Source organism: Perca fluviatilis, chromosome 23 (genome assembly GCF_010015445.1).
Source record: "Perca fluviatilis chromosome 23, GENO_Pfluv_1.0, whole genome shotgun sequence".
NCBI classification, from domain to species: domain Eukaryota; kingdom Metazoa; phylum Chordata; class Actinopteri; order Perciformes; family Percidae; genus Perca; species Perca fluviatilis.
The window spans coordinates 22,707,356-22,851,534 of NC_053134.1; the positions used below are offsets into that span (position 1 = coordinate 22,707,356).

The following is a 144,179-nucleotide window of genomic DNA, read 5'->3' on the forward strand; positions in this document are numbered from 1 at the left end:
AGCAAAGTCTGGCTCTTATAATGATGCCATCCAAAACCCATACATTCTGTGCCTATGATCTACAGTATAGCACTTCCTCCAGGCTCTGGATTTTTATTCTTATACAATTTGTGGATGCTTGCTTACCAATCTCATAGAGGAAGTCTTTTAGGGGCCATCAAACAACACCAACAGATACAGATTGGGGCTAGATTAGAGGTAAAATGAATAAATGATTGGGGAAACATGACGGGTGTCTTCATACAGGGCTCACTGAATGGTTTGATGAGTAGACAAATGATGTGAATCATATGACCTTCACAATAACTCTACATAGCTGAACACCTATGAGAGAATTTATTGGGCTTTCCACTACCATCATCAAAAACCCCAAAAGAGGGTATTCTGCACGCTTGGAGAAGCTATACCAGGAGCATTGCATTTCATTGTGCAATCCTGTATTGTATAATGACAATGAAACCTTGAACCTTGTTGTAGAGGCTTGGCATGGCCCAATGCTGAATTCAGATCACACAATATCAGCCTGGTAGTGATACGCCCCGACAGATGTAGCAAAATAAACAAAAATGACCATCTGAAATGCCTCATAATATCCCTACAAAAAAGTACTTGCGTGTCAGATCTCTTCCACACAACTGTAACATGACGAAGTGAGAGAATAATGCGGCTTTCTTTAATTCAGTGATCCTGTAACTGTTTGACTGTCACCCTTGTGTCAGGAGCATAATACCAAATTAATCGCTTTCCTGCCCTGTGACTTGGACCCCAAATCTTGCAAGGCAATCTTGTGATATGATCCCATGATCAGCTAATCTCTACAAACCGATATCTGCATATGAATGCAGAATCTGAAGCCAACGAGGCGGGATGTTGGAATGGGAAGCGTTTTGGTTTCCATTTGTAGTTTGTTTGTAGTATTGACCAATCACATTTGAGTTGGCTTTGGTTGTATGCCGGTCAACAGTCCCTGTGGAGAGCAGAAGATACGGAACGCACTGGCCGAAATGCAATCTCGCTATCATCTGACAACGATTTAGCTATGTACTAGCTTTAAAGAAATATCTTCATTCAGATACTGTTTATAGACATTGTTTCTCAACTCCAACTCCATTCTCGTGTCTCGAGTTGGTAATTGGCCTGCAAACAACGGCGCACGGAAGAGGAAGTCATGGCTGGAAATCTGCTGGCTACACCGAAACCCCCTGACATATTGACCGTTGCTCCCAGAGGTGTCGGACTGATAGCCGATGGGTTCTGAGATTGATGATCACCTCATCTGTTACAGTGATATTGAATCTTTTTAGCATCAAACACCAAGCCCCTGTCTTGAAAGGTGGCTGTATAAGGATTTTCCTTACAATGGAATCCAAGGGTGACAATGTTTCACGGCTGTATCAAAACATCCACAGAAAATTACAAATTACACCTCCAACACAATGCGCCTGTCTTCTGTCTGTCCATATGAGTAAGGTCTAAACAGTCATTGTTTCACAAACATTTGGCAAATCGTACTGCTTCCATGTCACATTTTGTCTGCGCCTATGTGCTTTTGTCTGTGCTTATGTGTCTATGTGCTCTTGTATGTTTTCTTTTAACGTCATCAACCTGCCAGGGACTGCAGATGAAAATGTGCCTTTTATGGTTAAATTGGGAACATTTACATGTGGGCTCAAGTGCACATGTTAATTAATTTGCATTGTCCCTTCTTAAATTAATAAACATAAAACTCATCACGCATGATCAATCCAAGCGTCAGTAAGTGCATGACAGAGAACTCGTATCAAGTATCTACCCTGCCGTGCTCTGTTTGTTTGTAAGAAGTGCAGCGACAGATTTCCTGACTGATTGTGCATGTTTTTGTAAATCTCAGGAAAGAACTGTTGGTATGAGTCTACGAAAAAAAAAATTTCAATAACACAAGCTCGGGCATTTAGTCCATAAAACATTAATGTTTGTGCTGAGTTTGACACAAAAGGGTGTTGTGCTTGTGAAACAGCTTTCAGTTTAGTTGTAAGCGTGGCCTGTGCAGTAGCAGTACGGCGCTACATGAAGTGCTCGTGTGAAATTAATGAACTTCATGCAGAGAACACATTATACATTACTTTGAAGTTTGTGTTGCACACTAAAGGGATGGGGGAGGTGTGAGTGGGAACATGTCCTCAAACGTTAGGCGCACTTTCCAGTGTGCGCTGCTACATCAGATGCCCTCCATTCAGTAGGGAGATCTCATCCGATAACAAAATGTCGCTGTTTTCTTCTGGGTCACCGCTTTCCACTGGATTCAGGAGCTGCGGGTTCAACCACAGGGGCAAAAGTTCACAGCGGTATTCAGAGTGCACGTCACAGGCCGACTTCAAATTAAATGAACGAAAACGTTTCAAATTTCAGTGTTCATGCCCGCTGAAACTAGTATCCCCACGCTCTCAACATGTTATTCTTTATTTGTCGCTTAATTGGCTGCAGAAGCTCAAAGGTGTGTCTCCCGTCAGTTGCTGAGTGTCCTCGGTCTGTTAATAATGCAGAGGGATGGTGAAACTGGAATTTTCAACTTGAATGCCGTTGCGGTAGCTGTGGTGTGTATTTCCCCTCCCGACACAGACAGGTCACTCGCTGTGTGCAAACAAAGCGGAACTATTTATACACCTCAAACTTGATAGCTCTTGTGAATCCCCGTTAACAATGTGATAGTGGATCCTAGAATGAGAAGCCCAGACTGAAATATATGCTCAGGGAGGACTGTGACATTTCAGATAACATTCAGAGGCCCGTCTAATTAACATGAGCAAGGGCGCGGTTGCAAACCCAGTCCACTTTGCAAATTCAAATTTATTTCCCAATTACTTCAAAACAACTGCTCTCTTAATAAGCCCGAATTGCTCTTCTGTCAGCTAACTCACTGCTATGCTACACAGCATGGCTCCTGGCACTACACAGGCCCACACAGGCCCACACAAAGCTAAAATGCTGCTTGGTTGCTATGGATGGTTGATAGTTGTCTGTTGAATCCATCAGCAGCTGATTAGTTCTGTCTTGTAGATTCTCTACTGGTATTGCACTGAAGAGTCTGCTCCTATGTATTGCATTGCACAGCCCAACATATTGTGTATCTGTTATATGTTTTGTTATGCTGGCAGCGTAGGCTTTAGTCAGTTGGCCGGTTGGTTAATCCACAACTTCAAATATCTCCAAAAATGTCAGCAGGATTCCCATGGGATTTGGTTCAAACTTGAATGGTTCCCCTAACGATGGATCCGTATGTCTTTTCATCTAGCGCCACGGTTACATGCTGCCAGTCCGACATGCCGCCACTCCGACACGCTTCTATTCAGACATGCCGCTATTCCGACATGCTGCTATTCCCTAACCCTAACCCCTAACCCTGACAAAATTGTCGGAGTGGTGGGACGTTTGAAAACAATGGAAGACAATTAGACGTCAGTGTTGGAGTCGGGGTGTGTCAGAATGGATGGCGGAACCCTAGCGCCAACACAGGTCAGAATTTCAATGTCAGATCCTTTTAGACAAAACACCTGCAGTGACCCCTTAACCTGCCTCAAGCATGCTAAAATTACTATGGTGCTGAACAGTAGTCAAATGAATTAGCTTGCTGACATTAGCATTTAGCTCAAAGCCCAGCTTATGATTTGAAACCATTCTAGAATAGTAAAGCCCACAGGTGTGTGGACATGTATGGTTGTCCACGGGAGCGTATACATGTTCTCAGGGTCCTCTTAATGTGACTCATTTAGGAGACCCTTCAAACAGTTTTATCTTCTCAGCAATGGTTTTTTTTCACTAGGTCAAATGTCCAATGCTTGTTTCCCTGGGTCACTCTGTTAAAATCACCCACCTACAGCTTATAGCCTACTGATACATTGATATCTCCTCAGTGGCTCAACAGATTTTTACCATACAAACTGCATTTGAAATGTTCTTATCCCTTCATTCTTTCGCAATTCAAACCGCAAAGCTAGCCCTTTAGCCTGACAAGCCAGACCCACATCAAGATGTTGGGTCTGGGAACTCACCATTGGCAGGGCTCAATCCGAGGGGCGGAATAAACGGTTGTCTTTCAAATTCCCTCTGCACGTAATAGGATAACGCTACAACCAGGCAGAGCAACGAAGAAGGTAGCGGAGCTAGTTGATAGATTAAACTTGGGCCGTGTCCAGTCGGTAAAACTCCGAACACATCTTCCTTTTTTAAAGAATGATTTCTGTGCCGTTCTTTGTTCTTTTCTCAATGAAAAGCTTAACTCCAAGTCTTCCAGAAGACCACTGTTCCCAGCAGCAGCAGCCATAAGCCCCGCCCACCGACTCTATACACGATGTGATTGGCCTGACCAGAGTTTGGTTTTTCCAGCTTGCAAGTCATTTGTCTGCAAATTACATTTGCTGCTGCTAGGGTGTGTCTAGATGTCCAGGCTACTAGCCCTTACCAAACTCTTGCAATGTTAGTTTATATCAGATACATACACTGAGACCATTGGGATGACCCCAGGATGGGACAATGGGTTTTATATTTTTGCCTATGTTTTTGACTGGGGTTGTTTACACAAAAGCCAGACGTCACTAAAATGCCACCCTCTGAAAGAAAAAGAGGCAGTGACAGACGGTTTGTGCTTGTATATTAACTATGCAATAAGAGCAACTCTGTCATAACATACTAGAATCCAAAGCGGCATTTTAGATGGCACAAAGTTGACACAGAGAATGTAGTTTTGATTGATGCTTTCTAGCTTGGATCCAAAATCGGAACTTAAATAAACTACCTTGATATGGACCATGACGGGACTCCAAAACTCCGCACTGCACCGTGTCACTGGTCTTAAAAGACGAACCTCTTGCAAATGACAGCTGATTTCCCAATCTTGTATATATAATTCAATTTTATATATAGTGTCAAATCATAACAGGAGTTATCTCAGGACACCTTACAGATAGAGTATAGGCTAGACCACACTCTATAATTTACAAAGACCCAACAAACCCCAGGTCAATCAGGTTTTTACAATAGCCTGCTGAAATAAAACTTCTGAAACACAAGTAAAAATACAACACATACAGTAAATAAAGTTATATAGTTAAATATGCTATAGTACTAGTACTATATAGTGATAGCACTATAGTATAGTAGTTAAATAGAGTTATTCTCTATCACTGTGGTCTGTCCAACCAAGCTTTTCCAGTGCAACCACAGTCTTCCATTGGCCATTATATACCCGCGTCAGTCCGGTGTTAACTACCCTGCAGACTGACATCTTTTCTGCCTGAATAGAAGGGTTCTCATTCACGGCAGCAGTGGAGAAGTTGGTGGCAGCGTTATGGCTCCGGACCCAAACTTAGGTTGGCATTTTGAGGCTGGTGTGTACTGCCTTTTAGCACGAACCTGATTCTCATTCCCACGCAGCAGGGCTCTGAGCAGTGTCTGTTGATGTTACTTCTATATCTTCTAAAACTGCTCTGTCTTGGCTCGGTGCACATAAGTGTAATTTAAATACTGTTGCTCACAGGATCCAGTTCAGGTTGAAGCTCATCAGATATCCTGCTGACAGCCCAGGTTGCCTCCATAACCGCAAACTCATCGGTGAGGATTTTGTTGAGAGAAGGAGCTTCCTTGTTATTTGAAACGTTCCAAGTCTAAAATTCCCAAATGAACAGTTAAAGTCCCTGGGGCCATTGCGAACACTAACTGAATTTGGAGGAAAATTAATTTAGAAAGAAAGCTAAAAGATGGATGTGTTTCATGTCTTCTCCTGCCGCTTCAAGGTGCTCTTAGCCTCCCAGCTGGCCCATGAAGCTGCTCACCAACCACCAGTATCACATTATACCTGCAGCCCTCAGGGCTAGAGACTCATCCCTGAACACTGCAGTCATCTGGCCCACTGTCTATTCCTGTGCTACTGGCCGTCATGACTCAGGGATATATTCACTTATGCGTTTTCTGACATGGAAGGCACACGTGGGAAGGCTTCCTCTTGTGTAAAAGCGTTTGATGACAGATCTGACCTTTGGACTGGTTCCAGATAACGCTCAGAGAGAGTTGGCACTGAGCAGCGCGCCTGGTGTTAGTAACACTCAGACTGGTGCTGCCTGATGGATGAATCACGCTGAACGCAGTCTTAAGCTTTGTTCAGGGTCAAGAGCAAGAGCTTGTGTATGAGTCTATCTGTTTTGACATGCCTCATCACAGAGAATTGTATCTTTAATGTAGGTTAGACGTTTTCTACATTTATTAACAGTCCAGGATACATGTAATCTCCTGGAAATCTATGGAATTGTCTCTCATTTAGTGGGATGCTGAACACAAGTGACCACTCTTGATTAGAGGGACCTTGGTATTTGCATTCATTTTTAGAGCAGTTTATTCACAATCTAGAACATTTTACTACCTCCGATTTGTTTTGTTTGCAATGTTTTTGACAGGTGAGAAGAATGCAATTTGAACCAAATGAAAGCTGTGACATACCTTAAAGTATGAGCCATTTTCATAGGGAATATAATCTTCAACAACTACAAGAAATACTCAGAAATAGACATGCTTATGGATGCATGCTGGGAAAGTTTAAACAAAATGAGGTGAGTCTGGATTGATGCTCTTATTTAACAGTCTCTTTGTGTTTCTTAGCTGGCATTAACACAAGGCAAGAAGGCACATTATTATAAAAAGGTCTATGCTTGGATAAAATTGATTCACCAAAGATCAGTCCAATAAGCAGGCTGCTTCTGATCCTTGTGATTGAAAATAAATAAAAGTCTTGGTTATGATGTAATTTAAATAAACACAACAAATCAAAGATGAGAGTGAGCTGTGAGTGTAATCACACCCAAGTTAATCCTCAGGGAGGCCATCAGGTGGCTCAGCATTAAGGCAGATGCCAATTCAATCATTGTAATATCTGTCACCAGTCTGAGAAGTGTAGCAGCTTCTCTCATACTGGCAGGACAAACACGTATCCTGGATAACACTTCAATGATACAGAATGAAACACCCAGGATGACTTCTTACATTTTGAATCCCATGGACTAATCATAGGCCTGAATACCTGCAATTAAATCACAAAATGATGCACTAGAATTTTCAATGTCATGTCAAACATCTTGAGCATAAATGTTCTAACCGACTTTTTCTTTGCTGCTTGAGCCCTCATGTTCTCATTCACGTCCATTTTTATTTATATAGCCCAATATCACAAATCTGCCTCAGGGGGCTTTACAATCTGTACAGCAACACCTTCTGTCCCTTTCGACCCTCGCTTCGGATAAGAAAAAAAACCTTTAACGAGGGAAACATGGAAGGAAGGATCCCTCTCCATGGTCAGACTTGCAAAAGATGACGTACAAAATAATGAACATAATAAAATTACAAAGTAGAAAATGACAAAATTATACATAGAACTAGAAATGTGTTCTCCTTAAATGTCCCCTTAAAGGGAAAGGGGGAGTTTATTGCACGATGATGATGATGATGGCTAAAGTGATGATTGTTATGTTAATGGAAATAATGCTGCTATTGCTGATGAAAGTAAAGATGAGGACGATGGCTATACCAATCAAATCAAATCAAACTTTATTTGTCATTGCATGAATACAGTGTATTAAAACCACACACACACACATACATTTCACTCTCTCTCTTTTCTCTCTCCCACACACAATGAGGTTGACGGATGATGATTAGGGTTTTGTATTAGCTAGTGATGATGAAGATTAAGATGACTGCGCTACTGCTCTAGCCAGGAGCAGGTGGATGATGAGGATAATGGAGCTGCTGTTGCTGATTAGAATAGTGCGATGATGGCGAGATGATCATGATGCTGAACAAGTTAATGATGATGGTTAAGAATGAACTGGTGAGGAAATTGATGATGATGATGATGATGATGAAGGGGGGAGAGAAAGATGATTATAATGATAAGATTTAAATGGGTGAGATAGAGAAGTCTTTAATAAAAATGATGAGAAGAAGAAGATGGTGGTGGTGATGAAGATCCTTTACACCCTGTCCCCCTATAGGGGCACCCTCGCCGCCGCCCCTCCCATGAACAGCGTTGCCTCGGTGACTGCTGGTTTACGTGATGACGTTGGATGTATATGAGCGCAGGCGGCGGGATCTCTCTCCCTTTTACCGCCATCGGAGCGGAGTCTCTTTCTTCCCTGGGACCTCTACACTGCGCAGCGCCGCTTCACCAGTGCAGCCTCCGGCCAGATAGCGAAGGTAAGGGACAGGACTCGCAAATGGCTTCGGCGCCAACGCCCCAAGCTTAGACGTCGTTTCAGTAGTTCCATTTCAATTGTGTTGCTTTAATTACTAGCGGACCGAGGAAGACGGCTCCGCTTTGCTAATGCTATTCAAGTCAGACAGCGGTAGCAGCCATTGAGACTGGCTCCACCATGATGTGCGTTAACGTTACACGCGATTGAAAAAAAATAATAAAACAACGATTAACGTGTATGTCCGTTTACCCTGGATTGCTATGACAATCGTTGCATTGATAGAAACGACACGACGTCGGGTAGCTAATTGTCGGCGTTTTTCGACATTTGTTGACACGTGTCTTGTATCTTGTATTTTGGGACTTGACCTTATTTTTTTTTGGGAGGATGATAACGCTACCCAGGGTGGGGAATTGTGGATGGGTGTCTGGACTTTAAGAATGCAGCGCGCGGCGGCTTGTTTAACTGAATAGTCGGTATTATTACATAACGGAAGCTGCAGCATGGTACCGAAGCGTTGGCACCACTTCCTCACTGGCCCACATCTAGCTGTGGCACCGTGTCTGTCGAAGATGTTCGTCCCACTTGCTCAGCACAAGTAGTGCGCATCAAGCTAGCAGCACATAAGCTAGCTTAAGTAGCCAGACACATCGAGGCAGTGCAGTGACAAGACGGGCAGGCCGGCTAAAGTTAGCCTGTTAGTAGCCTAGGGGTCGGCTTGTTTGTGGAGGAAGCGAGTGGACGTTTGTTGTTTGACGTCGGTCAGAAAACGTTCCAACAGGTTGGCTGGCTTGCTTGGTCCAAATAAGTTTTTTTTTATTTTTTAAATATGGCTTCACTTCAGAGTGAGCAGTAAAGGCACCCACCCGGGTCTTTTTGTCAGTCATTAATGGTTTGCTAGACCTGAGCATGCAACACGTGGTCGCTGGGCAGGATTAGGAGAAAAGGCTCTCCCAGAAAGTAAAAGGTCGGTTTGGTCAGTCTGCTGGACCAGTGTTAACACATGCGAAGTTAGTTAATATTGTTCATACACCGTTCTGAGAACATGAATTGTCTCGTGGCTATTTGGTATTTTTAGGCCTTTTGTGGCAGGGGTGATGTGATTTAAAATGTCTACTTGTACAGGCTTGGCAGTTACATTACGAATTGAACGCGACTTGTTAAAACTGTAATGTTTAATATCAGATGTCTAATATCATGAGTCATCACCTGGGCAGATTATGAGTCTTCATGTCCTCAACGAGATAGCTTTTCAGATTATTGTTGAAATGACGTAACGTTACATGGAGGTAACATGAACAGTACAGGTATTATAGGAACTTGGAACAGTAACACGTGACATAACGGCAATCATAGCACCTTACATGCATCATCTGCTTTAATTGAAAATGATGGAGCCTGCTCTCGCAGTAGATTAAAAAGAAGTATTCACCCCAACTTTAAACACCCTGACATCATATTTTGCACAACAGCAGTATATGTGAAACTGATGCTGCTGCTAAAAGCTTTCTACAGTACTTTCCCATCAATAATTTGGCATAATGGGAGTATACAAGGTGGCTTAGGGGGGTGGGTGTCATCTTACCTTAGATATTGTAGTGTGATATGGGGCATATGTGCTTTTATTATTTCATGCTGTGCCTTTTGTTCGTTTGGTCAATTGTTGACTAAAAAGTGAAAGCTTTAAAAGTGTATTAAAAAAAAATATATATATTTCTGTTGAGAAATGGGACATGATTAAAGCCCCAAATCAGAGTCAACACACAGACAGCTCTCTTCTTAAGTTATCCACTTATGGAAGAAGAAACATTTTGATCTGCCACGTGACGTTGTTCTGAGCTCAGTGAACTGTCACATCAGCTCTGTGGTTGGATAATCTTGCTGTATTAGCTATATGTAGGCCAGCTAATATATAGAGAAATGGTGTTGATATGATGGCTTTCCTCAAAGGATACCTGTCGTGCTCTTTTTCTCGGTTTTGGTTTAAATGGTTAGCTCTCTTTTCTTTTTTTGTGTGACTCCAGAGATTCTAAGTTCTGGGCCTTGGGACCTAGAGCTCTGCTGCTGTTAGTTAAAGTTTCCCCATCTAATAAGGGCTGATGTACCCCTGGGATGACAGGTAAATGCAATTAACGACTTGACAGTATGGCAAGCCAGCAGAAAGGTGACAGTGAAAGACCAGGATTAGAATCTCGCAATGGTCGGTACCCTATTGGACTGAAAGTCTTATTTGGTTAATGTGAAATTCTGGTTTAGAACTGGGCGATAAGGTAGACATAACTATCATGATATTAATATTTTCCACTTTTAAGAAGGTAAAGGTATGAAAAATTACAAATATTAAACTGATTTAGGCCCAGTAATGTCACAGCATAACCACAACTCTGGGGGGGAAAACTTGGTATCGTTGCGTCTAGGGCTTCCATAGTTTAGTTTATCCATGAAAGGTAAGGATGTAATAGCCTACCTTTGTCCTCTGGCTCCACTGCACTTCGCTCCGTCTTTCTTGCACCTTCCCAGCCCTTGGTGGAGTCAAACAGCGGCGGCACTCCATCGGTAGTTCATTTGTAGACATTTAAGACACGGACATAATATTAACACAGCTTTATCGGGAAAAAGTCAAGGCAATCAGAAAGTCATCCTCTTCTCCATTGACTCTCCCTTAGTCTTCTTCACTTCTGTGTTGTAAGCTAACTTGTGTGTTAACTTATTCCTAGTTCTCTCATTTCTAAGTAACACTCCTCAACCCCTGAACAAAGAATTCACTAGGATGTTGTTCTTGCCTGCCACATGCTTGAGCTCCAGGTTGTATGGTTATAACGCCGGTCCCCACCGATCGTCAAGTCTTTAAAATGTTAGCCCATCCAAAGGTATTTGTGCCAATAATATAAAGCAAAAGACAATTTTAGAGATGCACAGATTACAATTTTCTAGACTGATTCCGATTTTCTTTGAGCTAGGCCAGCCGATTCAGATTTCATCTTTTCTAACCACTTTACAGCACACACAAATATTTATTTTCTATCTTTTCTTTAATAGAACATTTTGCACAGAACATAGACATTTTTTTGAACAGATAATGGATTACTATAAAATAGAACCATATAAATGACTCCTGGTGTGGGAAATTCACACACATCTAAAGTGCAATGTTAGAACCATTTCCTTCTTTTCACATCCAATATCCAACTTAAAAAATGTGATTTTGGTTTTTGGTGTCGTCCCTCCACGCCCTACCTTTTTCTAGCAGGTGTTTCATATTGTAAACGTGTTATCTTCTGCACACACGCTGCAGAATTTCCAAACAGCTGACATGTTGCGGGTTCATTCACGAGGTTCCCTACGTGTGCGAGAATAGCGCGAACACGGCTTCACGCCGCGAGCGGGTACGCGCCACACGCCGCGGAAAAGTTGAGAGAAAGGAAAAAGAGACCGTGCTGTCGCGTCCGTGTGTGCGTGTGTCCTTGAGAACTGTAACTCGTATAACTTATGTTGTTGGTTAATTGTAGTGTTGACCGGCATCAAATCGGCATATGTCAGACTGACCTGCCGGTCATGGCCGAGCACGGGAAAACCGGCCAATTCCGGTCACCGGCTCTAGACAATTTATTACATTAAGCTTAAATGACTTGAACAATTGATTATTGAATCAAACTATCGACTATTTGATTTATCAGCTGCTGCCTGTAAGAATGTAGGTCTTTGTTAGTTTTGGGTACCGGAATCTGTACTTTTTTGGGTACGAACCAAATTACGTTGGTACTACTGAGGACCAATTAACGTTGAATGAAACTGTGCCATATCTCGGTACCGGTAATGCAAGCTTCTGTCCTTTTTTTAGCAGGTGTGGTCGATGTTGATCAGTAGCGACCTGATGTTTCAGTGATGGGGTCTGTCTATTTGTGACCAACCGAACACACATTTTTGTCAGTAACTTTGGATCTGTTCTGGTCTGACACCAATAATGAAAATTTCTACCACCTCAAATGAATTGCACATATAACTGTGAAATTTAAAAAGCAGCTTTTTCCCCTCGTCCATAAACCAGCACCACAAGGCTTTGGTTTTGAGTTACAGCCACCTTAGCGTTTGTGAGTTTTGACACCATAGTCACTTCCAGGTTATTTATTGCCTTACCGTTTCATCTCGGCACCTATCACCTCTGCAAGTCTCCCCTATCTATTCCTTTTGGAAAGAATGCCATGGTAATCCATCTCTCTAAAGGTCCCAGTCCCAGCCAGATGAACAGGTTCTTCTTTTATAAGCAAGTGGCCCGGCTTATTAAAAGTTAGTTTAATAAAAATGCTAATTGTCCACCGAAAGCAGGACATTTATTTCAAAGCTCGTCATAAACTGAGGAAAGTGAGATTGTCACAATGAAAAGTACATGTAAACAATGTGGAGAGCATCTGGCCAAGCAAACGCACGGGACGGGTGTTGCTCCACATCTTTATGTGCAGGTTCACACGTGCCACATGATGATTAGTGCACAGTGGCACAACGTCACAGCCACGCACACATCGACACAGACAGCGGGGTTTCTACCAGTGTATTGCAGGCCCATCCTAGACTCCCTGACGGGTCTTGGCATCAAGGATTTTTTTAAATGTGTTAAAATAAGCGTCATGAGTTATTTGGAAATGCTGTTCGACCCAAATCTAGTGACGGTCAAATGTTAGTCAAAATTAATTAGTTTGTGTCCTTCAGTGTTTCTAAACTAACAAGGTTCTCTTCTTCTCTTTAGCATCACTTGAGACTCAGCTAAGATGGCAGACATCGACAAGTAAGTACTTGTTCTACCAGAGCTACTCTGTGCTACATTTGGCCTCTCTGCCACCGGTCTTCTCTTTTGGTCTAAATGCTTGTGGAACCTGAAGCTGGCCCCTGGGGTCTTTGACAGTTGAAAGGAAAACCCTTGCTATGATATCACTGATTTGGAACGTGGTCAGATACACAACATGATTACACCTATAACGGGCAGCGCAGAAGGCTCGGGCTGTCTGTCATCAAACGCCTGGTCTTAAGATTGCATCGTGACCGTTTTAAACACTAAACGCACACATAAGACACCACAACATTTGAGTGATGCACCTTAACGTCATTCCATCAGGAACGACGCTCCAGCGGTTGTCCCACAACACAGGGATGGATGGCCACACACACACACACCTCTCATTCTCCACTGTTGACCATTGATTTTCATTCTGTGCTGCAGACTGACAGGAGGATGAGAGGGCATGATGTTAAGACTGTCGCAACTCAGTTTTGATTACTGTTGGTTTAAACGGCTGAGAATTGTATATTGTTTGGTCAGGCAATATGACTGAACTCTTCCTCAATTACCAACGCATAAGCAAGTCGGGTTGCAGCTATTGCTTATTTTCACGGTCAAGTACTAAACCAATCATTCTCATGCTTATTCTTTTGAAGCTTCAGTTGTGAATTTGAGTTTATCTGGATAATATAAGTTCCCAGCTTAATTTTTCAGTTTCACCAAGCAATTTGTTTTTGGAATTCAAAAGGAGTTAAATATTTGGTTGCCAGTTGACGCGGCAGGTGGGGTGGCCAAAGTCACTGCCATCCTCACTGTAAACGTGCCAGAAGTAGTTGGTGGCTGGTGTTAATTCTGTGAACTCCAACAGTCTAAAGTGTTGGTCTCTGTTTGGGCTGACCTTCCCTTCTCTCTATCTCCCCCTTCTGTCTCCCCGAGCAGCAAAGACCAGGCTGAGATTGACCCGGCAGATATGGAGGATGTGGAGGAAGTGGAAGAGGAGGAGACGGGAGAAGATGAAAACAGCAAAGGTACGTTTCCCTGCAAAAATGCTACAGTACTGACTTTTAAGGGTGTAATTGCTAGCAATGTCTACGTATAGTCATACAGTCTGTCTTAGAATGCAAATCTAAGGTTGTGTGAATTTGTGCAGAGGTAAAGGTGTATTTAAGATGCGTTCTAAATCAAGATTTCTGCCCAAGTTTTTAATCAATTGGGTGTATAAAAATGTCATTCCAGGAGCAGACTAACAGTCTGAACTTTTTGTGCCTATGCCTTTTTTGTGCTTACCTAAACTGAGGAGTTATAAGCCTGACATGATTTTGAATTGTAGTTCAGAGCTGGGAGGCACTAATCCATTTTATTTTAGGATCTCAGTGCTCTTTATGCATCCTTTGATGCTCAATAAATGAGTTTCTCATATATTGGCATACTCCAGACTCCTTGTGGATAGATATAGATTACTGTTTGGCCTTGTCTGTTTAAAACAAGTATTAATAGTCTTTTTATTTTTAAAAGCCAGACTTGAAAGAAGGCTCATTCTGGCTGTCGGCGACTGATCTGTCACAGCGACCACACTCTCAGGAAAGCTTTACATGAGGTCTGCAAGCTGATGGGAGATTATAACTGCATGAATATTACAGTCGCAACTTGCAAAACATTAAAACGTGCAGTGCAAACTCTATAGACCTCACATAGCACACATTCACACATCAAGGCTGCTGTGAGACACGAGTATCAAACTCAGAAGGACCCAAAAATCTCAGCTCTACCTGTAAATGCACAGGTTCATGTGTGGAATTTGGCAACACTGACAGGGTTTTAGTGATATATTAACCTAGTAAGTGTTTGTACTATGCTAGTCTATGTCCACGATGTTCTACTTCCAGGATTGCTTCGTTGTCGATGGAAATTCTGCAGGATTTCACTCATTTAGGCCAGATATCCATTGGCTTTCTTTGTTTTGGCTTTTTAAACTCCGGTGGATTTGTGAGGACTATGGTTAACTGCTCCTCAGATCTCTGCAGGGTAAATCCAGACAGCTAGCTAGACTATCTGTCCAATCGGAGATTTCTGTTGCGCGACTAAAACAACTTTTGAACGTACACACGTTCCACCAAAACAAGTTCCTTCCCGAAGCTATTTTGCAGCGGCACCGTGGCTCTGTCCGGCGCTTAGCACCGCCCAAGACGATTGTGATTGGTTTAAAGAAATGCCAATGTAAGCACGTTTTTCTCGCATCCCGGAATGCTGTGTGGACTAGCCAGACCCTCCTCCGCAGCGCTGTGGAGGAAGGTCTGGCAATGCGAGACTAGTACTATGCAAAACTAGAAGATAGTAATGAAGGGTCAGACCTGAAAGACACCAGCATCAGCAATAAAGGCAAGTGATGATTTACATAAATGTGACATCATTGCACATGTGGAACAGTGGAGACACTAAATAGTGTTTTGTATTTTTGTTTTTTGAGCATCTGTGGTGATATGATCCAAAAATCTATGACCATCCAGAGCATTGGTGCATCTTCAGGAATTGATGAAAGAAAATAGATGTGAGGCAGGGAACAAAAGCTATTGTCAGCTGGAATTCTGTTGCAGTGGATTCAGATGTTACTGCATGTTGCAGCCACCTTATGTTGGCAGTGAGTGTTGTCAAGATAGATTATGGGTGGAGTTTTTTTAAAATGTAGTTTGGTCATGGTCAGAAAGTGCATGGTAGTCAGCAGCAGTGTTGGGGTAGTTACTCAAAAGTAATGCCTTACTTTACTACATTACTCACTGCTGAAAGTAACTAGTTACACTACTAGTTACATTACTTTTGGGTTACTCCGTAACATCACCTGAGATGCGCCATAACTTACTTGCCAAATAACAAAATGAAGTTAAACTTCATGTATGCCCAGATCAACAAACCCTTATTACAATGAGGACATACACAATATATCTCTTGTATGCTCTTTAATACCACAGAGCTGACAACAAAGTTGTGAACATCTGCACAAAATTTGTCCAGAAGTACTGGTGGTCGTCTGCTCATTATCTGCATTTTACCCAGTAGGTTTCAGAAAGACAGCGGTTCCACTGTCGAAACGGGCAACATTTCCTCCACCGTGTCTGCTGCCACAAGCTTATTTATCTCTGCTATGTTTAACTGCTGTTGAAAATCAAGTCTTGGCTGGTGTCGGCAACCTGCTCTTTTCATCCGCGTCTCAGGGTCCGGGGGACTTGAGCAACTCTCTTTGATTGGATGTTGTTTGTGGCGGTGGAGAGGTGTTTGTGTCCTGGGCACAATTTATACTTTACGATCAAGTTTTTGTCCTTTTAGCACAACTAATTTGAAGTAACGGGCATACCTCCACCCCTCCATAGACGTCAAGCTGTGGCTCTGCCATCTTTGTTTCGTCTAGTCGGCGGGTGTTGCGCAAACGCGCGTGAAAACAGACATTTGATTTGTTATCCTCTCCTCACGTTATGCAGATAGTTGAAGAACCAGCAACGCAATATTTATTTGATAAGTAATGTGACTACTGAGTTATCAACAGCAATGAGTTGCATTACTGCATTACAGACAAATGTAATCTGATTACATTAACACGTTACCCCCAACACTGGTCAGCAGGAACAGTGTTTGTTGTGGGAAAAGGGGCAGAGTGAGGCACTAAAGTGTTACCTCAAAAAAGCAATTGGCCCTGTGGTAGCTGACCCTCCCATTGATGTATCCACCTAAAAAGGCATTTCGTATCAAAGCATCCCGCCAACAGCTTGTGTGAATTCAGACAAGCATAGGTGTATTTATTTGACTTGGACAGCTGATCTATGCTGGCTGGTAACGCATTACAAGCAAAATGCCCAGGATGTGCCAACAGAGAAGTGACTTCCAATCTCTTTAATCTTCTCACCTGCCAGCAGCGATGTGACTGAGCTTTGATAGGTGTAAGCAATGTGTTGGACACTGGGATTGTACCATCTGTCACATGTCTGCTTGCACAAAGGAAGAGCACCCTTTATTGCTGACTGCCTCCTCTAATGTCAATGCAGCACTGGCAATATGCATGCCATTAACCAGACCTTTCAGCGTTTACTTTATTTATTAGAAATCACACATCCTTCACAATATGCAGGAAAATAACATTTTAAAATGTGTTAGAGATAACTGACTGCTCTGAGCAGGAACCTGCTCCTGGACTCTGCTCCAGCCTACTTGCATACTCTGGTAAACACGCAGTGCTGAGATGTGCAGTATATCTCGGGATGGCTCAGATATTGCAGGAAGTGATAATACTGACTAGAACAAACAACTGTGTTCTCATGCAGCTGGTGAATCCTGTCCTGAACGTGAATTTGCGTATTAATTTAATCGAACCTCCCACTCTAGTTCAGTTGTCATTAACATATGAAGTAAAGAACCCTTTCATGCTCCTGAATGGGTTTAACTGCCTTCATATTGCACTTTTTGACTGTGTGTGTTCTCAGCTCGTCAGCTGACCGTGCAGATGATGCAGAATCCACAGATCCTGGCTGCGCTGCAGGAGAGGCTGGATGGTCTGAACGGCTCGCCGTCAGGCTACATGGAGAGGTGAGACATAATCTTATTTTTGGTGATAACTTGATCTGAGAACACATTTGTGCAGCTTGTCCCCTTCTACAGTTGTCATAGAGCAGAAACGGCTGCAGCATAGATCAATGTCTATAATAGGGATGTCACAAGAACCGGTACTTCAGTACCAACTCGGTACCACAATACTGGAAATGTTCCGGTACTCATTTTTCCACAGTACCGGGGGATGCAATCCTTCCAGACCTGACGGGGGCAGTATATATGCCTAATCTAAAATAAATTCTAGACTGCCGCTAAAAGCTGAAGAAGAACACAGACGAGCACGGAAAAACAGCGAATAGCCCCTCATCTCCCTGTACTGCTTGACCGCATTCAGCTTCTGTCTTTACCGTAAATCTACGGTGGCGGCATTCACGACTTCACCTGGAACTCCCAAACCGCAAGTGAGTCTATTTATCTCTGCCGTTGTCTATCACAACCTAACATGTGCTCTGATAGCGCTGGTTTTAAAAGACCTCTATAACATCAGTTAACTTTTACCGGTTCTTTGCGAAAAACAACGGCAAAGAGAAATAGACTAAACATAGTAACTAAACATGCTTGAGTGGATGAATACTTTGATCCATTTAAGTACAGTTGTAACACAAAGTTACGGATTGCCCATGTGTTTTGTGTGTCAAGTGAATTACACCCACAGTGAATCAAAGGTTTTAATACTTAAAATGATGAAGTCCAAGAGGGCAGATGCACTTTTTCTAGATATCGTATGTCCTAATAGATTAAGTGATTGTTCATAGGTTATTTTTTACATGTTAGTCATCAGCTGGTGCAGAGGTAGAGTCGGTGATGGTGGTCTCTGAGATGCTGTAGTGAATGTAGTCGTGTGTCTTTGCTGCAGGGCTGTGCCGCCCACTGCTCCTTTTCTCAGGAGCAGCAGGCAGCTCTTTGATCAACTTGTCAAGTATTTGGCAGTCACCAACAAACTCACCAGTTACAGCATCTCAGAACTCGGGACCTAACCTACATCCCCTTGCCAGGATAGTGCAGTCAATTTAATTTCCCATACCGCAGAGAAACTTGACTCTGTGCAGACTCGCTCCTGCTCTCAAAGCCTGGAGACCACGGTCCTCTCTAAAGTACTGCTCAAGAATCGGTTGATGTTCAAGGCTTCAACCAGCTTCCCACCAGGGCAGTCTGAGGCCTCAGACAAAAAATGGATTTAATTTAACAACAAAAATGCAAAATGAACAGTTGTTGAAGCTTTTTTTTTTTTTAGCACGGTGTGCTATTCAATTTTAGAACTGGATGCTAGCCTGCCAACACTACTAATGACCTCTACAGATCATCTTAATGAATTGTATTAAGATATTATATTCACACAGAAGAGTCAAATGAGTTCTTTCTCTTTAAAATAAATAAAACTTTGATCACAAAAAAGTCAAATGAGTTTTAACTTTATTTTGCCAAGGTGCCCTGTGTAGTATTGATGATGGAGACATTTGCATATTCAAGCACAAGCAAGATGAGGGAAATGACAAAATGTCAACTGAAAGAAAAGATTGGGATTAAAGTATAAAAAGCCCCTAAACTAGTTTATTAAATGCAAAGGTATGGGATTAAGGATAAAAAGACTGAACAAGTTACTAATAATTAAATGTAAAGGTATGTAATAACAATGAAATCTTTAAATTCTACAAAGAAAACACTGTAGGTCCAGTTAGTCAATGGACTTATTCAACACTCTAAAATCAGCAACAAATTGTGTTCAAGATCCTGCTGCAATTCTTTACACCGCTTGTGGAACAAACGATTTAAAGGCCCTTTTTACCCAGGTACAGCTTTGAAACTAATTGTCCTAAACGGCACTGTCTTTTGACACACGTTGGATGTATACAGGTATTATGTACATGTGTACATTTTATAATTTTGAACCCACTGCATCATCCAGGCCATGAGTTTCTCAGGCATAAACCTTCTTTACTCTGCTGTTTAATGAAGCAAATCTCAATAAAAGCTGTTCTTGGCATAGTTTTGGGTTTGTTTACAGTGTGTACCCGATAGGCCACCTTGATTTATTGGAGATCCTCTGGGGAGAGAGCTGCTCTGCAGTGTGTTGCTCTGCTCTAAAGCTCTCAGCAGATTAACTTCGGAGTGTCCTTGCCGGTACCAATTGCTCCTCGTTAAGCACATTTTGTCCTGCGTTTTTTTTAATTTTATTTAGGAGCCTGAAAGTAAAGGAAATGCATGATCTAGAATGTCTTTTTAGGTTTTTAGATTGGAGAAAAGGCTGCACAAACTCAACCAAACGTAACTGTTAGAATTATAGATTGGTCCCAGTAGTGTACTTTTTTTATTTTTTTTTTAATAATTGGCCAGACCTAATAGTACTAATTGTAGCTATTTGCAGTGAAAGGGCAGAGTGAAATAAACGGATCTTTATGTCAGGCTTGTACTCACATCTGTTAATGCCTGTCGTCCCACAGTTTACCCAAGATTGTAAAGAGACGTGTAAACGCCCTCAAGAACCTGCAGGTCAAATGTGCCCACATTGAGGCAAAGTTCTACGAAGAAGTACATGAACTGGAGAGAAAGTATGCAGCCCTCTACCAGCCCCTCTTCGACAAAGTACGTAATTTATACACTTTCTTTATTCTGACTTTCAGTACTCTCATTGTATTTCTGCAGCTATATGGTAGTTGTGCGCCTCTGTGTTATAGAAGAGTTTTCGTATTTTGTAAGGCTGAAATAATTTTCTTGTGTAATTGGTGATAGGAGTAACCGGAAAAGAAAACAAGAGACGGTTGATATATGCATTGTCAAATACAGAACATGGTTGATGCATTCTAGCTCAGCATCTGTTACCTTGAGTGGGCTGCCATGTAAAAGCTGATCTGTGCTGCTGTGCAGCCAGTCAAAACACCCCCAACTTTTTATCGCTTACGCTTGTCTTTTAAAAGCCGGAAATGTTGAACTTAACAACCAAGGTGACGTTTTCACATTGCTCGTTTTGTCTAACCAACATTACAAAACTCCAAATTATCTTTTCAGCTGAAGTTGAATTGAGGATTTCTGTGGCCTTTAAAACAGACTATATTCGTTATCTCCTAAATTAGCATGCTCTATCGAACTGCATCCCACATGTTAACAACTAGCCAGCAAAAACTAGCAGAGCGTGTCAATAGATAAGGTCACTATTTAAAAAAGGTACGCCTTTTTATATTGAAATTGTGCAAAATTCCCGAGCTTAACTTCCCTTGGAATTTTTCTGGAAATCTTCCGACCCTTTTGTAACCCTAGACTTCTCATCAAGTTTGACCCTGCTCACTTGAATCCTGCTGGATTTGTTAAGAGTCGACATACCTGTGTGGACTACTTATAGACTCATGTTTGTCACGTCACTAATGCAGACTTATTCGTTTTCATGTAAAGTTGACCTTGTTTTCAGAAGAATAGGTTAACATGATATAACTCATATGGAAATGTACGTTACTTGGGTGCTACTGGTACAAACTTTAACTTAAATGGTTTTCTCCTGTTCTTTACAGAGAAGTGACATAGTGAAAGCAGCTTATGAGCCCACAGATGAGGAATGTGAATGGAAGGCAGATGAGGAGGAAGAGCTGACCGTAAGTAAGCAGGTACAGGTGACGTATACACCTGCATGCTTCCTGTCTGACTGAACACCTAGCCTTTTCTGTTCATGCATGTAGCTTATTGTCCTGTTCAGAACACGAACATGGGATTAAATCAGTCACTGATTTCAGATGTCTGTATTGCAAGGTAGCCTTACAGTTGATGAAATGGCTGTAATGATTTTAATCTTTTGTAACATTAAATGGAGCTGGTTTCCCTGCTGTATTTTCTTAATCTAATCCCCAATGCGGAGTGCTGTCTTTGTGGGTGTAAGGTGGTGGAAAGCTTTTTTTTGTTTTTATTGGGCATGAGATGTGAAAAGAATTGGTTGAGCAAGCGTTATTTTGAAGAGAAAATGTGTCCCTCTACTAGGATGAGATGAAGGAGAAGGCCAAGTTAGAGGAAGAGAAGAAGGACGAGGAGAAGGAAGACCCCAAAGGAATCCCGGAGTTCTGGTTAACGGTTTTCAAAAACGTGGACCTGCTCAGTGACATGCTGCAGGTAGGTTCATCCACACAGCTGCTGGGGTGCCAGTTAAAATGGGTCACAGACAGTATTTGCCTCCAGCAAAGAAAAATCAGGGTTTGCTTCCACCTGCTGGCCAAGTTGTGTAGAACATGGGTTTGCAGTGTGGATTATGACTACATATGAGTTTGAGTTTATTTAATTCATGCTCACAGTTAAACTGAATTAAAAAGCAGAATTTACAGTGGGTGTGGGTGGGTGGCCGGGTGGCCATAAGTTGAAACAGAAACACTGGCTGCTCTTCTGAACGCTGAGGTGCTTTCTCTCCTCAGGAACACGATGAACCCATCCTTAAACATTTACAAGATATCAAAGTAAAGTTTTCGGATCCAGGAGAGCCCATGGTGAGTAAGCACCACTCGCGTTGAATGGCCGGGACCAGTTGGCTTACCTTTTGAACAATCTCTAATCGTGATCTCATTTGGTCTTCCCCAGAGCTTCACGTTAGAGTTCCACTTCGAGCCCAACGACTTCTTCACAAACACAGTGTTGACGAAAACCTACAAGATGAGGTCAGAGCCCGACGAGAGCGACCCCTTCTCCTTCGACGGACCAGAGATCATGTGCTGCACAGGGTGAGTATTGTGTGGTCTTTTCCTGGTAAGACAATTGAGTGCTTTCCTTATTCCAATTGTTATTCAGTGATATTTCTCATGTTCATACTAATTTGCATTGCAGTGGTCTTATTTTCTATCAAAAATTAGGATTTTCAGGAGCATTATTTGATTTCATACGGTTTCTAAGGTCAGCCTCATTTAATAAAACACCCCCTCGGCAAGCAACATGATCTGGACCACTGTAACAAGTTGTCTCTATCTCTCTACCTCTTTTCTCTCTGGATAATTTCTAAGTGGACATTGGTTAGATTCCTGGAAAAAAAGCCCAGGCTGTCATTAAGATTTGACATTTGTAATGTTGGATACTGACCTTGCGTTCTTCTGCTGCTGCCGCCTCGTCTTTCCCCACAGTTGCACGATTGAGTGGACAAAGGGCAAGAACGTCACGTTGAAAACAATCAAGAAGAAACAAAAGCACAAGGGCCGCGGCACAGTGAGGACGGTCACCAAAACAGTCCCCAACGACTCGTTCTTCAACTTCTTCACCCCACCAGAGGGTGAGAAATATTTGGCTGATACCAGGGTTCAGCAATGCATGGCCGGCTGATGTAACCTTTAACAAAGTGATCAGTTAGATCTTTGTGCCTGCGTGGTTTAACTAACTTTGATCATCTCCACTTGTTTACAGTTCCAGAAAATGGCGAGTTGGTAAGTCAGAGTACTTCCTCCATACTTTCAAATTCCTTATAATCTAGTTATGCATTCAACAGCTTCAAGCAAGAAACCTCTATTCTAATCTAGTTTTCCAAAGTCTAGTACATCTTTTCTGTTAAGCTTAATGACCAAATGTTTTTTAAGATCACTCTTTGTCATTTAAAAAAAAACGTATTCAAAAAATATCCTCAGCTTAATAAATCTGTTTATTTGACAAACTTCAGAAAAGTGAAACCTCCTATTGTAACCTAAGAAACCTAACCTTAAATAGTACTGTTAAATGGATGGCTAAACTGTGGCTGGCCCGTCTGTCTTCAGGATGAGGACTCTGAGGCGGTCCTGGCTGCAGACTTTGAAATCGGCCACTTCATCCGTGAGCGTATCGTACCTCGGGCTGTGCTCTACTTCACAGGAGAGGCCATAGAGGACGACGACGACGATGTGAGTGTGTTGGCATCTAATCCCAAGTTTAACATCTGAACTTGTTGTAAAAATAAATATTGGAATAGACTGAACACACGCCATCAGAAGTCTCACTAGGCTGTGCTTGACTACTGATACATTTTGGCTTTGCCAAGGGAACAGATGCTCTGCTCTCTTTTTCAGCTCTTACAAGCTATAAGGAATGTTCCGATGGATGTTTGGGAGAGACTTCACTTGTCATATTAATTGTTGGCTTTATAGTGATTAAGATCATCATCACTGTTCTAATGGGTATTTGTTGGCCGCTTGGTATTCTTTAATTCAAATATGTGGCTGTTTTTTTTTTTGTGAGAGCCAGGCTAAAGGGTGTTTTTATGGTTCTGTGGAGGCTCCACGCAGAGCTGTCGCCGTTGTGTGTGTGTTGAGCCTGTGTGTGTGTGTGTGGTAGAGCGAGGGAGAAGTGAGAGAGTGACGCGATTAGCTTCGGAGGGAGTACCGACTCTAGAGTCATAGTGAGTAGCTAATCCTCATGTTTGTGTTTTACAGTACGATGAAGAGGGAGAGGAGGCGGACGATGAGGTAAGACTATTTAGGGCTACGGTTGATGACAAATAAAAAAATGACTTCCACACCATGCAAGAGATGCGTGGTTTTAGTGTTTAAAGTGATGGTTCGGAGTAATTCACCCTAGGGTCCTTTGCACCTTGACCTCGAGCCAGGTAGCAGCAGCAGAGCTGAAGAGAGCAGGCAAGTGTTCATAAACTTCTGGTGTACTTACAAACTTTCCAATCCATCATTTTATGAGAGCATAACCTATTTGTACTACTTGTAGACGTTTGGTATCATTTCGGGCATTATTAGTGGGGTAACTTACAAGATACAAACGTGGGTCCATTAGCCTCTGCGCTAAGCTATTCAGCTGATAACGCTACTCTAGCTAACTCTCCCAATGTTAGACCCAGGTGAAAAAAGCTTCTGGGGGGGTGTTTGGCTCGAGGTCATGGTGCAAAGGACCCTAGGGGGAGTTACTCCGAACCATCACTTTAACCGTGGTTGAGTTGAGGAAGCGCAGTAGTCTGAGGTTCTGTGCTGTTTGTGTTCAGGAAGGAGAAGAGGAGGCTGATGAGGAGAACGACCCTGAATATGATCCCAAGGTGAGATCACGCGCACACACACACACACACACATATAAGCACACAAACACACACACACACCTACACCTCTGGTGTCCTGAGAAAAACCTTACTCGGCTGTTCTCAACTTTGTTGGCTCAGGATGCTCTTTCCAAAAAGTAAAGCAGCTCTTGCTGTAGGCCATCGATAGCTGCAGCATGAGTGAACTTTAATGTTGCCGTGAGAACCGTTTTTTGCATTGCACCATCCAGCGCTCACAGGGAGGGGGGTTCCTGAGCTGCAAGTAGAGAACGGCTGTCCCTAAATTGACTTGTCAAATTTCAACATACAGAATACATACTGTCAAATGCATCTCATTTTTTTTACTCCAGCTTTTGGTTTGCTTCAGCTTTTATTTTGTTGTTGTGCTCTTGATTTGGCTTCCAGACCAAAAAACCAAGTCTCCAGTAGGTAGTTTCCTCTTCAACCTTGTCTTAACCAGATCCTGAACCTATAGATTATTGGAATGACTTTTCACCAGTCAGTTAAGTCTGACTGTTGCATGTTACTAAAACCTGAACCATAACCTTATGCAACACAGATCCAGTATGCCTTCAAGAGAAGGATGAGGAAGGACACCAGTGAAATGTTACCCACATAGAATATGCGTTTTAATCAGAATATTAATATTTTGGCCTTATTCATATGCATTATTTGTTAAGGGAACTTTGACATGATAACTATATAATACAAGAGCACTTAGTTTGAGTAAACACACAGTTAAAAACAAACCTGCAGGGCTTTACTGTAATTTCACTGAGACAAATGAATAAGTGGTGCTCTCCTGCAGGCTGTTTATTCACTCATATTTTCTGCCTTCCTGATGGAGGTAATGGAGCAGAAACAACTGTGTGAATAAACCATGGACAGAAGAAAAGCTATGCAAGCTCCATAAGTATTCCAAGCAACAATAAGAGGAATAGAAATCCCTTGATATTAGAGGTGTGACGAGATCTTGAGATTAAATCGTTACGATATTTCTCGTCGAGGTTAAAAGTTTCAGAATGACGTCTGTGCTACCGAGGATCAATTCATAAATCAATCGGGGCCAACGTCGGCGCGTGAGCTTCTGTCCTCTCTGCGTCTTTCACAGAGCGGGGCTCAGCCCACACGCAGAGCTGCGGACAGAGCGAAAGCTACGTCGCCTCTGCAGTTTGTCAAAGTCTCAGTGAGACACGGCAATGCCGGGAAAGCGGACGCCAGTGTGGCTGCGCTTCTCAAAACTTCACGTGGACGGAGGTTGCTGCGATATTATACAATTGCCTTGCTGTTAGTTTAACTTGTGAGAGGGACGGGCGTTCTCCATTGCCCTGGTGACTGACTGACAGGCACAAGACAAAATCGTTCATATGCCCTGGTGACAGGCAACAAGGCAATTTAATGAAAACACGGTCATGAAAATTAAAACGGGCTAAAAAAAATACTAGGATACAAGAATGAAAGTTACAGTGCATGAATAATTTTTCAATGAATAGGTTGTAGGGACGGGTTTGGGAGGAGACTGGGACGGCACCGTTATTAGGTCTGGAGAGGTTAGTAATACGGAGAGAAGCCATTTGAGTTTGTGGCAAAACTTTTCACCGTGATCGTTGTCATTTTGTGACTTTCGATTGAATAAAAGACTATTTTTTTTTTCCCCCAGTTATATTTCATCATTAAGTTTTCTTTAAAATAGTGTTGAAGTCTCATGAGCGGAGTGTCTCGTCACACCCCTACTTGATACATAATGTGTTAAAAGCATTGTTTCTTGTAGTCTGATTTCCACAGTGCACATACTGCTACAGGGCTTTAGTTAAGTGGTCCTTGATTGGTTTGGTCTGAGGAGTTTATTTATTTGTATTACCTAGACTGGAGCAGCTTGTAAGTTAAACATGGATATAAACAAGCATGACCTCTGCTTCTTTGCTAAACAAATGTCTGACACTCTGTATTCTGCTAGTTTTGCTTTTTTTTTTTTTTTCTCCTATTCATTAATGTTGCTTCATCTCCAGTCACTTTGGCATCTTTTGTCAGCTACTCTTTAAATTTTTCCTCACTAGGTGTAAGTGGTGACAGTAGAAAAATAACCCTATCCTGGTAGGTACAGCTTGTGACTCGTCAGCTTACTACCATCACACCCCCGCCCCTCTCCGTTTTTTTGCTTTGTGCTTATCTTTTCCTCCTGCTTATTCAGTCCTCCATCCATCTCTTTGCACCCCCCACATAAGCACCCTCTTCCTCCTCTGCCGCCGTGCTGCACCCTCCCGAGTTACTAACCCACCGGTTTGTTGTTGTTTTGTTTTTTTAAAGTTTAACCCATAGTGAGTTCTGCATTTGCACCTGTATTATTTCTGTATGTTGCAGCTAGTCCAGCCTCCTGTCCTTTTTTCATTTTCCTCCATGTTGGATCTTGTCTGTCCTCAAACGCAGGCTAGTTTTGAAATTTTGTCAGGATAAAGATTTGTCTGCCATAACTGTGCTTTTGTTTGTTTATACCCATTTAAACATCATTGGTCCATCAGTCTGTGGTTTTTATTCTCCTTTTTACTGTTCCCATTAGTTGTGTTCAGCTCTCTTTTCTCTATAGATTTGCTTTCAGTGCTGGGGATGATGGCCTGATGATGAGGGCTGTATGTTTGAAATAAGGCTTTACCAATAATTGGCAGATTACCAAAATACAAGAAATGCCCACAAAGAGTTTTTATATCTGAGAGTTGTCATTTTTGGCAATAATGGCCCGTTATCTGTCTTTATTAGAAACTGGATAGCCTGCAGAACATAAAAACAACAGAAGGGGGGGGGGGAGAAAAGTGAACTAGCGCCACATCAGTCTGCATTAGAAGCAGAGCTTTTTGCTTTGGGCATTTTCGTGAAAACAAAACCTTGTGTGTTAAATTTAGTTTTGCACAGAAGGCCATTTATTTTGTACCCAACTGTCACCCGATTTCGGCCACGGCCAAGTGTATTGCTCAATAGCTAAAATGACCTTCCACTGTTGAGTCAGTGAGGCATCGGTCCATGCAGAGCAGCCTGAGCAGCTGCAGCGCACCATCACCTTCACAAGTGTCTGTCTTCTGGAAGGACGCCCTACCCCATGATGGGCTGCTAATTATCTATCTGCACTTTTCATCCCTATTTACTCGAGTGTTTCATTTGTTTTTGGCAGCTAATTGATTTGAGCATAATAGCCTGAGGTTCTGTTGAAGTGTTAGCATTCATTATCCTGTAGCCGCCACATCAAAAGAAGCTGTTTTGGCAGATGACGGTTTTGAAAGCTCTTTTTCAAACATGCAGTATTTCCTTTCTAAGTATAAACTAAACAAAGGGAATGAAAAATCTGTTTATTAAACCAATTTACTTTTTTGTATATTAAAAACTGAAAGAAATGCCAAAAGGTGTAAATCATTAACTGGTGGAGAGTACCATTGGTACCAGGTCCTGTTCTCCACTGCCGATAGTACCCGCGGCATTCTCAGCTGATCGCTGACCATCTTGAATGCGACACTCGCTGAATCTTGTCATCGGCAACCAAACGGGAACGTCTGCGCTTCGTCAATTGTAAGGCGTAGTGCGGGCGTTGCCATTGTTTTTAAATCCGGGGCCAGTGAATATTAAATTGCAGTCGCTATTGACGATAGCTTGGCCATTGGTTTGTGCGGGATGTCAAATGTTGCTCTAGTGACGATTCTCCCTGACCAATCAGTGGTCTGCGGTGTTTTAACTCCACCTTCTAGCATTGACTCAGCTCGCTTGGAAAACCCGTCTGAGGTTGTTCCAAAAAAGGTACCATGCACAACGTTTGCTAATGAAAAACCAAAAAAGAGCAAGCAGAGCCGTACCGTGCAGTGGAAACACGGCCATTAGCTTCAGCCTGGAAACCGCCTAAAGGAATGGTTTGGCTTTTTGGGAAATACACTTTTCTTGCTGAGAGTTGGATAAGATCAATACCACCTTCATGTCTGTATACTAAATACGAAGCTGGAGCAAGGACTGATAAGAGATTGAGAGGTGCTGGTAAACTGGTTTTGTTACCCTTGGACACAGCTAGCTTAGCGGTTACCGGTCTTTGTGCTAAGCTAACAGACTCCAGCGCCACATATTCAACAGCTAGAGTGGTATCAGTCTGATCGAACGCTCTGCTTGAAAGCAAATGCATTTCCCAAAATATCAAACTATTCCTCCAGCGTGTTTATACCAAATATCGTCATTTAGCTTGAGTATTTTTAGGTCTTGAAGTGTGTGTGTGTGTGTGTGTGTGTGTGTGTGTGTGTGTGTGGTTTTTATCTTAACAACCGCCCCCCTCCTGTGATTTGTTACAGAAGGATGCAGCCCCCCCAGCTGAGTGCAAGCAGCAGTGAAGCCTGGCCTGGCTGCCTTGAGGATCAACTGCACTGTAACGGCTTCTCAAATTAAAAGAAGACAAAAAAAAAAATAGTTACTTACCGCCTTATAATGTTTTGTATTTTTCTTGGTAGAGAATTTGAAGAAGAAAAAAAAGCTTCAAGATTTTTGTTACAAAACTCATGGTAATATACTGGGAGCTGTGGCTCAATATACATAGTATTTTACTAGACCTGTTAATCCTTCTTCCTCCTCTGTACAATAGATAGCATACAGGAAAAAAAATCTCCCTCAAAAAGCATGAACTGTTTCTTCACTGCTAAAACTAGTTTGGGTTCTTGTGAAGTCTTTTGTTGTATTTGCTCTTAGACAACAGCTGTGGTTTAGACTGCAGCGCGGCAACGTCAATTTCTACCCCCCCACCCCTCCTCCTTTTTCCCTTCCTCTTCCCCCTATCAAAGCTCCAGGTTGGTCAGTTGTGGTTGTTCCAGGTGAATATCTTTTTCTTAGCGGGGCCTTTAGTACTGTAGCAGTTCCAGCTCTTAGTGACGGAGGCCAGATGGGTGGCCTGCAAGCCGGGTGTCTATTCCAGTTTATATCTAATCTTGCTGAGCATGGGATCCGGAGTTGGTGTCTTTGGCCACTTCCTGCGCCACTTGTGCTCAACTACTTTCCACTCTCGAGACATTCCAGTAAGCAGACTGGCTGGCACCGTCGGTGAACCTCTCTTCAAAGGGAGTCTACTTCTTTCACTGGACGCACTCCTCTAAATTGAACCAAAATTAAAGTTTCTTTCGACCACTTTGTCACAAAATGGGTCGCTCCCCGGGCTCGGTACAGCCTGGTGGAGTCTCTTCAACATTCCAGAGAATTCCTAAGATGAGGATGAGACCGTTTGGTGCCGGAGCCACCAAACCCCAATAACCCAGTGCTTCAGGCTCTCATCTTTTCTATAGCACTTTGTACTAGTGTGTGGTGTACCGGTGGCGTCCTATCATTGGTTAGCTGTCTGAGTACTCCTTGTAAGCAGCACTTTGTGTTACGCCCCGTGTTTAAATGGTCACGGGGGGGTGGTGCTGTAACCCCGCTCTGTGGAGAGTTCAACTTCTGGTTTTTGAGTGCATTGCCTATCTTACCGGGTGGGGGGCACACTTGGCCTGTTCAGAGAGGCTTTGCAGGAATAGGGTTGGGCAGATGTAGCACAGCGGATGAAAAGGAAAGTCCAAACCAGGTTTTCTAGTCTGTGGAAATGTCAGGTTCTCCAAAAGCCCCTTTTCCCCTCATCGGTTTATGACCTTTACCTCTTGTGTCCCCCATTTTTGACTGGTCAGTTGACTCACACGGACCTCAGCCCAGCCCCTGAGGTTACGTTTTATCACTGTGAAAGACAAGGGAAGCGTGATAAGGCCATTGGGTTGGCCAATGACCCACCACCCTCCCTACACCAAACTCGTTCCTTTTTTACCCAGAAGGCCACAGGAAAGCATGTCAGAGCAATACAAACCGTAGCCTGCCTCCCTCCCACTCCATTCTTTATGCCTTTTTAACTTTCCAGCGTTGGTTGTGTTGGGCAGCATCGTGTCCACTGTGGAGAGCCAGGGTACCACTCATTCTGCAGGGAGTATTCAGATCATGTTTATTGGAAAAGGACATAAGAGTTTCTGTAGGGTTCATCTGAGCAGCTGTTGTCAAGGCAAAATGCTATGCTACAAAAATACTAATGTACTCGATAACTGTACGTGTATGTTCATGAATAAATTGGTTAAACATGTCTATGGTTGACTAATTTTTTTTTATTAGGTCTGCATTCATGTGGGTAATGTTTTTTAAGAAGTGACAAAAGCAACCTCTGACGCAAACCTAGATAATTTTACACTTGTAAACATCTGTTCTTCCAAAATATTTATGCAAATTAAATATTTTGCCACTACAAGCTGCTGATCATGGGAGCGGTAGTTGGAACCACATGTCAGAAGAGGGCGCCATTGCTGTGAAATTGCATTTGCCAGTTACTGACCTCCATGGGGAATATGGTTTTGTAATGAGATGAGTGACCACATCAAATGCCACACAAAGGGCCATCTGATGGACTCCATCCTAGAGAGGGCTGTAACCGTGACAAAAATATCAAATGGAATGGCTTTAAAGCTGTTACATTGCAGATGGTAACTGTCATCTTACCAAAGACTTCACGTGTGGAAGGTCTGAAATGGTTTGCGTGATACCGGTTCTGATTGTAATTATAGTACAAACTGTTGTTGATAGATGCAGGACACGGCCCAAATCAAACCAACACTGGAAGTATTCTGACCCAGGTTAACATGTAGATTACATGTAACGGACGTGCGTTCATAATTTGACCATATCAAAAGTAATATTTACATCATACTTTAAAGTATCAAAATTAAGTGTTGAATTGCCCCTTTAGTGTTCTATGCAGTATATTAAGTAATTGCATTACAATGCTTAAGCAGCGTATTGTAGCTGGTTGAGATTTATGTAATGTTGGGTTGTTTAATCTATAACGGTACATATATTGTATTGTTTGACTGCATTTAAATAGCACTTTTCTAGTCTTAAAGATCACTCAAAGTGCTCTTACAGTACAAGCCAGCATCCACGCTCAGTGTACAATGCAAGGTGCCAGCTGCTGGCTTTAGAACCTTGCTCAAGGACGCTTGGACATGTAGACTGCAGGGGCCAGTACACAGGCCTTCTGATTGGTGAACCACAGCTCTGCCACATGCAGCCGCTGCACCACATTTCCCTCTACAGCATTGGTTTCCAACCTTTATGGCAGGTGACCCCTAGAAATGAGATTGTTTCCTTTCTTACGCCTTTGATCATTTTGGGCCACTCAGATTGATTTCCAGAGACCCTTCTTGGGACCCACCAATCGAGTGTAGTAGGTAGCATAAAATGGAAAAAAAACTCGTGAAGTACAGGTACCTCGAACATTGTACTCGTGTACATGTACTCTCCACGGACTGCTGCTTTAAACACAAATGGCTCTCTGACAAAGTCTAAAGAAGTGAACACTAGATTATTATTACTATTATTGTAATGAAGAGCATTCCTGTAAAGTGTTACTTTTTTGATTGTATAGCTTTGTGTACACAATTCCTTTTTTAAAACATGTATGTTAAAAGGCTAAAATATGCAAGTGTTTATGCATTCATAAACTATACAGTAGCCTACAAACTGCGCTGGCAGTATGCCTTAACATCTCAACTGCTGTTTTGTGTATTGGCCATATTCGCCTAATAATATCACAATATTATCAATGTGCTTTTAAAACACAAAATCCAAATTTCCAAATAAAGTGGCTGTCAAAAATAATTATTATAGTTATTATTATGAGTAGGCTGTTCTTGTCGTCAGTGTCTCAGGAGGCTGGGTGCCTCTGAGGGGGGGGGGGCGGTGCACGCAGACCCCTCCCGCCCCAAACCCCCTCACACACTGACCAGCAGCCAGACAGGCAGCCTCCTCACTACAACCAACAGTACTCACACCACCGCAGTCAGAGCAGCAGCTCATGCCCCCGCCTGCTCCGGGATAGACATCCGCCCGTCCGTCCACTGAAGCAGCCAGGGAGCTGCAAGCGTCCGGGTGAAGATGCTGGAAAACGGGAGGAAGGTGTTCAAGGAGGGTCTGCTGGAGAAGCGAAGCGACGGGCTGCTGCAGCTCTGGAAGAAGAAGCACTGCGTCCTGACCGAGGACGGCGTGCTGCTGCTGCCGCCCAAGCAGCACGACCAGCCGCAGCACGGCGGCGGGGACACGGGCAAAGTCAAGGAGCTGCACTTCGCCAACATGAAGACGGTGGACTGCGTGGAACGGAAGGGCAAGTACGTCTACTTCACGGTGGTCATGCTGGAAGGGAAGGAGATCGACTTCAGGTGCCCGCAGGACGAGGGCTGGAACGCGGAGATCACCCTGCAGATGGTCCAGTACAAGAACCGGCAGGCGATCCTGGCCGTCAAGTCCACCCGGCAGAAGCAGCAGCTGCTTGTCGTGCAGATGCCCGGTCAGAAGACGGTCCGCAGCTCGCCGAACGTTGCGTGACCTGCGGCGAGTCCCGCGGACACTGGTGCACCATTGTTAGCGGTAAGACAGCTCCAGAGAACGCGAGATTGAAGGGGAGGGGGTGGGGGTCGGCGGGCTCCCCAGGTCTGGGGATCCCCTGGCAAATTAAGGACCCATGTTTCGGTTTTTGTTTGATTCCCTGGATATTTGTGCTATGATGAGGACTTCTGTTTTCATCATAGGTCACAGTGCTCCCTCACAGATCGAACCCTGAGCGAATATGCTGGCAGAAGGGGACGAAATCGTGCAAAATGTGGATTTACTTTGGCGTAAAGAAAACTTTGGGAGTCTCTGCTGTAGGCCTCCGCCGGAAAATGTGCTGGATAAATCCATTACCAGACAGGTTTGATATTTCATACAAGGAGGGCTTCTCCTTATCCATTACGTCTGGCGTTACGCGCGGAGATAAAGAGATTTAAATTGCGCACGCCGCGTAATTACTCAATAAAGGAAAGATGATCAATTGTTTATATAACCCATTTAAAATTTAAATTTCCATGAGCGAATGACTGTTGGAACATGTTCAAGTCCACAATGTAAAACATTCTAAACCTAAAATATGCCACAGTGATTCTAAGCGTAATGACGCACAAATTGCGCGCAAAAAGCAAAAGGCCACATCAGACCCAAGTGTATGGAGCATCACAGTCCTACTACACACCACAGCAGCTCATCTCACTCAAACTCGCGTTATCAGTCGGATAAGCTGCTTTGTGTCTGCTAGGACAACACATTTCCATGCACATGGCTCTCTGTGGCACATGGTGATTTGGTGGACACACTGAGGTTTCAACCCAGCCAAACATCAATGGACCAAACATCCGGAAACAATGTGGACACGTTATTATTCTGTCATTGTGATACAATGTTGGAAATGGGGGTCCTGCAAAGGCTTTGAGTTGAAGGGAGACAGTGTGACATGACCCCCATTACTTTTCAAACAGGGTGGTTACTGTTTTTTTAAGAAGCACAATTCTTTTTTTTTTTAAGATTGACTTTGGTCAAAAAAAAAACCAGTTGCCATGATAGATATTTGAGTATCATTAGTCTTTAAGATCAGGGCTTCACTTTCCTGAGCAGCCGGGCCGTAGCTACCATCGAGCTCTGAGGTCATGTCTTCTGTATTTCTTCCAAGAATTTGGGAATTTTAGCAATGTTAATACAGTTAATATTTCACTTTTGTAATTATTAGCATGTAATGTGTACTTTTAGGCTGAATCCAGTATTTTTAGATAGAATATTTTTTAGGCCAACAGGGAAATCATTCAAATGGATAACCATTTCCCCACTAAAACCTTATTACTGGCTGTTTAGGGAAAGCTTTGGAACATAAGCAGTACTTAAAATATGGCTAAATTGATAAAACATGACCAATTCCAATTTTGAAACATTTGATAGACTTTATTCTTTGGTTTCTGACCAAAATCTTCAGAGGAAGTTTGATTAATAACCTCAGTATTTCTAAAATCCTGTCTACGGCCCTGCTGAGCAGTGATCCTCTCTCGTGCTTGTTCCTTTTATGTAAGAAGTAAATGTGTACTCAGTTAAAACTAAAACAGTTTTGCCATTATGTTAGTGTGAGTTGGCGTTAATGGTTCGAGCAAGACTGTTGAAATGAAAAGAGCAGCCTGAGGTCCTGTTATATTGAGTTCATGTTGCCTCCTGTGTCAGGCCTCACCAGTCTGCAGTCCGTCTAATTGATTGCATCCGCAGGTTAATTGGACACTCAGCTGGAGGATGAATATCTCCCCCTGCTGCTTCACCACAGACCTCCATTCTCCAGCAGAACCCCTCTTCCACACAGACCAGCTTCCTCTTTTCAATACAGAGACTTATTTCACAAAAGACTGATGGACAAAAAGCATGTGAGAAGACAACTGTACTCTACCGTGCGATGGTTATCCCTTATTTATTAGATGTATATATATTTTCTATAAAAAAAAAATACTATGTTGTTGATGAATGTTCCCGTGTGTTTGTTGCTAGAGTGGAACAAGAAATCCTCGCTCGGAGGTTCCCTAGACCACATGTTACACACAAAGTCCATAGGGTATAAGCTCACATATCTTAGGATGGTTGCTGTAGGTTAGTCAGATCACTTCCTTACCGCTAACATTTGTGTCATTGTCCTTGTTTTTCAACTGAACCAAAGAATCATTACATTACATTTTCTTTCTCGTGCAGTGTTACAGCTCAGAATATACTATAGCCTACTAAAATACTATATGATGAGACACCTGCATGATGCTATTTTGTTTGCATGTGTTGCACCTACTTTTATTCAGCCCTGCTTTTTCAGAGTTAGTATAACTGCTGCACAAAAGAGGCAATGTTTGCAGACAGTATAAGACAGTCAATGGTACACATAGGTCTCTTGAATAAACAGGTTATACTGTTCTAAATTTTTTACTTACTGCAATGTAGCTAATGTGCTAACTAGCTTGCTTAATGTTATTGTAAGTAAGCTACTGTGTTAACGAGCTTGCATAACGTTATTGTAAGTTAGCTAGCTACTGTGCTAACGAGCTTGCTTACTGTAAGTTAGCTGCTGTGCTAACTAGCATAGTTACTTTTACTTAGCTACTCAGCTAATTATCTTACTTACTGTAAATTAGCAACTGTCCTAACTAGCTTACTTACTGTATGTTAGCTACTGTGATAGTTTGCTTACTGTAAGGTAGCTACAGTGCTAACTGACTTGCTTACTGTAAGTTAGGTACTGTGCTAAAGAGATGGCTTACTGTAAGTTGGATACTTTGCTAACTAGCTTGCTTACTGTAAGTGAGCTGCTGTGCTAGCTACGAAGGGTGTGTTCCATTTGTACTCAGAAGTCGGAAATTCCGAGTTCTAATTAGGAAACCCCCCCCCCAAGCAGATTTCCGAGTAGTGAAGTCAGAGCACCTCACAGTACCCCCAAGCTCGAAATCCAACATGGCTGCTCTGTGCATCAACAGCATAGACTGTAAATATACACATAGACTGTAAATATACAACAGCATTGAAAGCTGTGGTAATATTTTATTAGCACATTTGTCTTATTTATGTATTATTAAACAAGTATTAAACATAGTACTGTCCAACTTCTATCTGTGGACATGTTACGCTGTTTGTATGCACAAAAAAAGCCAAATGCGTTGTTATCAACTGGTATTGCTAACAATGGCTAACCTGGATAGAGCAAACCCCACTGTGAAATCCGACTTGTTTTAATGGAACGTGGTCAACTTGGGTGTGAAGTCATTCCCTGCTCCGGCTTCTGAGTTCCGAGGTAAATGGTTCGCACTATTAGTAACAAGAGATCTATGACTATATCTATCTATGTCTAGTACTAGCTTGTCCCAGACATGCCAACTTGTTAGCGTTTAGTTTGTCAGCTTCAGGAGCCAACTAGTCCTGTGAGTAGTTTCTTCGTCATCAAGCTTCTTGAACCACATATTTCATGAACTGTGGATGTGCTGTATATTGCTGCACCACTATGGGCCTTTATTAGAGCAGGATACCACGTTCCAAGATTATGCCCCATTCATTCCAGAAGGTTCACTCACTGGGGACATACGGCAAAAATGTTTAATGCACATTAGAGTCTTTCTTAGAGTCGATTGACTCCCTCCTGACTCCCAGTACACATGAATAGCACAAAAAGAATTCACTACAATACAGCCCTTTTTGTGTTTTTAATGTTTATTGGACCCAAAGGCTGAAATTGTGATAAAACAGAGAGTAGTTTCAGAGTTTTTGTGATGCATTCATTGTTTTAAAGACGTTTCTTTAGTGTATAAGAAATAGTATTTCTGGTTCAGTGTGTCACATGTGGGCCACTAGGCCAGAATCAGCTCCCAGCTAAGAGGTTGTTCCCGGGGGTTTGGTAAAATCATGAGTCAGTGTAGCACTGCTAAGGTTCTATTTTATCACTCTCTCTTGGAAAACCATGGTTTGAAAGCGGTCATGTGTAGAATCCTTTCTCTGATAGTTTGTACTTTTCCTTGGCTAAAAAAGTGTGACAAGTGCTGGAATGTTTTGTATACAAAATAAATATGTTTGAAGCTACTTAGCTAATTGCTGACTTTCAACATCACAAATGCTGTGAACGTTTTTGTATTTTGACTTGTACTTTGAGTTGCTCCTTGGCAATTCAAACTTGGCAAAAAAGATACTCCATACTGTCTCTGTTGCCAACAAAGTCTTTGGTCCCACCCACTGACATTTACCACAACCAATCAGATTATTTTTGTCTCATAGCAGCTCTGCCTTTGAGAAATGTTCATAAAACCATATCTCTAATCTGCGACTATACTGCAAGGCATGACATGCTTTACAGGAGAAAAAGTAACGGACTAAATAATGTGATTGTTGTGAAAGTGAAGGTGGTGACACACGGCAACATTTAGTGGCAGGTAAGGGATTCCTCTATTGTTTTTTTCACGATGGAGGGATGTCATTCTGTCATTCTGTCATGAAATTTGTTATTTCACTATGGCTCATGTTGTTTCCGGTTTTCTGGAATTGTTTCCCACTGCTTTCCCCACTTGCCGGTGTATCACAGCCAAACCAACACATGCCTCCGTGTTGTTGTCATCATCCACACAGGGTAATAGCTGTGCCCTTTATCTAATGTGACTGGTGTGATGCTTCTCTGACATGCCTTCCTGTTGCCATCATTACCCACACAGTTATAGCTGTGCCCTTTCTAGCCACTGTCCAATTTCTTATTTCAATGTGAGATCTATTTTCATACCTCGAACAGATACATTCCATTAAAAAAACAAAACAAAAAAAAACAGCAGGGTCTCTTGTGTGGTTTCTTTCCTTGTTCGGCAGCACGAGTGTCAGAGCCCCACGGTTCAACAGGGTCATCTAAATGACCTGTTTAACTAGCTGCTGCTCTGTCGGTCTTCATGCTTAACAACCGCTGAACCTTTCACCCCCTGTTTCCTGTTCTAAAAGTAGAAGCCGTGTGGAGAATTGGGTTTCACTGCCAGTTGTTGCCGCTCAGATACACTGCCAGCGTGTAATGTCAAAAGCACACGTGGCTCCGGGTGCTCTCCTGTCTAAAGCTGAGCTAATTCAATTAAACGCAGTGCACACGACGGCATCCTTTCTGACACATGAAGGGTTCGCTGCTGCCGGAGAATACCGTTGCTGTGTAAGGGAGCAGCTTTTTCTCTCTAAATATTGAAGTTTGGACCTCAGAGTCACCTGCTACCTCAGCTCTTGAAAACTGCCACTGTGACCATGTGGTAATTTCATGATAATAAATGTTTAAACCTAGTAGCACAAAGAGAGAAAAGTCATATAATTTGCAAATTGACTGCACAGCGATGTTCACAAGCCACCATTAAACACTATTTTATGAGAAGCCACCTAGGCCAAAATTGAATACTTGACTTGCATATATCAGTACTAAGGGGACACGCATGCACTTAACGTTCATACAAGGACATGCATGCATGCCGTGAGATGAGTATGAGGGTGTGTGTGTGTGTGTGTGTTTGTGTGTATGTATACTGTATGTATGTATGTATGTATATATGTATAGAGTCTGTATGTATATATGTATAGAGTCTGTATGTATGTATGTATGTATATATGTATAGAGTCTGTATGTATGTATGTATATATGTATAGAGTCTGTATGTATGTATGTATATATGTATAGAGTCTGTATGTATGTATGTATATATGTATAGAGTCTGTATGTATGTGCGTTGGGGTAAGAGGTCATGAACAGGTGACTTTTTTAAGTTGACTACTTAACTTAAATTCATAACTTAATTTACATAGCAAACATACTTATTTTAACCCAAACAAAACAAAAACAAATGGGAGCACGTTTCAGGATGTAATTCACAGAAAAAAACTATTTACATCTCACTCTTTTTACGTAGTCAAGTATTCAGTTTTTACATTTCAATTAACGCCTAATCATTTATAAACAATTTTTCGAATAAATTTTGTGGAAAAAAACATCAAGTTCTGCACAACATATAGGTAAAACTAGAAAAAATTAAATATAGTTAGGTAGACAGATACATTGACATTGGTACACTCCCATTTAATAAATTCCAATTAAAGTTACGTAACTTAGAAAATGTGCAATTTGTTTACAGGCAAGTGCACCATTTAACATATATGAAGAAAAAAAGTTAACAATAAGAGATTTAAAAAAAAACATTTTTTTAAAATATATTTTCTGTGTTGAAATGAACCTACAAAAGTGAAGAAAGGATAAGTGAGGACATGATAAAGTTGTCTTGTTGTTGACATCACTCCAACATAGCGGTGTGTCTCTTTGAACTCCCCAGCAGCAGCTGTTCTTCAAACTTTACGTAAGAAGCCTCTGTATCTCCATCGTGGCATGCCCCCCTCCCCTTCTCTCTCTTTGATCAGGAGAAAGACTTGGGAACTTGTGACAGCAGGTGCATGTGACTGTAAGTGACTTCCAAAGAGCTTTTAATCCAGACCTCCTGAATCCTCACAACTCCATCCCAATATGACCTGTTGACCTGTGGCAGGATAGTTAAGAACAACTTTTGGGCATTATTGAACTTCTTTTTAAAGATGATTTATTTTGTAGTAAGGAAGAACACTTGCACACCGCTCTTGACATCACATTTTGGTACCTTCCTTGGTGTATAAGTTCTTTAAATAATAAAGCTGGTAACATGCTTATGTTCTTACTGTCAATGAATTCCATGTTAGTCCGACTCTCAGTACTTTTTGACTTCCCTGCTCTGTCTGTGGTACTCAGCACCAGGCCCTCTGGTTCCTGTTGAGGACACCGCCTCACAAATATATTGTTTCTTAGTTTTTTTTAAACAGCTCAGTAATATGCTAAAACAGATGGGCACTAGGGCTGCTCTCTCTTAGTCCATTAGTCGACTAATCGGTCGTTTTGGTCTTAGTCAACTTAGATTTCTTTAGTCGATTAGTCATGTTTTATGCTTTTTTCATGCTGAATGAAATGTACGAGCACATCTCTGGTAAACCCAAGAATTAAAGTGGTGCTTTTGCATGACTCTTTGCGGAGAAACTCAGATTTACAGATCTGTCGATTAAATCAACTAATCGATCGGTCGATACAATTGAATGAGTGTTAGTCGACTAAGAATTTCTTTAATGGAGCACAGCCCTACTGGGCACTGTAGTTTTTACCAAGAAAATAGAAGAAATAATTGGGGACTATTTCCAGCAGCAGATTAACACCCATTTGGAGACTGTCCTCCCCCCAAAACCCCAACCATAGGTCGTTAGTTCAAGCAGCAATTAGGACGCATATTTACGCTTATAGTGGCGGCGGCTACAAGTGGTCATAGCAATTATGATGCAAGCAAAGCAGGAAGTGAGGTGACATAGTATAAATGACAAGAGGGCCAAATTCCGTGTAAGGAGGCAGGTTAGGGTGGTAAGCGGGTTATGACCAGAGATGGTTTAGCTATAGAGAATCTTTGGTATGACAAACATATTGTAGGACTTTGGGAAAGCGGAACAAACGCAACTACGTCATGTTCTGCGTAGTCTGGGATCAACAGAAGTACATTTAAACCTTCCGCTCTCTGTGTGTTCCCCTTCTCAAACTCTGTTCATTTTGGGGAACAACCATGGACAGTATATGGAACAACAAGTGTCAATGTTTGCTTCCTGTTTCCCTGTTATTTGTTCTCTGCTCCCTGTTTGGCGACATTGCTCTCGTTCCTTGTCCATGGTTATATTTTGCCTGTGCTCTTTTGTTCCGTGTTCTCTGTTTTGTTTTCCTAGATCCAGTTTTAAGTGCCTTTGTTTCTGGTTGAGTCTGATTAGTCCCTAATGTGTTTCACCTGTTCATCATGTCACCTGTGTCTCGTTAGTCTGTGTTCACACTTTGTCTGGTGTTTTGGTGTCTGGAAGTTCGGCCATTTTTGCTGGTGCTATTTCCTAGTTTTCCTTTTTTTTTTTTCTCCCCTGTTTCCCGTGTTTTGGATTTACTGCCTGCTTTCGTGGACTGTAAGTTTTGTCTTAATCATTAAATCATTTCTACTCTCCCTGCTAGCTCCTCGTCTCCTCCTCTGCATCTGGGTCCAAACTTGCAACTTCGTCAAAACGCGACACCCGTGGTGTGTCTGAACATAAGCAAACTCCACACAGCATTACGGGATGGGAGGAAAACGTGCTCTGGTTTATTGGCATTTCTTTAAACCAATCACAATCGTCTTGGGCGGCGCTAAGAGCCGAGAAAAGCCACGGTGCGGCTGCAGAATAGCCTCGGGAAAGAACTTGTTTTGGTGGAACATGTGTACGTTCAAAGGTAGTTTTAGTCGTACAACAGAAAACTCCGATTGGACAGATAGTCTAGCTAGCTGTCTGGATTTACCCTGCAGAGATCTGAGGAGCAGTTAACCATAGTCCTCAGAAATCCACCAGAGTTTAGAATGCCAACACAAAGGAAGCCCAAGGCAATGCTGATGGCAGTAGCTCAGTCTGTAGGGACTTAGCTTTGCCGGTTCAAGTCCCCGTGCAGACCAAAGTATGGAGTGTGGACTGGTAGCTGGAGAGGCCAGTTCACCTCCTGGGCACTGCCAAGGTGCCCTTGAGCAAAGCACTGAACCCCCAACTGCTCGGGGCGCCTGTCATGGGGAGCCCCCTCGCTCTGACAGCTGTCCATTAGTGCATGTATAGGTCCTGGGCATATGTGTGTATTTCAGGCCTGTGTGTAATGGGTGTAAAAACTAAATACAGAGTTAAATAATTGAATTCCTTCTTGCGAGATCAGTAAAGTATGTCTTAATTGTCCTTCGGGTCCCAGTGACCAAGGACAAAACAAGGATTATGTACTTCCGTTTACTTTGTTGAGAATTGCTCTCTAAACCCTGTTTCTTGTAAAGTAAGTAAGTAAAGTTCATTTCTGGAGCACATTTAAACACAGTTCAAGCTGACCAAAATGCTGTACAAACAAGAACTAAGGTGCTGTATTAACCCTTGTGTTGTCCTTTGGGTCACCGGGACCTGAAGGACAACACAAGGGTTAATCTTAAATTAGTCTGAAACTGTCGCAGCATCAAGCTGATCTTTGGGATTGATGGACGCATGGAAGGCAGGCATTGGCCTGCTTACGTCATTTGGTAACTGGCCAGTCTGGGCCGCAGCAGAAGATCATGATGGAGTCATGTTGACAGACAAGTCTCTCTCTCCAAGCCTGTGTGTCCTTCTCTTCTGTGGACACAAACACATAAACTGCTCACTGACTTACTTTTCCCTTCCCTGTGGCATCTTGTCAGTGACCTAACACAGTACCTTTGGTTTTCTTCTTGAAGTCTTGAAAATGAATTCTTCAAACACTCCCCCCCCCCCTCCCAGAACTGGACTCAAATCTGTAAGGACAGACCAGAGATCAGTTGTGGCATGCCGTGCGGATATAGTATGTCCTGGATCTTTGGCTCTGTGGTGAAGAAACAAAGCCAGTCCATCCCATAAACAGACCATTTGTATGTATGCCACAACGCTGCCTGTCAAACGGTGCATGGAAGTTGTCATGCCTCGTTTATTTTATAGTACTGCATTCATGTTTTCATAAATCCCAGGATATTCCTAGTAATCAATAACCTTAGATATTGTGAATGCTAATAAATAACTTTTCTAACTAATCTAGGTCACTCTGCGTGGGCAGCAACTAACGGTTACAACCCTAATACCATATTACAAATCATATGTGAGCAAAACATTGATGCAAAATGCAGTTTGTTACCAACAACCCAACATTTAATTTTGTCCGCCATGTTTCTGTGTAGTGTGACGTCAACTCGGCAAGTCCTGTAACAAACGATTTTCCGTTCACATGAATTTTCCCAGTCTGGAACTCATTTTTACGATTATCCCAGGGCATGTGTGTAGGAAGATGATGTGGGGGCTTGCCACCTATGCTCACACATCGTGCATTGCAGCAAGGGAATGACTGGAATGGTATATGGTATAATATAGTTTTGATATCACAACCGTACGGAAGGCCCGATGGCTCGTTTAAAGGCACAGTTTCTGAATACAGGCAGTGTGCATTTCTCTGTGGATTGAGCATTTTGATACTTCCACAGTATTTATATAGCATCTCATCCTGCTTCATAATAAAAAAGACATGGAAATCTCACTTTTTACAATATGGGACATTTATAATTGCACAGGGCCAGGTTCTCAGCTTGCAAGTAGGCCATATTTTCAAAATTCTGCTTTTGTTGGGTTTTGTAGCGGTTTACAGTTCTTTCATAAAGTATTTCATGTTGTTCTAAGGCTACATCATAAAGCAAAATTAATTTGCATACAATGTCTATATAGTCTATATATGTCTACACAGCTAGCAGACACATTAGCATTGATTTCGAGTTTTTTTTCAGGCCACCTGGTGAATGTGAATCAAATATATTGAGCTCTGTTTTGGTCTCCACCAACTACCCTGAGAAAAAACGTGTCTCTAGCTACTAAATGCTCCACAAAAAATCACCAACTACTGGCTAACTTCTGTGTTGGTGCCAAACCTATTCAATATACAGTGAAGCTCAGGTTGTTGCCCACTTTGCCTTGTTGGTAATCCTAATCCGGCCTTGATTAAAGGCAATGCATGATGTACTACGCATTGCTAATATGTTAGTATGATGCATAAAACATGTGGTGTGCTTAGCCTCATTCATTAGACATGCACAGCATCATGCAGCATGTGATCCACTGAATGGACTCAAACAGTAGCATGCTCCATAAAACATACAGGCTTTAGCACATTGTGTTAGCATGCTCCATAACTCCACAACTGTATGACATTTTTGCAATGTGATGGTCAGATATGCACTAAAGCACTGCTGATGCACTGCTTTCCATGTGCTTGATTGGTTGCCGTGCCAACCTTTGCAGAAACCAGTTATCAGTGTGATTTGTGCTGTGTGTTTTTATTTTTATATTTAGTTCACTCTGTTTTAGAAAAAGCACAGCACACACCTGTTGTTAACCGCTGTGTAAAAGCCGTAATTATCTTCAGGATGTTCATTTCTTAGATTACAGGGACTCTACAGCTGCCACTCTTATCGAGCCACATCAGCGTCATATCTGTAATCAGGATCACTCAGAGATGTGGCTGCAGCAGCCCCTCCGATCGCTTCGTTATTTAAAGTGGAGAAAGATAACAGGTACACAAAGAGAGGCCCATTATTCTGGGACATCTGGCGTCAGCGGGCTCCGACAGACAGTGAAACAGCTCGTCAGCACAGAGAACGGAGAGCAGATTGTTCACACACTCGCTGTTATTGTTTTCTCCCAACTGTGGAGGCGGGAAAAAGATAGGTGTAGGATTGCTTTATTGTGCTTTATTCAAGCCGTGTGTACGGATCAAAGCCAAATTGTGCATTTGTGTGGCTATCTGATGAAGTATGGATACTACTGAGTGTTTTTGTTCAATTGTTTCATTATTCTGCAGTAGAGGTTTATGGGGCACATGAAATGAATAATCCTATACTTAAGATCTTTATTCCTACCATTCAGCATTATTAAGCCATTATATGTTATGTTATTAGCCATTAGCAGGCTGTGCAGTGTAGAATATAAAAATCCAGGAATACTTAGCCATCTGCTCAGTAGTACATAGCCTTTGTTTTTTACGTTCTATGTAAATGAGGAAAGAAAAAGCTGAAAACGATGCCTTTTTTGAGAATGTAGTTCAGCTAGTTTTGCCCATTTCTCTCCATGTGTATGTGTATGGGTGCAGATTGGACTTTCAGTTATGCAAACATGTCTTGGAGGCAAAGCTGCCCCGTGTGTACAGGGGCAACATTCGCCATCTCTGTGATTCATAGATGCAGGGACATGTTTTGGGTTCAGTTCAGGGTTTTTTCAGGGGAGCTTAAAATGCAACTTGCGGGGTGGCCTCTAGCTCACCCAGTAAGAGCGTTCGCCCCATGTTGGCTGAGTCCTGCAGCGGCGCAGGTTTGAATCTGACCCGCTGCCCTTTGCTGCGTGTCATTCCCCATCTCTCTCCCCCTTTCTGGTCTATCCACTGTCAATAAAGGGAAAAGCCCCAAAAAATAATCTTAAAAAAAGAAACACAACTTGTTAGTGCAAAGTTAGCATTAGCAATTTACCTAGCAGTTAAATATATTGTAAAGCCTTTTTCTTTTATCATGCACATAAAAAAAAAAAAAAGATATATTGTTTATAACTGTTTAACTGATAGTATTAATCGGTTAAAATTCTATAATGTCAGTTAACGGTTAATCATTAACATCCCTACTATGTGTAACACATGAAAGGGGTCACTTGTAGTGATGGACTCACAGAGAAGCAGTTCCCCTCGACTCTACGCAGTGTTTTAGTCTGTTCAGCTCTTTGTTTTGGTTTTATGGCAGCTTCACTGTTCCGGTTCACTTTCAACGCTCTCATGATGTTTGTTTTAAGCTGCAGAAGGCAGCTGTTTTCAAAAGACAGCATGGTCTGATAGTGGAGCATTAAGCTGCATAAGGGACAGGTATTTTTTTTCTCAGGAGGTGGTGGAGACCAAAACTAGAGTTAATACTGGACATACAGTACATCCTGGTTGCCACTGCTTGTGTCTGTTGGATGTGTCAATAAGCAACTGTTTGCTAACATATTCTCCATTTCAACATGCCCTCCAAAAAGGTGCCTCAAGAGCAGCCCTGGGCTGTGTGTGTGTGTGTGTGTGTGTGTGTGTGTGTGTGTGTGTGTGTGTGTGTGTGTGTGTGTGTGTGTGTGTGTGTGTGTGTGTGTGTGTGTGTGTGTGTGTGTGTGTGTGTGTGTGTGTGTGTGTGTGTGTGTGTGTGTGTGTGTGTGTGTGTGTATGTGTGTAGACTGTAGATTTGGCTCTCTGTGCATGCTGGCTTTAGTCCTAGACCACCTCCCTCAAACTTTCTCTCTACACTCACACCGCAGCACTTGTTGCCAAAGCTGCCGGCAGAGACAGTGCTGGCTCCATAGATATATCTATGGCTGGCTCAGCCTCTCTCAGCCATTAGAGCAGGAAGTTGGTGATAAGAGCAGAAGTGTCACCTTGGTCTCTGAAAACTTCATAAAACCCTGACTGAAATCTCAGAAAGCAGTGAGTAAAACTGTGCTGCTTCATGACAATACATTTTCATATATCCTCTTTGTGAGTTATAGCAACATACATTTAAGTTGAGTACTCAGAGGTAGAAATCTAAAATCTAAAAAAGATGGCTTAATTCCCTAAACAGGTTAAAGAGACAAGCCTGAACTTATCCAGCGTTAGAGCTTGCATGCATGCATGTTCAGCTGGAAAATTCCCATGAAAGAGTGAAATAAAATCACTATGTGAAGCATACAAAACATTTCATTAAACTAAAAAGGTAAAGTGTATGTTTGAATTTGCATACATTTCTCCTGCTGTTGGTGAGACTCTGATCACAGCAGGTATGAGAGACACCTTAGAAACCGTTTTTCTTTTTTCATAGTTTTTTTCTTAGTTGTCAGCAGTTAGGAAAACATGATGTCAGCAAACCAGGGAAGGTATGCATTTATGACACACATATCTTCTCATTCAACCAGGAGAACCTCCCCACACACACACACACACAGAAAATATATCTCCCCTATCTATCAGCATGGATATGCAGGTGGTGTAAGCTGCAGACTTCTGAATACAAATTTACACAGACAGATGCACTCAGTCTGTACAGATGCATCAGGCACATAGACAGAGACACACACACATGCACGCACATGCACACGCACAGCACACACACAGCACACACGTGTGTCTGCCAATGATAACAGCAGTCAGGCAGCTAAGCGTGCACTTCTCTCTCACTCCCCCACGGTCACCAGTAGGCCGACAACGGCAGGGACAGCTGTGTCTCAGACAAACTCTGACCTCCCTCTGTTTGTTTGAAAAGCTCAGTTCCTCTTTTGCATGAGATAACACCATTGTTACACTGGGATTATCTTCTCCCAGGAGCCAAACAGCAGTTAAAATAATGCAAATTGATCCGGAAAGTAGAGAGTTAGGTAGGACCGGTTTGGGAACTAATGATAGAGCTTTTTTGTTGTTCATTTTTCCTTTCAACAGCTGTAGAGTTTATTTCCCTGGAAAGGGCCAGTTGAAAAAAAGCAACCTCCGTGTTAAGAGGGATTCATGAATTATCTTATTTCTTTACAATTAAGCGATTTTTCACATTTCATCATTAGCTCTGACCCCATTTCTTAAGGCTTAACAGCAACTCAAGATGATCTTCGTTCAGCTAGATGACTCCGGTCCAATCCCCTGTGTCAGGGAACATCCCTGCTGAGTGAACAGACACATTTCTGATTGAATCGCTACAGTGTCACGTACAAAAAGAAAGAAAAAAGAGGTCTTGAAGAGGTCCCGTCTTTATAAAAAATCCCTCTCAGTGCATAAGGTGCACGCAAAAGCATTAGACAGCAAGAATCTTATTACAGAACAAGGCCATTGTCATGGTTTCCTGAAAGTACTGAGCAGGTGGACTGAGAGTAATGCTTGGGTCTGAGGAGAGGACGCAGCAAGCGCTGAGATAATTACTAAACTAATAGTTTACTTTAGTGTGAAACTGAGCTGGTTTCAAAGACTCCAGGATACCATTGCCAGTGTAGAATATGTGGGAGCCTGATTGTGGGAATATAATAAGTATGTTCCATACTTAACATATTTAACGTACAGTATGTACGTAGCTCAACATTGTTATTACATAACAAACATACATACTTATTTTTTTTCAATGGGAACGTAATTTCTTTTTCAGGAGACGTGTGCGTACGCGTGCGTGCGTGTGTGTGCGTGTGTATGCGTGCGTGCATGTGTGTGTGTGTGTGCGTCCTCTGTGCCGGCTCGGTGACTACAGTAGCATGAATACACAACCTTTTGTCTTTGAAAGGCTACGTCAAACCTGACATTTTCCACTCAATCCTCTCCAATTCCAGCTAATCTTTATTGCCTTTCCTGGCAGGAGGCTCCCCTCCGCTTTGCATGTCCTCGGGATAGACGCAAACATTGTTAAGTTTCCTGGAATGTGAATGAGCCAGAGCACACGGTGAGTCAACGTAACAGTAGTAAGGCTGAGGCTTTCAACTGCGTACAGCAGGTAGGCCTATAATATGGGTTGGTTTGGTTTGAATTGAAAGTGAGACGCCTCCATTTGACATTGCCGTGTGCCTGCGATACAAAAGAAAACAGCCCCACATCTAATGATACAATAGTGACCCTAGGTCAGGGGTGTCAAAGTCAACTTCACTAAGGGCCACACTGGAAAATGAGAATCACATCAAGGGCCAGACATGTAGAGTGTGAGTTTTTTGATGTCATTGAAAAGGTTGAATATCTTTGACTGTATTATTGCATGTCTCATATAGTCTTCTCACGTACAGTTTGGTGGATAAAAATGTCGAAGAAAATGCCAAACATCGGAGCGTAAAAAAAATGCCAGGAAAAAGCATCAAACGTGCCCAAAAAATTTGTAAAAGGTGACAAAAACTAGGCGGGCCACAATGTATTGTGAACCTAAATTGATATGGGGGTCGGACCAAAATTTGCAAGGGGCCAGTTTGGCCGACGGGCCTTGAGTTTGACACGTGTGCCCTAGGTCGTGTAAAAAATCAAAATGCGGTTGATATGGATGTATATGTATGATCTTCCAACATTTAACTGACTAACTAGCGCTAGAATGCTCCTGGCTTGTCCCAGTTTGAGCCTCTCGTGTTATAAAAATAATAAAAAACAATCGGCTAGCTGGTGATCTTTGAACAACACAGAAGGTCACTGACAGTATCAGCTGCTGCTGCTCTAAAGAGATTTCCAAAATCCTCGACGACTCTTCTGATCGTCTGGATGACCAAATATTCCGTCTTCTTAACAGTAAAAACATGTAAATTTCTCAAATTGCATCACGAGCCGTGTTTTCATTCCCGTATGTATTTTTATGCATTTATTTTGAAGTATCGCATTAGAAAAGCTGTGTTGAAACGGCAATTCAATAAAACTTCCACAATTGCGCAAAAACGTTTGGCCCTGCAAGTTGTCCCTACATCGCAGAGCCTCAAGTACTGCCAATGCCCAAACTTGCAGATACATTTTTTTCTGTGCCACTTTCTGGCCTTTACTTTACTCTCAAGGGCCTGGGAGGCCTTTCCAGATACTAGCTAACCATGTTTTTATGAGTAAACAATGACACAACCTCCCAAGTTAATGATGTTCATGAATAGGGTTGAGCATCGAGAACCGATTCCTACTTGGAATCGTTTCAAAAATTACAATTCCATCGGAATTCCATCGTTTCTTTATTGGAATCGTTTGGAGGATTTGGTTTCAAATCTGATCATGGGTTCCAAATTTAACATGCGCAAGTTTTGGTTTCCGTAGCGGCCAGGCGCTTGTTGTGTTGCAGCCATGGAGCACAGTAAGCAGCGCTCTAGTGTGGCTTTATTTTACATTGAAAAAGCCCTGTCAAACTGCAACCCACCTTTTGAATCAAAATAAAACTTTCCTCTTATTTGTGAAATAAGCATGTGACCCGTTTCAACTCCACCCCTCAAAGAATTGGAATTGAGAATCCATAAGAACCGGAATCGAAAGGAAGAATCGCAATTGGAATCAGAATCGTCAAAATCCATACGATGCCCAACCCTATTCATGAATCAGTCTACCTCCATATGGCAACAAGCCTTTTTTTTTGCCAAACTTTCAATTTCATATGGAAACCACGCAGGAGAAATTGCAAACACTGCAGGTATATTGTGTAAAATTCTCTGCTGCACTCAAGTAGAAAAAAAACCTAGTACGATCAAAACGCAGGTAGTTAGCAGGAGTAGGAAGATGATGTCACCCACACTGTGATTGACAGGCACTCCAGGAAATGTAGAGAGCACCAATACTTGTAGCTTTTTTTGCCCCCCTGGCGGGGATCAGTAACATCTCATGAGAGTACAAATGTAATTAAGAGTCATGCGGCTCTTATATAAAACTTTTGCTCAAGGAAGAAGTTGATTTTATGAGGGTGGAGCTTCGAAACACCCAACATTGGCACCGCATCCTTTGTGATCATTTGGAAACAATGAAAGTCTTTCATTGGCAAAGTCACACAGAAGGTCAGGGAAGTAGACTCAGCTCTTTATTGTTTGCCCCTACATCTGATATCTGGAGTGTAATGTTGACACTGGTGCTTGTGTTTCTTCAGCGTGGTAGTGTGTTTAGCATTAAGAAAACAGCAGCCTGCTACTGAATACGGCCTTCAAGCACAAAGGCTTTCAAATGTTACCGTCACAGATGACATGAGTTTGTTGGTCGGTAGTTCATCTTTAAATTGTGTGTGTGTGTGTGTGTGTGTGTGTGTGTCTCTCTGTCTGTCTGTCTGTCTGTCCGTCTGTCCGTCTGTCTGTCTGTCATGTCAGTGCTTCCCTTCTGTTCATGATGTCGATAATGAAAAGAAAAGTGAAATTCTAGTTAATTACGACATGGGTCTAATTTTCGCCATCATTCCTGTCAGCAGTACTACCGGCTATGGCAGAAGTTGAGTTTTCATTGAAATATGATAACGATGTGAAATATGATAGCATCTGATATCTGGAGTGTAATGTTGACACTGGTGCTTGTTTCTTCAGCGTGGTAGTGTGTTTAGCATTAAGCAAACAGCAGCCTGCTACTGAATACGGCCTTCAAGCACAAAGGCTTTCAAATGTTACCGTCACAGATGACATGAGCTTGTTGGTCGGTAGTTCATCTTTAAATCTGGTCTGTGTGTGTGTGTGTGTGTTGTGTGTGTGTGTGTGTGTGTGTCAGTGCTTCCCTTCTGTTCATGATGTCGATAGTGGAAAGAAAAGTGAAATTCTAGTTAATTACAACATGGGTCTAATTTTCGCCATCATTCCTGTCAGCAGTACTATCGGCTATGGCAGAAGTTGAGTTTTCGTTGAAATGTGACCGGTTTCCCAAAAGTATTTAAAAGGCTTTTAACTGAAACAGAGACCAGTGCAGTGCTCACTCCACATCAGTGTAGTTTACAGACACTCGACTGTCCTGCTGTAATTACAGACGTTAACCAACCACAGGCAGTTCATGGACTCACGGCGGTGCGCTGCTGCAAAATGAATGCAGGGCAAACACTGGAATAGATATGTAGCGTTATTTTTTGGGGTAGGGGTTCCTGTTGGCCATAGGGGAAACACTGAGCATGTTTACATGGACATGAATAACGCGTTCATGAGGCTTATCCCGGTTAGGATCATATTCGGGATATGGTTTTTCATGAGCACAGATAAATCAGGTTATGATAAATACTAGTAACCCAGTTACTGCATTCTATTTCACAGGCACTGTAAAGGTCACAAAGGCACATTTTAGCTGTAATTTCCAAATTTTTCAGTCATTAACATCTATCCGTTACATGTTTTATCCTTTCTCTCTGCCTTTTCTCCTCATTCATACACCTCCCCTCCCTTTTATTGCATTTCTTTTCCCATTTCCTTTGTCTTCATTTTCCTGTTGTTCACCATCTTCTTCTCTTCTCCTACATCTTCATCCTCTTTTCCTGTCACACCTGTAATATCCCTTGACTTTCCACTCATTCCTTTTCGCTTTCCTTCTCTCTTTCTTCTCTTTTATTGTTTCCTTTTCTTACTTCTTTCCTCCTCTCCTTTTGTCTCATTTCCTCATTTCCTTAGTTTTTCTCTTTCTGCTCCTGTTTCATTTTCCTCACCCTCTATTCCCACCCTTCATTTCCCTCTTAATTCCATCCCTCTGTACTTCTCCCCTTACTCCTCAATTGTTCTCCTCCCCTGCCACTTTTATTCCTTCCATCAACCATGTCATTTTTCTCCTCTTACCCTCTTTCTCTCCTCTCCTATTTACTCATTTCCTCTTCTATCCTTTCATTTCCTCCACTGTCTTCTCTTTTCCTTCCCTCTCCTGATCTACTCTCATTTTCATTTCACCACCTTCTTAGCCCCCGCCCCTCCCCCTGCATCCTGCCAGCGTGCAGCATAGCGGCGAAGGACAAAGATCTCATTCACGGCCGTCTTGGGAAAATGTTTGTGACACTCTGGAGCGCTGACGGGCACTCGTGCAGTGCCACCAGGCGGCAGGGGGACGCGCATACACTGCACTGGGAGGTGGAAGTCAGTGGATGTGGGAAGTGAAGAGCATGTTGTGAGTGAATAGTGGAAGAGAGGGATGGACTAAAAAGGCACAAAGAGGCTTCTTTCAATGTCACCCTGTAATCCTACACACTTCATCACTCCCTCTTTCTGTCACCCTGTCCCTCCCTCCGCCCCTTCGGTATTTCCTTTCCTCTCCTCATCTCTCACCTCTACCTCTTAATATTCCGCCTCACAGACAGCTATGCGCATTTTTCTCCCAGGAACGATACTGTCACATTTATGAATGTTCAGGAGACTGCAGAGTGGGACGTGAGAGTGAAGAAGAGAAGAGACTGCATTTAAATGTTGTGGTTGTCACTGCGAGGGCTGCTGCCACAGATTGAGTTATAGCTCCAGAGGCGTCAGCTCAGTAAACCCTGGATACTTCTTTTACCTGCTTTCCAGGTAACTCTCCACTAAGTTAACTGGTTAGTGCATTATGTAGTATAGGCAGAGCCAGGCCGAACTGGAGTGTGCCATGTGTAATTAGATTGAACGGTTCGGATGGCCAGCTAAAGCTGTCAAGTGTGACGAAAAGGAAGGGTGACCGTTAAAATGAACGCCACCTGTGTAGAACACTGGCAGTGACTATAAAATAGGGATAGATACGGTGGCCAACTCAAAGCAGCAATAATTTGTATTTTTATATTAACGATGGGCGAAATGAACAACGCGAAAGGGGTTGCTTGTAGTGGTGAACCTGCAGAGAATTATCACCAGATATCTTGCTTTTGTGTCTTTTAGCTCATTGTTTAGTTTTTGTATTCATTAATTTTGTATTCATGCAGGAATAAATCCACAGTAAAATACGAATGCATCTACCCTGAACCAGGCTCATTTGTAGTCATCCCTCCGAAATCCTTCAACAAAAACACTTCATGCTGCCATACATGCACTTACTTAGCAAAATACAGAAGAACTGGGGTTTACATTTACATGCTTGAATAAATCCCAAAGTCTCCGGCCTCTCGCTGATTTTTTTTCATAACCTTTTGAAACAGTAATGACTCTAAACGGTAATGGCATTTTTCTCACACAATATGAAACATTTGGGATCCTGGGACACACTGAGATGTAGTCTGCAGCACAGTTAACATGCTCATACTGAATGGATAATTTAGCATCTCCTCGTAAGTCTATTCTGCACGTATCAATGCCAAATTTCCCACTTCTCATTTTTGTATTGGTTTTTCAAAAGAAAAAAAACATACATAGCCGGTTAAATGGATCACACATCAAAATATCACAGCAAACTCCACCTTACCGGACAAGAACAGGAAACAAGGACAAAGCAAATATAACCAAGGTAGAGTGTTATATATTCTATGATATACTGTATATGTACAGAATAGTACATAAAATTATATTAACTAAATAATACCACAAATTACACATAGCATATAGTGCTTTTGTTTTCAATGAATTGAGAAATGTCGATAAAAATCGATATTTTCATATTTGCCTATCCATCAGCTTATAACATAATCTTTCATAGGAGGACATTTTGGCTATTTGGTCCATCCATTCCTTAACTGATATATTTTTGTTAGTTTCCTAGTGTTGCAATACTATCCCACATCTTACTTACGCCTAGAAATCATCACTGTATTGAAGAAGGTGATAATCTTACCATGGAAGATCTATCATGGGGTATGAATACAAAACGTGTAAAGGCTGATTTGTAGTACGTAGGCTCTGTGTAGAGCATGTGGCCTACGCTGTTGTGAGGATTTGTACTTTTATGCTGGTGTGTCTAAATCAATTCAATTCAGTTCAATTTTATTTATAGTATCAAATCGTAACAAGAGTTATCTTGAGACACTTTACAGATAGAGTAGGTCTAGACCACACTCTATAATTTACAAAGCCCCAACAATTCCAACAATTACAGTAATTCCCTCAAGAGCAAGCAGTCTAGCAGAGCGTGTGCGTGTGTGTGTGTGTGTGTGTGTTGTGTGTGTTTGTGTGTGTGTGTGTGTGTGTGTGTGTGGTAGAGAGAGTGACGGGGGTTAGCTCCAGAGCGAGTATTGACTCTAGAGGCTCAGTGGGAGAAACAAAGTGTGTCCCCTGTGATTTCTGACCACGGTCAGAAAAGCCCAAAAAATGAACCCTCCCCTTGATTTCAGGTTGTTCGTTGTCCGAGGAGGAGAACCCAGAAGTGAGTACGAGAAAATGCAGTGTTACCAAGCCACAGCCAAGTGGACCAATCACAGTTGTTGCTGTCTGCAGGTTTGTCACTTGCAATGACAAACTCACAGAGAACTACCACCCGACTCTAAGCAGTGTTTTAGCACATTTCAACTATAATTGTTTTGTTTTTTGTGGCCTTCAACTTTCCTGTTTTAGTTCAGTCCCACCGGTCTCATCAATCCATTTTCAGCTGCAAGCAGCAGTTTTCCAGTGAAAAAGCCAAAACCCAAAATACCCACAGCAACAAACAGCAAGTGGACAAAATCAGCATATAGCTGTTGATCACAGCAAGAGTCCAGGTTTGGTCTCAATAAATTTGTATTTTCTCATTGCCCTGCTGGGAATAAATGAGGGTGGGGGTGTGGCCTTGACCAACTGCCACTTTGCTCATTTGAAAGCCATGATGTCTCTCTCTCATGGGTGGGCCAAATTCTCTGGGCGGGCAAAGCAGAGAAAGGGGAGGTAAACTTGCTCCTTATGACCTCATAAGGAGAAGATTCCAGATCGGCCCATCTGAGCTTTCATTTTCTCAAAGGCAGAGCAGGATACCCAGGGCTCGGTTTACACCTATCACCATTTCTAGCCACTGGGGGACCATAGGCAGGCTGGGGGAACGCATATTAATGTTAAAAAAAACCTCATAAAGTGAAATTGTCATGCCATGGGACCTTTTAAAACATGTGACTACATTGCATTATATAGAAAGTAACCTCTTCTATGATAACATTTTTTAATGGTACACAATACCACGGTACAGCGTTTTCTGCAAGCTTCCATTACTGCCTCAACTGTTTATTTCTGTGATCATGTAGGAGAGTATTGTAAAATGAAGACACTCATTATGAAAAATGGGACAGCTGACACATCACACCTAACACTTTGGAAAATACAGCAGCACAGAGGATAGTGGTTTGTGTACGCCCTGGGCACCACTACAGTTTACCGTATGGTACAGTTAGTGTTTGGTAAATTAGCTCTCAGGCTACTGCCACACTCCTTACTGTGATCGTGTGATCAAGATGAAACAAGCCCACTCTGGAACAGGGGCAAGCCATTCATTATTGATGCCCAAATCCTTCTGAAGAATGCCCTAAATAGAGTGATTGCATAAGAAATGTGTAGCTTGTGAGCTGCTGATAAGACTTTCCTGTCATCACCAGCTTTAATGAATGAGAGCAACATCTAACACCTATAGCTCCAGTCTGGTGCCTTTCTGTAAATCTCATAACCATGTGTTTCAAAAAAGGAGCTGAGAATTACTGGTTTCAGCTTTGTTAGCTTGCTAGCTCGTTATTGGAAAAATGTGTTTTCATATGATTTGGAATTGGCTGCCTTTTACTAATGCTAAAAAGCAACTAAGTATTCAAACTAGAATACTAAAACATTCAATTTGCGCAAATTTGAAATTCACTTTTGCCTTCATGCTTGCTGCACTAATGCTGAACTTTCATTCCGTTCCTGTGAAGAAATAGTTATTTGAAAAAACAAACAAACCTTTGCTTTCCTTCCAGGTAGAACTCAGCTCAGAGAGATCACAGACAGGTTTATAAGCCTTTTTATTTTTACTGCATGCCTCCCAAAAATCCAGCTGCCTGCAGTGCAAGGATAAAAGCAAGAAAGTGGGACCATGGCTACTGTTGTTACAAAGGCTTTCATAGCTAAACTTAAAACCTTTATGCTGTGAAAGTTGACACTTGTGTGTGTATTCAATTGCTCCCCATGGTAAACTTATAGTTAAACATTTTGGGAAATACACTTACTCGCTCTCTGGCAGAGTTAAATGAGAAGATTGATAACACTCCCGACATATGAGTGTGGCTTCTAACTCTCCTCCAGAAAGCAGATAAGCATATTTCCCAAAATGTCAATTCTTTAACCAGATATATAGTGAAATGATTTTTTGGCACCATTGGGCTTACCAATTCAAGACATCACTAACCTGTAACTTCACTTCAACTTATTTCCCCAGTTAAGTTGTAAAAAGTCATTCGTAGGCTAAAGGAATATACCATACAAACGGCTATAGCTGTAACCGTACAGATCCACCTGGCCGTGCGACGCTTCTGTCGCGCCCGCAAAGCATCCCGGGAAGGCGGCGCTACGTTTGAAAAAATGCTGCGCGTCCAAAAAGCTGGCCGATGCCCATCTTTATGCAAATGAATCCGTTGAACGCGACGCGACTATCCAATGGACGTAGACGAAAATCTTTCAAACTGACCTTTGTCTATCTGAAATGAAGACAGATTCAGCAACTGCATGGCCTATTTCTCCCTTAAAATATTTTCAGAAACACGTTTTTTTCCGGTGAACTATTTTCGTAAAATACTAGATCGTATTCCGAACTAGCTGTCGTTTTGAAATTCGGGAGTGGCCAGACCCACGTGAGGTGATCGTCCAATTAGCTGCTGGTCAAGGGGTTGGACCATCAACCATGGATGCATTATGTCGTGTTGCAAAAGTGGATCTCTACTGTAACAATGCTTACATCTGCTTCTCCAGAGTTGTCAGCATGAAAACACAGCTGCAGCTCATATAATTAATGATGGATAAGATTGGTTTACACAAGTTAATGAGCAAGCATTGGCATGCGTTATTTTCAGGATTTGGTAATTGGTAGCCTATCCCTGACTCAAACTAACCTATTATTCATTTTATTAGCTGCAGCTGTATCCACTCTGCTGTGACATGTAAAGGGTCTGTTGGAAAGTGTAGTGTCATAATTTTCAGTAGATGAATGTGATTACCAAAGATATCCACTGCTTTAAAAAAAAAATGCATTATGGGACTATGGAACTGTGGATTAAGCGAGACGGTGCAAATTAAGTCATTTCTGTACCTGTGCCACGCCTCTTTAGTAGACTAGCAGCAGGTCCTGAGTCTATAGATTCCAACGGTGGAAGTAAATGTTAACAGATTATGACCGATTCTTTCGATCAAAGTTAATATTGGACCATTTGTTACAAGCCATATACTGTATCTCCCAAACATTTTGACACTAAAATTACGCTTAAAAATTAACCCGGTTAATGCTATTCAATGCTATTGAAGGGGAGGGTCTTGGCGTGGCCATAGTGGGGAAAAAAATATGCGTGCTGCCACGCCAAGACCCTCCCCTTCAATAGCATTCACACACTACTATTGGCCAGGCGTCCATGCTTACATGTACAGGTCCTGTCCCCTGACCAATCGGCTATCCTAACCTTAACCACTCGAGGTGAAATGCCTAGCCCCAACCAATTGAGCAGCTTCCTAGGGCGGGTCTTGGCCATAGTGGGATTCGTAATTTTGCTTCCCGGCAAAGGAAGTTGTCTCACTGGTGGGGAGAAACCAAGGGGGTTAGCCTGCCTCCACAGAGCATAGCTCCTAGGGCGCCATTTTGATGCTACCAAGCGCCCACCCGCTGTTAGCATCCCATTGACTGCCATTCATTTTGGCGCCACTTTGACAGCGAATAACTTTACATCTGAAGCGTTTAAAGACTCTATTTGTCCATTGTTTATTTCTAAAGAAACACGACAATGTATAAAAGGTTCCATTACCTTGTACCTCACGTTATGGCCCCGTAGCAGATGTTTTTGAAAAATAGGCTAATTATTGTGTCATAACCACACGACTTACTGTCGCACAGTAGAGGAATTACCGTATAGTACAGAAGAAGCTCGCAGGCAGTTTTGACTTACATTAGCTGTTTAAGTTTAATTACTAATGTTAACTAGCATTTTAGTTAGCAATAATTAGCCTGTGCCTATGTTATCGCCTTACATATACCTACGCTCTCCGTCTCTGTAAGATTGGGAATGATTGAGATTTCTCTTGGCACAGCTACCAGAAGACAACTTTTTTGCAACTTTCAGACAGGTTGCTCACGTCACATCTACTTCGTCTCTCTCAGTTGGAGGCTGCGCAGTAACACTCAGCGCTCACCGGAAAAGTGCTCAACTAATATCCTTCACTGGTCTCCGTCCAGAGCAACGGGATCTGTTGGTCCATTCATAAGACTATTGGAGAAACGGAGGAATGCTGGGAGCACGGCGGTGCCTAGCCAGTGGCTTTGGTCGGAATCTGTGAGAAAATGACCCTTTCATTTGAACATAAGAAATGCAAATAAAAAGAGAGTGAAATAAATAAATGTGGCATTATGAAATCAGAAGTCCACTGAATGTCATGTCAAATGTCATTTGAAAAACATCCCTTTAATTTTTTTTTTTTTAACTATTTATTTACTGAAATATATCGACGTATTTATACATTAATATAGTAACTAATTTATTTATTTCCGGGTGTATTACATAGACATATTTATTTAATAGTGAATAAAATGGCATTCCAGACACCAATCACAAAACATGACAAATGTTTCAGGGGCGGGGTCTAATTTGGTTTACCCTTCTATTGGTCAGAAAAACTGCCAGCGATATTCTGCCAGAAAAACTGGAGATTGAGCAGAGAGAGACATTTTAGATGCTATTGGCACTCAACAATACATACATTAAAATATGAATACCTAAAAGTTTAAATTAAAATTATAACAGTGGTTATCACTCATTCATTACTGAAACCCTACTGCTGAAGATGGACGACTTGAAGTAAGTAAATACTTTACTGTACTTCAAGTTATTGATATGTGAGTGAGACAATGCTAGTTAAAAAGCTAGCAAGTTAGCTAGCTTGTTGAAATATTTGCTGTTTTCGTTCATATTAGTTTTTAAAAGGACTTAGTAAAATCCAGGGGTTTACTAATTTGGAACTCTTAGTAAAGAAGAGGGCAGAGGCTTTAAACAATAATTTAAACTAACTTTATCTTTGAAGTTTCTGGCCACGTAGGCAGGTGTTTCTAGTTAGCTAGCTACCTTACCTAATTAGCTAGCTAGCTAGCTCCCCGCCCCCCGTCACACGGACAGTGGGAAGAGATGCCAATTGACTATTTACCATAGCTATTTACACGGCGGCCATTTTGCTCTTACATAGTGCTCAGGGTGGGAAGATAGACAGTATATAAGGGTGGGAACCCAATGGTGGGAACCGGGTGGAAAGGAATCTAGCTATGGTGAAGTGGTCCAAACATTATATTTGACTAACGTACGCTAACATTAGCTAACGAGTGCAGAGGGGTATTGCACAAAACCAGAATTAGGGATTAAGCTGGGATATTCCAGTTATCAAGTGTTTTCTCTATGTTGATTTGACCGTGGCGCCCCCCTCCCACGGCAACATATCTGCCCCCCCCACGGTATCAGAAATAGGGCTGCATTGTTAGAGTGCACGTCGGAGAACGTTTTATTATTAAGATAATGTCATTAATAGTGGGTTTATTGTTATTTACTACAGAATTGCTTATGTCAAGCTCAAAGTTGGCCTATATAGTAACTTAAAAAATACAGTTCAATCACAACTGAAAATATGCCTCATTGTGTGTGTGAATAGAGGTGAATAAATATATTTGTTTTTGTTGCAGCAAAGTGTCAGTTCCGTTTCATGGAGGTGTTCGGACCTGCCCCCACTGCTAAAAAAAAATCCTAAAGGAAACACTGTGAATTTAGCCTTAACTTGGTTGCACAAAAGCAGAGGCACCTAAGTTATCATGGAGATTTATTCTGTGCACCTAGCCTGATCAGGCTAACAGCCAGGATTTATTAATGCTGGAGCCTTTTCTGTTCACCCAGCAGTGGTTTTACTAGCCTGCATTAAAATACAACAGGTGCATATTGCTGTTCAGTTAAGCACTGTTATTATTTAAAGCTGTGACCATTATTTTTTTTTTTACAATTATTCATGTGACAGTCGCTATATTGCTGGATGAAAACTGCTGTTCATATTGTTGTTAGAAGTTTGATGAATAGATTATGGCAGTTGTTGAGATAATTAGAAAAGGCTGATACAGTTGCAAATGTGTTTTAAATATAGTCAGCGGTGAGAGGATAATATATAAAGTGCTGTACACATGTTAGTGGTTCCAACAATGGCAGATTGGTCAGAGACCAATACACCTTTTAATTATTTTAGTTGATTTATTTCTTTTTGTATTCTTTAACAAAGGATCATGTATGTTCCTCTTCCATGTGCATTTAATTTGGCATTATTAGCACACAATGTGTGTTCTCTCCAGTGAACTGCAATTTGGGAGGATTGTACAATTATAAAAAGCTATCCTAATTTTACAATCCTACGTAATTATAGTCTTAGTTCACTGGAACTGGCAGTAGCTATAGTTGAGGCTACTCAATGAAACAACAGGGAGAGGACACCCCAATGGTTTTTGACCTTATATTTTGCTGGGGGGAAATAACTGATGAATACACTGTGTTACAGTCATTGTTTACAGTGTGCATTAAATGTATCACTTAATTATCTTCATAGTTTCTAGATTTCAGAATCTAATTTCGTCAGTGACTTTTCTATGTCCATATATAGGCCTACGAGGAAGCAAAGCATATAATATGTAAAGAAGGAAACTGCCTCTGTAGAAAAAAAAAATACAGTGAGAAAAAGCGTGACCGACTGAATGATATATCTAAAAATATACATTTATGAACTACTGCTCTTAAATGAAACCATTCAAGGAGTTAGGCTAATTATTTCCACAAACGAACTGTTGTACACTTTGCCTGAAAAGTGAGCAGTGGAAGTTAATGTTACTTAGGTTACTTACGTAAATATCTCTTAGTTACTTACTAAGAGATATTTACGCATCATAGGCCTATTTTAGCATTGTAGATTAGTGGTTGTAATTGATTTTCATGGTGAAAGTCTTCTGCTCACTTTTAAGGCAAAGAGTACAACTGTTTATTTGTGCAAATAATTAGCATTGAATGGTATGATTATGATGGTTTCAATTCAGAGCAGTGGTCAGTAAATGTACTGTATATTTTTAGGCTGTTTACGCATTCAGTTGGTCTGCGATCGTCTGCCACGCTTTCTCTTGCTGGTTCATTACATTGGCCGTGTTTCTTTTTCTTTTACAAATAATGTGTTTCACGTTATCATACTTCACAAGAAGCTGATGCTCACTCTGTGTAAAGTATGCAAAATACATATTCTCCATTTTAGCATCAGTAAATCCGTAAATCATGACTTCTGATTTGTCATAGTAGAAAGAGCACAGGTGTAGCTAATAACATTAACGATGTTGTGCTTTCAGTGTCCTAGTAAGATGGTGAGCCAGTAAGCAGTCGTCGTTAAAAATATTATTAATTACACCTGTGATTTCCTGCCATGGCATGTGTAAAAAGCCTTCTATGAAATGACTTGTTGCTGTTGAGTTTCTTTAGCTCAAGCAAGCGTTTTGCTTTGGTTCGCAGGTTGGTTTGACTACAGTATGAGAATGAGACATCTGACATAGGAGAGGAGACAAGTCAATTGGTCTCAGCAACCCAGGAAGCAGCATATTTTTTTTCTCAAGCTGAAGAAGTAAGACACTCCTTTCAGTCTCTTCTAAGTTCTCGATGTTTTCCTCAAATTACACATGAAACACTAGATGGAACTACATTCAGCTGGTACGATTTTAAAAAGATGGCATTAAAATGCTATACCAAGAGAAAATAGCTCAGATAACTATAATATTTCCTCCTGCTTGAGTGCATTTCTTTTCTCATAAAATGTCTGCATCGCCGATTCTTTTTAATATTTAACTGTGCATTGTTCTTATCAAAGTAGGGCTGGGCGATATGGAGAAAATCAAATGTCACGATATTGTTGACCAAATACCTTGATATAGATACCGCAACAATATTGTAGTGTTGACTATTGGTGCTTTCACAAAATATTTACACAATGAGATTTTTGATAAATAATCATCAGTAATGTGGTTATAATGACTGAAGTGGGTAAAGGCAAATAATAGAACATAGTTCAGAAAATGACATCACTTTACTGTAATGCATCCTTTAAAACCAGGAAAAGACAACACTCGTGCCATATTACGATATTATGATATCCAGAATCTAAGATGATATCTAGTCTCATATCACGGTATCGATATAATATCGATATATTGCCCAGCTCTATATCAAAGTATGTCTTCTTCTTCACTGCCTTTGCGGGGGTGCTCTTTTACTCCTCTTTGCATTACTGCCATCAACTGTTGATTAGTGGAGTGGCGTGAAACCAGTGAGAGGAATGTGTATCATGTCCGATAATACTGACTTAACACTAGTCTCGCTTTGCCAGACCTTCCTCCACAGTGCTGCGGAGGAGGGTCTGGTTATTCCACACAGTATTCCGGGATGGGAGAAAAACGTGCTATTGACATGTCTTTAAACCAATCACAATCGTCATGCACAGAGCCCCGGTGACGCTACAAAGTAGCCTCGGGAAGGAACTTGTTTTGCTCTCTGGATTTACCCTGCAGAGATATGAGGAGCAGTTAACCATAGTCTTCAGAAATCCACCAGAGTTTAGAATGCCAACACAAAGGAAGCGGAAGGCAATGGAAATCCGGCCAAAATTAAGGACATACAGCGGAATTTCCGGCACAACGGGGCAATCCCGTAAGTGAAAGGTCAAGGATATAGACTAACTTAACACTTAACACTTGTAAAATGTTGCTCCATAACACTATTAGTGGTCAAAAGTCTTCAGAGTTGTTAGCTACTGCTCTGATTGGCAGCCAGTGATTTCAACAAGTCGATTGTCTATAGCCCTGTTTGGACCACTGGAACAGAACCTTTTCTTCATTGGACCCAGTTTTGATTTTGTTACCTTTTTTCCTCTAAAAAAGCCTTACTTACCTTTAATTGTTGATGGGCCATAAACTATTGAGATTAAGTTTGAGAAGCTGCACATGCAAATCTTCAAGAATCTTACATACCCACATTGTAATAAACTGGCATCATCACCTAATTTGCATTTAATGAACATCCAAATGAACATGTTTCTGCATTTAGACACTTCAGTTCCTGTTGAAAAGGCCTGTAGTCATGGATTTGTCTTACTGTTGGAAGTAGCTTGACTAATAAATGTACTTTTCATGGTTATTACTTCCCGCTTCAAAGTGCTAAAACCACCAGAAATATGAGGACCTGACACCATCCCATAAACCTGACCTCAGCACCGTAGAACAGCATTTGCTCAGATATAGGGCTGGGTACCGAACGTCGATACTTTTAGGGTATCGAAAAAAATATTCCAATCCTATGAGTATCGAAAAATTCTTTATCCTTTATCTTTGGTGCCAAATTTCGGTTCCAAAAGCGTCTTAGCGTGTAAGCGCAAGCTTATCTGTCCTCTCTGCATATTGACACAGAGCGGAGCTCCGACCGACACACACACACATACGCACACGGAGGGGTGCGGACGGAGTAAACTGTAAAAAACGCAGTTTTGTTGAAGTCACAGAGAGTCACGGTTGGTTTCAAGTGTGGTTACAGTTTTTTAAAACTTGACGCAGACAGCGTTTGCTGTGATATGATATTAATGGCGAGCCGAAAGCGGTCGCGGTGCTGTTGACGTTCCACTTCCTCTTACAAGCAGCCACAACGGTGGTTTCTCTGCCCTGATGACTGACTGACAGGCTGAGCTTGCAAGGCAAGGCACTTTTATTAATGTTACTCTGAGTGAGCAGTTTTACCAGATTTTTTTAATTTTGATAACTGTTTTGATTCCCAATTAAGGTGGAAATAAAAGCTTTGTGTTTAATGTATTTTTGTTGATGTTGAAATGGATTTTAAAACATATGGTATCGAAAAAAGTATTGTTAGGAATCGGTATCGAAACTGAGGTATCGAAATTGGCACCGGATCGAAAGATTCTGAACGATACCCAGCCCTACTCAGATAACACAAACCATCCTCAAAAATGTCTTTGTTGTTGTTTTGGCCGCTGCCTTGTAGTGTGGCCTGGCCGACTATCACTACCGCTTACTGTCCTTTCTCCAGACGATCTGCTCGCTTGCACTTTTCCATGGCTGACGGTTTCTATGGCAACAAAAGGTGAGGAAGAGGAGGCTGGGGCATGACAGAGCACTGTTAAGCAGACAACACATTCGCGCCTGGGATCCTCATGAGGTAGGAGAATACCCACAGGGAAGAGAGCAAAAAAAACGGGGAGTGAGGTGAGAAGGGGAAGTTCTACAGAAACAAAGCTGCACCGGTAAATGACTCAGGCTTATTCTTAGCTCTGTGCTGTGTGACTTTGTCAAAATGATGCAATATCAGTTATATCTGGTTGGTCTTTGAATTTATCTTCCATCATACAGTATGACACATCAGTGGGACATTTTACACTATTACTGGGAAATATAAATAGATTCACCTCACAAACCCGCTAATAAATCTGTCAGTCAGCAAATCAGTTAATCACTGTGGCTCGAACACTCCTATTAAATTTTAAGTCTTTTTTTATTCTATTTTGTTTAATTGTCAAAGCGAGGCAGATAGACTGAAAACTACAGAGCCCATCAGGTAATAATGGCCCACTTTTGATAATAAGTGTGCACAAAGTAGTAATTTGATCCCTCAAATGAACCATTTGTGCTGTCAAATTAAATTACTAGGTCCCTTCAAATTACTCATTCCTTTAAGCAAATGGCGTCAAGTTATTGTAGCATTAGGAGCTGACGTTACAGGTTGTTGTAGTCTGGTGGGGTGGAGCGCCCACACTGTTAGTTAATAGTGTAAAGACATTGTATTCATCCCTTTCATTCTTGTGCCTTGGTGTTTTCGTTCTCATGCAGTTTTGTTCTTTAAGCCTTAGTTTTTGCCATGCAAAAGCTTGGCTTATTGGCTTCACAGGGTTTTCATTTGCTATAAGTTGCTGCTTTTTTTTTAACCGTATACAGCGTTTCCCCTAGGGAATTTAGCGGGTTAGCTGATAGGGCTAGTGACCGCTCCTCATTTTCACACTGCGCTCCGGGGTAATGTCATTTCACTACGTCAAGTCCTCCTGTTCACTCGGTGAAGATGTTATCGACGGGTACAGGCAGCTGCCAACCGATACAGCATACCACTGTATCAATACATGGACGCCAAGTATCGATCTTTCTTTATATAAATTGCACATGAGAATTTAACTTTTTGCCTAACCTTTTTTTTTTTTATTAATTAAAATTATTAAATAAAATTGAAGTGAGATGAACAAACAAATGTATCTTTTTAGATAAAACAGATGCTGACAAAGTTTGCCTTTGATGACATAATTTGAAGTTGTAAAAAAAGGTAATAAATTGCAATTTTGCAGAATATCGCAACATGTTTAAAATCGCAATAATATCGTATCCTGACATAAGTATCATGATAATATATGGTATCGTGGAGCCTCTGGGGATTCCCACCACGATTAAACTTACCAACAGTAGTGTTATAGTGTGTGTGGGGTACGCACACACTTCCAACCCCCCTCTAGGCCTCCAGACCCATGTCAGGCTCTGAAGAGCTTTTACATGAACAGGAAGTGAAGGCAACATGTGACAGCCATCGGCAGCTGTAGAGAGCAGAGCTGAACACTTTAGAATTAGATCAGAGTGAGCCAACGCACACTCCTACTTGTATAGGGACAAGTACACAGAGAAGAAAGGAAGCAGAAGGCCAGTTAGAGCCATTTCCTCTCCTGCTGAGTGGGCTAATTGGAAGTAAAGTCGTTAATCTGCTCCCCAGCTCTGGTTTCACCCTCTATAAACAGTCGTGTGTGTGTGTGTGTGTGTGTGTGTGTTTGTGTGTTTGTGTGTGTGTGTGTGTGTGTGTGTGTGTGTTCAAACGTTTTGTATTTCCACTACAGCTGTCTCTGTCCATCAATACCAACCAGGCGTTTGTGTTGGCTGAAGCTTGCAGTGTTTGACAGGTAGAGAAGGGGGAGGAGGAGGAGGGAGGAAAAGGGCAGATCTGAGGAACCCATCTGCAGCCTGAACAGTCAGCGAGAATATAACATAGCACCTTGCGAGCAGTCACGAATACAGCTTGATACATCATAGATAAGAGTGAACATCCCAAAGGCCGTTGCCGGCACTTAGTTCTGGCTGTCAGACAGCAGAGATCTGTTTTAAAGGCCCTCTTCAGGGATCCTATTGAAAGATCTATCACTTAGTTACTGTTATCTGTGCAGTGGTCAGCCGAGGCCTTGCTCCGGTCGATATTTCACCACAGTATTCCATGGAGCAAAGCGGGCTGTGTGGAGTCGAGCCGGCTACTGTAATAAAGAAGCAGCTTGTCCACTCTTTCGTCTTAGCTTTTGTCAAACGTGATTGTGATCAGAATCAGGCCGGTGCACATTGAGAGGATGAAGAGCTGGAGATAGGAGGAGAACACAGCAGTATAACCTGGGTACTGATAGTAAGACTAGTTTTTGGGACCTACCATCATCCTTGTGTGACTGCAGTAAAAAATTAGCCAGGTAGTCTGGCATTTGGATTTTTACAGTTACGTTGTACTGTCCATGCACTATGCATCTTTGCCTCAGTTTGCACACCACTGTCTTTTGCATTGCACTGCGTCTAGATATATATACCTCACCTAACAAAGTGTGTGTGTGTGTGTGTGTGTGTGTGTGTGTGTGTGTGTGTGTGTGTGTGTGTGTGTGTGTGTGTGTGTGTGCGCACTGTAGTTTATTTTGGCTTAATCCCATATACACCGTACTACTGCTTGAAATACTCACTACAGCGCCGTGTATTGATCCACTGCTGAAAATAGTCCCCAGAAAATGCACTTTGTACTTTGTAACTGTTGTAACCAGTTTTTAGTAGGAACCAGTATGAGTACAGAGAGATTAGGGAAATCGGAAAGGACAGATGTGTCTTTTAAAGGGATCTGTTGATTATAGGAACTGTCACAAAGTGCAGAGCAGCAGCCTTGAAATTAGCATAGAAAATCCGTTGTCCAAAATTGACTTTGCGTTTACTTTTGCAGAGTGATAGCGGAAGAAAAAAAAACGCCTGTAAAACCGCGCGTTAGTACGTTAGAGTAGAGTAGAGTACTCTCTCTCCCTCTTTCTCTCTTGGCCGAGACACACACACACGTGTCCGCAGCGTGGCTGTGTGTGAGTGTAATACATGACCTCTTGCAACATTTGTGCAGAGAGTAACTGGATCTCTGCGTCGAGGCATAAACCTCTCAGTATATGTGCGCCTCCTCTACCCACTGAGCCTTCCTGGCCACAATATAGTGTATACTTACCCACACACACTTTTGTTTTACATTAGAAAATAAGTTAAACCATGACCAACACCAGACCTTACAGTAGAATAGAAAAAGGAAGAAAGGAAGAAAGGAAGAAGGAAGAATAGAAATAACTTGAATGAATATGGTCAGGAGAATATTTGAAATGATACTAAGAACAAGGATGTGTGTGTGAGTCCTTTGTTATCAGTGCTGACTCCTTCACAGCACTGTTTGAATGAGACACATTTCCCCAGAATGGATAGACAGAAACATGGAAACGCTGAGTGTGCTGCACGGTGAGGATGAAGGCTCTGACTCACTAGAGCAGTCAGGCAACGCTCCTTTGATCACTCAGGAAATACTGAGGCCTACAGTTACTTTATCACCCTCATTAGTTTCTTATCGGACACACAGCAGCAATAAATCCACCATTTCCCCCGCAGCAGAATTACAGGGAAGGCGATGACTTATGAGGATGTGGTCACTGCTGTGACAAATTCCTCTGAGGTGAGAGACGTTTTCTGATTGACTTTAGTGGACAGAGATGGTCTGGCTCTCAGTTTGGGTAAGTGAGGAGCGGGTGTCTGTGGAAGCCTGCTCAGGGTCAAAGGTCAACTTGAGAGAATAAGGAGGTGACAAGGACAAATGCTAGGCTCATACAGTACTGTATGTGATGTGTGATGTGACAGACATGCAGACCAAAAAATCCACCGGCAGCTGCACACACTTTAAAGCTTGATTTCTGTGGAAAGACTAGGAAAGGCGATATTCCTGATACAGGAAAATAAAACAGTTTTTTATTTTTGGAACTCCAGCCATCTGTTCAATTGTTTTTGATAATATTCCACCTACCAGGGATCTCATAAGAAAGAAGGAGGAACGTCATGCATCCTACTTTTTTTGAGGAGGCACAGTTTTGATATAAACCGTTTTACCTCATCAAGAAGACAAGTCAGTTAATGTATTACACAGGATAGTTGATCTAATATTGATCTGGGTGGTTGAGTTCCAACATAATATTGTTTGTATATTTTATCTAGTGTCAGGGCTTGTCTCTGTTCAACTGGGTGTTTCCAGTGTTGTCTGCTATAATTAATTCAAGAATTCAAGGTAGCACAAATGATCATTTTTGATGTGAAGTATTCCTTTTCAAAGGATAGTTTGGATTTTTTGGTAAGTGAAGATGTATGTGTTATTCATCCATAGTCAGTAGAAGGTCGGCACGTCCCCAGTTTGGAGAATCAGCTAGGACAGTCACAGAAGCAGAGCAATGTACTGCTGTGGACGGGGCAGCAGCTAAACATCTTTTAGCCACTTACTGTTTAAGTTTATGCGGGGGGAACTGAAGCAGTTATTTATGCTCTCTTCAAAGCCACCAGACTCCTTTTAACAAAAACGTTTTTTTTCCTTCATTTTAACCTTGCAGAACACGGGAGTTGCTGGTGTGCCTCGATCGGTTCGGTAGTTTCTAACCCTTTTTAAAATACCAGAGTCACACACAAAGAACAACGCTTGACTTATACATGGATGCTCATATTCAAATTTAACATATATTAATTCATATGAAACTGATTGTCCATAAGTTTCTGTATACTTTGCAAACGTTCAAGGGGCACTCCAGTGATTTTACATCTAAAAGACAATTACAGGAAGTAGTACACCGGTATAATCTCTGCTCTGGCTTTAAAGGAGCTTTGTCAAGCCTGAAAAACATTAAGTGACTCAAGTACTGTCAACTTGGGCTTGAAGACTACAAAGTTAGAACAGTAAGGAAAGTGTAGAATCCAGTGTTTATGGAGCTTGACCTATACTAGAGACTTCAAAATAATTTTTAAAGCTTTGTGTTTACTCTTAGCATTCTAACATACGTGTTAGCATAGTCATTTGACTGGGCTCTTGTGGAATATTGTGAACTTTTGAGTCACTAATGTACCTTGATAGTTTTAGTGCTACTTCACTGCTATGTGCTAATGGACAACGCAGGGATTTTCTAAAGTTCTTGCAGACAAGCAGACAAAAATAACCGGCAGATTATTATTCATAGAACAGTAATACTACAATAAGAGACTGTAGACTACAGTATATTGGGATACTGTGAGACAGACTGTTGCATTTAGCACACACATATAAAACATGTTCAACCACAATGTGCAATACACATGCACCCCAGAGTTTCTGTTAAGGAGGGGTTTGGGTCCTAAAAAAGATGCTTACCTTAAAAGAAATCTATGTGTCTGGTATTAATGGTTTCAGTGTCCAATGACATCACATCCCATCGTCTTCCTTTAAAGTTTATTTACTCCATGTGTTTCTTCTCTCATTCTCTGCCGGCATTCAATTTTGCTTTCATTTTCGGGTTTGTGTGTTGATGGGGACTTGAGTCCTTTGCTTTCAGCAGAGCGCAGGAAACAAGAGCCATCATTGTGTGTCTAACCACAGTGCAGCACAGCTTTGATCCACAGATGCTGGAGTTCAATGCAACAGCTGCTGTTCTCTGTTTTCAATTTTAAGATGGTTAAAGTCTCTCCCAGGCGGGTCATTAAGGTTGGGTATCAGGACTTAATTTTGCGTTGGGCCAGTTTCAGATTCATACGATTACTACATCTCTGTCTACCTTGCCGGGTTGCATGTAACAATGCATTTGTGTTTAGAACTCAGTGAACAGGAGCTACATGTAGTAAGAGTGTGGCTGAAACTTTGAAAACAAATCTTCATGTCACAAGTAAAGGTCATTGACATACACAGAATAAATAGAAATGGTTTGATAATTCTAAAGAAGGCATTTCTCTCAGAGATTGCAAAACAATTGAGGTTAAACAATAACATAGCACCTGATGGGATACAAAGTCATTGTTCTGCCAATAACCGTTAAGTCTCAACACTTTGAGTTTTAAATCCTGAACAGGTCATTATGTGCTCCTCACTAAATTTAATAGCAATTAAAATGCTAATGAGTGAATTATATCCAGACATAAAATATAAATCCACTATGTCTCAATAATATTAGAGCTGTGATTCTTTGATGCTCTGAGGATCAGTTATTTGACCTGGTAGTGTTTCATTTTGTACACACAGGAGCGTGTGCGTACAAACATGCTGTATAGTAGAGCAAACCTGTGTCTCTCTATACTTCTTCACTTTAAAGTGATTTAGTACTGCACATCCATGAAGTTGGGGGACTCAAAAGAGGATGTCTTCGAAAAAGAATAGTCAAAATCAAAGCAGCAGAGTTGAAGATATCTTTGAAGACGTTTAATCCCTAATATGGCTCAGGCTCCCAAGAAGAAGGATCCTACATCTACCATAATACCTGATGACAGTGTTGTAGTCAGGACCACCTAAATCAAGACCAAGTCATCACCAAGACCAGAGTGTATCGAGACCGAGACAAGACCAAGACTTTGAGGGGTTGAGACCAAGTAAATCTGAAGCAGAAGTTTTACATCCCATCACAGTAATTATGTTAACACATAAATCAGTCAATGCACAGGCAATTTAGTGATATCCCTGCAGTTGTTTTATGTTATTTAATTTGATAAAATATGAATTTATAAAAAAAAAAGAATTGCACGTTTTTTTGTTTATGTATTTCTTTTTATACTCTTTTCATTTTGTGGGCCCTGTCTTGCACCCGGTGCTGGCAGCACAAAGCCCGACGCAAGTGTCTTTGCTAATTTTATACCGACGAAGTTGTCAATTTCCCGTCCAGCGCCCACGTCGTTTAAATAGCAAATGGACCTGGGCCCATCTTTGCTCCCATGGGCGTGCTGGTTTTACAGGGAGGTGTGTTCAGGTGCATTCTTGGCGTATTGCTATCTTGAGGCAGGGGAAAGTGATCGCGCCATTGACCAACAAAAACCTGGTCTAAAGTCAATAACACAGCATTTTATTGTTATTTTAACAGTGCATTAGTAAAATGTGCCTAGGCTTGTGCACAAACATGCAAAAGGTAAAAAATTAAAATATTACAATGTCAAATGGTATTATGATATGATATGCTCGCGCGCATTCACTTCACGCACGAGCAGATCAGTTTCTTCTCCTGAAAATCTCTCCTTCCTGGTAATCAGATGACACTCTATTGCATGTTACGCCCAAAACACACCTATGAATTAATGAAGACCTAAGTACAACCCTTTTGAACCATGCGCCCAAAAGTGGATATGTACATGCCCTAAACGCACCTGTGCCAGGCACTTCACGCCGTGCGTGTAAATCGTTAAAATGAGGCCCTGTATTTTAAAGTTGAGAAATACAAATTTCTAAATTTTTGTATTTTGTGCATTTTCCTTGATAATCAAGCAAGTAGACTCATTGTACCATTATATCGTAATCGCAGTATTGTAAAACGCAACATGACTTTTTTTCCAAATCGTGTAGCCCTATTCCCCATGCCTAGTAAACTCACCATTATGTCTAAACTCTGTGGTGTCCATTTTAATGCAGCGCCTTCATAGCAATCATTTTTAGCACCGCAAAAATGTGTATTTCTCCCTTGTTGCAGCCAGCGCTCGTTCCCTTAGGCAACCATCTTGCTCGCTGAGCTCAAGTGACTTCCTCAACAATTAGTATAATTATTAACTATAATTAGTATAGTAAATATAGTTAGTTAGTATAAGTTAGTATATGTATATATAACTATATAGTTAATATAATTAGTAATTATTAACTAACCAGCCCATCAAGTAACTGTCTGCAGCCACCAGTCGACTTCTAATCTGTATGTTAGATAGCCATGTTGTCAGACTTTGCTGGAAGAGTCTGTTTGACCAGAGGGAGAAAAAAAATGTTTTATGAGTTAATCTCAGTGCACATGGTGAATGGAATCACAGGTTGTCATGGGTAACATGTTTTTAGTCATCAAACATTAGAGCAGTAGAATTCAAACACTCTCTTATGCTTTTTCCAGGAAATGCTAATACGCTGATAATGTTAATATTGGCTAAGGGCTTCTTTTTTTAATTTTAGTACTATACTTCCTTATTGGCAAACATCTATTTTACCATGTGAGCATTGCCATGATGAGGATCTTTCTAGAACATTTTCTGCTTGTGGGATTAGCCATGCTGTCTCTGGTTGGTATATCATTCCGTCCAAAGTCAGAGCAGGAAGGTGGAAGCACAGAGACATAGAGACATACAGTACCAGCCCTGCGAGAGAGAGAGAGAGAGAGAGAGAGAGAGAGAGAGAGAGAGAGAGAGAGAGAGAGAGAGAGGTGGCTAAATGTTGAATGTGGCTGAATGTTGAATGTGGCTGGCAAGGTAATTAAAATTTCCCGAGCATCAGCGGTTAGCGCTCTGGGCTAAAATGATCCGTGGAGACCTCGCAGAAGCATAAACACTTCTTCACTGAAAAAGAATATAGAAGAACACGATGAAACTATGAAACATAAAGAGGATGAACAGACTTCACTGTTGATGAAAACATCATCGAAAAGTTTCCTAAAAACATGTTTAAATGTTACTCTGGAAAAAGAGATATCAGACATACTAATAGCCACACAAAGTGTAAGTCACACTGAATCTGAAAATATGTGTATCATGTGTTTGTGTTCAGATTGAGAATTAAGACTCCAAGAGTGCAATGTGTTTTTGACACTAATAGCAGCAGTTGAGCACTAAGAGTTGAAAGTATCTTAATTGCCTCATGTCTCCCATTTCACGCCTCCCCATCAGCTGTCCTGTGTCTCATAGTTTGCAACCCTCTGAACTAAATTATTGTGGACATGTTTAATTGAATATAGGTTTCAAGTACACACCTGGTTGAAAGTAGGGGGACAAAAGAACCACGACAATGGATCCATGTACCTGTGCCTTCAAGTCAAACAAAATAAGAGCAGTCTGTCTGCACACAATTCCTTTCTGTTTCCTCTTATCAGAAATCCAGGTTTTTAAAAGCACAATTTAGTCCACTGCAACCTGGGTATAGAGCAAAGTCAACTTAATCTGTCATTTTTTTAGATGAAAATGTTGGAATGGGCCGAATGCTTGGCATGTGGTATTGCTGCTTGCAGCTTTCTAGAGAACTGCTCATACAAATAACTTCACACTTGACACTGCTTTCTTTGGTCCAGAGCAATACACCTGCCATGACATAGTTGCGACGCACGCGCATGCGCATGCGCACGCATTCACACGTTGCGGCTACTTATGGTCAGAAACACTGATGAAATAAACCCTGGTTCACTGGAAAAAAACACCAAGAGCAGACTTTAGGAGACCATTGGGCAAGGTAGGCAACTGCCTGGGGGCCCGAGATTTAAGGGCTCCAAACAGCTATAGATTTATTATGATGTTTAGATATGAAACATATTGAATATGTTACTATATTAACTCATTGTACCCTGAAATAACTAACAGAAGGCCCCCAAAGCACTAAATAAATAAGCGACTCAACTTACTTCTAGTGCAGAAGAAAACATTGTACGACTACATTTAGTTGACAGAGAAAAGTTACTTGTCACATTGCAGATTCAGATTTTACTCATAGAATATCACAATTAAAATGTGATGCATTATTATTCATTAAACTATCCAGCATTACGTTAGAGGTAAAAGCTCCACCTTGAACAGACGTTAAGTCAGTTTAAGCACATTGTGCTGGTAATGCCTCTTTTTCAATAATTTGACTGCAGAACTTGTGCGGTATTAATAGTTTTACTAATAGTTAAACGTTTTATTTTAAAATTTTTACATACCCAAGTCACGGCTACTTACGGTCAGAAACACTATTATTTCCAAACAGAGCATTAGTCACTTGCTTTGACTTAACCACCGCGGTTATAAATCCACGTTGGATTTAATTAGCCTAGGTATATTGCCAACGTAATTAGTGTTATAAGTTAGTAAACTTACAGAACTTGGGTTGCAATAGCAGAGTAGCACTGTTCCTTTAGGATATCTGCTTGTGTTCGTTGACTCCAGGGAAATGAAGAAGTGTTTGGTCGTAACGTTTGTATATCATGCATCTGTGGTCAGAAACACACACGGTAAAATACACTTAGTGGAGGTATTCATTTCCAAATTAACTGTGTATTAGTCACAGGGAGCCCAATGCAGAAGACATGCTTTCAGTCTGAAGAGCCTTGTTTATTCAAAGTTTATTAATACTTCTCGAGATGTGCGACGGACAGACATTCCTTTCTTTATAGTTAGATAAATAATGAACCACAAATGAATGCCTCAGCAAAAAGAATTAGAATCCATGTCACCTCACCCCAGCTTGATCTGTCATCTGACATTTCAGCTTGACTCCAGGCTATTTGTTTGGTTTTGGCCCGGCGCTCCAGCAGCACTAGAACACTCATCTGTTTTACCAATCGTGTCCCATGATTCCTGACGTCGAGGTCTCACTCTCCCATCTACCATAATCTGTGATGAATGATTCAGCAGAGCTTAGTTTATCTGAAGGTGACCCCGACTATCAGTTTCTGCTATCAGCCTGTCAACAGAGGGGATCATTTTTCAGTCTCCATGCTGGCAGCAAAAGAGATTTTTCTTCCAGTGATGTTTTTGTGCATTATTCCTGTTCAAACAGAATTTTCAAAATGGTGTTTTGATGGGAATATTTCAGCTTTTTACTCATGTCAAAATAAAACTAAACCAGGCCCTGTGGTTACTGATAGGGCCAGTTTACATTGCTCAAACATGACTGCGGCCTTGAGCAAAGATACGTTGCAATTGTCCTGATGGAGTGTACTTAGTTGTGTAAATGAATGAGTTGTGGTTGTAGCCAGGATTTTAACAGTAGAGGTCATGAGTCGAAGTCATCCCCGCCTCCTGACACCAAGAAGATAAGTCTCTAAAAGTATTCCTCTTTCTTCTTTATTCAGTTTAGCTGTTCAATAATATTAACCTTCGCCATGGAGGTTATGTTTTCGGTTGGGTTTGTCCGTGTGTTGGTTTGTTTGTCTGTCAGCAGGACTACGACAAAATAGGGTGTTTGTGCTACATTCATGCGGTGTTGGAATAATTGGAAAGATTAGTTAGTTGTTTACTGCTGCCTTATTGTCTCTTTATAAAGCAGTGTGCATTGAACAAATCCAAAAGAAATACAATGAACAAATGGTGTAAAACAATATTGCTGAGAGTTCAAAAATATTTAAAAACCTGTGTGAAATGGCTATCCACACTTACTAATTTCAGTGTACAGCCTGCCCTGCCTACACACTGCATTTCATACACCTCTGAGCTTTTTAATTAACTGCAACACCGCCTCGTCCCGAAATGCAAAACAGCATGGTGCTCTCCTGCCGGCGTGTTTGACAGCGACTCGGCTACAGACAGCGGACTCCATCCGTCTCCTCCGGGGGCCTCGCAGCCGCGTTGTCATGCATCATCGATCTGTTTCACTGCTGCTACTGTTTACGATCAGTGCAATCCCTCACATGCACAGACGCAAGTGCACGCACGACAGTGTCAGTACTGTAATTTGATTGGTTCAATATCAATATTGGTTATCTTCATACAAGTATTATATGTGTGTAGATAATTCACTCAGGCAACAACCATGTGTAAATGTAGCTCCTTTATACATATATATGCAGGTTTTTACATGTGTATGTGTGTGTATACGTGTTTGGGTTAGTATGTTTGGAAGTCTTAAGCCCATGTACATGCTTGTGTATGCATGCATAGGATTTTGCCATAAGGAGATATTAAGTGTCTGTGTGTGTCTGTATATATCCGTGACATGTATTCATATAGATTTTAGTGAGTGTGAGTTTGAAGAGTGTGTGTCTCGGAGGACTGACAGGAGAGCTAGGACTGAATTTAAAAGCAGGTCATTGTGCAGCTTGAAGATTCAGGTTTTGTCTCTCCTCCGCTCTGTGCTCAGGATGGAAATCCCTCCCAACATGCCACGCATACCGATAAAATCTTATAACCCCCTCCCTCCCACTGCGATCGAAGCCTGACAGCTCCGAGAGGGCCGGCGGTGCGACTGGCGGACGTGGCAGGTGATCCTGCAAAGTGCCATTTCCCACACTTTGATGGGTTTCAAAGGGTGTGGACTCAAATTGTTTTGTCCATTCGCACAGGGCCAAAACTGACATGGACACTGGGATAATTGGATTGATGTTGGAATGTGTGTGGCCATCAGCTTCTTATTTAATTCCTCTGACTCACTCATTAGACATGGAAGCAGGTCTTTAATTATTTTCAGTGCCGGCTAATTAAGGATGGAAGTATGGTGTGAATGAAAATAAATGAAAGGTGGGCATCAGCTTGCGCTTGCTGATGGCATCATATATTTTCCATTTCAAAAGAAGAACTGGGAGGTAATTTTTTTTTAATTGCAAAGTTAAAAGAAATATGGTAATGTGTTTTTGCTACAGGGTACATACGTAATGCAGGTTGAGACTGACTGAAAGGATAGGCACTGCAATGTTTAAGTATTGCTCTTGGAACACAACAAAAATGTGTTGTTCAGCTTTCGGTAGCACCTTTCCAACTAAGGCTAGCTAGCTAGCACTAGCGTTAGTTAACTTAAGGGAAAGTCTGCTAATTTGAACTGGCTCCGTGTACTGCCGTACATGCAGATGAATGGCGCCAGTACCTGGAGGACCATGTTTACCTGCCGGCAAAACAAAAACATTCGTGATTTTCCCTCTTTAGCATTTAGCTTAGCACAGTGCCATTGAAACCATACACGACACTGGCTAATGCACGACATCCTTCCCAGCTCCGCTCTCTTGTCCAAATATGGTCACTTCTGGCTCCAAAATACCAAGATGGCGACGAACAAAATGCAAGTGCCTGGCTTCAAAACGACAGTCCCCAAACCAATAGGTGACGTCACTGATGCTTCATTATTAAAGAAACAGCAATTACTTTATTGCATTTTATGTTTAAGAGTGTCAGGACTATACTAAACTAAAGCCTATCCAGGGCTTGACATTAACTTTTTGAGGCACTTGTCCTTTGGACAAACACATTTACGTTTCACTTGTTCATGCACAAAAGTCACATTTTTTTTTGTGTTTTGCTAATGCAGAATTCGAACAAACCGTTAAAAGCATCCAAACTCTATCAACCTTAATACAATTCAGTTGAAACAGTAGAAACAAATGTCCCAAGAATAGATTTCCCATTCAACAAGAAAAAAGGCTCTCCAGACTCCATAATACAAAGTTATACTTTGTACGTCGGTGTGCAGAAGTTAATATATTGAGATTCTAAGTCAATATTTTAAAGTTTGTCATTACTTTCAGATCCCTAGTCAATATTCTGAGTTACTAAGTCAATATATTGAGATGCAAAGTCAATATTGAGATATGAAGTCAATATATTGAAATACTAAGTTATTGAGATTCTAAGAGAATATTTTAAAGTTTGTCATTACTTTGAGATTCTTAGTCAATATTCTGAGTTACTAAGTCAATATATTGAGATACTGAGCCAATATTTTGAGATATTAAGTCAATATATTGAGATATTCAGTCAATATTTTAACCAGAGGTAGTGGTGACTTGAATTTATACTATATCTAAAATAATTTTATAGACCTAACCTATAGACCTAGGATTTTGCCACTAAATGTTTTTATTTTTTTTTATACAATTTCCCTTTCTACCCGGCAGAGGCTGATTTACCAAGGGATCCTTTAAAAGGTGTAGCTACTTTACAGTTGATTATTAGCTGATATTTAATCTGGCGAGTCGCGGAGCTGAGGTTTTACAATAACTGACGGACAAACGAGCAGTGGAGTAGTAACGTTACGAGGCAGAGAGTAGACTGCTAAATGCGTCAGATTAACTTCATGCTTCATCCCCACAAAGCACACTGACACTGCTATCGCCACGAGTGACATCTGTATTCGGCTCGTTTTCTGTGAATGATGTGGCGAGGGGGTGACGTTAAGGTGGAGTTAGCAAGCTAACGTTAGCTAACTAACACCGGCTGGCTCGCCGTGCTTTCATGCTGCATCGCTTACCGAGAATGAGCTGAACAGCGGGCTGGGACTAACATTAGTGGCCCACTGACCTACTGCAGCTGGGTCCACTGCCGCGGATTGTGGGGGAAAAAAATAATTTCTTTCAAATCGGTAACATAGACGTAAAGAGTGGCACATAACGTGAAGTAACATGGCATTTTATTTTGTTTGAGTTTTAACTTGTCCAGTGGGGCAAGTAAAATATTTCTCTTCCACTTCCCCTACAAAAAAATCCACTCGTCCCGGACAAGCGGACAAGCCTTAATGTCGAGCCCATCTAAATTCTTTCTCGTGTTTCACAGTGACATTGTGATCTCAGATTTGAGAAAGCTCCACTGCTCCTTTTTTTTTTTTTTTTACAAACACAAAGACACCCAGCTGCAGACACTCTTCCCCCTCTACTCCACAGTGCATAAATCCCCCACTGACTGACACTCCTAAATCCCTTTTGATGTGATATTCACATCTGCTAAGAGTAATCCTCTGAGCAGTATCTTTAAAATTTCTTCCCCACAGCCATGCCTTAATTCAATCTGCTGTTTATAACAAAACCCCTTTGCATTGGGCCCCCAATAAGGCAGCTTAGCTGGCTCGTGGCGAGCAAATTACCGTCCATGGTCTAAATGGATTTTAATTTGTGACTGTGCCACAGTGGAGGGGTTTCACCGGTGCAGAAGCCTCACAGATTAAGTTTTGCAGCATTAAAGTGATAAGTAATTGAGGTGTTTTACCAATCAATTTGTATACTTTAACCCCCAATCGCTCCTGCTGATTTATAGTTGTGTGTTTTGACCCAAAAGTCACCTGAGCTGCCTTATTTTACATTTCCTACAAATGACTCCAAAAGTGTAATTTATCTGAGGTCAGTCTGGCAACGTGAGGGCAAACGCTACTGAGTGCTCCCCACAGGTGTGTGTACATAGGCTATTATTTCTTAGGGTGGAAGAGCATCCCATTTTTCACTAAGGTTAGTGAATTTTCTGGCACTGTGATCATTTAAGGTGATGGCAGTTGCACTTCTCTAACTGTATTCAACAGACTGCAGTCATTTAAAGTGCAGCTTACCATTCGCCCAGGTGCTGTTGACAAAGCTGCAAATAAGCGTCTCATTGTCCTCTCAGGCAGTGTATCTGAACTGTTTCATCATGCAGGCTGCTTTTGGAGACAGCTGGTCAGCAAGGGGCTTGTATGCAAGGTGTAATGTATGGAGAAAAAAAAAAGCCTATCAGTGTTTTTTGATTTCCAAGACAAATTCCACCATAATAGAAAAGTAGCACAACATGTAGGCTATTCATTATCATAGTGCATGGTTTTGACAGCAAACATTATAATGTATGTATCATTTGGAACAGGATCATAATTGAGAGCTGGCAGGTGTAAGAATTTCTCTAAAAGACGTGTTCGTTCTGATTTCTGAGGAGGAAGGAGAGGCTGGGGTCGAATTGAAAGATTAAGCAAAAGTTTTAATAAAACAACACGGTGAAAACGACAGTCAAAACACAATCAAACATAAAACATGAAACACTGCCAGCAGCAGACTGCAAAACACGCTTCCCCTGTGGGGTCACAGTTAGCAGCCATGCGACATGACAAAACAATACGCTGTAAACAGCGGACTTCAACGTGCTTCCCCTGTCGGGGTCACAGATTGAAGTCCTGAGACATTCCCCGGAACACACATTTATTCCCTAAACCTGGGTGGTTCCTCAAATGAAATCTTCCCCTATTGGTCAGATGTCTCTCAAAAGAAAGTTGTACGTTCCCAATCAATCCAACTATATGAATACACATTCCTTTGTTCTAATCACGTCTAGCTCAACAGGGGAGTGGCTCCCCAAAAGCAGAAACAATAGTTACCTTTCCTGTGGGGACAATGAGTCTTCTTCATATGCTAAATGTCAGACATGACCTGATTAATTCTTTAGAAGCTAGGTTTTGGGTGATGCAGTCAAATGCTGATTAGTGTGGTGTGATGCAATCGGTTGATTCAGTGCTTCCTCCAGCTACAGTATTCATTCAACTAAAAGTACATTTTTATCAGACATCACCAATGGTTTAACTTTTTACAACCTAACACAGGCATGAGTGGAGCTATATCCCTAATTAAAATGTAAAGGCTTTACAAATAGCAAGTAAAAGTGTTTCTACAAGTTTGTTAAGTTGTTTCACCTTGGATCCATTACTCCATCATCTGCCATTTTTCAACTTTTTTCCAGCATTTTCCAGATGTGGGTTACTCCTCCAGTTTCTTTGTACATTGTGTTTTGGGACAATAATGCAAAGTCAACACGAAACTCAAATGTCACACTACTGTAGGGAAGAGTCAGGTGATTTGAGCCTGTGGGTTGTGCCTTGTTTCTAGGCAACCATAGACAAAATGCTTCATGTGACCACACATTTTCGAAGAGTCATCCCCCTTGTGATGGAGAGAGGCCCATAGAAAAAGTAACTTTAAGTTCTGAAAACTGTTTTTTTTGCCATTCAAAGTGATTTATTTAATGTTCAAGGAGTCATGATTCTTGTGTCTAAACAATTGCAGACAAGTTTGAAAAAAATCGTACGTGGTCATGCTTTAGGACATTACAACATGAGGCTATACTATTAACATGATGTTAGCTCTAAACTGCTGGACTGTGGGGTATTTTGAGCAAGCTCGCACCTAAATGATTATTATTAAAGTATTATTTTAATGTAATTCTACATTGAATTCTTACATTTTATCACCGAAATTATGTGACGTTTTTTAATTTTAGACCAAAAACCATCATGCAAGCTGGATCAGTAGGGAAAAGTAGGGACTATTAATCATTTTCCCAGAAAATGCCTACATATAGCCTACATATAGCCTACTCTAGCATATAGAGAAGCACCCACAAAATGTCTAGGCCACCAACATTAACTGACTAAATAAACCTAACCCTTCGCTGGCACAATTTACCATGTGGCTCGACTTATCCTCTCCCTAGGCTCAGCTTACCTCTCATTGGGAGCAAGTGGAGCTAAGAGATCACTTTTTTTGTAAAATCATATTTTTAAAACTATTTATTTGAGATTCCCAGAGATGCACCACATCCTAAAATGTATGTAGATATTTTAGGTGGAGACATTACTGTCATGCTCTCACTTTAAAGACTCCTCGAGTAAAAACTGGCTCAACTCAGCCCGCTGTCTCCTAGTGGACATAGCTCCTACTGTAGCTCCTACTGGCAAAGTATATGCTTTATTTTGTCATTTTCCTGCATAAACAGTTAGTGTACATAACCAAAATACAGTTTGGTTTAAAAGGTGTAAAAGTACCCTGTGGAGTTTTCTTGTGAACAAAGTTATATTTACATTGAGTGTTTTCTCACCATAAAACATTTTGTGTCTCATGAAACCTACCCTTTGTTGGAGCATTGCTTTATTTTTTGGCATCAGCTGTCGATCAATGGAAGAGCATTAAAACATTAGCGATGCGTTCACATCACTCATGTTCATGTGCATGTGCATCCATGTCTTCCAGATACTAATAACACAGGTACCCACTCAGACAAACATCGATCTATAGCACCTATAGTGGTAGAAAACTATTAGCCATTTAGCCTTACTGACCTTCCACGAACAATCTGTGCTGGCTCCTTTACACACTGAGCGCTGAACATGGATATGGTAGTGTCAGTGTCAAAGGGTTGTCCAGTGTCCAGAGACACAATTAAAAGTTTCTTTAAAGTTTCTTTCATTTAAAGTTTCTTTAAATATGTATCAGTTACTTTTGGAAATCACATGAACCACCTTCACATCCACCACACAGCACTTATTTAAAAAGAATATATAGGTCACTTTTAAAGCTGTTTAAGTTTTTAAGAAAACAAAATTATTACTGGCGTGTTAACTGCATGCCTCATTAATCAGAGCACACAAGGCCAAATTGCCTCCTAAGTTACTGTATGATCAGTTGCTGACAAGCAATTTAGCAGTAAGATTATTTCCTTGTCTCCACATTGTGAGGTGAGATAAAGGCACATTGAAATTATCCTGGAAAGGACTTCCTCGGGTCACGTGTGCTGGACATCAGTTCACCCTCCAGCTGACGCAGAGGTCACACTGTCACCCATGGGTGGTACAGCGACTCTGTCCTGTCCTTTTAGTGATGTTTTCTAAGCCAGCAGAGGATTTTCTGCTGATACCTTCTCCAGTGCACCATTGCTGGGAGCTTTGACGTCACACTCGCTGCGTGTGACCCCTGGGATAAACACTCCCCTCAATGCACTCTTGTTGTAAAATAGCCTGAAGGTAGCCATGATACAGTAGCTTCATCCAGGCCTTTTTTCCGTCCCGTGACAGAACACAAGCCTGCTTTCAAGTCCAAACTTGATTGAGTAGAGCTGTTAACACTGCTGCGAAATGGCGTTCTGCCAAAGTAGGAGAATACATTTGATATAGTTAAAGAAATGAATGAATGAAAGTTTTTATTCGGTTACTAAACATAAAACATAATATAAGTACAACAATTTCATTACAAACAAGGGTGGTAACCGAAAAGGTGTAGGCTGAAGCCATAGCTTATTACGCCTACCCTATTTACAAAACATCTACCCATCAGAAATTAAACATAAACAATATACATGCGTAAACATATGTATTCATACACACATACATATATACATACTATATATATTCTCATGTATACACATATACATATATACACATACATATACAAGCACATATACATACAACATACCTATACAGGTTTGCTTAGGCAACCTTATATTTAAAAAAAATTAAAGTTTTAAACTGTTTTTTGAAATAATGTATGGAATTACTCCTCTCAAGATCATCGGTGAGACCATTCCTCAAGTCGACCCCTTTTACCGAAATGGTGTTCATTTTAAAGTTTGTTCGGACCATTTGTTTTTTAAACATGTTCTCTCCTGTTAGCAGAGATGGCAAAAGTACTCACTTCCCGTACTTAAGTAGAAGTACAGATACTTGTGTTAAAAAATACTCTGGTAAAAGTAGAAGTACTGATTTAACTTCTTTACTTAAGTAAAAGTAACAAGGTACAGGCTTTGAAATGTACTTAAAGTATAAAAGTAAAAGTAGCCTTGCGAATGACAACCACTTTTTATGCAAAGCTACCTGGACCACACACACGTTTCTAGAGTGCAAGATGAGAAACTTCAGTGGACATAAAAACCAGGCTCTTTATATGCCATTGTCTACATTTTAAATGGATGTCTGCCAAACATCACATATATGATTATTGTGACAGAGACTGGGACTCCAGCTTAATAAGATTCTGACTGAGTAGCAAGATATGGATTCAATTGTGATTCTGTGAGAATTCACAGATCCAGTTTCTCTTTTTTAATTGTCCCCTTAACATTTAAAGGAATCTACATGTATGTGTGTGCTCAAATATAGAAAGAAAATAAAGGATACAATATGAATTACTAAACAGATTAATTAAGAAGTTCCCCATACTTTTAGAGTTACACAGCACATTGGCCAGGATTCATACTTGATGCCTCCTAGCCTATCTCAAACATCTCTCTCAGATAAGGCCAGGGATGATTGGGAATGTCTTGCTGCTTGTCTGCCTAATCTCTGGGATCTCTGTTTTCTTCATTTTCAATCATGTCGCCGTCCATACTACTAGTGCTAACGTTACCACCATCAAGCTGCAATTATTTGCCGCAAATGAATGCAGAATGCGGCCGAATCTGTCGAGTCGTCTTGTAGTGGTGCGTTACATGTAACGTAGCCTACAGTATATTCCCATCCAATTAGATTGAATTCGGTATTGATCACGTGAAAAATAATAACGGTAACTCCAGTGAAATTATTTGAAACTTGTTAAGGACTAGATTAGGACCGTATTTAAAGCTGATACTGGTTTCCAACTTCGCCCCCCCTCCCTCCCCCCCAGGGGTGTTTGTAAAACACAGACAGAGACAACTTCTCTCTTTTGATGCTTTACAAGCAACGTGAAACCTAGCTAACAGGTGAAGAACACAAACAACTAAATCACTAGCTAACCTACTTTAACTGTGAAGAACTACAGACTAATAATACAACAACAGGCTTAAATGAACTGACAACAGAAGTTATACGACTTACAGTTCTCAAGGACGCACACACACGATCTCAACTGATTATCCTCCGGACAGCAGTCTCTCTCTCTTTTTTCTCACTTTCTTCTGTGGCCGCCGCGCGCGCCGCGCGGTGTGTGTGGTGTCGCGCTATTCACCGACATTACAACCTCTTGTACAAAACTAAAGTAACGAGCCCATTTTTAAAATGTAAGGAGTAGAAAGTACAGATATTCGTGTTAAAATGTAAGGAGTAAAAGTAAAAAGTCGCCACAAAAAAAAATAGTAAAGTAAAGTAGAAATATCCGAAAAATCTACTTAAGTACAGTAACGAAGTATTTGTACTTCGTTACTTCCCATCTCTGCCTGTTAGGTTATATTTCTGTTCCCTTTTTTCAAACAAACATAATATGTTTTCAGGCAATATTTTCCTGTAGACTTTAAACACAAAGACAACTGTATTCAGACTGACAAGATCGGAGAATTTTATTGCTTTAAATTTGCAGAATATCGAGTTTGTCGGTTCGTTATACAGTGAATGATTAACTATCCTTATGGCTTTTCTTTGTAAAATAAAAATAGGTTTTGTGTTTGTGGTGTAAGCATGCCCCCATATTTCAACACAATAAGAAAAGTGTGGAACAATAAGAGAACAATACAGAATATACAGAGATGGCTTATTTAGAAAGTACTTGGTTTTATGTAGTATTGCTATTGTTTTAGACATTTTTGATTGAACATGAGCGATGTGTGGTTTCCAGGATAATTTGTGGTCTAATATTATTTCAAGAAATTTATTTTCATTCACCCTTTCTAATACCACATCGTCAATCTTTAAGCTCATGCAAGTTTTAATTTGTCGATTACTAAATATAATATATTTAGTTTTACTTAGATTAAAGGATAATTTATTTTGGTCAAACCATCGCTTGATTCTGGATAGTTCTCTGGTCACATCAGCAATTAATTGGTGAAGATTATCCCCGGATACATACAATGTTGTGTCATCTGCGAATAAAACACATTTTAACAAATTGGATACCTTACAGATGTCATTGATATATAAAATAAACAACTTAGGACCAATCAAACATCCATGGGGCACCCCACAAGTTACTTTACACATTTCTGAATGTTGATCATTAAAATGTACATACTGGTATCTATTGTCAAGATAACTTTCTAACCATGAGTAAGCACGGCCTCTAAAACCATACTGCTCTAGTTTGTTCATTAACAATTTATGATCTATGGTATCGAAGGCTTTTTTTAGACCAACAATAACACCCAAAGAAAAGTACTTTTTATCTGCGGATGTTTTATAATCCACTAATTTAATAACTGCCATCGAAGTCGATCGGCCGCTCCTAAATCCATATTGATCGTCACTTAATATCGTAAATATTTCTATGAAGCTGTAAAGCCTCTTCAGAAAAAGTTTTTCCAATATTTTTGAAAATTAGGATAATAGTGAAATTGGTCTATAATTTGAATATAAATGACTATCACCACTCTTATTAATTGGAATAATTTTTGCAATTTTCATCTGATCTGGAAACACGCCAGATTTAAAGGACAAATTAAAAATGTAAGTCAGAGGTTCTAATATTGAATGGATTATATTTTTAACTAATTTCATATCTATGTCGGTCCAATCCCTTGACCTTTTATTTTTAAAACCATTCACAATCTCAAATAAATCATTTTTGGTAATGTCAGACACAAAGATGGAAGAACAGTTCCTACTGATATATTTGCAACTTATTTGTGTTTTTACTTTTTGAATCAGTAATGCCTTTTGCCATATTGAAACCCACATTAACAAAATAGTCATTACATTTGTTTGCTATCTCCTTTGGGTTTCTAATAATGTCTTCATTGTCATTTAAACTTAAAATAACTTTGACACTCTCGTTTGTTGTTTGTTTTTTTAATAATTTTATTTAGTACTTTCCAAGTTCCTTTTGCCTTTGTTGTTTCAAAAGGGTGTAAAAATATTGCTTTTTACTATTTCGGATAATGCTTACCAATTTATTTTTATATTTTTTGTATTTTTATTCCGACTCAATAGTTCTTTTTTTAACAAATTGCACATATAATGTATTCTTCTTTTTGCATGCTTTTTCAATGCCTTTTGTTATCCACGGCTTTTTACCTAATTTAATTTCTTGGTTTTGAGTCATCTTAATGGGGCAGTTAATGTTAAATAACTCAATAAATCTGTACAAAAAAGTATCATATGCCACATTTGCATCACTTTCGGCGTAAAGATCACACCAGTTTTGATTACTAAGATCCTTTTTCAATTCTTCAATATTTTTTTCCGCACAACTTCTTTTAAATTTATTAATGCTATGGGATTTATTTTTTCGTGTAAAAATTTGGAAATATTGCAAACACTGGCAGATGATCACTAACTTCCCTCGTAAATAAGCCCCCAACAACCTTTTCATCAAATCTATTGGTAAAAATATGGTCTATTAATGTTGCTGTGTCGGTTGTGATTCTGCTAGGCTTATCAATGCGTGAACATAAATGATTGCTGTACATTATATTTATAAACTCAGAAGTACCTTTGAAAACTCGTTGATTAAGTAAATCGATGTTGAAGTCTCCACACACAATTTGTACTTTATCAGTGGTCATATTATTAAGCAAATCTGCAATTTTTTCATTAAATATTGTCAAGCTTGTTCCTGGCGGTCTGTACACACAGCTAATAATTATGTTTCTGGAGTGTTCCACTTCAATTTCCACTGTTAAACAATCCAGGACATTGTCTATACTGTATGAGACATTTTTAACAATTTTGCTTCTTAAAGCGCCCATATTATGCTCATTTTCAGGTTCATAATTGTATTTTAAGGTTGTACCAGAATAGGTTTACATGGTTTAATTTTCAACAAACACCATATTTTTGTTGTACTGCACAGCTCTCTCTCACTGCTGCAGATCCTCTTTTCACCTGGTTTCTGTTTTAGCTACAGAGTGAGACCTCTTTTCATCTTCTTCTTCTGTACTATCTTTGATTGCACTCGCACATGCTCAGTAGTTCAGATGTAGAGCATGTCAGCTAGCTAACTCTAGAGACAGTAAAAGAAAGGCTGTTTCTCCAACTTTGGTCAGTTACAAGGCAGGATTAGCTGGAAGACTTCTAAATGAGGGCACACATGTAAGTAGTTCTTTTGTAGATTATGGTGAACTTGTGATGGTGGACTATTGAGAACGACGTAGCATGCTAGCGTTAGCATTGGTTAGCATGCTAACGAGCTAACGGTTGTGGTTAGCCAGCTCATTTCGGACTGTGACGTCACAGTCCGAGCTGATTTTGAACAGCTCACTAGGAGACTGAAGGCAGGACACATTCAGAAACTGTATCTCACTCAAAACAGCATGGATGGATTTTTTTCAAAGTTTGTATGTGTGTGGAAGCACCAGAGACACAAAAGAACACCCCAAATCCCAGAAAAAGTGATTTTTTCATAATATGGGCACTTTAATGATTGATCTATATATAAAGCAACTCCTCCTCCCTTTTTGTTGTTCCTGTTAGTAGTATACAACTCATATCCCTCAAGACCCACATCACCCACTTTGCCATCATCAATCCAAGTCTCTGATATAGCTATTATGGTATATTTGTTGAAGGACTTAAGAAATTCTTTGATGGCAAAGTAATTTTTATATAAACTTCTGCTATTAAAGTGTATGACGGACAGAGCACCATGCATTTCCACATTCTTATTGAACTCTTGTTCTGTGTAATAATTAAAATTTATGTCAAGATTGCTATAATAATGCAAATCCGGATCAATTCCATTATCAAAATCATACCTCTTAGGTTCATCCCGATCAGACATATCGTCTATGGTTATATTCCCCAATTTCTTCACATGTTCATCCATGACAATACAAGGTCCTTTATCTTTTGTGTAAGAAGTAACATCAAATACATCAAAACCATGTGCCGCCATGTAGACTTCTTTTGTTGAAATTTCCAATGACATAGCACACATTTATCTGTCTCTCCAATTTGACCCAAAGATTTCTGCTTTGGTTTCCACATACCTGATGAAGTGGACCATCACTTCTAGCTGTCCAATTCTCGCAGATTTCTTATTATTGTTGGCCTGTGTTGATCTTCTCCATTTGGTCGGATGTACACCTTCCCGTTCCTTGTCCATGTTGCTTGTATCTTATCTTGCTTCCTGAGTATGCGACTCCATTTTGCTATTTCGGCATTTTTCTTTGTTAAATGCTCGTTTATGTAGACTCCGGTACCTTTTTAATTTTCTGGTCTGTCGCAATAGCACAATCTTGTGCTTTTGTGAGACGAACTGTACAACTATGGATGGCTTCTCTGTACGATTCTTGTTTGGAATTACATAGCAGCTTGAGATGTTACTATCAACCAGATCAATATGTTTACTGCTTAAGTACAGCAAAACCTGTTGATCCAATGACTGCAATTCTTCTGGGGGAGCATCCTTGCCATCATTTGCTCCAACTGCTGCTCTGGCATAGCTGCAATGCTTTGTCTCTAGTCCAGTAATGATGACATCTTTACTGCAAGTTTGTTGTTCCAATGCATCAACCCTTTGTTCAAGATTGTCAATCTTTTTGTCTCTCAAATTTACTATTTCTCTTAGATTGCGTATCTCCTCCATGAGGGCCAGTATGCTTTGTTGTTGAATAGCAACTTTGCTGATCTCATCTGCCATGAACTTTAAGGAAGCCTTTATTTCTTCCATCTTGGCTGCTTTTCTTGTTGCCATTAACTTTTTGTGCAAAAATATGTACTCAAAGATCCAAATATCTGGCTGGATTTGTTGTACTGCTAGGATCTCAGTCACATGTGCTTGGTAGGCCGGAAGGCCTATGGGCCTGTGATTCACTTACAATATAGGTCCCGATATCCAACTATTATTTTCAAAAGGAAATAATCCACATTACCGGTCGCCTTGTATTGCTTCTTCAACTCTGATGCATAATTTCCAGTGGATTATGTCAAATCCTGATGGATGAAATATGAGCATCAATCAAATAATTACTTGAGAACCAACAGCTTTCTCATCATCTTTGTCTTTGCTTTCAGGCTGAGGACAAGGTGTGTGTGTGTGTGTGTGTGTGTGTGTGTGTGTGTGTGTGTGTGTGTGTGTGGGGGGTGCCTCTCTCATATATGCAATAATAATTATCTTTGATACATTATGGATTATTTATTACATCGCTCTCCCCCTGCTGACTTGGCACAGCTTAACAACCAATGAGGATTTGCCATTTGGACAGAAGAGTGGATACAGAATGCTAAAAATAGATATTGTTAATAAAAATGCACCCAAGAAGTGCTGTTTGATTGCTGCATTTGGCTGTATTTAATGTGTTAATAGAACCTCTTTTTTTCCATCAAAACCATGAGGATGAATCCAGAAAGAGCTTCATTTAGCAAATTCTGTTTTATTTTGGCATATGTTGAAGGAATGTTGGCTTGCGTCAAGTTTGTGTTTAGTTTGTTTCATTGTTTTTACATATGAATTTTTAAGCATGGATTACATTTAAATGATAAACTGTTTGTCAAAACTAAATATAGTCGAAATAATAAAGACATTCAGCCGGTTGATTAACAAGTTTTGTAGCATTTCTCCTTATGCAGCAGAGTATTTTAATAATTTTTTGAGGACAGTTATGAGATTCTTCCTTGATTACTTTTCTCCAAGTTCAGTTCAAGTGGGAAATCTAGCAAGGCTAACAAAAACTAGTCTATCAGCAGTATTGACCCAGTGTCACCTTAGTGGTCCCCTAATACTGTATCTGAAGTCTCTTTCCCGAAATTCAGCCTTGGTGCAGAATTACAGCCACTAGAGCCAGTCCCACAATGAGCTTTCCTTAGGACGTGCCCTTTCTGTGTCTGTAGCTATTTAGGAGGAGAGAGGACGGGGGGCAAGGTGGAGGGTGGGGGTGTGGCCTTGACCAATTGCCACTTTGCTCGTTTGAAAGCCATGATGTCTCTCTCTCATGGGTGGGCCAAATTCTCTGGGCGGGCAAAGCAGAGAAAGGGGAGGTAACCTTGCTCCTTATGGCCTCATAAGGAGAAGATTCCAGATCGGCCCATCTGAGCTTTCATTTTCTCAAAGGCAGAGCAGGATACCCAGGGCTCGGTTTACACCTATCACCATTTCTAGCTACTGGGGGACCATAGGCAGGCTGGGGGAACGCATATTAATGTTAAAAAACCTCATAAAGTGAAATTTTCATGCCATGGGACCTTTCATATGTAGGAGTTCCATAAAAACTGAGGATGCTAATTTTAGTCTGTGCCATGTTTCCTCCCTACAAAGCGTTAATTTGTTGCTGCTTATAAAAAGTGTCCCTACTGTACCCATTCAGCTCCCCTCAATCATGGCACTGTATTCTCTTCCAAAAGACTGACAGCGCTGACAGCTTGTTGGTTGATCCCTCCAAGACATCTCTGAGGACGTGGCTTAATTATAACCTCTTTTGATCCGCAAACTCTGGCAGAGTCTGGCTCTCTGTGGAGGAACAGTCATCCATCTCCCTTGCCCATGTTTAGATGCTCATTTGCAATCCAGATCTAGATTTTTAAATGTATAAACAGCATAGGAGAGGTCCTGGACATCATTACTGTAGTAAGTTACTACAGATACTGCTACATTATAGAGACAAAATAATGTAGACACCACATGGAAGAGGACCTAAGGAACAAACCAACAGCTTTAGTCATATTTGGTTGAATACTAAGTACGGCATATGCCATCTGTGGAAGCAATTAGTGCTTATACATTAGTTTTCAAAGCTCAATTAGACAAATGACAGGACTACAGAGAAGCCAACACACTTGCCAATTACTGAATATGTTAAGAGGAACAGACACTACATTGACAAATACAGTCAAAAGTTGAGAATAATCAATGGGTTTTTAACAGACGCACATATGCAGCTTAAAAATGCTGCAACATCTTGCAGCAGCAGTAAATATGCCATTGTGCGAGTAGGCCTAAGGTGCAGAAATAGGCTACTTTGGGCCTATAAATAGCGTGATTGATTACTAATTATTGGATGGCAAAACTTAAAATAGCATTAGTGGGTTTTAAGAAATAATTTCTTCTTCAGTGAATGAGGCCCAATGTTCTCACCAGGTTATTTTGCTGAGATCTGCAACACAACATTGCTAACCGAAAGTCAGACGGGACAAGAAACAAAAGTGGTCAGACAAGCACACAGGTTGTAAACAGTTTAGCCTATCATCTAAAGTGGTTCCTCCACAAGGAGTCCCAAGATAATGACCATGACTAGGGCTGGGAAAAAATTGATTTGATTTAAAAATCGAGTTGGTAGGTCAAATCGATTCATATTTTAAAAAAATCGATTTTTTTTATTTTTTTTAATCCAAATACAGTGTAAATAATTTGGATGTTTAACAATCTTTGTTGCACACTGCACAGTGACTTTTCACTTAGAGAAAGGGTTTGCCTTTGCAATTTTGTTTATGTTGATGCACTTTAATTAAATACAATAAATATATATTTTTAAAATATATTTACAGTTCGCAGTTATTTTGTTTTAAATGGAAGGGGGGGGAAAGATTTTTTTAGGGAAACAAATCGCCCAGCTCTAACCATGACCAAAATGGCTGAAATGACCATGATAATTCCTCATTGCACAGGAAAACATGTCCATGCAGTGGTTAGCACTGTGGCCTCACAGCAAGAAGGTTCTGGGTTCGAATCCAAGTCGTTCCAGGCCTTTCTGTGTGGAGTTTGCATGTTCTCCCCGTGTCTGCGTGGGTTTTCTCCGGGTGCTCCGGTTTCCCCCCACCACTAAAAATATGTTCCCCTCCCTCTCTAGCAAGCTGATGTGTGGGGAGTGTCTGGCGTCGTAAGGCTGCCGTGCATCACCCAGGTGGGTACTACACATTGGTGGTGCTAGAGAGTAGGAGTAGTCCCCCGAAGCGCTTTGAGTGTCTATGATAAAGCGCTATATAAATGTAATTAATTAATTATGGCAAGAATGGCCAAACGTTTAAAGGTAAGATCGAAGTTGTAATAATAATGCCTTTAATGGTGTTTTGAAAAGCTGCCCACAGTGAGGGGCTTCCTCTTTGTGTTGTCAGCTTGTTTGCTTGTTGCCATTATGATATTTAAAGGGATATTTCACCGTTGGAAAGATGAATATATCTTTAAATTGGGTCACTTGGGGGAAATTGGTGCCTTCTAGGCCGAGAAAAGCCAGAAAATGTGTTTTTGGCTCATGTGGATGAAAGACACCAAATCCCAGAATGCACTTGCTTCGCTGCTTTAGGAGTCCACTCCCAAGCCACGCCTACCGTTTACAGACAGACAGACAGACAGTGAGACATTCACCTCAACTCAAGTGTGTTTTATTGTCATTTCAACCATATACACGAAACAATGTTTCACCGTGGCTCAAGTGGTGTTACACATTTAAAATACATAAAAATGAAATTGTATAAGAACGACAAACGAAACAGGCTACATTTACTTACATTATAGGCTCCGTAAAGTTCAGCTAACACATACTAGCATTAACGCTTGGTGGGCTGTAAACACCGAGTATAAACACAGCCGAAAATTGCGTGGAATGTAGAATGGTCGGCATTTAACAGTCACAAACTCCACCAGCAGTTAGCAGTTAGTTGGATACAAAACACCCCATTTCTGCACCAGGCAGTCCGTGTTAACACAGCCCACCTCCACTAGTCTTACCCGGCGACAGAGCAGCAGGTCTGGTACCTGGATAGTACGGTACACTGTTGTTCAGCCACGTTTCCACAACAACAAAACCACAGCAGTCTCTGAACTCGCGTTGGGAGTTTCGTTGAACTTGGATGTAGTCCAGTTTGTTGTCTAATGAGCGGACACTTGCAAGCAGGATTGATGGAATCCGCCTAGCTAGCTCATAATCCTGCCCTCATTCCGCATTTCACTGCTGAGGATGTCCCCTTACCGGCTAGCGGCATCGAGCTGAGGTGCTGGTCTCCATAGCAGGTGAACGCGTAGTGTGTCGAGTATTCCGTCTGTAATAAAGTTTCCTGCATATTCTCCGATCTGTACCAATGTATCCCGGTGGTACACATGTGTGGTAGTTTGAATGCACATAATTGTTGTAAAAGTTTACTGCTGAAAAGACAGAGCCTGTTTAGTGAAGCTTCAAGATGGCTGACACTCAGCTTGCTTCGGGTAAAGACAGTCCAACCCCCTATGGGCGGGTTGACAACATGCAGAACTAGCTGGCTGTAGTCCACAGACTCTGGGCAAAAATGCCTGCGATGACGCTAAATGGCGATTTTTGCGTCATCGGAGGCTTTTTTTTTCAGACCCACAATACAGAGAAATCTAGTCTCAGGGGGAAATGAGGGAGGGAAGCACGGCCATTTGAAAATACTATCGGGTTTCTACTGACACAAAGCTTAATGCTAAATCAGTGAAGTAGCCCTTTAAGTTGTAAGAACTTTTTTCTTGAACCTTAAAATATTTACAAAGATACAGAGACATGTGTAACAGTCTCACCTCCTCACGGGAAAAAAAGGGAGGTATAGGAACAAAACACATAAGCTTGATCCACTATTATTGTTCCACACTCCAACGTGAGTAAAGAGGCTGTGGTAGTTTTATTTTTCTATGGGTTTAAAAAAAACAACTGATGAGGGTATTTAAACAAAAATCTCAGGCAGTTGGTGGCACCAGGCTGACTAATGTCGGCACCAGTGGAGGGGAGGGGGGCGGTCTGCTACAGATAATTCACTTTCCTCCATCTCAGTCACGGCTTTCCTTTCCGAGTCTGGGGCCCTTACCTTTCGCCCGTGCCCTGCCGTCTTCCAGAGACACGTTAGCAGCACCGATGCGTGAAATTGTGAAATCGCTAATGACATTTCCTTGCATAATGGCGTCCCTTGAAATGCTTACAGCTTACAGCTGCTGGTGCTTTGATTGAGGAGTACTGTGTGTGTGTGTGCGTGCGTGCGCGTGCGTGCGTGCATGTCAGTGTGTGTTGGACGGGCATGCCTGAGGACACACGTCCCCATTTTTCAATTTCTGAAACCCAGACTGCCAAATGCAGGTTATAAATTTAATTGGATGGATAACTGTGCCCGTTTTTAATGCCACCTTTTGCCATGTCCTTGACTTTTCCTTTTACTCATCTATCTATCTGTCTGTCTGTCTGTCTGTCTGTGTCTCTCTCCATCCAACAGCTCAGTGGCTATTTACTTAAAGGAGCAGTGTGTAGGATTTAGTGGCATCTAGCGTTAAGGTTGCAGATTGCAACCACCTGAATACCCCTCCCATTCCAAGCGTGTAGGAGCAGTGCTGTAAAGTTGCTGTTATCCTTCTGTGCTTTCGTGTGTAACTTACTAATGCCAGGTCAACACAGTAACTTTAGCTAATAGCATTAGCTTACCTCCGCTCTGTCTGCAGCTCTCCATCCTTAAAACAGCTGGACGTAGTTATCCCTGCTAACAATGGTTACTGCTGACCCAATGGTCTACAAGGCGCAGTGTATGGACCAGGGTGTTAGGATTCATTTGTAGCTATATGCTTGCACAACTAGCCACATATTCATCTTGTCTGTATCCAAAGCTAACATCTATAAAAGCTGCTCGAAGTGTAGCTCGACATTTTGTTTGCACAATTCAAAAATCCAAGGGGGAAGACTGAGGGGACGTGACAGGGATTAACCTCAATTTATTGAACGCACAGGTTCAGTTAACGTCACAAAACAAGACATTTAAATAACATAAAGTTGTGTTAAACGCATACAAACAAAAAATTATGATTCAGACACGTGGCAAATTGCATTGAATCTATAGGATCTTCAGTTTTCATCCCCCAGAAAGAGGTGCAGCCTTGATGTTTGGCGAAGTAACCGTGTGTGCCGGTCTGGTTCTCTGAGTCTCTGCTGGTTGCCTGGCAACCTCAGGGTGACAAGAATTTTTCATAAGAGGCGGCTTTTGGCTGGATGAGACATTAAAACGTTTCCAGCCAACGATTTCTTACTGTTCTTTTTTTCATAGCGAGTTGCTTCTCGCCCTACTGATGTAGGGTGCCTTGCATCCAACTGAGCCATGAAAGCGAAAGGTTAACTGTCACTCACTGCTTGTTGGTTTGTATGTGCTTGTGGAATTCACAAGATAACGATATTGTTAACTAAGCACTAGTCTTTATCCTTGACGTTCCACTTCTGGGATTCCTCCGGTGCAACAGGAAATTCCGCCGGATGCATGTATTTTCCGTTTCCTTCCACTCTCTTTGTGTTGGAATTTTAAATTTGGTGGATTTCTGAGGACTATGGTTAACTGCTCCTCAGATCTCTGCAGGGTAAATAAAGACAGCTAGCTAGACTATCTGTCCAATCTGAGTTTTCTGTTGCACGACTATTTTGCAGCGACTCTGTGCGGAGTCTAGCGCTGCCCAATGACGATTGTGATTGTTTTAAAGAAATGCTATTAAACCAAAGCACGTTTTCCTCCCATCCCCAAATGCTATGTGGAGTAGCCAGACCCTCCTTCAGCGTGCTTTGGAGGAGGGTCTGGCAAAGCGAGACTAGCTAAGCACCAACCTAGCGAATTGTGACCTGTTCTCACTGAATGAGTCGCATTTACCCAAAAGTTCATTTTGAGATTAACTAAGCAACAAACATAGCTAACTAGAGAGGAGGGAGAGCCAGCGGAGTGCCATTACTGAAAGTGGCAGCGAGCAGCACCCGTTGGCGTAGCTGCCAGCTAGTCGAGGGAGGCGTCTCTCAACTGCTGACAGACTGCCACTGTGTATGGGATGTGAAAGAACTGCATTACTTAAATAAGAGGCTCGGCAGCTGCGTGACCGTGCCACACACCTGCCACAGGCTACGGTAAAGTGAGCTGTCTCGCAGCCGCTTGGATTTTGGTGCTTGTCTTTTTGTGGTGTTTCTGTTTATGTGCAAATGGAGCGTCCAAAAATGACGAAGGAAGAACCCTATTTCAGCAATTATTTCTCACATTTGATATGCCAAGCAAAAATATTGCACATTATATAAAATATAATAAATATTCTTTTTTTGTTTTTTATTTAACCAGGTAAGTCGTTTGAGAACAACTTCTCATTTGCAACAACGACCTGTCACATTCACACAGTTCCACATTCATACCTGGAAGCTAACCAGTACAACAACAGTCTGATCTGCTGGCCACTGAGCAGCTCCACTGGAGCAGTTGGGGTTAAGGGCCTTGCTCAAGGGTACCTCAGTGGTGGTAATGAGGGAGGGACAAAGCGCTGTTCTTTCACTTTCCCAACCCAGATTTTATCCTGTCAGTCTGGGGATTGAACCGACGACCTCCCGGTCACAAGCTCGCTTCTCTAACCTTTAGGCCACCACTGCCCCATTCTACTGTACTTTTTTATTTAAAAAGGGAGCTCCAAAGTTAAAATATCATTGAATATATAATAATATAGTAATCGTCTTTGACCTCTCTTGAAAGGTTAGCTGAAAGTTCTGATGGATTCCTGTTCAGGATAACCTTGACTATGACCTAGGGGTGTACGATTCAGAAAATGTCACAATTCGATATTGATTTTTAGGCTCACAATTCGATTCAATATCGATTTCCGATTGAAAAACTATTCTCGATTCAAAAAACGATTCACAGTATGTAAATGTAGTTACTTTTCCCATGTGATTGCAGTAGACATACAATTTAAAAGAAAAGAAACCCAACAAATGAAATGTAGTTTGATATTACTATATATGTCTTCATACAAAAATAAAAACGTTTGCAACTAAAAACTGTAAAAGTGCCAAGCTTTGGTCAGCTTTCAAATACATTTAATTCAAGTATAAAACTGTTAAATAAAAACAGCTTTTATGGTTATAAAATGAATGTGGTTTAAGGAGTACTTCAGCTACCAGGTTGAAATGTGAACTTGACTGGGCACATTGAACTTCCTAAAATTAGGCCCTTTCTTTTTAGAACTGTGGCAAATACAGTCCATTCAACAGAACTTTTGTGATGTGTCAGAATCACATAATGGCTACACATTTAGGTGTGTGTGTGTGTGTGTGTGTGTGTGTGTGTGTGTGTGTGTAAAACCAGTTCATAGTCCACCACTGGCTGGAATCTGTACATTCTTTTGCAGAAACAGATGCTGGTCTACGTGTTTTGGAGTGAGCATGCTCCGCTGTGCAGTTACGATGTCTCAGACAGTTGAGAACACTCTCTCTGACGCAACGGTGGGTGTTTAGAGCATTGAAAGAAAGAGCGTTGGTTGACTGGCATGTTAGGTACTTTAGGTTGTTGTTCGTCCATGTCTTTATTGTTAATCTCTGGGTGATGCTGTACCATGTGAGTTCTCAAGTTTGTGGTGTTTCCAAAATACTTAACTTTCGCTTTGCAAAGCCTGCATATAGCATGATCCCTATCAAGTTATGTCTTCCCCTCGAGGTTATAAAAGCCGAAATGTTGTAGGTTGAATAATTCTTTCTGTGAGGTTTGCCATTGTTTGCGCCGACTAAACTACCTCCACTGCACTCGCTCTTCTTTTGATTATGTGAATTTGACGCAGCACCATCTATGGGAATGGCGAGGTAATGTCATTTCAGGACAATAGTGTCAAAACGAAGAAAAAAAAACCATGACAGTTGTTCAGCATATGGGCTTGAGCATCCATGCCAAATTAAGAGTGAATCGGCCATTAGGTGACGCTGTTAGAATTTTGGATATTAATTATTCACATTGCGATATATGGGAAACCTACTTTGCCTAACTCCTCCTGGGCCGTGAGTCCAACCTGCACGAAAACTTGGATATAGACTCGGTGGACCCTTGTGACTAAAATTCATCATAAGAATTTTGATAGCTAAAACAATGCGCAAGTTATGGAGGAACAACTTCCTGTAGGTGGCTGTTAAAACATGAACAGTTGTATCTTGACAAAAGATTTACATGAAACTTAGAATGAGTGGTCTACATGTGATGTTGCGTCTGCCAGTACCCCCCCGATGCAAGAAGCGAGGGCCCGTCATCGCTGCTTGCAGCTTTAATTCTTCTTCTTTATCCAGCAAATGAATTGCCTTTTTGAGGGGCTTAACATATTCAAAAACAATTTATTTATTTTTTTACATATTTTAATGGTTTTGGGAATATAGCGCCCCCTACAAAATAAAAAAGAATTGAGCCCCTGCAGTACGTTTAACGTAGACTCACGAAACGTGGTACACATATGTAACATGTCAAGACGTACAAAAAAGCTCATTGGAGTCATACCCTAAACCCAACAGGAAGTCCGCCATTTTGAATTGAAATAAGTGCGATTTTGGCCATTTCCACGTCGTACTTAATGAACTCCTCCTAGAGATTTCATCCGATCAACTTCAAATTTGGTCTGTGCTATCTTAAGACGTTAAAGATGAAAAGTTATTAAAAGAAAAACTTTTCGTCATAGGGCATAGCCGTGGCGGCCATTTTGTGCGTTTCGCCATCGAAACAGGAAGTGGGTGTAACTCAAGTGTACATTGTCCAATTGGCTCGAACATTTTCAGGATTCATAAGACTCTAACTCTGAGGACATTTACAGGACAAAATTGACTCAAGTCATAGCGCCCCCTAGTGGCAACAGGAAGTAGGCCTAAAGTCAAGGTGCTATACTTTAACGAACTCTTCCTAGAGATTTAATCCGATGGACTTCAGACTTGGTCTGTACCATCTCAACACATTACAGATGAAAAGTTATTAAAAGAAAAACTTTTCGTCTCACGGTGTGGGCAGTGGCGGCCATTTTGAGTGTTTAGCGATGAACGAGAAAGTGGCTGTAACTACAGTGTGCATTGTCATATCTGCTTGAAATTTTCCACACTCAACAAGGGTCCAGGCCTGAGGACATCTAGAGGTCAATATTGACTTTTGGTCATAGTGCCTCCCGCTGGCACCAGGAAATCAGCCTTACATGACAAACATCATCCAATTTACATGAAACTTATAATGTGTGGTCTACATGTGATACTGAGCCGCCCCCTATACTTTAACCACGCCCACTTACTCAGGCCATGTAATAATAATAACTGCTGAGTTGAACTCAGTTCTTATTCATTGGTGATGGTTTGCCCCGCCCCCCATGCTTAAGCCACGCCCCCTTTCATAACTGGTGACTTATTTAAGGTAGGGTCTTATGTGAGGTATCAATGAACTCAGCAGAGACTTTCTTTTTTATTGGTCATGGTTTGGCCCACCCCCTATGCTAGAGCCACGCCCCTTTCACAACTAATGAACTGTATGATGTAGAGTTCTGTGTGAGGTATCATTGAACTCAGCAGGTAGTTCCGTTTTCATTGGTGACGATTTGCGGTGTCTGAGTGCACATGCACGGTCGCAAGGAGTGGTGTCCGCCACTAACCCCGTCGCGCGCAGAGGTGCGAGGGCCCGTCCAACGCTGCTTGCAGCTTTAATAAACTTTGGAGCTCTCTTTTTTTTTTTTTTTTTAAGATTAATTTTTGGGGGCATTTTAGGCCTTCACAGGACAGATGAAGACATGAAAGGGGAGAGAGAGAGGGGGAATGACATGCAGCAAAGGGCCGCAGGTCGGAGTCGAACCCGCGGCCGCTGCGTCGAGGAGCAAACCTCCACATATGTGCGCCCGCTCTACCAACTGAGCTAACGGAGCCACAAGAGCTCCCTTTTTTTTAAAACAAAAAAACAGTAGAATAACTTTTGTATTACTTTTTATTAACTAATTAAATTTATTAACATCCCATAACATAAACATCTTGTATTTTTACATTATCCGGGAAAAAGTCCCATGCTTTTATGTTGAGGAACTTTGAGGAGATCATTAAAGAAAAAAAAATAATGTGTGTGAAAATTCTGGAAGCAGCAACTCAATTGAAACTGAAATTGAGCAAGAGCTAGCTATAAGACAAATGACATGTAGAAATTGAGAAGACATCAGCACATAATTACACACTATAAAGCGTGTATGCATCACAGCTCACACACTGTGTTCATTGTAGGCTAAACTGTGTTTTGCAAAGTGTAAGTGAACAAAGGAACTAAAGAGCAGCACAGTCAACACCATAAAAAGACTAGAGGACTATTAAAGTTTCATTCACTGAAATGATAAAATGCTGCTATTTCAGTCCCAGCATTTGACTGTGTGTTTGTGTGTGCATTGTGTGTGTGTGTGTGTGTGTGTGTGTGTGTGTGTGTGTGTGTGTGCGCGCGTGCAGTGTTTTTGGGGTCAGTCTTGGCCTTGCCTCAGGCCATGTCAGCCAATGCTAGAGGAGCCTCTCTTCACACGAATAATAATTAGGATACTCAGTGCCAGTTCACAAAGAAACGGACCATCTGGGTTCGATCCTTCCAGCCTTACACAGTCCCTGCTGTCCAGTGTGTGTCCGTCTGATGTGCCGCAGACTTTGACCATGTGGCAGATTCACGCTTTTTATAGACAGCAGAGCCTGTCTCCTGCCACAGCACAATGTAATCTGTGAAGAGCTGTACGTAAGCTGCACTGAAGAGGGTTGTTTGTCTCCTAAATGAAAAAAAGTCACAGTGCACACACCAAAGTTATTTCAGTTCCACTTTTACAAGTTAGTTATACTGTTGTGTATCATATTTATGGACTTTCATTTAATTTTTACATTAATATTGTCAGTTTTCTGGGCTCCAGTATTGGCCATGTCTATTTTTCTGACTTTCTTAAATTTCTTAGATTCAAATCTTAAGTTCAAGCTTCTCACTGTCCGGATGGAACATGTTTCTCTGGGTTTCACGATCAACCCTAACTGCAGTCAAACTTGTGTTTTGCCATGAATGGTTTTAATGTGAAGCAGCAGCAATAGGATGTTTCGTTTGCATTAGCAGTATCTTAATAAAACTGTGTGAGGAGAGTGAAACAGTGAGGCTGTTAACGAGGAGATAAACATGTGCTGTTTCCTGTGAAGCCCTTCTGTTTAGGTAGACGATCTAAATGCAATGCTGGAATGGCGCCACTACCAAAAAAGACACACTCACCTAAAGGATTATTAGGAACACCATACTAATACCGTGTTTGACCCCCTTTTGCCTTCAGAACTGCCTTAATTCTTCGTGGCATTGATTCAACAAATTGCTAGAAGCATTTTTTAGAAATGTTGGCCCCACACCATTGCACCACCACCACCACCACCACCAATAGCCTGCCCAGTGGTAACAAGGCATGACAGATCCATGTTCTCATTCTGTTTACACCAAATTCTGACTCTACCATCTGAATGTCTCAACAGAAATCGAGACTCATCAGACCAGGCAACATTTTTCCAGTCTTCAACTGTCCATTTTTGGTGAGCTCGTGCAAAATTGTAGCCTCATTTTCCTATTTTTAGTGGAGATGAGTGGTACCCGGTGGGGTCTTCTGCTGGTGTAGCCCATCCGCCTCAAGGTTGTGCGTGTTGTGGCTTCACAAATGCTTTGCTGCATACCTTGGTTGTAACCAGTGGTTATTTAAGTCAAAGTTGATCTTCTATCAGCTTGAATCAGTCGGCCCATTCTCCTCTGACCTCTAGCATCAACAAGGCATTTTCGCCCCCCAGGACTGCCGCATACTGGATGTTTTTCCTTTTTCAGACCATTCTTTGTAAACCCTAGAAATGGTTGTGCGTGACAATCCCAGTAACTGAGCAGATTGTTAAATACTCAGACCAGCCCATCTGGCACCAACAACCAGGCCACGCTCAAAGTTGCTTAGATCACTTTACGTTCCCATTCTGACATTTAGTTTGGAGTTCAAGTGATCGTCTAGACCTGGACGACTAAATGCATTGAAGCAGCTGCCATGTGATTATTTGATTAGATAATTGCATTAACGAGAAATTTAACAGGTGTTCCTAATAATCCTTTAGGTGAGTGTATAGAGAGGTAATTCATTAATTTAAATACATTGAAAGGCTGCTGAACAAAAGCCACCATAAATAGTAACAAAGATTGGTTTCAAATTCTTGAGTATGAATGATTTTGGAAGTGAAAATGTTCATTCTATTTCAAGTCTTTTTTTTTTTTAGATGAAAGTATAATGACCACCAGCCTTCTTTTTCACTCCTTGACACCGTTCTTTAGAACATAAAAAAATGGACTGAGAAGCTACCTGTGAAACATTTTGTCCATTTGTGACAGATCAGTGCAGCTGCACACTAATGATGCTGCTAATCTGTCTAATGGTGTGTAATTATAAAACAAACATTCATCCTCGAATAAACTGTAGTATGAAGGTGATCCCAATTACAGATGTAAGACGGGACTTTTTTCTCTCTTCGTGTCACACTATATATACCAGATCTGTAAATCAGAGCATGCATAGAGGACAATACAATTAAACGAGAGGAAGAAGGTGTTAACTGTCTTATTAGAAAGTGTCAGATATCCACAAAGGGGCTGGAGCTCATCTTCTCCCGTTAAATAAATTCTCTCTGGCTTCCCTCACCTTGTCAAGCTGCCTGCTGGCACAAGGACCAATAAATAAACAGAGCCTAAGCCTGTCTTCTGTATTCCTGCCATGTGTCTTCTCATTTAGCTCTTGTGAAGAGTACTCCCTGCTGAAAATCTTGACCTTCCCTCTCCAAAAGGTCTCAACTGCAGACGCTGGTTTGGAAATATTGAACTGCACCTCAGCTTCATTCATATTCAGACATGGACGTTAGGGCTGCACAGTATTGGAAAAAACATTGCAATATTTGTTTTCCTGCGAAATATATTGCAATATGAAAAAAGACAAATTTAGTATTGTATTTCATAAATAGCTCTATTTGAAAATAATAAATCATTCTTAACTACTGGGGTGATTTTGTAGGGGAGTGCATCTACTAGGGCGATATGGCCTAAAAATAAAATCCCAGATTTTTCAAAAAAAGAAATCCGATTTAAGATTTAAATAGATTTTTTCTCCCCCTACTTAAAATCAATCTGCAGATGACAAAGAAATTGTTCAAAACAAGTTTTAATTTTATTTTGTTTTGACTCATACACACACGCACACACACACACACACACACACACACACACACACACACACAGGTAATTCACTTCTCGTTCCTTACTAAAAGTTCAAATCATTTTAACGTTATTGCGCAACCTTGCCCCTATTTTCACCTGTTGCTGAGTAACGTACATTAACATCCCATGGTCTCTTGAATGTAGAATACCTGTACCAAGCTCCTTCGTTGTAGCTAACTAGCGGTAAAAACAAACGTCGAAGAGGAGCTCCGTGCTACAAAGCGGCGATTGCTAGTTGTTTAAGCCGCTACAGACCTCCGTCACAGCTCGGTCGTATCAGCAGCATTTAGTAGATGTGTTGAGCCGCAACAGAGTTCCTCAACACCGGCTCTGGTGCTCCACATAGTGCTCCGTCAGGTCAGTGGTAGTTGGTGGTTCAGTTATCCGAGAATAGGTGACTCTCAGCCGGGTACAGAGCACCGCGAGCTGCCGGTCATTTCGGCGGAGATTACGGATAAGTAAGTAATGAAACGACTAGTTATTATATTATATATATGTATGTATGTATGTATGTATATATATATATGTATGTATGTATGTATGTATGTATGTATGTATGTGTATATATATATATATATATACTCTCAGTACAGGCCAAAGGTTTGGACACACCTTCTCATTCAATGCGTTTTCTTTATTTTCATGACTATTTACATTGTAGATTCTCACTGAAGGCATCAAAACTATGATTGAACACATATGGAATTATGTACTTAACAAAAAAGTGTGAAATAACTGAAAACATGTCTTATATTTTAGATTCCTCAAAGTAGCCACCCTTTGCTTTTTTGATAGCGCTGCAAACCCTTGGTGTTCTCTCAATGAGCTTCATGAGGTAGTCACCTGAAATGTTTTTCACTTCACAGGTGTGCCTTGTCAGGGTTAATTAGTGGATTTTTTTCCCTTATTAATGGGATTGGGACCATCAGTTGTGTTGTGCAGAAGTCAGGGTGATACACAGCCGACAGCGTCGGCGGATGTTAAGGAGGAAATCGATTTTCATTTAAACAAATCCACGTTAACTACACATTCAAGTTAATCAATAAAATTGATTTATCGCCCAGCCCTAGCATCTACATAGAAAATAAAAATGAAAAAGAAACTTTTTTATGTGAACCATTCTTTGTTGAACTTTAATGCTTTACAAACACCAAAGCAAGTAAGCGCTGTGGCTACTCTTCTGAATTGATTTTGGAGAGGGGAATTAGGTAGTTAAATACACTGGTTGCTTCTACAAGCACTGGTTGACTGACATGACACCATTGTGTTCATATACTGTAATACTATTAATCCAGGCAAAAGTCAATGACACAAAGGGCCCTGTCTTGCACCCGGTGCTGGCAGCACAACGCCCGATGCAAGGGTCTTTGCTAGTTTAAGACAGATGCAGTTGTCAATTTCCCGTCCAGCGTCTACTTCGTTTAAATAGCAAATGGACTTGCGCCCATCTGTGCGCCCATGGGCGTGCTGGTCTTACAGGGAGGTGTGTTCAGGTGCATTCTTGGCATATTGCTATCTTGATGCAGCGGGAAGTGATCACGTCAATGACAAACAAAAACAACAAAAACCTGGTCTAAAGTCAACGCAGCATTTCATTGTTATTTTAACAGCAAATTAGTAAAATGTGCCTAGGCTTATGCACAGCGCGCTCACACTATGCTTGTTACACACACACAGGGAAGTGCAGCAGTACACACACTTGCAGATGATTAAAAATAAAAATATTACGGTGCGAATGCTTCATCATAATAGCAATGCGCCAAGGTATGGTACGGCTGCGGCCATGACTGACAGCTGTAATCACGAGGACCCGAATCGCGAATTCAGGTAGAATAGAACCACAAAACCAACAACAGTTTGTTTCCATCCGGAGGAGTAGAGGGGAAACGACTCTGTGCTGTGTTTTCAAGGTGTAGTGCAGGGAAATATGATCTGCCGTGAGCACGGTGTATTTTATTTTGAAAATTAACCGGATGTTTATTTTGTTTCTGTGCTCGACTTCCTGTCCCGCACTATCTGCTGTGTGCTGAATTGCTGCGGAGCTCTCCGGCCTCCGGCAAAAATAGAAGCTCTGTGTATCTGCTCCGGAGGGCTGCGGACCGCCGGAGCTGGGACGGAGTCGGAACGGAGTCGGAACGCAGCCAGTGGAAATACACACGTTGACTTTAATGGAAACCTAATGACTCCGCGGCCGTTTCGGAGCCGTTTCGGAGCCGTTCCACAGCCGTTCCACAGCCGTTCCGCATCTGGTGGAAATCCGGGGTCACGCCGTGCACTTAGATCGTTAAAATAGGGCCCTATAAATACATGCATGTTGCTTCCTCTGGTCGACTAGCGGGGCCTGCTTTGTTTGTTTGATAAATTGATTAACATTGATTGTGATTTGTGGTTGTCTGTGCATGCGGAGCCTGCATGTCACACACTAGCAACAAACTGTGTAAAGTTATCCAAGAACACTTAAATCAGTGTAAATGATGTTATATCAGACACAGACTTCTATTGTAGATTAGTGTTACGTTTCCAGCTTTGCGGCTCCGAACCGTAACGTTAGTTAGGACAGACCTCTTGTTTCTTAAGGCTAACTAACTTAGCTTTAGCCTGCCTGGTAGCAGCTTTCTGGCAACTCTGCGGTGAAAAATGACCGGTAGATGTCGTGATAACGTTGCATTAATCGGGGGATTTATTTTGTCTTTGCAGCGAACATAAAACACCGACTACTGTAGCTTCACTACCCATGGAAAAGCATGTGCATCACTGTGTCTACTGCAGCGGCCGCTCATGGTACTTTTATTCACACAGGAGTGCCTCACTTCCCATAACAAACCCCGTCGGACTAACGTTTTGTCACATACACACGTTGCCCACATGGCCATAAAGGGCAAGGGTCGGCCGGTAACAATCATGTAAAAGGAGAATGGTGAAAGTTGACTTTTCTATCAAGCAGCAAAAAAGTTGTTGCGTTAACATTGCACGTCCTGCAATGTGACTATCACACATGCGCACATCGCGATGTAGACGAAACAAGATATTGTGCAGCCCTAATGGACGTACATTTTCTTCTTATTTATTACATTTTCCAGGTTTTAGTCATTAGCTTCTTCAGGTATACAAATAAAAAACAGTATGCTAAACGCTTTACATTATATTAACATATAAACATTATAAACATTTCTATACAAAACGCGGGGGGGCTCTGTGAGAAGTCCATCCAAAAGTCCTTCCAGTAGATGGTGCTGTTTGTCTCGGACATACCGGTACATACTCCCCACCCGCCTATATCAGACCCTGCCTTATTCTGCATTCCACGGCCAGGGGCTAGTGCAGCTTGAGCAGTTCAATGGTCCGATTTATTAATAATAATATTGAGACGGGATGTAAGACTTTTTTGTCTTACATCCCGTTCATAGTAGAATTACACAAAGCTATCGTCGTCTTGTTTGAATAACCTTTATTGAAATTGTCACTGGACAAAACCAACTACTGGTCCTCTACTTACATGATAACATCCCAAGCTTTCTGGTTCTTGTTAATATCATGATTTCAATATGTTTACATTTTAAAGGGCTTTAAAACACAATGTGGTTTCTCCATTAACACTGCAACCCAAATATTGTTATTATGTATACAATATTGTACATACGTACGTATTAAAGTTATTCCTGAAGTAGGCTTTTCTAATATATGTTGAACTTCACACATGTATTACAATTTGTGATGTATTTAGCCAGTTATGGGCTTTATTATTTCTTTTGAGGCATCTGAGAGAGTAGAGAAAGAAAAATCCTCTCTGTGCAAAGACCTTCAGAGTCACAGAGAGACTGAGGGAAAGAAAATGATGATATAGGGAATCAGAAATATTACCTATGCATTAAAGGGTAGATGGAAGCTACTGCTCCAGACTGCAGGAAATTGAAAATAATTAGGCCTATCTCCACACCCCCCGACGGCTGCTGCTGGACCTTGGTTATAAATTTTCCCTTAGTGTGTGGAAGTTCTTTTTCTTTTTTGTACCACATTATTGGCCTTCCAGCACCTAGCAGAGCCTGCTGAGAGGTAGACACTGTAATACTGTAACAAAGCAGGAAACAATGTGCTGTTTAAATAAAGGTTAGGAGCAGTAAAGGGCACATAAGTTAGAAAAGTGTGTTGAATCCCTGCAGCGGTTGGGAGGTGTGTGTGTGTGTGTGTGTGTGTGTGTGTGTGTGTGTGTGTGTGTGTGTGTGTGTGTGGCTCCCAGCTGTACTGTAGAAGCAAAGCTGAAAAAGCATACACTATCAGCTAACCTTCACTAGATAAATAAATATTTGAAAACCTAATTCTCTGTGAACATCTGCTGCCAAAAGCTCCAGTCTGTTAACTTGGCAAATGGAGATGAAAACATTTGAATGTGTTTTTTCTGGGGCGGTGCAGGTCTCTCTGAAGCCCCTCGTCTCTGATTGATAGAGGCGGCTGGTTCCAAGACCAGTCAGCCAGTGGATAAAACTGGATCAATGTGACAGTGATGGTGTTTTATGATGCCAATAAGATGCTCTCTTTCTCTCTCTCTCTGCTATAAACGTGGACACTCAGAGATTCGGTAATGGACTGGGCTGGTGCTTGTAAAGCCAGAACACGCTCGCTCCTAAGAAATGGAATTCTAGTGTCTCTCTCTGGTTAGAGATGAGTGGAATTCAACCATTATACTGCTTTTTGTGATTCTACATTGTGAGAATGGATTTCCCACGCTGACCTAAAAATATACCTCTTTTTCCTCCCTGTCACATCTCTAAGATACATTGTAAATAATGGATTGCCTTTATGCCTTGCTTGACTTCCATCTCCTAAAGGCTTCAAGTGTGCGTAGTGTGTGTGAAGTGCTTTGTCAAAAAAGCTATGCAGATTTACATTGTACTTTCTCTCTGTGATGCGAAAGTACATTAGCAACCTCGTGCGATGCGGACCATTGAACTGCTGAGCCTTAATCTACAACTGTTCAGTCTACATTTTGGTAAGGTTGAATGGTCTATTTGCATGAATTCACACATCCACAATGGAACAGAAGCCTCTCCTTTTAAGATTCAAGTATAGAAAGAAAGCCCACCTTATATAATATTGTATACTGTATATCTGTAGTTTATCCTGGCAATGTACTTCTGTTGAGCCAGACTAGTGTCTGTGATGCTTGAAGTACGTCTGGTGCATTAAAGTACTGGTGTGAAGGTCTGGGGCCTCATTTATAAAACTGTGGGGGCGAATTTGCGTCAGAAGTGGCGCACGGACGAAACATAGGATGTGAGTACGCACAGAAATATTCAGATTTATAAAACCGTGTGCACGCACGTCCTACGCCGGATTCCCTTTATAAATCACAATTGACTTCTTATCGGTCTTCTTATAAGACAGCTTGATCGCTTGATTCGCTCAATGATGAGCCAGCTTCATCAAACCTGTTGACAGAGCCATCTACCGCTCTGGCAGTGATAATGTGGGTTTGGAATGATTCAGAACATTTTTATAATTGTAATGAGTAACGATGCAGCACATAAAAAAACGCATTGGAGTAAAAGTATTGAACTCATCGAAAATATGTACTGAAGTAAAAGGGGAAGTAGGAGAAAAAAACAATACTCCAGTAGAGTACAGATACAGCCTTTTAGTACTTAAGTACAGGAGTGAAGTAATTCTACTTTGTTACTGTACATCTCTGGTCATAGTACCACCACCTGAAGTATGGGTAGTTAGCATCACCAGGGTTAGCCGCCATGGCGGAACTGACAAAGAAAAGAGTGCCATTTACAGAAACACAGGAAACAGGAAATTGGAAATCACACTACTGACCTGACCTGACTTCAAACTGACAATTTCTTGATTTCCTGATGATCCTATGCTCTACAATATTTCTACAGAGAGCCTTCTGTAAGCTCAAGTGGATTATCCAAATCCATTTCAGTTGTGTTTGCTGGCTTTTCAACCACCAATACACCAGGGCCAAAAAAAGGAAACTCAGCTCTGCAAAACGGCAAGATTGTGAGCAACAGCATTTTGGTAAAAATGTCCTCCTTGTCAGAGAAAGTTCTTCCCTGAGAGCAGAAGCAGACTATTCCCCCATTACTAGCTGACTGTGTTTGGAAATCAAATATTCTCTTTGCTTGAAAGAGAAAAGTTCAAATGTTTAGAACTTTAGACAGTGCCTAGTACATTATAGCTTATAAGACTGCTTTTTCACACACACACACACACACACACACACACACACACACACACACACACACACACACACACACACACACACACACACACACACACACACACACACTCTGTATCTTGATCAGTGTATCGCTATTATTTTCTCACATGGACAGTATATTCACAATATACATTTTCCCCTCTCTCTCTCGCTCCCAAACACACTCTCGATCCCTCCAAGGTTTACGGGCCAGTCTATGAATTGGCAGAGCGTGCCCAGTACGTGTCAGGAGGTATTGGTGATCTCAAAAGACCTTCAATCCCCGAGCTTATGTTTGCTGCAGAAAAAACTGTGCAAGTGCCTCTGGGGAAATAACACTCCGTCTGCAAATCCCACGTAATGTCAATAGTTCCACACCACTACATTCATTCATGTGCCAGCTCCAGAGCTGGGAAGCAAGCACCTGTCAAAACACCCTGACAAGGTAATGGAAATATTCAGTATGTTGACTTGCACAGCAATAATTAGATCGTAAACTGATGGAGGCAATAAGCAGGCTGTCAGGTGATGCAACATGTCTTTTGGCAGCCTTTTGGATCTCCAGAGCTCAGGCTGGTTATGTACAAACTAGGGATGCACCGATGCATCAACTGGACATCAGAATCGGCCGATGTCCGCCCATGTTGTGTTAAATAGTCTGACTCATACAACAGTAGCCTACCCAGCTTAAAATAAAAAATCCTGGAACATTTCAAGTGTACAACGATTACCTGAAAGCTAATAAAAAACGGCGAGATGAAACCAAGAGAGCAAAGACCAAGAGAGCAAAGACCGACGGAGCGACTCAGCCCATGTTAGCCACAGCATTCAAGAAGGTGAAATCCCTGCGGACAGCGTAGCTTACCGCTGGTAGCATGCAGCTAAAGACACAGTTTAACGTTAGCTTACTGGTAGGCTGCTCTTTTTCAGACACCATGACCACTGCCGGAGTCGGAGATGACAGAGAAACAACAGATCTGGAAAATCTTCCTCCTTCCCTCATGTCACCAGTGTAGCAACAGTTTTCCCTCCCCGTGAGTGGGTTATATAAAACAAACAACGAAGCATGTGGGCTCCAATGGGACTCTATGGGGCCTTCAGGTACACTCGCATATGGTGAGGAATTTCTGCTCATTCACAGTTATTGTGATGAAGATGGTTTAATATTTTTTTATAATAAGATTTATTGGTTTATTGGCCAGATGAAAATTCTACATGTCGTTATCGGCTGAGAAATGTGCAACCGGTGCATCCCTAGTACAAACATTTCAGCAGCTATGCTGGTTGAGATATAACGATGCTACTCTAACCACAGTGCATCTGGCATTTGTTAATTGCACTGTGTCCTTCATACAATCTTCAAACAGATGTGGATGACAGATGTTGCTGTCACTCATCAGTCTATACTCTGATTCACTGGTAGTTTAGTCATATTTTCATTGGTTGTCATAGTCTGGTCAAAGCTGCCCTTTTCGGGGAATGTACATGTATATTGGTTTATGAATGGAAGAAGAAGAAAACAACATTTTCCCACTTCCCTTTAGTCATATTTTAGCCATAAACAACAAACATATCTGTCTCTAAGATTTCTGCCCCAATATAGAGTAATAGAGGTGAATGGAAGTTTGTTTGTGGCACTCACAGCACAAGAAAAATTACATTTTGGGAATAATGCTTTCCCCCTTGTTTTTCCATTTAGTTGTTTGTACAGATTAAACAACATGACATTATTCAATTGTTACGTTCATTGTTGTTCATTAACTAGTCAGCTTTAGAGGTGCTGGTGGGTGGATTTGTTTTAAACTTGGACAAAGCTGGGCTAGCTGTTTCCCCCTGTTTCCAGTCTTTATGGTAAGCCTCTCAGCTCGAGCTTAATAGCCACGAAAGTGGTATCAATCTTGTCATCTAACAGGCAATTTCCACCAACTGGGGAACGGCTGCGGTTCTGTTCCAGAACGGCGGCGGAGTCAATAGGTTTACATTAAAGTCAATATGTGTATTTCCACTGACTCCGTCCCAGCTCCGGCGATCCGCAGCCCTCCGGAGCAGATACGCATAGCTTCTATTTTTGCCAGATGCCGGAGAGCTCCGCAGCACAGGGCAGATTGTACGGGACAGGAAGTCGAGCACAGAAATAAAATAAAACATCCGGTTAATTTTCAAAATGAAATCATATTTCCTTGAAAACGTCATACTGGGTGCAGACAGGCCTCAAGTCAACAGGTCAAACTGTTGTTGGTTTTGTGGTTCTGTTTATGGAAACTACATCCTGTGTATATCGCGCAATCATACGTGAATTCGCGAGATCTCGTGGGTCCTCGTGACTTCAGCTGTCAGTCACAGCCGCAGCTGTTCCGCAACAAATCCGGACCTGGTGGGTATTGGAGGACGGCGGAGCACGGAGCCGACACGCAGCGGAGCCGATCCGCAGTTGGTGGAAATTGCGGGTAACTGCAAAAAAATAAAAATGCGTATTAACCAAAATGTCAAACTATTCCTTTCAAAATGTAAAGCAGTGACATTCAGGAGGGTTGGAACATATTCTCAGGCCTGCATATAAGCAAACGGGTGCTATTCTGTTATATCAACTAGTTTCCTTGTTTTATGTGCAGGGTTGCCTGGTACATTGTTGAGATTAGTGAGATTGTGCGTCAGATCCTCTGTGAACAACCCTATCTCCTAAAAAATCACGTTCCCATACATACGTACAACCAAACTGCATTCTTAATTAAGTTTTGTGGCGACCAGCGCACAGGGTTAGCGTGACTTCAAACAAAACTACTTGGTTAGGTTTAGAAAAATATGTTTGTATTAAAATAACAAATTTGGTTATGCACGGAACATGAACAGCGGCCGCCTGGGTGAAAGTCCTGTGTCCCATCCATCCACCTCGACCTCCTCCTTACGCAGACTCTCACGGACTTAGAAACGTTTTTGTGGTATGTCAAAGACAAATGTAATCCGGGGTTTTCCTCGAATAGTAATTTTTTTAAAACAGAACTGCTGTGAGCCCTTGCAACCTATGTTTACCCATAACACCCTTCACATGTTTAACCCTTGTGTTGTCTTCCTGTCGACCACGCCACCCGGGTTAACCCTTTCTAGATGCTTTTTTTCAAGGTTTCTGTACCGTTTCTTATGTTTCCGTTGCCTTTTTCTGTGCATTTTTTCAGTACCACCAGATTCACCACTAACATCAAGTTTTTACCACTAGTTTTACACTATTTTTTAATTCATTGTCAAACCTCATTATATGAAATTATACCTCATTTTTTGTTAAAAAAAGCTGAAATTATGAATTATTTTTACAAATAGTTACGATTGAGTGGATAATCACAGACTGTCAAAGTTTCATTGTTTTTTCAAATGCTAATAAAATTCAATAAAACACCCAGAATTTACTTGCGAAGAGCGTTGTACGGAACCATCCATGTTATTTTTGCAATTAGCTTGAAAGAAACCATATTTCTCATGTAGAAACTTTGAAATCGGGTCAAATTTGACCCGAGGACAACAGGAGGGTTAAATATACATTGACATAACTATAATTCCAATCAGTCTGCAGACTATTTCTTCTGTAGAAAATATGCTTTGATGTTTGGCATCTAGGGTCTGAACTTGTCACTCCCCCACATGGAAACCCCAAGCTCGGCAGGGAGTGACTGCCCGAACTATACCTTAATTTTGTGTTGGATTGTGGAGAAGGCTGTATGGGCTAAATAAAATGACAAAAACAGCACAAAACATAAGGCAGTACTCTGCAGTGTGTTATGGACTTTGTTCCAGCAGACATGCATCGTGAGTTGAAAATGTGGTCATTCTTGACACACAAATTGCAGTTTCTTGCTGGATTTCGATGACACACCCCTTACTGTGCAGCTTCTCCTGTTGTACACACAATTTTCACCAAGGAACCAAAATAACAAATAGGCAATTAGAAAGCTTTACTCATCTCTCAAATCCTTAACTGCACACTTTAATTAGGTATACTACAGTGAGTTTAAAATTACCACTCTCTCATTCCTGGTAAACAAGATTTCTGTAGCTAATTAATAGTGCTTCAATGATTGTACTGCTCAACACACAATTTATATAATCAGTAAGAAAAATAAAAACTAAAGCATTCAGAACAGCCAGGGAAACAGGAAAACATGTAGTCAAAACAAGCAATCAGAACAATAAAATGCCAACATGGCATCATGACTTTGCGTAAACATACACGCCACTTTCCTAAAGCCAAATGGCGTGTTATCTGTACGCATTTTGAGCTATCCACGTGTATATCTACGGTGTATACAGCGGATGTAAACATACAGACCACGTGGCGTCGCCACGTTGCGTGTTATCGCAAGAACGTGACGTACTATCGTGAGAACGTCACGCGTGTAAAAAAAGAAAAGAGAAAAAAAGGGTTGGGTTGAGGAAAGCAACACTGGGAAAGTCTTTAGTAACACAAAAAAACGACAAAAACACGCTTAGGAAAACTATGAACGGTTGGGTTTAGGAAAGAAACATTGGGGAAGGCTTAAAAAAACAACAACAAACAAACAAAAAAAAAAAATGGCTGAAAAAAGCCTTTATAAAAAAATCCCTTCATACTACTTGCTACGACGAAAATTCATACGTAATGTAGGTCAACGGCAGGCGATTTGCATTGATAAATATGCTAAAAAGCGATTATGCATCTTCATAACACGCCAAAATGGCATACGAATTGGCGTGTCATACATACGCCACTTTATGAGATAAGTCTGAAAATGGACCATAATAAGAACATGAAAAGGTTTAGGGGAGAACAACAATTGAAACCACCACCAGGAGAGCTGGAAGCTGCAGATAAGGCCTCGTCACAACAGGTGATTTGAAATATAGAAATGGTCAGAGTACTCTGGTTTACATGCAGACACCGTGAAAGACAACAGAACAACAGAGACATATTGAACAGCAGTGGATGTAAGATTGAATCCACTATTGATTTCCAAACAGATACAGGCTGCCATGTGGCAGAAAGAGCAGAGGAAAGGAGTACTTTTGTTTACTTACTGCTACTCATTTTGAATAAAGCTCATGTTACAAACCCCAGAAAGGCTCCTATTTTTTAATAGGTCAATGACATAATTCAGAGTCAAAGACTAACATAAACAATGATTTCATTTTTATAAATGTTATCGTTATCAACAGCAGGGGGAGGGTACAAAAATCTAACAAAGGGAAAAAACACCCCCCCACCCCCCCCAAAAAAAAAAAAGGATTTTTTTTTTTTTTTTATTTTCTTTGAAATTGAGTTTTACTTGGCCCCTTGTATATTTTTACTAGCCCGGAAAAAAAAGAGAAACTTTTCCAAATTGTATTTATCGTATTAATTACAATTAATGACTCATCCAAACAACAAAGAAAAAGCCTATTCTGCATCTACAAACATGAGTTTGTACTCTAATAATTCCTAGTTATTATACAGTATATATATATATATATATATATATATATATATATATATATATATATATATATATACACACAGTATATAAGGTATTATAATGCTTGTTTGAATTTAGGTGAAAGGCCAGAGCGAGGCTCTGTTTTACACTATGTCAAGCCCATGACACTGCTGCCTTCACTCACTCTTTGTAAACTCCCAATGTCGCTGATTGTCATAAATTGATATTGTGTAGTTTGGTTATAAAAAAGCAGTGAAAACGTGTGTAATATGGTTTTGGTATATACTGTATGTTTTAGTTCTTAAATCATGAGACATAGCTAATTTTCCGGGTTGTTATGAAGAGGAGAAGACATGCTGATCAGACAAATATCAGATATTTAAAGTAAATGTTTTTTTTTTATTTTAAACAAAGCCATTTGGTAACAAGTGTGTTCCCTCTTCATTTTCATATTGTAGTAACCTGAATATTTCCCAGCCATGTTTACTGGGCTATTTTAAGTGTTCACTTTGAAATCATTGTATAATATCCTACAACGTATGAACACAGCACTGGGGACGCTGACTTTGCAGTTTGCTAACTAGTAATATTAGCGCGCCCCGCAGTCCCACCGCCTCACTCCCTGCCGCTAGGAGACTACTTCTCTCAGAGGAGGGCTGACAGCAGCTCCGGTCTTGTGCTGGGTGGGTTCGAGTTGCTGCAGCCGCTACTGAAAGTCACATCATGTGTGGGTTCTTTGTGGTGGGTACTGTTGGTTGTTGTAGACGTTAGCGGACTCCATTGCTTAGCTTAGTGACTGTGATTGACACAAACAATGTCACTGGCCCGAACCCTGCTATTGCAAAGCACCTCCCCAACCTCAGAAAATAAGGGAACTATTTGCTATGCAGAAGAGACCCAGTGAAAGACATTGAATAATAATAAGGGTTTGCTGTTGTGTCAGATAAGGCAGGGGATTTATACAAAACAATTGGCAGTGTGTGTATAGTACCTGGATGGTGCAGTACAAGGGGCTAAACCATGTTGCAAACATTGAATTGTCTGCAACATGGTTAAGCCCCAGTGGACATCCTTACTGTTCTGTCAGTACAGTACAGTACATGTTTGTCAGCTTCTCTGCTGTTACTCACTGCCTCTGGAGTATAAAGTCAGTGGGTTTGTTTACGCCAAAAGTTCTCCACATCTGTCTTAAGTTTCGACTCTTCTGTCCATCACCATGTTCCCTAAATAAAGAAGTTGTAGACCAGACTCATGCTGTGGATCACAAATGAGCTGTCTGGATCAGTCAGTAAAACATAAACACACTGATGATGATGATTTTGTGTGCAGTCACACTCGTATGCATAGGCTAATCCGGGTAATGTATATGTATATGTACGTGTATGCTAGCAGCATGGTTTTACAGATGGCAGAGTCTGAAATACCGTATCTACCGTCCGTATCAAATATAGGAGGGATTGCCATGACATTTGGACAGACCGTCCTCACTCAGAAAATAACCGTATAGGTTGATTGTGAAGAAGCTCATTACACCCCAAGATTACATTTCTTAGGCGCCGACCTCTCGTGGCTAAAGTAATTATCTCGAGAGCAAACAAGGAAGCGAGGTGACAAATTCCATGTAAGGAGGCAGGTCGGGTTGGTGGATGTGTTAAACAAACACAGGACTTCAACTTAGGAGGCCGGGGTTTGTGTCCCATGTGAAACCATAAATCAACTGTTAACCAAGTGTTACCGACCATAGACCGTGATGCAATGGTGTCTGGGACGTCACATTACGTCCTCATTTTAGTAGTTTTATGTGACTCATTTTAAGCCAATCCCTAATGTTTTACTAACCCTAAGGTCTTTTGTTGCTTAAACTCAACTAGTTCTGTTTCACAACATTCATTTAATGTTTAAAACGGTGCCCATTACGTTAAATAGAATGTGATGATTAAAATTTCCACTGCAGTTACGGTCATGTGATTAAAACGGCAACTGTGCAGCCTCGTTCTCAGTACTAGCAAATGTGAGCATGCTAATATGCTAAACTAAAATGGTGGACGTGGTAAACATTATATTTGCTTAACAACTGCATGTTGGCACACTGAAGTTAGCATTTGGCTCGAAGCATTGCTGTACCTGAGTAGAGACTGACAGAGCTGCTAGCATGGCTGTTGTGTTGACGCTTAGTTTTGTTGCTTGTGTAAAATTGTATGCCTTTGTTCATTGCGATGTGGCATAGAAATACATATGTATTTATGTGACCAGTTTGCACGGCTTTGTTTAGTCTGTCCCCACTGCAGCAATTTTCCCTTCATATACTGTACATTTTTCCCCAATCACTTTATTTGAAGGTGAAGCCCTTTCTTCCCCTGCACTTTACACATTTATCTGTGCAGGTTAAAATCTTATGCACAGCTAAAAATGGAAGAATATTTCCTTGGGCTGAATTCTCAGACTACATGTATTATTAAACCCCTGGCCGGCCTCTGGTCCGATATGGCTGAAGCACTGTACCCTCTGCAGTTTGTAGTGGAACTCTACTTCCTGGTTATTAGGGGAAACTGCCAGTTATCAATGTTTGATACTGCTTGCTCCTCTCTGTGGAATACATACCCAAAGACCAAACAGACTGAATATGTGGCTACACGTCTCATCAAGAAAGTGAAATTAGACTTTGAAAAGAAATCAGATATCCTATGCCGCCTGTTTATTTACTAATGATACTAGGGGCAGCGGGCCTGGACCACTATAGACTGCTCCCAGAGAGCATTTGGCTGCACTTCACAGCACACTTCAGAGACTGTCTCACATTATCAAAGAATCCACAGCCATGGCAGATCACTCCCTACATATTTCCTCAAAGAGAATACAAAGTCAGTTCCTTGCGTCTCGCTTGGGGTAAAGTCATCTTTGTTAGTTGAAGCTCTCACCGCTTCGTCTGATTCATGTTCGACAGGTCCTTTTCTGTCCTCTCCTAATTGTGTCCTTGGGCCCTGACTCTGCCCCACTGGGTAACAAGAAGTAATACGTGGGTTTGATGTTTTTATTTCATAATATAAGATAAGAAGCTTTATCATCTTCAGTTATTGCTTTTATAGTAATTAAAAGGTCTTTTCTCAGTGTGTGCCTAGCTTCCTGTGCTCACTTCAAAATGAATATTTGAGCTGTTGTCATGAACAGTGTAACAGCTTCTTTCTCATTTCTTTTACATAGACCATATAGTTATTTACTACTGGAATATTTCGTTCCATTTTGATAGTGAGCATATGTCAAAAAGGCCCGGTCACACCAGCATTTGAAACAATGAAATCGTTGCACCGTCCACATTTATTTCAGTTTGTGTTATAATAATCTAGTTTTGGATTTGCGACCAAGCTAACAAGCTCATTAATTGGAAAGCCAGCTAGCATACCTATTCAAACTACAGTAGATGGAGGTCGGCACGCCCCCAGTTTGGAGAAGCGGACAGGAGTACTGACACGGAAGCTAAGCAATGTCCTGCCGTGGACGGGGGCAGCATCTAAATGTGTTTTGTTTTAGACTGCCTTAAAAATGGCCCATTGAAGTGGCAAGCAAGCTATATCTGTTTAAACTACTGTATATTTAGTACTGCCCCTTATTTGAGAGAAGTACAGGGGTACTGTTTTCACCGTGTACGGGGTTGCTGGTCTCAGCACCATTCACTAAGCGGTTAATATGGTTTTTGGTCTCTTTAGCATATTTTTTTTTTTTTTATTCTTTCTTTTCTTTTTATTGTGTATTTTTTTTTTTTTTTTTTTTTTCTTTTTCATCTTTCAAACTGTATAATTACTTTACTGCCATGTCATAGTTTATTTAACATGTTGGCACTTTTGTAGACCAGATTGTCTACATTACACACTTTGGTTTCTTAATGCCTAGGTTTCATTTAATCTGTGGCCAAAGGGTATTGTGTGACTTCACTGACTGACAGCTAATCAGTTAACAGATAGGAGATATTTGCCCCTGCACTCTTCCTAACAGTGGACTCTGTTGGATATAATCAATTTGGAAAAGCATTTCTATTCCCCAAATATTGATTTCAGTCCGCAACTTTGGCACTACATTCATGTTTGATTAAAATACAGCCATCTACTAATCCATTGTAATTCAATCTGGCTGCGTAACAGATTTATTCACGTGATCATTGTGTTTTTATCTGACAGTTTTTGTTCTTGCAGCTAATATGGTAATAAAGCTGACAGTAAAATCCCTCATGCATGAGACATTTGCTCTGGGAAATGACTTGTGGGTCATGGTAGTCACTGGGCCTCTTGACAGTCAACTCTGTATCCATGTTTGTCACTAAACAGCAGGGTTGGGAGGGTTACCTTAAAAATGTATTCCAATACAATTACTAATTGCCTGTTAAAGTGTAGTCAGTAACCTAAAACAAGTATCACAATATTACTTGTAGGGCTGCACGAATCTAATCGCAATCGCGATGTCACTCTGTGCGGTAACATAACCGCACAAATTGTGCGATTTAATTAAACAAAAAGGTGCGCTGTGTGCGTGCCACTCTGGTCTCTGTGGGCACTGCAGTCTTCACGTTGTTACACCCGGACCAGACCGCGGTTTGGAAGCAGAAGGGGAGTCGTTCCCTTCAGGGCCGTCACACCTTCACTTTAGTAGTAGAGGGGAGTATCAGAAGTGTGGTAAGTAAGTAAGTAAGTAAGTAAGGTGATGAAAAAAAATTTGATGAAAAACAACACTTTCTCTGATATTTATTTGTCTCTTTTTTCGAAATATTTTTGGTGCTTTTTTCGACGTTTAGCGCATCTTTTCACTACCATGTATAGCCACCACTAACACCAACTTGCCACTAGTTTTACACTTATTCTTGAAATTCATGGTCAGTAAACCTCATTTATAGGAAATTGTACCTAATCATTGAGTTAAAAAAGCAAAACGTTCAGTGAGGATACTGTTTAGAAAAAAATCTAATCAAATGCTGCAAAATTGAATAAAACACCCAAAATTCAATGAAAGTATAGATCCGATCTTTTGTTGTACTTGTATTGTGAAGTGTGCTGTATGGAATCATCCATCCATGTTATTTTTGGGTAATTACAATTAGGTAGTTAAAAGAAACCCATATTTCTGATATAGAAATTTCTAACGTGTGTCAAATTTGACCCGAAGACAACACCGAAGGGTTAAAAAAAACAAAACATGGACAAACATTGGGATTAAGATTAACCTCTAATATGCAGGCTGTTAGAAGACTGACATCCTAATCTTTTTTAGGCTATTATAAAATGAAATGCTCAGCACTGTAAGCAGTAAGACTACAATATTAAATCTTTCTTTGCTTTCCTCCCATGTCCCATGTATTTCTTTAAGTCATCTAATCTGCCTTTGAAATATTAAGCATGTTTTTTTTTTTGTTATTTTTACATGCCTGCTCACTGTGACCCTCGATGAAATCTGGGCTGCATTCAGAAACCTTATTGCCACAGCACATGCGGTACATGTGGTTGCCATGGAAATCACAACACTCAAAGGTTGCAGAGAAGCCTTTGTTTCATTAAATGGCTGTAGGGAATGACAAAACACACGTGGGCGTCTGGCATGAAGGATGTTCGATCAGGTTTTGATATATTCAGCGCGCCTCCTGTTGAGGAGAATATTTTTAATGGAGACAAATTGCTCAGAACAAGGTTGTTGTGTATTCCTTCCCAAGAGTCTGTCCCTTTCACGGACACTGCCGGGGCTTTCATGGCCTCCGAGTGCTGCGATATTAGATAAATTCATGAAAAAGCAGATGGCTGCCACAGGCTTCCTGCCCACAGTGTTCAGTCTGTACACAGCTTTCGGTTGAAACCTGGGGCCCTGTCTACCAGTAAAACCCCGGCCGTTTGTCTATGCCTGTCAGTAACTCTTTTGTCTCCCTCGCTGAACAAAAACAGAGCAATTTCTTTTGTTCAGCAGCTATGCGTTTGTTTTCTTGTTATCTGTACTGTGGCAGAGAAAGACTTTCTGAAAACTGTTCCGGGGAGAATAAGAGCAGCCTGTTATGTTATGAAGCCTTTGTTAATTGTCAATTGATGTTGAATAGTGTCTCCTCCACTAGCCTGTGACGAGGTATGGTAGATTCATTAGCTGTCTGCCATAGAGAAGAACACTGGTGAAGACCATGAAGTGAACATACATAAATAGAAGTGAAGTGGAGGTAACAGCAGTTTAGCTGTCTTCAGTAGAAGAAATGTATATTTACATATATCAGTTCAGTCCTTTATAGGAGGGTATTGGCAGAACCATGTTTGCAGTGGTGTAGTCTACCTGACACGCAGGTATACGCAGTATACCCACTGGGAAAGCTCCAGGATTTCCATATACCCACTTAAAAATGTCCACTGACACGCAACAACATACTTTCCATTATATTTTTGATATATTTTGAATTTTCATCTGTGTTTTACTTTCTTCACATAAGCTAAATAAATGTATTTCCACCGTAAATTGGTGCATAAAAGTGTATCTGAATACAGGAAATTAAGACGTTGATGCTCAAAACTTCCTTGGGGGAGGACATTCAGACCCCCCCATTCCTGGAAGCCTGGGCTGGGGCCTATCCCAGCTCACACTGGGTCAGAGGAGGGGTACCCCCATGGACAGGTTGCCAGTCTATCACAGGGCTAACCCATGTAAATCATTGACACTCTTTAGAGCCTCCAGTTCACCTAGCTTGAATATGAAAACATTGGCATTCAGAGGGAACCTACGCAGACACAGGGAGAATATGGAAACTACCCGTAAAATCCAACCCAGGACTTTCCTATTGTGAGGCGGCAGCGTGCTGCACCGCTGTGCCTTCCTAATAGGGGTGGGGGAAAAAATCGATACAGCATAGTATCGCAATATTTTCTGTGGCAATACTGTATCGATACACAGACGCCAAGTATCGATCTTTTATTATATATGTGTTGGCCAGTTTGTCTGCTTGACAATCTGATTTTGCAGCAATACAATTGAAGTGAGATGAACAAACAGAGAAATGTATCTTTTTAGATAAAACAGATATTGACAAAAATTTGAAGTTGGAAAAAACTTAATCAATTGCAATATATCGCAGAATAATGTAATATGTTTAAAATTGCAATAATATCGTATCGTGACATAAGTATCGTGATGATATCGTATCGTAAGGCCTCTGGTGATTCCCACCCCTACTCCCTAATATAATCATTAACATATTAATTAAAATATTGTCAATCGCTGGGAAAGCCAGAGAGGACCACTTCCAACATGCAGTTTGAGGAATAGGAAAAGCATTCTGTTTCTACTTTTACCAGACAAGTAAGAATTCTGACATCTAGATAAAACATCACTGATCACATTGATATACAGTAGGTGCCGTTAAGGAGGTGAAATGTTTGCAGTTTTATAACCGCCGTTGCAGACTTTAAAGAAAATTTTGATTACATCAAATTGTGAAAAAAGCATCGAAAATGTTTGCACACAAAAAGACGAAGAAGTAAATTTGTCACTTCTAACATGGCCTTTATTCTGACTTTAACTCATTCTTACCTACTCCTATAAGCTGAATGACAGTAAACAGGTCTTTACTTTTTACTAGCTCTTTTGTTCAAAGTGAATATTCACAGTTGATGCTCTCTGTGAGAGAGATCTTATTTTTGAAGCACAATACCCACCTGATTGTCCAGGCAGAGAGACAAAAAGCTTAATACCGAAGATTGGAGGGAGCTGTTTTTCTGACCTCTCACTGAAGTACCCATAATCACAGTAAAGAATATCCTCAATCCTAAGGATTATTATCATACAGTCATTCATCGTAATCATTTTGTTCCACATACGTACAATAGAATAAAAGAGAAAAATAACGGTCAGTAAGCACCTTCTAATTGATAACTGTAATACTGTAGGAACCAATGAAACCTTGAGAAACATGTGAAAATGTACTTATCAACATTCAGTGTGTTCCAGCTTACTTTTGAATATGCATATATGTGTGTTGATTACATAACTGAAAAGAAAGAAAAAACAGCTTCCGCTCTCTGTCCATGTGCAATTAAATACATGTAGCTTCCATACGATCAACACAGCATGATAATCATGAAGCTTTTCCTCTGTCTCCTCCCAAAGTTCAGCTTTGAATAAAACATGCAAAGCATGCTGGGAATGACTGTTCAGAGAGTCAGCATGGGATGTGGAAGAGCTACTTTGGTATTTTCATGTGGTTTGACAATAAGAAAAAAGTCAGAATACAGCCAGTGTTATCCTTTCACATCTTAGAAATTGGCCTTGTCCTGGTGGCTCAATTGTCCAAGTTTAAATCGCTAAGTTCATGAAGCAGCAGCGATGTTACATGTACATGATTTACCTAATCACTATACTATGCTGTACTGTAATGAGAATAGAGTAAACCAGTCATTCATAGAGTGAAATACCTTAAACACTGGGCATTCACCCTTGTGTCACAGGAGTTATCAGCTAGAATCTCAGCTAAGATGGCTGCCTTGGCTGCAGCATGTTGTTAGTGCTAATGTTTAGTCTTGCATGTAAAATTCAGTTATAAAGATCTGGAGAGAGGATATCTCTTGATCAATACAAGGATCAATATCCTATGCATATTCCATGCTGAATGTGGTTGTTGTGCTCAGAGGATGATGCTCAGCTGAATAATGGTGCATCTTTAATATGATTTTCTTGTGTGTAATTGCGGTTGGTTTCTGGGTCAAGGTAAGCTGCTGTATTGCCTTCTAAACACACACACACACACACACACACACACACACACACACACACAAAGTTTATCTTCTCTCTCTCTCTCTCTCTCTCTCTCTCTCTCTCCTCTCTGAGGAAACAATTGCAGTGGACAAAATGATTCTGTATTGTAAACATCCAAGTGTGTCCACCATATTTACACAGATGAGGGCGCTGGCAATTAATGGAGTCTCTTGGCATAGGTTGGAGGGGAAAATATTGCAGAGAAAAGTAAATAGCCTCTTGAAACTCCTCATGCGGTACACTTTCGGTGAAGGCCAGCGCCGAGGTGACGCATTGCTATGCACACAGCGCCCCTTGGTTTTTAATTAAACTGCATTGGAACACGCCGTGCATTCAGACCCAGGCTGAACCGCACCCCCTTGCCTCCTCCACTGTCATTGGGGCAAGAATGATGCAATTCGTGCAATTTTATGATCCGCTGAATGCAATTACTGGACCTGTCAGTGTTTTGGGGCGTCTTTTGTCGTGATATATGCACTGTGCAGACTCAGCCCCTGATGGACTATGTACATACTCTTTCTCTTTGCCACACACAGGCACGCTCAGGCATATGGTGATGCATATACTGTAGGTGATTAGCAGTGTGGTAAAGATTAGCTATGTATGGAAATCTATTCCATGTACCATGCAAGCTGGCATTGTTTATGTGTGACAGCACACAGATTCAAGTTTGTGTTTTCAGGTTTTCTTGTTTGTAGTGATGGTGCTGGTAGCAAGTGTTGCAAATAAAAGGTGTTTTTCAGCTCTATGCCCGATAGAGCTGAAAAACACCTTTTATTTCTAACCACCAACCACTTTCTACAGCAGTAGTTCTTTCAGTCTTTAGCAATGTAGCCTTATAGCTGGAACCATGTATCTGTGTGAGTCTAAATTTCAGATGCTGCTAATATTAGCATTTAGGCTAACTCCCACAACCCCAACCAAACTCATTATTCAAGAAAGCATGACGTTTGCCAAACACATGGGCTAGTCCTCATCCTGAAAAGCCGTTTCTCTCTATCCAGTGGAAGTGACATTTTTAAATACAAAAAAGATGCAATAAGAATTGTATAAATCTAACCTTTGTCTTGCTTATCCAAGTATATAAGTTAAGCAGATAATCAGGTTTAGTTATGGCTAGAAATAAGAAGCTTTCTTTTGTTGAGGGCTGTCTGAATTCAAGGACCCATTGTTTCATAAATTACTAAGAATTTCAAGTGTTAAATCTGCCACTGTTAGCATTGTAAACTACGTGTGCTGGGTTAGAACTGAAAACTATATATAGCAACAGTAACAGTAACATTGTTTTTGATGTTAGTCAGTCTTTTATATGGTGAATCTGCTCTTATTTATTTAGTCTACATTATCACTGTTTCTACACCATCTGCAGGGATGGAAATTGGCAATGAATGAATTTGCTCAACCTACCAGCCACAGTCACAGTGGCAGGTAAATAAATGTAGCATACCAGTGTTTCCTCTGTATACATTTATTAGCAGCGGTCCGCCATTACTAAATTGTCATAAAGTCAGTTTAATTGGGATGCATACTGCTCAAAACCAGCATGAAAAATTGTAGTAATGTTCACTCAGTATTTTGTTTTGTTGCTAAACTGTATGTAAAATGAGCGGTGACATTAAATTGCCTGTTTTATGTAACGTTGTTCTAAGGTACTGTAGGATTCTCGTAGGGTACAGATTTGATCATTGACAAATTATCAAAGATGTTTTATCAATATTAATAAAGTTATGAATATGGTTATTAATAGAAGCCGGGGAGGTTGCTAGGCAACGAGAACACTTAGCCGATCTGGTAGCTAGTTCCTGTTTTAGCTCTGTACGAACGTAGGGAGATCCCACGTGTGAAGCTACAGCGTTAGCTTGGTAATTGCGCGGCTAGCCTGTGTCGTGTGTGTGTGTGTGTGTGTTAGTAAAGGAAGAAAGAGAAGGAGAGTAAAGAAAAGAGGCACTTCTGATCTTAAGATATTGATAACGGCCAGCTCAGTGGCTTAACAGCGGATTCATCGCGATTATCTCGCGGACAGTAATTAAAACTCCTGAAAGGAGTTAGCAGATAGCAATTACGGTTTTAACCCAGCTACTTTAACACAACCAGAATCAAACGATATAATGATCAGTTATATATTCACAGAACAGATTAATAACCAGATATGGCGCATACATGATTACAATCAGATCACATTAATGGCACAGCGGTAGCGAGCCCTTTGCTCATTAGTAACAAACCAAAACGCACTAGTTCTAATATCTGCCCAGAACTGTGTAAGCCTCTTACTGTACATGCGTTGTTTGTCAGTTAAGTCTCTTGCCAGAGCTTAACGATCCGTTTCGTCCGAAGCAGAGGGGACGAACGGAATCCAGGTCGACCAAACAAGAAACAGAGCGTAGTCCTTTTCTTGAATCCAGGCTGATTAAGCCCGCTGCAGATGAAGGAATACTTCGGCCAGTATTCCCTCGGATCCCCTTTGTATATCAGGCCGATATAAAGTTTGTACCAGCTCGAAACTCAACCAGCGAGGGTGATGCTAGATAGCTAGTCCGGACTAGAGTGCTTCCTGTAGCGACGTGAGTCACGGTGGAAAAGCGAAGAAACACACAGTGCCGAAAGCTTTTATCCTCCCTCCGCCTCCTAGTGGCGGGGTGGTGCATTCAAGGACCCGACGACCAATGGAAAAACTGCAACCTGGTCACAGGTGTGAAGCAGTTCTTTGTCTCACCACCAGTCTGCCTTGCCGTCCTCGTGTTGGATGCACTTTCTCCATTTTGCGAAGTGGCGGCTTTTTAGGAGTTTGAAACTGGCTTTGGAATTCACATGTAGGCCAAGATCCTTTGTCCTGCCTCCTCTGTGTCTCTGCAGTCAACTCAATCTGAGCCAAATCACTGTTTAACCAGCTTCTTGGTCCCCAACAGTACCGTCTCTGTGCTGGAGCGGTGGTTAGCTAGCAAATAAGCCCACTGACAGAAACATTATTGTTCATATTTTCGCACAATGTTTAGTAATGTAGGGGTGTAGTAGGGGTGGGGGAAAAAATCGATACAGCATAGTATCGCAATATTTTCTGTGGCAATATTGTATACACAGACGCCAAGTATCAATCTTTTATGATATATGTGTTGGTCAGTTTGTCTGCTTGACAATCTGATTTTGCAGCAATACAATTGAAGTGAGATGAGCAAACAGAGAAATGTATCTTTTTAGATAAAACAGATGTTGACAAAGTTTCCTTTTGGGGACACAATTTGACATTGGGAAAAATTTGAAGTTGGAAAAAAGGTAATGAATTGCAATATATTGCAGAATATTGCAATATGTTTGAAATTGCAATAATATTGTATCGTGACGTAAGTATCGTGATGATATTGTATTGTAAGGCCTCTGGTGATTCCCACCCCTAAATGACAGTAGTAGTGGTTATAGTCAGTGACAACTTGATCTGAGATGCACTTTGCAAAATGTGTTATGTATCTGCAACTGTTCACTAGCTCTGTGTGTGTCTGTAACGTTAAAGCTGAACGGCTCACAGTAGTAAAACAGATTTTATTCTGATCCAAAGACTATAAATCCTAGTGGAAACACTATATGTGTGTGCATGAGAGGAAAGGAGAATGTTAGTATTTTCCTTAAAGGAACACGCTGACTTATTGGGAATGTAGCTTATTCACCGTAACCCCCAGAGTTAGACAAGTCGATACATACCCTTCTCATCTCCGTGCGTGCTGTAACACTGTCTGAGGGCTCCAGCATTAGCTTAGCCCAGCACAGATCCTGCAGGTAACTGGTTCCAACTAGCCTACTGCTCCGAATTGTGACAAAAGTGACAAAATAACGCCAACATGTTCCTGTTTACATGTTGTGATTTGTCACAGCTGGCGTGAACAAAACAACGTAACATGAGACACAGCCATCTTCTAACCGTAAACAAACCGGGAACTATATTCTCAGACAGGCTTGCTGCGAGCATATCACTCCGCCCAAGTACTATATTCTTCCGCCTGAGAATATAGTTCCCAGTTTGTTTATGGTTAGAAGATGGCTGTGTCTCATGTTACATTGTTGTTTGTACACGCTGTGACTGTACAAATCACAACATGTAAATAGGAACATGTTGGTGTTATTTTGTCACTTGCCTGTTCTGTTATGGGCTGATGCCGCTGGAGTCGTCAGACAGCTTTACAGCATGCAAGGAGATGAGAAGGGTATGTATCGACTTGTCTTACTCTGGGGGTTACAGTGAATAAGCTAAATTCCCAATAAATCGGCGTGTTCCTATAAGACCTTATGATATAAACATGCAGTATTGTAGATCTTGTTGTATTATTTTTTACGTGCAGCTACACACTTGCTGATTAAAAACAAGAATGTGGCTGGTAAAAAAGTTGAGTGGCTGATAGATTTTGGAATCCACCAGCCACAGTGGTAGATAAACAAAAAGAGTTAATTTCCATCCCTGACCATCTGCTTTGAATAACAACAAATTATTACCCAGACCTGATTCAAATCATGCTTTCAAAGGTCATTTATAAGAACATCTAAAAAGCACTTATCAATCTTTTCCTTTCTGTCACTCTTCCAATGGCTTGTCCTTCGCCTTCCCGGGGAGCCGCTCTGCTACCGTTCCATGACAGGCCTCCAGCCGTCTCATTAAAGTCAGCCATCGTCGGGACAATTTACTCCGAGGCCACGGGGTAACGGCTCCTCTGAGCCACAACGTTCCCGTACCTGCTAAACGTTTCTTAGATGTTGCTATGGAAACTGTTTGATAGGCGGGCGCTTTGGAGGCTGCCCTTCTAACACACACGACTCTACTACACACACACACACACACACACACACACACACACACACACACACACACACACACACAACACCGAGCACGCCACTCAATTCCAGGAGGGGAGCGACGGGATCAAATGTCGGAGCAAACTTTCTGAGCTGAATCCAATATGTGCAGGCAGAGCAGATGGAGAAGGAAGAGTAGGAGGTGGTGCTGGGTGGGAGGCTGTGGGTGTGTCTTCTGTCTTTCCTCTTTCTCTTGCTTCATACATTCTGAAGTGTGAACGCTCTTGGAAACAGAGCGGGCCGAGGCAGCTGCTCTCTCTCTCTCTCTCTCTCTCTCTCTCTCTCTCTCTCTCTCTTTCGCTCTCTCTCTCTGGGAAATTGGAAACAAGCCAAAGTGAGGGAGAAAATGGGATAATGAGGAGGTGGGAAGTGGAAATAGCCTGTTACTGTCCATTTGGGAAACTGACAAAAAGCTGTAGAAAGAAGAAGAGACTTACCGAGAGAAAAAACCCTGGTTCCACCAGGTTTTAAATCCATTCTGAGTGATCAGATCACAGGTGGACAGCTCTAGGTAGCCTACATGTGGTCACACCTGGCAGTAGAATGTGTCTCCAAATGCGTCCTGAGTGACAACTTCCCTGCTCTATATGCACATAAACACGAACATAACTTCTGTTTGCATATAGGGTAGTTGTGTGTGAGTGTGTGTGTATAAATGTCAGTTGTTACTCTCACTTAAATCATACATTAGAAACGTACAATGACTAATGAAAAAGCGCTGCCCACAGTCTGTCTGTCTTCCGAAAGACGTAACCTTTCTCTGTGTGTCTTAACAAGTACATTGTAATGTGTTTAACATGAACATTTTATGAACCTAAAGGGATGTTTACTGGCGGTCGGAAGGACCTGTGCAGCATAGAAACACATTTTTAAAAGTTATATGTATTAATAACCTAATAACCTAACCTCAACCATTTGATTTCAACGCCTAACCTTAACTGTCTGACCTCAACCATCTTGTGAGACAAATCTTGTGTTACCATCTAAACACGACTGTTTTAGACAAAAAGGATCAAAATCAATGCACCAGAGATATGGTCTTGGTTATTTCACGCATTCTTCCTTGTTACAAACCTGGTGCAAATTACCCACAATACAACTTGACCATTGACAGTTTGGTCGGAGATCCAGGTGTGTTATGCTAGCATCTGTCTCTATGCCAGCAGTCTAGCCTCAAACAGAGATGAGGAGTGGGCTACAGAGGTCTGGTTATGGCAAATGTCTTCAGCGTACAGTGGGTTTATTAGAGCTGTTCATTAGAACCAAATACTATCTATGTTTTTTTGTAACAGTCATTTCAAACAACTGGTCCTTGATTTCAGACACAGGTAGACAAAAGCAGGCTTCTCATTTCTTGCTGGCGACCATCAATTTGCCAGCTAGCTAGCTAGCTAATTAAACAGTTTCTGACTGACTTGTTTTCAACAAGAACCCCACAAGAGGAAGTTAAATATGCATAGTACATACTATACATGATATTATGCTAAAAGACTGAGGCTAAAGTGGCATGTCACAGGCAAAAAAAGTCAACATCCTTACCAGTTGATAATCTATGTACCGTATTTTCCGGACTATAAGTCACACTTTTTTTCCTACTTTGGCTGGTCCTGCGACTTATAGTCAGGTGCGACTTATATATCAAAATATATATAATTTAACATGTTTTTACATGTTAATTCATACTGAAAACATTACCGTCTACAGCCGCGAGAGGGCACTCTAGGCTTGTGACAAATAGAATGCTACTCCTAAAGACAACTAAGAAAGAAAAGAGATAACAAACTGCAGGTAGTAAAATATGCAGCCGAAAACGGTAATTGAGCAGCAGAAAGAAAGTTTGAAATGAGGGAGAAACTTGTGAGAGACTGGCAAAAAGGTGACTCTTACTGCAATGAAGAAAACAAAGAAACCTAATCGGCTAATCGCGGGCTGAAAGCAAGATGAGCAGAGCTGGAGGAACGAGTCGGGAGGGGCTTGTCAACGGTGCAGTTACGTCTCCACGCCTTTAATACATCCATGCTCCACGCCCTGGTAGCTAGTTGTTCTGTGTGCTATTGTATAGTTCAATAACTGTTAATGTGTTACGTTGACATACCGGACACCTACCGTATTCAGCCTGTTGTTCTGTGTGCTATTGTGTAGTAGACAGATGAAAAAAAAAAATTATTCTAAATAAATGCGACTTATAGTCCGGTGTGACTTATATATGTTTTTTTCCTTTTCATGACACATTTTTTGACTGATGCGACTTATACTCCGGAGCGACTTATAGTCCGGAAAATACGGTAGGTATTATTATTAGAATAATAAGGAACAATGAAAGATCAGACTCATTCTAACACAGCAATGTTGCTGCTTTAGCTCACTTTATATTCTTTGACATGCAAGACAGAGGTTCATGCTTTATTGTACCTGTTTTCAAATAGCGTGTTTCACTTTTTACAGTTACAAGAGAAAAAGGCCTTGTATATCCCCACTAGTTACACCTGCTATGCTATGATTGGACATCTGCTTTTTGGGTTAGGGTTAGTCGATTGTGTCCATTGGAGCACGTTGCCAAGTCCGAGGTACTGCAGCTAAAAGGGTTTGGGTGTTTTACCTATCCTGTCCTAACTGTTTGAAAATTAATTGAAGCCTGATTTGACTTCTTTTTAAATCAGTTTTATTCATGATAATTGTTCATAGAGGAAATCAAAATGATTTTTATGTTGCATCATTTCATTTCATTTCAGTGTGTAACCCTCAGAAAATATACCAGAGGTTTAATTGTTGTGTAGGTTGTTCTTGTCTTTCCCACCAGTATAATGTCTCAGTTCCCAGCAACATGTGTGGGGTGGAGGTATTGAGAAACAAGGTAATGGAGTGGGTGGTGGGTATAAAAGCGCCGGTGACTTTACCTGAAATCATTATCCTCAGTGTCACTGTGTGTCTGTATCATGCATGGTCAAGTGTGTATGTTCCAATCAGCAGCTGAATCACTCAACAAAATGACCTTTAGCTCTTTAGATGAGACAGGGGAACAAGGGAATACATACATACATACTCTAAAAAATGAATTTTAATTAAAAAAAGAAACGCCTCACAAGTACATTTTATAGACTTGAAAAAGTGTAGGAAAAACGAGAGTGGATGTCATCAGTATGGTATACTGTGTATGTGTGTGTTCATTCATGTGAGAAAATAAAGGGGTTTACTTCCATTACTGAGTTGCAGTAATGGATGCTTTCTGAAGAGCTTTAAATGAATGGGCGATCAGGTAGCAGGGATGTAGACAAGATGTGAAGATGGTGGTGTGCAGCTGTCAGCTTCCTGTTTCCCTCGGGGGACCTTCCTCTGTGAGTCAGGAGACGTAGGCAAGATATGGGACACCGAGAGAGGAGAGACTATTGTTAACGTGAAAGGCAACTGTTTGCAGAGGAAACTTTATACTTTCTCTGCTGCCGTTTTTCTTAACCTTTTATTGAACTTGACTGAGTTTGGGCTCTTTTACGCAAGGCTTCACTTTCCCACTGACATGCTCTCTCTCATACCTGGGAGCTGTAGAGCTCTACTAATTGAAACTGAGCATCTGTGTAGAGACTCCAAGTGCATTGTCATGGCCACTTAGACAGTAGTTGGTGATGTTGTTATTCACTTTTTCCAGATGTGTCCATGCATTCAAGCAGTTAGAAGCAGTGTTGTAGTCAAGACCACCTAAACCGAGACCAAGTCATCAGCAAGACCACGACCCCCAGTGTATTGGGACCAAGACTTTGAGGGTTTGAGACCAAGACCAAGGCATGGCGAGACCGAGTCAAGACCAAGACCAGATTTGTGTTAGACAGCCAGAGCTTCTTTTCCTGTCTCCTGCATTCACTTCCTTGGGAGTGTGCGTAAAGGGGGCAGGGAGAGGAGGATTTACGGTAACACATTTCAAATTAGATGTAAGTCAAGTTATTGGTTGTATTTGCACGTTCTAACACATACGCATAAATCAGACAATGCACAGGCAATTTAGTGAAATCCCTGCAGTTGTGGTCTTGACCGGTCTTGAAATAAAATCCACAGTCCTCTTTATCCAAGACCGAGACAAGACCGAGGAAAAATAAGGACGATTCCGAGACCTTCAAAAATTGGTTTTAAGAGTACTTGAGTACTACAACACCAGTTAGAAGAGTTCATTTTCAAAGAACACATATAATCCAAGTTGTGATTTGTAATATATTCCATTAGATTATTCAGTAACGCAGTCTAAATACTTTGGATTAATTACTTTGAATTATTAGCGAGTAACTAAAAACCAGGCTGAAAGGCAGTGTTTAACTGACCTCTCTGGTTGACCAGTTCAAGCATCACTGTTGGGTGTGATCAGATGTGCTCTGTAGCACCTGTAACTAGGGCTGTACCCAATCCCATTTTTTTTTTTTTTTACATTCAAAGCTTCTATTGAGGTTTTAAATGGCTGTCGATATATTTTATCACATCATCGCCCTACAAATTTTAATTTAAAAATCCTCAATTTGAATGAAGTGATTCATCGGATTAAATTCGTTTTTTTAAAGGGGTGATAGAATGCAAAACTGATTTTACCTTGTCATAGTTGATAAATGACAGTTTGGTGGGTAAATAGGACATACATAGAACCTCAAAATCCCATTGATACCTTTCCTCTGCAAATCTCACAATTTGAAACTGCTGCTGAAAACGGGCAAATCTCAACGAACCTCCTCCTTATTTGGCTCTAGTCTCTACCTTTGTCACGCCCCAACATTTACATAGGTTACACTGACCTGAGGTCGGCTTGTCTTCTGAATTTAGGTCACGCGGATCTCAGAATTATACATTGTTCGTCCGCTTTTTAATCACTAAATTCACTTCTGAGACTTTTTTATGCGAGAAATCAACTATGTAGAGGTCAAATATGGGCCGTTTTACGAATATTTATGGCTAATTGCAAATTTTGTCCAACTGTGTGTCGCAGTTCAGCAGGAGCTCAGCAGGAGCTCAGCAGGCTAACGTGACAGCGGCCGGTGCTGCCTCGCCGCCCGGCGTGTCCTCCTTCACAGACCCCGGCTCGCTGTGAGCTAGAAGGATCTCCATCACGACCGGAAGCCTGCGGCGTTCCATACCCACGCTAAGTCCCCGTTTCTGGGTTACTGGACTACCAAATGCCGAGGCCCTGACGGAGCTCCAGGGCCTGCAGCTAGCCGCGATCTTTACCCATAGGATAGGAAGGGACACTAGCAGCGGTGACTTTCTCCTGGGTATGGAACGCAGCAGGCTGCCGCTGTCTCGTCTAGGGATGCACCGAATATTCGGCCACCGAAATACCGAAATACCTTTATCACCGAAACAATACGGCCGAAAATGTTGTGATGACGCAAACAGAAAACGCGACCTGCACGTGTGTCAGTACCCGATCCGTTCCACCTGCAAAGCATCTCCTAAGCAAAGAGGTTGAGACGGACCACGGAGTGAAAACAATGAAAAGTACTCTTAGAGTCTGTCAGCACACGTTTCAGTGAGATCTGTTCGGATCCTCTGCACTTCATCGCGACTGTACTTGATCCGCGTTATAAAGACCGTTACTTGGATGCGGAAATAAAGCAGGGCGCACGAGAAATGATCCAGGCCGCGGTGGATGCGGAGAACCCGCGTGGAGACGGAGACGGAGCAGCGCCCAGCGCAGGAGATCAGAGCGCAGAAAAAAAGACTTGTCTCGCTGCACCAGATGAGGGGCATGCACCCTCGTTGTCTGATATGTTCAGTGAAATCCTGCAAGAAAGTGCCTCAATTAATAATAATAATAATAACAATAGGTAAGCTATTCTGTTCTTAGGCTACTGTATACTGTATGTGACTATCAGATTGTAGCCATATTTCTGCTAGATATTTTTTTAATTAAACTTTAATATTAATTTATACAATTGCAATGCCTTGATTTTAGTAAAGTTAGTACACAGTCATAGCCATAAATGCAATGGTACTAATAATTGGCTTAATTTCTTTTGGTGTTTCGGTTTCGGTTTTCGGTCTTGGTTTCCTCTTTTTTCGGTTTTCGGTTTCGGCCAAGAATTTTCATTTCGGTGCATCACTAGTCTCGTCAGACTGTGTGGACCTCCTGAAGTCCGACACGTCTTACCAAAGTTGCAATTAGCCATACATTTTCGTAAAACTGCCCATATTTGAGCTTTATATAGTTGATTTCTCGCATAAAAAAGTCTCAGAAATGAATTTAGTAACGAAACATTGCAATGTATTTTAATGTACAATCAATGTATGTATCATTAAAACTGTGGAAGTTGTAACAGTTTAAAATGGGTAAAAAGATTTTGTTTCCCAGAAATTAATTGGAAACTTCTCAGCTTGCTGTTTCTTTTTTTTTTTTTTTTTTTTTAAACTTTATATGCATATTTTCACAAATATCATGTGGTACACACAGTTTTTGAACAATACAGCATCATACTTAAAAATATACAGTATATTAATAAGGCAGTCATTTCCATTAAATGAGCATTACAACCTTACCTTGTGATGACATAACATAAATAAACTTGAGAAGAAAGGTACCTAAATACACAGTAAGACAAGAAGAATACAATAAATTAGGGCTGGGAAATAATTTAATATAATAATTTATCGTCTTTCAATGGAATCATATTGTGATGAAATCATATATCGAGATATCGTCATATGCAGTTACGTTGTCTAAATTGATAATAACAAGCACATACAAACTCAATGTTCTCAGAAAATCTGTTGAAATCATTTGAAGAATTACATATTTGTTTTAACATCACACTATTTTTGTGCATGCATGTACATAGTCAGTATATAGCTAGAACATTTATTTTTTATTTTTTTCTCCATAATTTCACTTTACACTGTTTACCACATTGTTGATGATTATTTATCTAAAATCTCATTGTCAACCCTACAATATCATCACAATATCGACATTGATATTTTTGGTCAAGAATATTGTGATATCTGATTTTCTCCATAACGCCCAGCCATACAATAAATAAAATTTTTTTTATTGATTGTTAGTCTTTATAATCACATTTCCTTGAAAAAAATCTTGTAGTACGATGTAGAATTTTTTTATTTTTTTTAGTACGATGTAGAAGTATACTCCAAGATGTGTCGGTACATGGTGACATCACAGTTGGGTGTGGTTACAGGTGCAACAGAGCATGCTAACAACCACAGCCAGCAGTGCTGCTGCTTAAAACTTTCAGCCAGAGTGGGCAGTTAAACTTTCTTTAAAATGAATAAAAACATGTATTAAACTGTATACAGTAGGAAGAGTAGAAATCCTCTTCACAGCAGTATAATTCAGTAAGTTCAGAAAATTGGTAAAGTTTGTTTGAGTTTCATCAGGCTTGCTCATCAAGGCAGATTGCCTTTTTATTGGTGCACTATAGAGGAATTTCCGTTAATGATTATTCCTTCGTCATAATTAACAATCATTAAGCAATTATTTAAAGTGTTCATCCTTCAGTAATATGTTAAAATTAATGAGATAATGATTTATTGATGATGAAATGCAATGTGTAATTGTTTTAAGGGGTAACCTGAAAGTCATTAGCAAGTGGAGGAAATCTAGTAATGGATAGTCTGCTCTGAGGTGGAAAGTTGATTTCAAATGAGGGTTAAAAACGGAAATGGAATCTAGGAGAATTTTGAAAAGGTTTGCTGGAGAATTCCTTTGTCAGCTCCCTGTCTTTCAGCTCCGATTAATTACAAACCTGAAGTGTAAAAATTTGATATAATTTACCATGACAATGAAAGCGATAACCAGCCTGATATATACCGGAGACAGTATGCTTGCAAATGAGCGTGTGTGTGTGTGTGTGTGTGTGTGTGTGTGTGTGTGTGTGTGTGTGTGTGTGTGTGTGTGTGTGTGTGTGTGTGTGTGTGTGTGTGTGTGTGTGAGAGAGAGAAAGAGAGGGACTTGCATGCTACTGCCCGTCATTTTTGTCATGTTTGTTCAGTGGAAGATTATGGAATGGAAGAGGGATGGTGACAGACTATCTTCCTTAAAATGTGTGTGTGTCGGTCCAGTAATACATAGAGTGTGTGTCGCGTCATGTAACAAAGCCCTTGAGGTCTGCTGATACCTCCCAACCAGCCAGAGAGTCTGAATAAACTCAGACCCACCCTAAAGAGACACACACACTCATACACACAGAGTGGCCTGTCTGCATGATGCCCAGGGTAAGGGCACCACAACAAACAGCGTCAGACTCTAGAGAGCCGACGCAGGCGGGCTGTGGCGGCGCTGACATGGGAGAATGTAATGTGTTCTGATAGACGCTCTGGGCTAAACAGGAAAGAAAGGCGAGCAGTAGGTGGAGAACACTGCAACCACACTGAGTTTGTTGGCTAGTTTTATGAGAAAAGCTGTCTCTCTGGCTCTCTGTCAACTGAGTAGCCTTACATGCACCGCAGCAGTCCGATTTCAGAGAGTAAACAGCTGAAAGCAGCATAAGTAAGATATTTACTGACCCCACAACTCAGTAACCACAATATATCAGCAGGAGGGTGACAGGATTAATAATCAATACTTCACCACCAGGAGGCAAATCATTTACGTGTGCTGGTGGGAAACTTCAAAATCCAAATGCTTAGTAGTCGGCTGGCAGCAGGGACCTTTTGAAAAGCAAGAAACAATCAAATTCATATCCTTTCATTGCTTCTCGCTGGTTCTTAAACACATCACAGAAGATGTTCACTGAGGGATGGTCTTTTTCAGAGGAGCAGTGTGTACAATTTAGTGCCTCCTAGCGGTGAGGTTGCAGACTGCAACCTGCCCTCTGCCCCAAACGATCGCAGCAGATGGCCGCCAACCAAGAGCCAGGTTCTGTCCAAGGTTTCTGCCAGTTTTTCCTCGCCACTGTCGCACCAAATGCTTGCTCTTGGCGGAATTGTTGGGTCTCTGTAAGTTATAGAGTGTGGTCTGGGTCTTACTCTCTGTAAAGCGTCTTGAGATAACGGCTGTTGTGATTTGTTGAAATTTTTTGAATTGAACCAACTGAATACCCCTCTGTCCACACCTGCCTTTCTCAGCGTGTAATAGAACCTACTAACCTAGCCTTTAGGTAACGTTAAAACGCAAAAGGCCCTCTCCAAAGCCCTTGTTTGGTTAGAAACATGGCGTTGCAATGTGGCGGGCTCCGTAGAAGAGGACCATCTCCCTATGAAGCTATAAAGGGCTTATTTTAAGCTAACGAAAACACAATTCTTAGTTTCAGGTAATTATACACAAATAAAAACTGCCAATAGATCCCCTAAATCCTACACACTGGTCCATTAAGTAAATTGAAGTTACTTAACTAAGTTGATTTCTTGCTGTAATGAAGTGAATGGGCAACAATGGCTGCCTGGACAGTTTTAAGATGTAACATTTTCAAACAGAACATGAGCATGTTGGACAGACCAAACACCATATTGACTTACCTGTAGCTGTTCTTACAGCCTACCCGTTCACACGTTACAGAAGTAATGTTTTACCAGAAGGTGGTACTAGAGGAAAGGTAATTGGGTTATTTGAATTTTGGGAATGAATGTTTTCAGAAGCTTTCAAAGCAATTTGAACCTTACATTATGAGATACATGAAACACTGGTGAAGGGGTTGTCCTACTTCATAGGCTAAATAAACCATTCTAAAAAAACGCCTTGTTACAAGTCTAAAAACAGGGCAGTTATTCTTAGGCTGGAAATACATGGTTTCATTGATATAAAGGGGTTGACAAAATAATGGAAACAACTCTGAGTATAATGCAATACAGTTCAAAAGCAGCACAAACTTTACCCTCAAAAAACCATGCAAATGAGTCACCACCTCTCTAAACAGACTAAATAAAACGGAACATTGTAAACTTTATGAAGGATTTGTTGCATTACTGCCGCATTAGGCCATGATCACACTTGGCGTCTGTTTTGACAAGAAAAAGTTTACTTGGGCACTTTTGTAGTTAAGAAAAAGTCTGGCAGCATTTTGGTTCCAAAAAGCAGCCAAGAGCGTCTTTTGTTGCTATAACAACAGCTACTGCTACAGTATCCAAGAGTGCTACATGGAGTGGTGCTAGATAAAACAAAGCGGTCGAGCGAGCTAGAGAATGAATGGAGAGAGGAAGTGGTACTACTGCTAACGTTAGTTAAAACAAAGCGAATTCCCTAAATAAGGAGCACCCGCTCATATCGTATAACTCTATTTATTGGCACCTCCTCCATTTTTTTTCTTTTGCTGGTAGCTTCAAAAAAGCTGGACCTATTAAAGTGGCAACTGAGCATAGATTCATGGCTCTGTGTAAGGCTCTGAACACCCTCACAGGTGTTTTCTTTTACTCTGGGTTGATTAGACGTCTGCTCAGGTTCATAGGGGTCTGGAACTATGCTGGGAAATATGTGAGGTCACCAAAGGCCATGTACCAGTAAAATTTGTACATGTGTAACTTCGCCATCATGTCAAACATTCTGTATACGCCCACACGCTACTGAGAAGAGGTCTAATCAGGCACCTGTGTAAGGTGTAAGTGTCCTCTCTGTTTTGGAAGTGTTGTTAGACTTCTATTCATCTACAGAGTTGCTCTCCATATCTGGCAATGAAGAACACTGTAGTTCTCCTACACTGGCTGAGGTGAGGCTATTGTCCTCCATACAACCCTTCCATATTCTGATTAATGACATGGTGCTCTTTGGATACCTTTATATAGGCCTTAGTGGTCCCCTAATACTGTATCTGCAGTCTCTTTTATATAGACCTTAGTGGTTCCTTAATACTCTATCTGAAGTCTCTTTCCCGAAATTCAGCCTTGGTGCAGAATTACAGCCACTAGAGCCAGTCCCACAATGAGCTTTCCTTAGGATGTACCATTTCTGTGTCTTTAGCTATTGAGGAAGAGAGAGGGGGGGCAAGGTGGAGGGTGGGGGTGTGGCCTTGACCAACTGCCACTTTGCGCGTTTGAAAGCCATGATGTCTCTCTCTCATGGGTGGGCCAAATTCCCTGGGTGGGCAAAGCAGAGAAAGGGGAGGTAACCTTGCTCCTTATGACCTCATAAGGAGAAGATTCCAGATCGGCCCATCTGAGCTTTCATTTTCTCAAAGGCAGAGCAGGATACCCAGAGCTCGGTTTACACCTATCACCATTTCTAGCCACTGGGGGACCATAGGCAGGCTGGGGGAACGCATATTAATGTTAAAAAACCTCATAAAGTGAAATCGATCCGTTAAGTGAAAGTATACAGTTATTATACCTTCAGAAAAGGAATGACACTGTCACAGGTTGGTGCTGCAACCAAGAAGATTGACAGTATTGTGGGTTACTCTTGTTCTTGCACACTTGCACACTGTATCGTATGTACTTGTGTTTTGTGTCTGTTCATGTATGTATATGCCTGTATATATTTATATGCATTTTTTGTGGCAGCCTTTTGCCCAAGACAAATCTCCCTTGGGACAAATGAACAAATCTCGAATATCCTGTGGGTCATCTTTCCTGCCCCCAGGGATGCTAATTCATGAAATGTTCCTGTGGGTCCAATAAGAGGGTAGGAATAAACGGCCTTAGTGATACACCGATGTGAAAATTGTGTTCACACTCACTATTTTCCAAAACACATTTTTTTTTACTTTTGTGATTTATTTTCCGAAATGACTGACATTGGGCACCTTTACCTGTGTGCAAAATATGACTGTCATCAGATTTTCAGAAGAAAAAATTAATATTTATATAATTATATATAATTTGACATCGAACCGATACCGATGTGTTAAAAAAATGACCATATCGGCCGATATAATTATATCGGCGGCCTATATATCGTGCACCACTAAACGGCCTATATCGTCGTATAGTTTGGTGGACTTGTTGGAGATTGCTGTCTGAAACACATCACTATACCGGGTTTGTGGGCCAATAGAGTCCTCTCTCTTTCTCTCGCTCGCTCACTCACTCTCAACACACACACACACACACACACACACACACACACACACACTCTTCCTCCTGGGAGTGATGAATAAATCTTGTCTCCGGCACCCAGCAGCGTCCCTCCTGCCGTGAAGCAAGTAATTAGACACCTTCCCCAAGGTCAGGGCTTTTACAGTGAAACATGACAAACAGCAGTAGATCTTATAGCAGGAGTTTTCAGGGATTAGCCTGGGGTCGGTGGGGGCTGCTCCACATGTTTCTCCATAAGACAAAGTTAAGAGGCAAACACTTCGTTCTACTTTCGCCCTCCCTCAGCTCGATTGACAACGTCTGTGTATCTGGCGCTCTGCCTGTATGCACAGTTCAATCACTTCATTATGTGCTGGAGCAGCACTGAGTGGTCAATTCAAGCTACAAAACAATCCTGTAGCTAAGATGACTAGCTGTTTATTGTAGAAAAGGGCATTGTTTAATTATAAATAATCTCAATATGCTTAGGCCACTGGCTAAGAACTGCAATTACTATCGACCATTTCCACCATACCATACCAGATACATTTAGGCTGATTTATTAGCTTCAGATAGTCATTGGTTTTAGTTAATTTCTATGGCATGAAAATGTTATCCTGGTGAAGTGTCCCGGCTGGTCAAATATCAAACATTGACTGATTGAAAATTAGGGGTAAGACAAAATCTTTTATTTACAATTTATTGCAAGAGAAGGCTGGAATTGCAGTGACAATTATATGTAAACATCCTGAACAAACTTAGTTTGAGTTTTAAGATGTGGGTGAAAGGGTGCGTCATGTGGATGCTAATGACTAGAACTACCGTGGAATTGATTTTTTTCTTTCGCACAAATTAGTGAAGAAATTCAAACCGTTGTCATAACCACAATACAAATTTATTTATATCTGTCTGTATATCTTTTATATCTTATAAAATAGTTTTTAACTAACACACCCACTTGGTTGAGCAGAAAAACATTTCTCATGGACATTGACATTAATTACTTTTATATTTAAGACATTATCAATGTGTGACTATATTAGGGCTGTTGGAACAAATACCAAAAGTCGAATAAGTAAAAAAATCAATACTATTTGAATGCTGAAATTACTATTTGAATGTGTCTTTTTTTTGTAAATATGTTGGCTAACGTTAGCTAATCTCCATCTTCTCGCTTTGGCCTACCCATATGTGTCACTCATGTCACATCTTATGAACAATAAGTTAGAGGGAGTGAGAAACACAAGGCATTGTGAGGTCTAACCGGGGATTTCTACCAGATGCGTAACGGCTGCGGAACGGCTCCGAAACGGCGGCGGAGTCATTAGGTTTCCATTAAAGTCAACGTGTGTATTTCCCCTGGCTGCATGACGGCTGCATTCCGACTGCGTCCCAGCTCCGACGGTCCGCAGCCCTCCGGAGCAGATACGCAGATATTGTATTCGCAAGAACTTGTGGGTCCTTGTGACTACAGCTGTCAGTCACGGCCGCAGCCGTGCCGCAACAAATCCGGACCTGGTGGGTATTGATGGAGAGCACGCAGCTGAGCCGGTCCGCAGCCGTTACGCATCTGGTGGAAATACGGAGTAAACTAGCGTTACGTACCGAGTAACGTTAGTACAACATCACAGAGCTAACGTTAGTACAGGGGGAGGGACAGGCTGCGGCTGGAAATTGGAAGAAGGACAGGGAATAGTTTTAACATGAGCTAAAGTGCTTATGTTGACGTTAGTTAGCTCATTCTTCTTTCCTAACTGCGTCGCGAGTAATAGTAACGTTAGCTTAGTTGGGAGCTTCATGGAGATAGCTAAAGTTAATGTTAGCTGCCCTACAGCTGTCAGAGTTAGCTTCGACTTCATATATTACCTTCTAATAGCTGTATTCTCAGTAACGTGACAATCTGCAAGAAACAGGTTGCTTATAAGTAGTAGCTAACACTGTCGTTACTTAGTTTTTGACAAATCGTTTCGGCTGTCCTTTCTAACATGACGTCATTGTGCTATCCGAGCACCATTAGCATTTACAACAGAGCCGCTTCACTACACTTGTTAGATACTATTTCATTACAGAGTTCTGTGTTGATTTGTGTTTTTCGCTGTGTGCTCGTGGTGGAAAATTAATGTAAACAAAGTTGCTTGCAATGCGCCGTGACGTAGGTCCCCTTCAAGGCCAGGCTAATGTTAGAAGTCCCTCTAGTGGACAGAATGTGTAACAACAACCACATGCTTATAGTGGCATTGACAATGCATAAGCCTGAGCAGTGAAGAACATATTAATAACAGGCTGCATTTGAGCATTAAATATTCAAATATTATTTGAATATTAAAAAAAATAACAAATGAAATTCAAATGGTATTATAGAGGAAGATTGACAGCTCTAGAATATATAAGTGATCGATGTTCCATCTATAATTACGTAAATTTAGCCAACGCTGACTGCGGTTCACTTGATGATTCACTCCTCTGCCGTGACAGCTTGATAAGCCAATGCTTGTTGACAGATAGGAACATTTGTAGGTCATTTTCATTCAACCTCAAGGAGCTGTCAAAACCATGTATTAAAATTCTGTGGTGCTCTGAGTGCCCACTGACACGATTATTCCACATATAGAGGAAATGGCCTCATAAACTAACTTTATTTCAGGGTCCATAAACCCACTGGCAAGTGGAACGGTGTATGATGAGCAGTGCAGTAAACTTGAGGAGCAGCCAGATGCACCTTGAACTGTCTCAGTCATCAGTAGAGCAGCCCTGGGCTCATGGACGGACCCATAAATTTACCCAACACAGCCGAACCTGTCGGCCACATCGATCCATGTGTCCATCACCCAGAGGCTGCGGCTGTGTTCTGTGCTGTAGTCTAATTGGCTGCTAACGACAGTTGTTGAAACAGTGCTTAGCTCCGGATCAGGTTAAAAGCCTGGACCCTGAACAGCTTGTCCTTGTACCTTTCGCTTTATTTCTCCTACTGCAACACAAGATTCTTCACAGGGATTCTTTCTTGTTCCTGGTCAGTTGGTGTACTACAGTATATTTAGACATTTCCCATTGGACTTTTCTAAAGGCAATACAATAACTTAGTCACAAAGCTACAGGTAGCTAGGTTTATGAGCATGAATGAGTGCATCCTAATTGTTCTGAGTTGTACAATCAGATCACTGTCAGATGTATGTTTTAGTTGGTCCTTCTCATCATTCTCAATTATTTTGTTGACCACAAGGTGTTGGCTACAAGCAGACTCCTATCTGTAATACAGTGAATGGAAAGCCCCCAACTTCTCTCTAGAAATGCAAAGTTAATCAATCGTTTAAGTCACGCTTGTGATTTTAAGAAGTTAATTTTGCTTGTGTGACAAAATAGTCTTAACTTTTGAGTTTTTGAGTCTGCTTATTTGCTTTATCAGAACTTTCAACGTCTTCTTTAGTGAGTAGAACTAGCATGGGTGTCACATTACCAAGTGTGGAATATTGGGAACGCAACAGCAAGATGGTCTTTGGAGTGTGATGCAAATGTCCTCCTTGATCTGTCTCCGGCCATGCTCTGACAGGTGGTTAATGACCTTTGACCCCGGCCCGGTCGATGCTAGGAGCAGTTTTGGTCTCAGACAGCTG

General features: G+C 41.1%; 2 protein-coding genes and 1 long non-coding RNA gene across 7 annotated transcripts; all 3 read left to right on the forward strand.

Moving 5' to 3' along the window:
* Positions 1-8,072: 8,072 nt before the first annotated feature.
* Positions 8,073-30,661, forward strand: nap1l1 (nucleosome assembly protein 1-like 1). 3 transcript variants are annotated; one of them, XM_039792140.1, is made up of 16 exons: positions 8,073-8,217; positions 12,961-12,999; positions 13,930-14,018; positions 17,460-17,562; positions 20,028-20,169; positions 21,090-21,182; positions 21,550-21,678; positions 21,975-22,046; positions 22,138-22,277; positions 22,671-22,816; positions 22,948-22,967; positions 23,292-23,414; positions 23,943-23,975; positions 24,500-24,550; positions 26,608-26,644; positions 28,867-30,661. In XM_039792140.1, exons 2-15 carry the CDS (start codon positions 12,983-12,985, stop codon positions 26,611-26,613), a joined length of 1,164 nt encoding a protein of 387 aa, XP_039648074.1. In that variant the 5' UTR covers positions 8,073-8,217; positions 12,961-12,982; the 3' UTR covers positions 26,614-26,644; positions 28,867-30,661. The 3 variants fall into 3 exon arrangements, with proteins under 3 accessions (XP_039648074.1, XP_039648072.1, XP_039648073.1); XM_039792138.1 differs by lacking the exon at positions 26,608-26,644; XM_039792139.1 differs by lacking the exon at positions 26,608-26,644 and having other exon boundaries at positions 21,090-21,170.
* Positions 30,662-32,361: 1,700 nt separating this feature from the next.
* phlda1 (pleckstrin homology-like domain, family A, member 1) lies at positions 32,362-35,824 on the forward strand. 3 transcript variants are annotated; one of them, XR_005638197.1, is made up of 2 exons: positions 32,362-33,314; positions 34,685-35,824. XR_005638197.1 is itself a non-coding variant. In XM_039792335.1 (2 exons), exon 1 carries the CDS (start codon positions 32,504-32,506, stop codon positions 32,948-32,950), a length of 447 nt encoding a protein of 148 aa, XP_039648269.1. In that variant the 5' UTR covers positions 32,362-32,503; the 3' UTR covers positions 32,951-32,992; positions 34,685-35,824. The 3 variants fall into 3 exon arrangements, 2 of the variants coding, with proteins under 2 accessions (XP_039648269.1, XP_039648268.1); XM_039792335.1 differs by having other exon boundaries at positions 32,362-32,992; XM_039792334.1 differs by lacking the exon at positions 34,685-35,824 and having other exon boundaries at positions 32,362-32,992; positions 33,154-33,893.
* Positions 35,825-58,745: 22,921 nt separating this feature from the next.
* Positions 58,746-64,278, forward strand: LOC120553177. The gene is made up of 3 exons (XR_005638125.1): positions 58,746-58,869; positions 61,582-61,690; positions 64,156-64,278. It is a non-coding gene; the product is annotated as an uncharacterized LOC120553177 (long non-coding RNA).
* Positions 64,279-144,179: the final 79,901 nt, after the last annotated feature.

Coding starts and splice junctions, on each gene's coding strand:
- nap1l1 (XM_039792138.1), top strand. Junction 22,817..22,947: donor CTTCTTCACCCCACCAGAGG/GTGAGAAATATT, acceptor ACTTGTTTACAG/TTCCAGAAAATGGCGAGTTG. Junction 23,976..24,499: donor GAGAGGAGGCGGACGATGAG/GTAAGACTATTT, acceptor GTTTGTGTTCAG/GAAGGAGAAGAGGAGGCTGA.
- phlda1 (XM_039792335.1), top strand. CDS start 32,504: ATGCTGGAAAACGGGAGGAAGGTGTTCAAGGAGGGTCTGCTGGAGAAG.